This window comes from Candoia aspera, chromosome 1 (assembly GCF_035149785.1).
Source record: "Candoia aspera isolate rCanAsp1 chromosome 1, rCanAsp1.hap2, whole genome shotgun sequence".
NCBI classification, from domain to species: Eukaryota; Metazoa; Chordata; class Lepidosauria; order Squamata; family Boidae; genus Candoia; species Candoia aspera.
Genome location: NC_086153.1, coordinates 92,514,821 through 92,658,999, shown reverse-complemented (window position 1 = coordinate 92,658,999; position 144,179 = coordinate 92,514,821). Strand labels below are relative to the sequence as shown.

At 38.5% G+C, this 144,179-nt stretch overlaps 2 protein-coding genes and 1 pseudogene across 5 annotated transcripts; 1 reads left to right on the top strand and 2 right to left on the bottom strand.

Moving 5' to 3' along the window:
• Positions 1-41,855: 41,855 nt before the first annotated feature.
• On the bottom strand, positions 41,856-51,995 carry ALDH8A1 (aldehyde dehydrogenase 8 family member A1). Of its 2 annotated transcripts, XM_063309739.1 has the most exons (7): positions 51,249-51,995; positions 49,491-49,638; positions 48,274-48,429; positions 46,573-46,722; positions 45,122-45,378; positions 43,958-44,119; positions 41,856-43,025 (listed from the first exon to the last, which is right to left on the bottom strand). In XM_063309739.1, the coding sequence occupies exons 1-7, from the start codon at positions 51,384-51,386 to the stop codon at positions 42,561-42,563; spliced, it is 1,476 nt and encodes a 491-aa protein (XP_063165809.1). In that variant the 5' UTR covers positions 51,387-51,995; the 3' UTR covers positions 41,856-42,560. The 2 variants fall into 2 exon arrangements, with proteins under 2 accessions (XP_063165809.1, XP_063165818.1); XM_063309748.1 differs by lacking the exon at positions 46,573-46,722.
• A 105-nt stretch (positions 51,996-52,100) lies between these two features.
• Positions 52,101-101,880, bottom strand: HBS1L (HBS1 like translational GTPase). 3 transcript variants are annotated; one of them, XM_063309707.1, is made up of 19 exons: positions 101,703-101,880; positions 98,893-98,958; positions 98,054-98,182; positions 94,439-94,633; positions 93,451-93,759; positions 74,091-74,199; positions 71,419-71,681; positions 71,141-71,306; positions 66,765-66,882; positions 66,256-66,402; positions 65,585-65,659; positions 63,505-63,622; positions 63,318-63,386; positions 61,071-61,175; positions 59,404-59,494; positions 56,336-56,444; positions 55,083-55,183; positions 53,973-54,117; positions 52,101-52,955 (listed from the first exon to the last, which is right to left on the bottom strand). In XM_063309707.1, exons 1-19 carry the CDS (start codon positions 101,743-101,745, stop codon positions 52,944-52,946), a joined length of 2,370 nt encoding a protein of 789 aa, XP_063165777.1. In that variant the 5' UTR covers positions 101,746-101,880; the 3' UTR covers positions 52,101-52,943. The 3 variants fall into 3 exon arrangements, with proteins under 3 accessions (XP_063165777.1, XP_063165796.1, XP_063165786.1); XM_063309726.1 differs by lacking the exon at positions 93,451-93,759 and having other exon boundaries at positions 101,703-101,878; XM_063309716.1 differs by lacking the exons at positions 93,451-93,759; positions 94,439-94,633; positions 98,054-98,182; positions 98,893-98,958; positions 101,703-101,880 and adding an exon at positions 93,304-93,429.
• An 8,376-nt stretch (positions 101,881-110,256) lies between these two features.
• LOC134488573 (trafficking protein particle complex subunit 2-like) lies at positions 110,257-110,740 on the top strand (annotated as a pseudogene).
• Positions 110,741-144,179: the final 33,439 nt, after the last annotated feature.

The following is a 144,179-nucleotide window of genomic DNA, read 5'->3' as shown; positions in this document are numbered from 1 at the left end:
GAGACCTCTCCCAATAAATCCAAAGTATAATATTACTGAACTGTTCCATTGAATAAAAGTGTTTTACTATTTACTCTATGGGCAATTTTAAACAACTCCTGTTGTGGGTGGTATAATACATACAGTATAGGGATTATGCCATGCAGTTGATGGAGTTAACCATTCTGTTAATGCAGCCACCACCCTGCACATTGAACCTAATCTGGATCCTCTCCTTCTCCATAGTAGCCTTAAAACTGCTGGAAGTGTGACTTCAATACCACAACTCTTCAGCACCCTACAATCTACTGACCATGAGGAGCAGTGGGTGTAGAAAGAGAGTAAGGCATTTACTCTGTGTCCCCTCTTTTTTTTTCAGTCTGCCTATTCTTTCTCAAGCTCTTTAGCATCTGCCTAAAACCAGAAGTAATTATTTTCCAAGCATGATTCTCCCAGAGTTTCTTTACCAAGATTTATGAAGAAGAAAGGGGTGGGGTTACAAGAATTCTGGCAATTGAATGATTTCCCATCTATAACTAATATATCTCAAAGTACATTAGGGTAGAGTTTTCCTCATTTCCTCTTTTATTGCCTTTCTGTGACCTGGGGAACTGGCAGGTCTCTTCATTGATAAGGAAGGAACTTGCAAGTGGTTATTTATAAAACTGTGTCCTGAATCCTTTTCAGTCTGAGAACTGACCATTACCCTCTTTCTCTATGGGACTCCTAATCGCAATGTCTACTCTCTGTCTTTGTACCCAAAGCATGGATCTATTGCTTGCTGATTCAACTCCAGATAAGATATGGCTAGCTAGAAGCTACATTTTATGTATTTCTTCCATATATCTCCTTTAAAAAATCTTTCTTTTGAAGTTTTAAACCTGCTGGCTAATCCTTGCCCAGGCTAGATTTCCACTCTCATGAACATAAATATAGAAACACATATAGCTTTCTCCCAAAAAACCTGAACTTACCCAGAGTGCAACAACAAATTCACAATGTGTAATTTGACCTAGGGGACTGCATCTTATGGAGGAGCAAAATTAACATGTAGGTATTCAATTCAGTACAATTCAGGCATTGCGTGACTTGAAAACAATCTGGATGGCTCACAATAAATCAAACAAGAAATACAGTAAAAATAAATAGAGAACAATATGACAGATCTGGCCAACAACTCCACACATGTAACATTGTCAATTAAAATAATGTGCATTAGACTATTTGCTGAGGAAGAGAACACCTTGATAAATATATGTGATCAAACTCCCCAAATTGACATTTCTAGCCTATTATTTCCAAATCTCAGAATAATTCTCTATTCTGTAACTTACTCTCTGCTGTACTCAGGGGCATCTGGAAGAAACTGCAATGAAGCCAAAATGACAATATGTACACAATGAGATCATCATAAAAATACCACCAGTGCCCTAATTTAAGCAAGTATGTAAGCGGCAGTATTTGTATGATAATGTCATCATCACATTCATATTTCCCTATTACAGATCCCTGTGACTCCTGCTAGTGTTCACGCAGGCACCATCATGTTCTCTTCTCCAAAAAGAAGCTGAGTACATTGTGGTAGGGGAAAAAAATGATTCTCATGGCATCATAAATACCAACTAATTTGTTATGGTATAAATGTTAACGGACTACAACCCAACTCCATCATGCCTGGAATAATAGTGGAAAGAACATCGTGTATGACATTTCTCCTTCATGTTTTCTTCTTGCTGTGGCTGCAACTACACCAGCCCGGAGGCTGTGTGTGACAGAGAATGAAGGGCTTTTGGAGAGCAAGTACTTAATAAAAGCTTCTATTTCATGCTGGCGATGAAGAGAATGCTTCAGTAATAAATTAATTCAGCCACGTGTTCCACAAGTACATTGGTGCTGCTTACTGGGAGGAGGGGGAGGAGGAGGAGGAGGAGGAGGAGGAGGAAGAAGAAGAAGAAGAAGAAGAAGAAGAAGAAGAAGAAGAAGAAGAAGAAGAAGAAGAAGAAGAAGAATCACCTTTTAATAAGCTGCGTAAGAATCATTTTGAAGGCAATCAGTTAAAACATCAGTATGTCAAAGACAACCAATCATAACAAATCTTTACCCAATAAAATTTACAGCGTATAGTAATCTAACAAAAACTATCCAATTTATAGTCACTAAAGCAACAAACACAACTAAACATGTGTTCCCATGCTAACAAAATTGCCAGCAAAACGACTCAATTCTAACATTAAATCCAAAATGCAAAATGGATTGTTTTATTGATTTAATATAAGAATTGAAACTTGTGTGCCTGGCTCAGGATCAGAGTTTACAGTCTGGCCCACGCCTTGGGTAGTTTCTTCCACTCCATTTGGGACTGAAATAAACATGCTTTCAACCCCCTTTTTAAAATACATTCAAAACTGGTTGTTGTCCACAGAGTATTAAGAGCTGATTCCAAAACTCCCTCATAAAGAGGCTGAGGGAGAAGAAGTTCTCTGTGCAGCATCTCAAATCCCCCAAGGATGATGATGCCAAGAAGTAAGAGAAAGTAAGAGAAAGTATTGCCAGACTATGAACCATCATTGCTGAAACTAGGATACAGTGACTCAGGCTAAGGGGGCAGGAAGGGGTTAGAAAATGGAAGAAAGGCTGTACAGGCCATAAGCCATATCATGAGTAAACCTAACCAAAGATATAAACTGTTTCACTTTCTCAGATGCTATACATACGAAGCTCACTGAAGGCCTACATCTATTTAGGAACAGCCACTTTGAGAATGACTAACTTGTGCCATTGATGCGACACACTATTTCCTAGATCTAATGATAATAGAATATGATATAGTTACTATACAATTTAGAGTGTCTTTCCTGAGTCATTATGAAATAATGCACCATCTTCCTCTTAAAAAAGAAACAAAACTGTTTGCAGTGGTCGGACTATGCCAAATAATTTTCAGTTAAATATTGAGTGGCCAGTCTGTAGCTAATTCTCAGCCAATGAGATAATTACAAGAGGAGACATTTGAAAAAGAGAGAGAGAGATTCATCTAAGCTAGAGAGATTCCACTGGATGGAAAAATCTGTCATGTTTTAGGGCTGCAATAAAATGGATCTGCCTCTCCTACAATTGGTTCCCAGGCTATTCTGGTCAAATATAAACCACACTGGGCGTGGGAGAAACTTCTGTGATAAATCCAGCGGTGCAGTAAAGTGCAGTGTTGAAACTGGAACTCTTCACATGCCCTGCCCCTCCCATATTATTTGTCCATTTCATGCTACACAGCTCTGTGAGGTACAACCATGTAGAAGAACTGATCCTGTTGCTCCAATAATGCTAATAAAATTGAACTCCAAAAATTAAGCCAGGAGTGCGGTTTCTTATTGGCCACACTGGGTATTTCCATCTTCCTCAATCTGGGTTCCTCTGATATAGCAACCCATTTATGGGAGTGGTTGGCCAATACATCTGGAAGATAGCACAGTGAGGAAGGATGGTATCACCACTGATCAAGCAAGTGGATGAAAAGAAACACTTGATTTTAGTTTACAGCATAAGGTTTGACCCACTTATTCAATGAATCTAAAACTATGAGCTCCCTACTTCTTTCACAGTGTGGAAGTGGTTGAGGAAGAAAAAGTGTAACATAAAAATAGGAAACTATAGCAAGTGTAATGAAATGCCAAGAAGAATTAAATGCAAAAAATTAAATGCAAAAGGAGAAAATAATATAGGGAGCAAGATTAAATTAAATGCAAAATAAAATACATAGAGATTAATAACTATATTATTCAAACCAGCTGAACATTTGCAGGTGACTCTCACAAAATGCTGATTTTATAAAATATCACTTTCATACAGGTGTCAGCTATGAATTACTGGAACCTCTTGTTTTTTCAACAGCAATAGTGAAAAATCAATAGAGGCCAGTTATACATTAGCAAAGAAAGGACAAGACGTGTAAATATTCTACAGAAATGTCCTTGTGATTTTTAATTATTTCTTTCCATAATTCTTTATATCACATTCATCAGAAATCATACTTTTCCCTGCTCTGCTTTGCATTTGCTGTTCCCTGCCTTCACATTTTTCTTAAACATTGTTGAGATAAAAGAGGGATTTCTTTTCTCTAAATATAATTTTGATAGACATTTCATCTCTGTGAGCTTTTAATTGCACTTGGCAAGTTTGAGGCTTAGAAGGACAGTTTAATCAGAATACAGTAGATCTGTGTGTGAGAGAGAGAGAGGGAGAGGGAAAGGGAGAGAGAGAAAAAAAATTAAGGTGTATTCATTTATATCCAAAACACACTGAAGTCTCATCTACCTAAATCAGTGAGAAGAAAAAAAATGCTTAATTCTGATTGGATGATACAAAGGGATGGAACAGTCTACTTTCTATATCAGACTTCTTCTAAGAGATGCAAATAGATGCACAAATTCCAGTGTTGTAGATATTTTTCACTCGATTTCTAAGCCAACAACAGATCACAAAATTTGAAGTAGCGTAGGCTGAAGGATAACCATTCTGACCCATGTATTTATTCAGAAAGTGTATTATGGATGGTTCTTTAAAAATGTTTTCTATCGTGTTTATTTAATGTTACTGTATTTCCCATTCATATCATTTCTATTGATGGTCAAGTTGTGATTTGGTCTGATTCTAATACAGGTAGTCCTCACTTAATGACCTTCATTTAACAACAGTTCAGAGATACGACAGGGCTTACTTACAACCCGTCCTTGAAGTTACAGTTGTCGAACCATCCCCACGGTCACGTGATTGCAATTTGGGGGCTTGGCAACCAGCTTGCATTTACAACCAGTTGCAGCCTCCTGCAGTCACATGATCACAATGTGCAACCTTCCCAGCTGGCTTCTGACAAGCCAAATCAATATGGAATCATTGATTTGCTTAACAACCACTGTGATTCGCTTAATGACCGGGGTAAAAATGGCCCTAAAATCCAGTCTGATCACATGATGCCCCACTTAATGACCATATCACTTAGCATCTGAAATTCCAGTCCCAATTGCAGTTGTTAAGTGAGGACTACCCGTATGCCCCACATGAAAGTTAAACTAGCTTTTTGATTTCACCCCAGAGTGATGCTTACCTAACTGTATTAAACTTTAGCATTGCATGAATTCTGTTCATTTCATTTCAGCTTGCTTCTCTTGGTAAACAAAGTTTGTTATTTCCCAGAATCAGCTTTTACTTTGAAGAATGGCTGACTCAGAAGCAATTTCATAAAAATAGTACTTTGTTAATAGTGTAACCTATTTTTCTTTCATTCATCTCAGGAGTAAGTGGTTGGAGTGCTGCTTAATATGGACCAGCACATACCCTGTTATTTTTTTACTTTGTTAACTAAACTCTGGAAATGATTGTTCCCCCTTTTATGTAAAATTTGTTTTGCTAAAAAAGCAGCAGCAGAAGGATAAGATGTTCTGAGGAGTTAGTCATTTAGTACTTTAAAAACATATGTCATAATACTGCTACCAGTAAAGGTACAAGATCGTATTGTAGGATTACTGACTGGAAAGGGCTATTTGTATTATTCATCCTCTAATAGTGATAACATAAAGGCTGTTTGTGCAACTGAGTCAAAAGTCATAAATGAGATATTAGCTGGGGGGCAGGTTCAGAGGTCTTACTGAGTAATTAGGCCTGAATAGACCCTAGTCTTCCTCTGTTAGAAGGAAATCTTGTCCTGATTTCACATATGCAGGTGTGTTAAACAAAGCTGAGTCTTGAAAAGACTGTAAATCCATACTCTTCTGAGCAGGAGATGGCAAGTCCAGCCGTCTTTCAAAGCTGACCAGTTCTGCAGGCCCTCCAAGTAGCTGTTCAGGCTTGCAGAAGTGGCAAGCTTTAGAAGGGGGCTAAGTCTTCATTCTCCGGCACAGTAAAGCAGGAGAACGTGGGTCTGGCTGCCTCTCAGAACCAGGGGAAGTCAACATCTGGATACTATCTACATGGTTCTGTGACTCAGCCCCCTTCAGGATCCCACTCAGTCCCACTCAGTCCTCTTCCTGATGGGACCAACCTTCACCTATCAAGAGGAAGGATGCACCACATCAAAATGTCAGACTTCAAATGTCAGACCCCGCAACCTTTGCTGAGGAAGCTGCCTCCTATGGGCAGAGAATGGAACAAAACCACAGCAGTTAACAGTTTTCCAACAGTTTCTAACGATGCTGCATTTCTTCAGGTCCTAGTTTTCCTCTTGCTTCCTAAACTCTAGAAGAGGAAGGGGTTGACCCCTTCTGGAGCTAATATAAAGTCTGAGGTGTTAGAGCAAATTGAATTCCTGTAAAAGCTGCCATATTACTAAGCTGCCTCTTCTCAGTTATTGAGGTGAGGGGAAACTAATTTTCCATATGCCACTACTGGGGGAGCTGCACGATGAGCATCATAACAAGCTATCCTTCTTTTCAGCACGTCTCCATTTAAAACCAGGGAGGTGTGTGAATGCAGCATCAACTGCTAAGTCATATTTTTAGTATTTCCTTCAGACGACAGAGGCATCTTTCCTGTTGACAAAGATTAAATGGCACATCCTCACAGTTCACAAGAAAACCCAGTGCAGGTTTGTACTGCTTCTGTCCAGATAAAGCAAAATAATAATAAATCCGTCATTATCAGCTAGCTTTTCAGATTCAACACTCTGCAGTCCTTATTTCCTTTCTACACTGAAATATCTTGAACGGTACCCACACAAGCAGCAGCTATCTTCTCTCTGGAGCTAATATAAAGCCGTGTGTCTCCTGTGTAGATAGAATTCTCTGATCCAGAACAAAGCAGTCCTGATCCCATGTTTCACTTTAAATGATGATGTATCAAGATAAAGAAGGATGGAAAAGAAGGGAGAGTTTTCATATATGAAATGTTTAGTATTTTCTCCACTGAACCCTCCCAGGGCACTATATTGTTTACCCTGTCAATTTCTTATCTGAGCTATATAAAGATGCAAACAATCCAAGTGGAAGGCTTGTATGACTGTATATGAAAGCTAACAAATCAGAGATCATATCTTTACAGCAGGGTGAGGACGTTGTGGTCTTCCAGAAGTGGCTGGATTACACCTTCCTTTATTCTTGACCACTGTCTACTGTATGCCAATTGTATCTAATGATACTTGAATGCAATAATATTTGATGGCACAGGACTCTACAAGAGGGGAAGGGGGCAAATGACAAAATGCATGTTAATGACATCATGATGTCAACTCTGCTTCTAACATACTTGCATGCAATATCACAATGGAAATACAAAAGGAACTTGCATCATGATGTCACAATGTATGTTTCATCATTCTGGCATTGACAGAAAATTAGGAATCAATGGTTATATCTGAAAGGCCACAGGTTCTGCACAATCACAATCAAGAGCAGCAGAAGAGAAAGCTGGCCCAGTACTTACTAGCTATTATCCTTTTCCTACCATTTCTGTGTCTACCCTGAAACTAAAATTGTGAAGGAATAGAGAGAGTAGTAGTGTGCAACTACAGTGTCAAAGCTTTTAGAAAGGCAGGAGAGACCACTGCTTCCAAAAGCACACTTCTACCACCACTAAATACCCAGTGTCACCTACAGAAGCAGCAAGACTCCTGGTAGAACCTTAATATTTTAATACTAACGATGGAGCAGCATTCTCCACTGCATCTGAAGGTTAGCAGTAAGGAGTGCAGCTGAGGCTGCCTAGAAAATGTACCTCTGTCTTCCAGTGTGTGGAAATGCCCCCTCTATATCATCATCAACTGACACCTGAAAAAGTTGCCTCACTTTGTATAATGGTGGTGTGGGCTCTGCTGATCTCTAGATCGACAGCTTATATCTTCTGAAGCCAAATGTTTAATGTGCTGCTGTGGCTCATTTTCCTAGTTAAATGTACGGACAGGTTTCAAGTACAACTAGTGCAAAAGAAACAAAATAAAAATGAGCATACAAAGATGATGCCTGATTTGAGTTTTTGATTTTGTTTCTGCTGGATATTCTTCCTGCGTATTATACCTATTACCAGCAATTAATATAACACCAAGAGCCAGTTTGGTGTAGTGGTTAAGGCAGAGGCTAGAAACCAGGAGACTGTGAGTTCTAGTCCCGCCTGAGGCACAAAGCCAGCTGGGTGACCTTGGGCCAGTCACTCTCTCTCAGCTCCAGGAAGCAGGCAAGGGCAAACCACTTCTGAAAAACCTTGCCAAGAAAACTGCAGGGTGTCAGCACCTGATCATTCGAGCATTCACACAATCAGTCAGGAGGCTGGATTCCTTTAACTGTTTTAATGAAGCATAATGAACGGTACAGAAGGCAAGCTGCGAATAAAGATTTCCCACTCAAACCTAACTTAAAACTACATCCCCTTAGTTAGTCCCCTTTCCCATGAAACCATGTCACTCCCCCTCCCATCCAGATGGTATTCCTGGCATATCTCAACCCCGCATCCTTGATGTGCTCCATAGCCATAATAAACCACTTTACACTCCAACTTCACACACCCCCTCCCATCTGGCAACATGGGAGAAGGAAATGATGGAAGATGCTCCGATAACAGTTTCTGTGAAACCTTTGATCGGGGAATCTGACACAGGGACTTGCCCAGGCAGTCTTCAAGAATCAGACACAATTGAATGGATTATACACACACACACACAAACTGGCCATTTTGTTCATCTCAATGGTATCATAACCAAAAGGAACTCAGCCTAGGTATGTTCTATGCCTAAGGAACAGCAGGCAGAAGATGAAAAACAAGTGTAAATAAATATTCTCTAAACAAAGAATGAGATTGCAAAAATGCTTCATTTGATCTGGGCTTCAGCCATTAGTACTGAATGACTGCCAATACCCCATTTGCAACTACCTTACACAATAATGCAAACTCATGAAGACTGTTTGCCTTGGAGGAGCTAATCAGTGAGCAGTTGACACATAGTGGGGGGAACAGCATCTGGAAACTGAAAGTCTGCTAGCTCTGGGGATTACCGCAGCTGGACTACCCAATAAACTTATCTGTGGTTGTTCCAAATTCACCTTGTAAATCAGGGCAGGACAGGACAATATGTTGCAGACAAAGGTTTAATTGACCTGCAGCAATTTGTTCTTTTCCTTGGCCTGTTCAAAACAAGACTACAATTATCCTTAGAATGTCATCTCAGCAAGGCCTGAATAAGGCTTAAACTCAGAATGTTTTTCCAGTGCAAAGATCCAGCAATAGAATTTGCAAAAAAAAAAAAAAAATTAAGTGTCTCCAGTTCAACAGTATTATGTATTCTTTTCTCAACACCATTTCCTTTCATTTAGATGAAGAAATCAGGTTGTCTTCCAGTATACAAAGAATACTGCCATGGGTCAGATTTTAACACCCTACTTCCCATAGAAAGTCACCTCTGTATTCCATGTCTCATTAATATGCTCAGTTTTTATTAGACTGTTTGGGTAGGTGATTGTTGACCCCCACAGGTTTGTGCACTTCTTTCCTCAATGTTTTTCATACTCCTGCAAATCCTTGAGTTCTTCTAAACACTATACCATCCGCTTCAATATGAATGATGCCATTCTAGCTACATAAATACTAGGAAATCAGTTAACCGGTCACAAGGTAAATCTCTCTCTCTTTCATTTCTGTATTTTTTAAAAGGATTTTTTTTATTTTAAAAAAAGTATATTTTACATGCTTGCTAGCAGATACTTAGTTTCTTTTGTGTGCTTCCATTGTCAGAAAAAAGATCCTACAGATAGGCCATGGGATGCCTTTGGTCTACTCCACCAAGGCTTATATTATGATGTACTGTATATGAAACAAATGCAGCCACTCTTCTCCTTTTTTATTATTTAAGTTGATGCAAGACCAGCAAGGGCATCTGTAGGTAAATCCAAAAAAGTCAAAATGGTGTCATGATTGTGTGATCAAAGCCCTGCTTCTTTTTTGCATAAGTATCTCTATTCAAGCAACAGGTTCATAGAAATTTTGGAAGGGGCAGTTCAGGCCATTGAGTCTAACCTGCTTTCCACCCAGGAATCCAAATTAAACATCCCAGTGAAGGGAAACCTACCAGCTCTCTGACTAATCAGTTCCACTGTCAAATTACTTGTACTCATTACTGTATAGGTTTTTCCTAGTATCCATCGGGAATCTGCCTTCCTGTAATTTAAGACTGTTAATGCATATGCCCAGCGATCCCTGTGATGATAGTCTTGTTCACTGCCTGATTAAATCCTGCTGGATGGGATAAATAATGGGATATATATACAGGGAGTAAATGTCTTAAAGCTAGAGAAAGAAGTCCCCAAGTGGATCTCAGTCTGGTTTTGTACTCTGCTTTGGCATCTATTCAGTTTGATTTACCCTTGGCCCCATTCTTGGCAAACTGATTACAAAAAGGTGAGTGGAAAAGAGTCTCTCATCATAGTCATGAGCCTAAGCAGGCCCAGTGCCAGGCTCCTGTTAGCTCTTCTGAGCTTCATCCAACAATTTTTCATCATGCAACCGGTAGGAGTTACGAGGGGTGTGCTGGGCATAAGCCAATCTGATGCAGAAGGTTGTTGATAAAGCCGAAGGACATGACCAAGCTAATATCAGGCCAAGATTCCATTATGATAATCACAAGCAATGGCAGTTTAGTAAGCCAGGTCAATGCACTTAAAGGTAGTGCTATCATCATCTGAGCCAAGACAGATGGCATCACCTTGTTAAAATCCAAAAGCAATTTGAATGCTCAATTTCTAGTTTAATGCAAATTAAATTCTGAAACATGGGGACCAGAAACCATAATAAGTGACTTGCACTAAGGGGCTTGACTCACTTTTCACCTACCTGTATATGCACATTTGCCTGCATGGATTGTATGCTTGAGTGGAGAAAGCGTAAATAACATGTAATAGAATAAGAATAGTAGGAGTAATAAAGATGAGAGAGATCCATGAGTTCAAAGAAGCTAAAGATAGTCTTTGCTGCAGGCCAGGGGCAGAGATCTCTCAGAAAGAAAGGAGGATCTCAGAGTTATGAAATCGGCATAACTCTCCAAAAGCAATCAATACAAAGAGGAGAACAAGTAGGACATGTAGCAAAAATTTCCAGTAGGGACTGGAGTGTACTTACTCCTTTTCATATTCTCAGCTAACCATCTAACTACACTCCTTTTCACAATAATCAAGGGCCATTTTCATGCCACCCCCCCCCATCTCCAATCCCCATAATGCAGTTTGAAGCTGATCTGCATTCGCTGTCAAATTCTCCTGGTCTCAAAATGCTAAGAACATGCAAAGAACACATGAGCTAATGAGTGTGCACTTCCAGCTGATCAGGAGGATTGGAGGGCAAATATGCCATCCAGTCACTCTTGCACTTCACTCAGTTACTGCAAATCCTGGAGCAACAAAAACCTCCTTACCTCTGCTTCACACGAACAGAAATAAAATGAATTCCTAGTGGCTCTCCATCCACACTTCAGTTCACATTGGGTGCATTTGTCTGCCAAAAATAACCATCTGAGCACTCCTTATGAAGAAAAGCTTTCAAGCTTCATGGTTATCTTTCCTCCCACACATAACATCCTCCTGCAAGTTCTGAAGGTGAAAGGAAAATACTTTGTGCAACCAAGTACTTTTCTCATACTTCTAACCATTTCTGCACGTTACTACAGCTCTGGAGACCCGCAGAAGAAATACATTCGAAGTAGTTCCACTGACAGGGAGCAGAAACAAAATGCTGATGCTCAGAATGAGGCGGGGTATCGAAGAATAGAGATAGTCTTGAAGAAAATATGTGACAGCCATTACAAAAACATCCGCTTAGCCTGGAAAGGCAGTAAGAGGTGAAGAAGAAAATCAAGATTGGCTCATGTTGATTCTCTTGGGTATAGTGGAGGGAAAGAGAAACTCTGTCAGGCCTACAAGATTCTGTTACTACAACCTATATCAATAAAGTAGAGTTCTAGTATTTCTTGCGGAATCTGTTTCCTGACCTCAAAGAGCTGACATGGGGTGAGGTAACATTTCTACTAATGGAAAATGAAGAATCTACAAAATGTCTATATATTCTTCACCAGTATTGTCAAAGAAGGTTCAGCTTTATGGTGGTTTTAGATCAAAGCAACCCTGTTCTCAAACACTGATGACATGAGAGGAATATGATGATTCAAGTGTAGCTCCATAAAGATATAGGGAACTTGGAAAACAAATTCACTGCCAATATATAAGGTAAATATCTTTTCTTTTCTTTTTACTATCCACTTTTTCCCCTTCCATCCTACCTTGAAGGGAATCTCCTTCCTTTCAGCCTGATATTTGATCCACATTGCACACATAAGTGAATTTCCTTATTACACTGAATCTAATGTAATAAGCTTGTGAATTGAGTCCCTGCTTCCTACAGATACACTCTCTCTTATAGCTACCAGGCTTCCCCAAAGCCCCCATGCTGACATTAAGAGATTGAAGTAACTTCATCAGTTAGAAATGTGTGACTGTTCCTGGATTTAAAAAGATAATGTTTCCATGGAATCTGTTCCTTGTTTGAGAAAAGGTGACAATCCAGAATATGAATATTTTTAAATGCATATAGTTTATCTTATATAGACTGAATTGATAACCTAATTTAATACACCAGTCTCAGTTGCTGATCAACAAAACCAGAAGCTACAATTGTATGAATCTGAGAGATGCTGCACAGAAAGGCAGTCTGATAAATTGTTAACTTGCTTTTAGCATTTGACCACCAAAATGCTGAAAATGTTCCTATTCCCAGATTTGCTGGACAAATGCCTAGTTTTAGATATTTTGATATTTCTGAAGAGTCTTTTCTAAAATTTCCCTAGGATCATAATTTAGGTTAGTTTTAGTTTAGGTAGTATATCTGGAGTAAACCTATAAACTGCACTAACCACATCTTAACATGCACAACTCACGGCTTTCATGAAGTTGTCTATGAGAAATTCAGGATATCTTGAAGTTCTGTATCTCAAACATAATTCACTCCAATCCAGAGATTAGGTGGTCTGTAACCTCACTAATATTCATAAATTTATACTTATAATTAACTTGTCATGTAGAATTCAATAGGAATTGTATACCAAGCTTTTTCTGGACTGGATCTCTTGCTCTCTCTTTAACTTATGTTTTAGTTTTTAATTATTTCTCTATCATTCACCACCTTGATTGGCCCATCTATTAGTTTTAAAAAACTCTAAGAAGGTTACACAAATTCTATACACATGATATTTTGGTAGACCCAAATGGCTGCTGTCATACCCCATGTCTGATTTGGAGATCTTCCAAGGGCCACAATTTTGATCCTGAAACAGTTTTATGGGCAAGAATTATATAAAACAATAGGGAATCTTTTCAAGTGTTGTTTTATTTGTAAATTCTAAATACCAGAGAATTCAGCAACAGAATAGCTCTTTCTGACACCATCCTACCCACTCAAAGTGCTTCTGGAAAGGACATTAGCATACTCAAGAGCACTGCGGTCCTTGCCAAAGCCTCTGGCTGTTTTCCAAAAGTTTTTAAAAAATGGAAAGTCCTCCTTCACAAAGATGATTTCAAGCCTCCTTCCTGAAATTATGTCAAATAATTTGCATGCTCCCTTCACTCACCCCATTTCAAGACTTGCCCCAGATGACCATCTTGAAATCTGGCAAATTTCAGAATGGGAAAGAAGTAGTATTAGTTATTTGTACATACTTTACCATTCAGTTATCAAAGTTCCTTCAAGAGCACACAGTTTGGCATAATGCTTGGATGGCCTATAAGGCCCAAACCTCTATACAGCTTCAAGTTCTCTCTTTGAGGCTTCCATAGCCCCACTAACCACAGTTGTAAAAGAGAAATGGCATGGATTCCTAACTTTCTGAGACAGGAAACATCTGAATGGTGTTTAAGATGTAATTTGTTCTCAGAAAGAAAGAAAACCCAAGGGCCCTCCTTAAAACTCTGGCAGAAATAAATGAAAACCTAGACCTGTCTACAGACCAGCCCCACCCTTTGCATCATTATTCCATCTCTGCTAGTCCTTGTCTCCCCTCAGAAATGTTGACTATGGCACCCAGAATTTGAAAGATTGTCCACCACTGGTGTAAAATATAGACTGATTCCATGGATTCTCTCTGCCTTTCCCTATTAAATAGCTATCCAGCCCAACATTCATTCATTCATTCATTCCAGGCATTTCTCAATTCTTATGTTATCTTACTGAGTTGACAACACAGTTCAGTGGGCAAAATCTCATCTATACAAATATAACCGCCACAGCCTGCATATAGCCAAAGACTAAGAATTTCTTTATAGAAAATACTGGGTCAGGCCATTGAATTGACTAAGATGATTTGTGGAACTGGTACCCAGCCCTAATATTTCTTCTGATTTTCAATCAAACCAACATGTTATGTGATAAGCAGGCTTATAGAAAGAAAATTAGAAGCAAGTGAGACAATTTAGTACTGTTAATAAGATTCCCAGGAAATCTTGATCTCTGCTTTTCAGTTCCTTTCATCTTGCTTTACTTTTTTTTCCTTGAAGGAAAAAGAGATGCCCAAAATAGCAAAAAAGATGCCTTTAGGATTTCCTGCCATTGCTGCTGCCAAGAGATAGTATGAAAAAGAAATGAGTTGCATAACATTTATAAGCATCTTAGCTATTCAGGAAATTTAATCTGAGAAGACACAATGTGCTTTGGGACTTCCTAAATACCAGGGTTATCTATTAAAGAAATAAAGCCCATTGATTTCACTTCCAAAGAATTTTCACTTCAAATTTCTTTTGGACTTCCTATAAATATAGCTAAAAGTAACAGTAAATTTTTTGAAGTTTGAAAGCAGTATAACTAACCTACTCCAGCTTTTATATAGCTTTACTGTATAGCAATATAAACCTATGGTTTTAAGCAAACTTAATCTTATTTTAGAGCAACTTTCTCTAGGATTGTGTTGTAAAGAAGCCAAATGACAAGACCTGAGTTTGGGACAATATCAGAAAATACCTAAAACTGATCAAAATAACCCCAAGTTTATGTACAGATGTGTTTGGATGAAATTAACAAAGAGTCAAACTATTTCTATATCTAGCATGGAATTTGCTACCATAATCTCACCACACTTAAGGTTTTTGTTGTTGTTGTTGTAGTAATATTCTTTTAATTAAAAAATAACAGTGGAAGTTGATATGTTGTAAAGCAAAAGACCAGTATGTAGTATCATTTTTATTTACAGGAATGTTTCAAAGCCCAACTCAGGCCCCGCAGTATTCTTAGAAAATAAAAAGTGTGGGCATAAATGTATTCCAATGCTTTGTTTGGAAGTGTACTCACCTGCCCAATAAAATAAGACAAAATAAACAGGGATTATAGATAACATCCAGGGGTAGCAAAAAATAACATGGTCTGCTTTTCTCCAGGAACTGGGTATTATAACTGGGCACACCTACCACACAAAATGCAGCTATTTTGTAAGAGTAGCCATGATGTACTGTCAACATTCTAAATGTTTTCATTGGCCCCCCAAAATATTGTACCCCTCGATTAACTGAATATTAGGAGCTATGACTTGGAAGTAGATCTGGGATTTAATGTATTTGTTTGCTGGGTAGACTTTTGATGCAGACTTCTTTTCCCCTGTTTATCAGCCACTATTTTAAAAAGTATCCTCTCTCTGGGCCTAAATATAGGCAAAATGGCAGGCTAGGAATTTACTCATTCCACCCAAATCTGTCCAAGCTGGTGGGAATGGCAGCCTGGCTCAGTAAAGATGTCAGCTTCAACTGACATCTTGTCTTCCAAGAGACAACACTCCAGTTTGCATAAACAGCAAGTGAAAGAGTAAGACCTTTCTCTCCATCTCAGTTCTATCTCTAAAGACTGAAACAGGATTAACATTAAAGATTTAGTTAACATTAACTAAATGAGAGGGTTGGGGTTTTGTACTATGGATTTTAATTTTGTAATCCCCCCAGAGTCACCATGTGTGAGTTGGGCAGCTATATAAATTTGTATAATAATAATAATAATAAATAAATAAATAAATAAATAAATAGCATTAATATGTGCAAGTTATTTGAATAGATGGATGTACAAACAACATGGGTGGCTATTGCTGTCTTAGCTAGACAAGGCATTCCTACTTCTACAGATGAAGTATCTTCGTCTGTTTAGACCAGTGTTTCTCAACTTTGGCTGGGGAATTCTGAGAGTTGAAGTCCACACATCTTAAAGTTGCCAAGATTGAGAAACACTGGTTTAGACTCTGCCTACCAACTCTGATGAGTAATCAAACAGCTGACAATATTTTAAAAAGCAAAACCAGAATATGTTAAAAACATGACTGAACATTTACATAATGCTAAAATCAATTAACTATTAAAAGCTTGGTGAAAGAGATGTATCCTTACATATTTTCCAAATACTAAGAAAGTAGGCACTGTGCAACGCTGTGAATTCAATCTCTAAAAGATGCTTCCTTGAGAAAATGTGGCCAAGCGTACAGTAGCTCCCTAGAGGGGCATTCTGAAGCCCAGGAGAAGGCATTCTCCCACCTCCAGCTGCAGAAGCAACTTCAGAAGGCTTCTTCTACAGCTCTTAACAGTTGGAAAGGTTTATAAGGGGACACTTGGTTCCTTAGACTCTTAGCTGATGCTAAGGTAACCTGGATAAAAACATGCTTTTCCCACTTTAAAATGTTTATATTAATTAACCAGTTAAAAATCAGATGATTAAAATATGTTCAAATGGGTGGCAAAGCCTGTTTGGTTCCTTCTCTCCTGACCAAACCCTTCAAAGGACTGAGAATTGTGGTTAATCCATTGCAGGTTAATTGGACATATTGCTGAGGAAAAGGTATAGCAAACCAAAGCAAGCAGATCAGATGCTTCCATCATTCTAATTCAGACAGTGGTCTCTTTACTAACAGCTTTCCTGAGCCTAACCTGCAACTAGCTGGCTAAGAAAGGAACTGCATGCTCTCTAATACTGCAGAGCCATCTAGTGGCTTTTTACAGCAGCTGGATAATAACACTTAAGCAGTAGTGCTTGTCCAAACCTCTTGCCGAAGATTGTCAGATATGGGAAGATTGTTATAATATCATATGCTCATATTGTCTTTCTGAATGCACACTGTTCTTCCCTAAATTACTGGAATTGCCAGGATTGAAAAGAAAAATTAGGTGGGTTGATCTTCTTACTAGAGTAATTGAAGCCAAGCAGAAACTGGATAGCTGTCATGAGCACTGATAGTGAGCAGGAGGGGGCCCCTATCCAGGGGGGAAAACGCATGCGTAGTAGAGAGAATTTGAGCTGTCATTCAAAGAGACACAGAACAGACCCGCCTTGACTTTTGGGGTTTATCTGTATGGGTTTTCCCACGCTTCTTCAGTTTGGTAGGATTTTCTGTCTACTGTAGCAGTAATAAAACACTAGAGACTTATTCCTCGTCTCAGCATGGTTCCTGCTTGTCAGGACAATAGCCATCCGTTGGAGATGATCTAATTCCTGGATTTTCTGAACTGAGCAGGTTGCAGGCTAGATGACCTCTTCCTCCAACTGTACGATTCAACTTTTTTATCAGCATCAAGGACCAATTTTTGTGACCATAATTCACAGCCAGTTGGAAATCATGAAAATAATCATTGAGCTCGTAATCCATTTTGTACAATACATCTGATTTTTCCTGCCAGATATTAGAGAGTAGCATAGAGAACATGCAATGCATATTTTAAAAAGCAGAGCTTCAATCATACAGTCATGGCTGCCATCTTGACTTTGACCACACCCTGCAGATACCTCTGGCCAAATGGGAAGGACAGAGTCCAGTCCTAATTTTGAGCCCTTCCTCTCTTGGCAGAAGTAGCAGAAGTTCCTTCTGGTTTAAAAACACTATTTTTAGTCCTACCACATGTAGGAAAAACCACATGCCTAATAATATTAGATATATTTTTATCTCTAATTACTTCCAGGTATAAAGCATTTAAAAAGATGATTATCTATAAAATCAATATATATTTGTGACTCAAGGGAAGTGTTACACTAAGGGTGGTGGAAATGCTCATTTATGGTGAGAAGCAAGCAGCTGAAGTCATTATTTTCTATCCAAATATTTCTGTGCAAGTATTACATAGGAGACAAAAGAAGTGTTTTGCATTAGGAAGCACATGAAGAAAGGCATTTCCATTTCTTCAAGCACTTAGGAACCTCTTAAGAACAATCTCATTGCACATAATATGGTAAGTGGTTCTTCATCTGATTCAGTCAGCTGCCTTTCATACCATATTCCAAGGAGAAAGTAGCCATCACAGCATATCCCATGGCTTCATAAATACTGAAAAAGTAAAAAAACAGCAGCAAAACTGTTTAAATAATGCCACAATGGAGAATTATAGGGCTGCTTAGAAAGTAGATCTATTTGTGATAATCATTTATTTCTACACATCCACAGCTTAATTTGTGCCTTGAGATAAGGGATAAGTGCCTCCCATTCAAATGCCATGTGAAGTCTTCATACACACATGAAGTTATACAGCTATTCCATAAGCAACCCACATCCATCTTTTAACATCTCTCCAGTTTCACCATCAATACCTATAGCCCTACCATTTTTCAACAGTGTAACAGGATATATGGCTTCCTTTTCATCATTATTTTTCGTGACTCTATAGCTTTCATATCTGTTCCACTCTTCAGTCTGTACAAATCTTTAAAATACTCTTTCCATCATTACCTCACTTTAATTTCACCCCTTTTCATATTAATCGTTCCCTGTTCCTTTTGACCTTCACAATTACTTTTCTCTATACACATTTACAATCTCTTTATCTCACCCTCACATTTTGCAGCAGTATTTCTTCTTTATGCATTTTCTTATCCACGGCCTTTTCTCATTTTAACATTCTACTAAATACCCTTTTCATATTTCCCATTAGTCTAATTCCAAAGGTGTTTGTGCCACTTTGTAACATAATTCTTTTCATTCTGTTCCCAGCAGCTTTTACATCATCTTTCCTTATGACCATTTTGTTAATATGTTTTCTACTACAGATTAAGGTTACTGTGGTAACTAATCATTTTGGCCAGGTGAAGAGGTTGAATTTGATTGTCCCCTTTTCACGTGTTAATGGTTGCATTGCCTAAGGGAGGAACTTGCCTGAACTTGTTTTAGTTTCAGTTTCCCTTCTGTGTAGGCTTGCAGAGAATATGCAACTGAGAGAAATCTCTCCTCTCAGCAAACAGCCTTTAAATATGTTTGTTATCTGTAAATAAAATTATTTTTATAGAAATGCCTGGTGTGTGACTTTTCTGATCTCTCCTGGGCCAAATGCTTTCTAGCACTCTGCCAACACATTTGCCATTCATTCTCTTGGGAGATTAATCTGCCTTCTAATACTTGTTCATACAGGACTCATACTTCTTTTCCTGCAGTCATTCTAATTTTATTGGGTTTTTTTTCCACTTCTTTTTCTTCCCTGTTTTTCCCCCAAGATCCACTCCTGATTTGTTAACACTGTGAAAACACGATCAGTCCCACACTTAGATCATCTCATCACTCTTTTTTTTTTTCTTCCTAGTGTTTTTCACGCAGGTGAAGAATCCACTTTTCCAGATCAGCTGAACATTTATCCATTGGTTGCAACAGGAATTCACTGACTGGCTTGTTGCCTGAGCCCGACGTCATGGCCTGAGAGATGGTGACTGGCCCAAAGTCACCCAGCCAGCTTTCGTGCCTAAGGCAGGACTAGAACTCACAGTCTCCCGGTTTCTAGCCTGGAGCCTTAACCACTAGGTCAAACTGGCTCTCCCATCTCATCACTCTTATATCCTTCACGAATTCTCCAAATCTTTCCTCATAAACAATAGTGTTGCCAAATTTCAGGGACACAAATCTGCAAATGCTATGAGGGCTACAAATTGCCAGCCTGATGGTAAAGGGAGTAGAAGAAGGCTCCTCAGCTATTTTCAGCTCCAGGTTGGGTTAATTCATGAAATGTGATCATGTTCAAGGCTTTTCATTTTCTATGAGGACTTACATTAAGGGCATGATATTTGAGAAGTAATGATGCAGACCACTAGATGGCATTGAACAGAGAGTTTTCTGTAACTTTCTGAGGTCATCTAGGAGATCATCTGGGTTTTTGCTGCATCCCCAGTTTTTACCAAAAGTAGGAACATTAACTTTTGCAGTTTTAGATTTTATTGCCTCTTAGTAATATCTTGAATTTATGTTTACCTGAACCTTAAAAAATAATTATCCACCATGATCCTTCTGCATCTTACACCAATGCTGGATACAGTTATACATGTATGTTTCACTTACTGCAGAGGTACATAATATGAGGCCCCAAAGTTGCAGTTTCCTTCAAAAGTCTTAGAGCAGCCCCACAGTCTAAGTGTTGTTATCAAGGTGTAGGTTTTGATGTGATAGGATAGGAAACGGTGGCACACAGCACAAGATTCAAAGGTCAAATGCAGCCCTCAGCCCCCTCAAAGCTGTGTATTCCTGACCTAAAAGGCCATGTTGAGTCTCCCATTCTTCATGATAGTGGTAGCAAGGAAGCAGAAATCTGAAGGGGAGAGGGGGCCCTCTATTACAGGTACCCCCCCTCCCCAGAGATTACCACAGTGGGCTAAGAAGAAGGATCTGATTCTGCACTTTTTTCTACTGTATAAGCTCCTTGCAGTATTATATATTTTTTATTTATTTATCATATTTTTATCACCGCCCATCTCCCCCACACGGGGGACCCTGGGCGGTTCACAATAGAACAATTTAAAATTCAATAAAATCATAATAATATTAATAATCAATAAATATAAATATAAAATATAATGAAATCCAAGTAACGGCAGATCTAATTTCACCCAAAGGGGACAAGACCGGCCCCGGCAGGGCTAGGGAACCAACCAACCCCAAGAGTGGCGCTTCCCCTCCCTATTCCAGGCAAGGCAGCAAAACCAGGTCTTCAGCTGTTTTCTGAAGTCCAGAAGGGAGGGGGCTAACCTCACTTCTGGGGGAAGGGTGTTCCAAAGGGCGGGAGCTGCTGCAGAGAAGGCCCGCCTCCTGGACCGCACCAGATGGAATTCTCTTGAAGACGGGGTCCGTAGCATGCAAGAACGGGTGGGGCGGGTTGATGTGACGGGGGTGAGACAGTCCCTTAGGTAACCTGGACCCATGCAATGTAGGGCTTTAAAGGTGATAACCAACACCTTGAATTGGACCCAGAAGCAAACTGGCACCCAATGCAGCTTGTGGAGCAAAGGAGTAATATGTGCTGATTTTGAAGCACCCAAAATCATCTGACCAGCTGTAGCTTCCGGGTACGCTTCAAGGGTAGTCCCATGTAGAGCACATTACAGTAGTCTTATATTGAAGTAGGATAAGGTAAATGAAGAATGCCTTAGTACATACTCCCCCAGTTTTCTCTTTGTCACTGAACTGTTAGTATACTATGACTTAGCAAAGAGTATTAGTGTGAAGTACATTGTTGTTTATTTAATTACTGGAAACGAGCATGAGGACTGAAGACTGAATTAAGAGATCTGAGTTCAAATACCACTTCTGCTGTGCAGCTCCTGAGCTAACATGACATCCTGTTTCTTATACAAGAGGTAGTACCCCTGTCTTCAGCAAAGGATCGTTACCTTGTCGTGGTGCTGGAGCTTGAGCACCTCAATGATGCCATGAGGTAAACCGTGAAGGGCCACCCAAGACGGGAAGGTCATGACAGAGAGGTCAGACTAAATGTGATCCCTGGGGAAGGTAATGGCAACCCACCCCAGTATTCTTGCCGTGAAAACTAAATGGATCAGTACAACCAGAGATATGTCGGTATACCATTGGAAGATGAGACCCCCAGGTCGGAAGATGGTCAAAATGCTACTGGGGAGGAACAGAGGATGAGTTCAACTAGCCCCAGACATGATGACACAGCTAGCTCAAAGCCGAAAGGATGGCTAGCGGCCGACGGTGCTGGTGGTGAACGGCGAATCCGATGTTCTAAGGATCAACACACCATTGGAACCTGGAATGTAAGATCTATGAGCCAGGGCAAATTGGATGCAGTTATTGGTGAGATGTCAAGATTAAAGATAGACATTTTGGGCGTCAGTGAACTGAAATGGACTGGAATGGGCCACTTCACATCAAATGACCACCAGATCTACTACTGTGGACAAGAGGACCACAGAAGAAATGGAGTAGCCTTCATAATTAATAGTCAAGTGGCTAAAGCAGTGCTTGGATACAATGCAAAAAACAATAGAATGATCTCAATTCGAATTCAGGGCAAGCCATCTAACATCACAGTGATCCAAATATACGCCCCAACCACAGATGCTGAAGAAGCTGAAGTAGAGCAGTTCTATGAGGATGTGCAGCACCTACTGGACAACACACCTAAAAGAGACGTTATTTTCATCACGGGAGACTGGAATGCTAAGGTGGGCAGTCAAATGACACCTGGAATTACAGGTAAGCATGGCCTTGGAGAACAAAACAAAGCAGGACATAGGCTGATAGAATTTTGCCGAGACAACTTACTCTGCATAACAAACACTCTCTTCCAACAACCTAAGAGACGGCTTTATACATGGACTTCACCAGATGGACAACACCGAAATCAGATTGACTACATCCTTTGTAGCCAAAGGTGGCGGACATCTATACAGTCGGTAAAAACAAGACCTGGAGCTGACTGTAGCTCCGATCACAAACTTCTTATTGCACAATTTAGGTTCAGACTAAAGAGATTAGGGAAGACTCACAGATCAGCTCGAAATGAGCTCACTAATATTCCTAAGGAATATGCAGTGGAGGTGAAAAATAGTTTTAAGGGACTGGACTTAGTAGATACGGTCCCGGAAGAACTCTGGACAGAAGTTTGCAACATGGTTCAGGAGGCGGCAACAAAATACATCCCAAAGAAAGAGAAAACCAAGAAGGCAAAATGGCTGTCTGCTGAGACACTAGAAGTAGCCCAAGAAAGAAGGAAAGCAAAAGGCAACAGTGATAGGGGGAGATATGCCCAATTAAATGCAAAATTCCAGAGGTTAGCCAGAAGAGATCAGGAATTATTTTTAAACAAGCAATGTGTGGAAGTGGAAGAAGACAATAGAATAGGAAGGGCAAGAGACCTCTTCCAGAAAATTAGAAACATTGGAAGTAAATTCCAGGCAAAAATGGGTATGATCAAAAACAAAGATGGCAAGGACCTAACAGAAGAAGAAGAGATCAAGAAAAGGTGGCAAGAATATACAGAAGACCTGTATAGGAAGGATAACAATATCGGGGATAGCTTTGACAGTGTGGTCAGTGAGCTAGAACCAGACATCTTGAAGAGTGAGGTTGAATGGGCCTTAAGAAGCATTGCTAATAACAAGGCAGCAGGAGACGACGGCATCCCAGCTGAACTGTTCAAAATCTTGCAAGATGATGCTGTCAAGGTAATGCATGCTATATGCCAGCAAATTTGGAAAACACAAGACTGGAAAAAATCAACTTATACCCCATACCAAAAAAGGGAAACACTAAAGAATGTTCAAACTATCGAACAGTGGCACTCATTTCACATGCCAGTAAGGTAATGCTCAAGATCCTGCAAGGTAGACTTCAGCACTTCACGGAGCGAGAATTGCCAGATGTACAAGCTGGGCTTCAAAAAGGCAGAGGAACTAGAGACCAAATTGCCAATATCCGCTGGATAATGGAAAAAGCCAGGGAGTTTCAGAAAAACATCTATTTCTTTTTTATTGACTATTCTAAAGCCTTTGACTGTGTGGACCATAACAAATTGTGGCAAGTTCTTAGCGGTATGGGGATACCAAGTCATCTTGTCTGCCTCCTGAAGAATCTGTATAACAACCAAGTAGCAACAGTAAGAACAGACCACGGAACAACGGACTGGTTTAAGATTGGGAAAGGAGTACGGCAGGGCTGTATCCTCTCACCCTACCTATTCAACTTGTACGCAGAATACATCATGCAACATGCTGGGCTTGAGGAATCCAAGGCTGGAGTTGAAATCACTGGAAGAAACATTAACAATCTCAGATATGCAGATGATACCACTTTGATGGCTGAAAGCGAAGAGGAACTGAGGAGCCTTATGATGAAGGTGAAAGAAGAAAGTGCAAAAGCTGGCTTGCAGCTAAACCTCAAAAAAACCCAAGATTATGGCAACCAGTTTGATTGATAACTGGCAAATAGAGGGAGAAAATGTAGAAGCAGTGAAAGACTTTGTATTTCTAGGTGTGAAGATTACTGCAGTCAGGAAATCAGAAGACACTTAATCCTTGGGAGAAGAGCAATGACAAATCTCAATAAAATAGTTAAGAGCAGAGACATCACACTGACAACAAAGGTCCGCATAGTTAAAGCAATGGTGTTCCCCGTAGTAACATATGGCTGCGAGAGCTGGACCATAAGGAAGGCTGAGAGAAGGAAGATCGATGCTTTTGAGCTGTGGTGTTGGAGGAAAATTCTGAGAGTGCCTTGGACTGCAAGAAGATCAAACCAGTCCATCCTCCAGGAAATAAAGCCAGACTGCTCACTTGAGGGAATGATATTAAAGGCAAAACTGAAATACTTTGGCCACATAATGAGAAGACAGGACACCCTGGAGAAGATGCTGATGCTAGGGAGAGTGGAGGGCAAAAGGAAGAGGGGCCGACCAAGGGCATGGTGGATGGATGATATTCTAGAGGTGATGGACTCGTCCCTGGGGGAGCTGGGGGTGTTGACGACCGACAGGAAGCTCTGGTGTGGGCTGGTCCATGAAGTCACGAAGAGTTGGAAGCGACTGAACGAATAAACAACAAAACAAGTACGCCTGTACAGCAGTGTATGTATGTAATGTATGTATGTACAGTATGCATGTATGTATGTATGTATTTATTCTTCAAAGTTAATCACTACCCATCTCACTCAGAGATTGACTCTGGACAGTTTACAATAAATTTACAATAAATGTACCTACAGATATGCTCCAAGCTTCCTTCCTGATTTGATTTCTGAAATGTTATTTAATTGAAATGGGAAACAAATATGCTGCAAAACGAAGTCCTCGGCTTAGCAGCACCTCTATTTACACAATGGCTTATACTAACCTTACAGGCATGCTGAAGAAATGATAATATGAGTAACTGCAGTTTGCTGCTTCATTTGGTTGTGCCTCCCCAGCCCACCCGAGCCTCCAGAGTGAGCTAATATAGCAAGCAATGGGGGGGGGGGGCAAAGGAATTTCAAGGAGCCCTCTCATTGCTTGCCTTTTGATAAATGGATGTCTTGTGACTGGCCATGCTTCTCTTATGGTAGGCATTTTGTGAATAGACAAGTCCTCTCCCACGGCAGCCATCTTATGCGAGATCTACAATCTGCTCTCAAAATCTCTAAAATGTCCTCTGGTTGAAAATGAATGTCTGTGTTTGCCACATACTAGCTGGTGGATTCATTTTTCAAGTGCAGTTCCTCATTATCCTTCAAGAGACCTCAGGAGAAGGGACACAAACTTTCACATTTTTCTTTTTAATCTGTAAAAAATAGCCTAAGCGGGAGGGCTCATGGCAACAGCCATATGAGTGAGGACAGAATGTCAGTTGGTGCTTGAGGGGATAAGAAAACCAGTTGTAGGAGGAGGATGGAATTGAGTATTTTGAAATAGGGATTAACTGGCAAAACCTTGAACTAGTTTCAGAAAACTTCAGCATTTTGTTCTCTTTCAGTCACTACTTTTTGTGTGCTATACAAAGATTCCAGTGGTGGAGGTTAAAGAGTTATAACAAGAGTGGCCAAAAAAAAAATTGCCATTAAAAAAAATATGCACTTCTGTTTATCACAAAGCTAAGGATGGGCAAGAAATTTCATGGCTTCTCTTCACCCTTTACTGATCAATGATCAGTGAAATTTAAGCCACCCTCCCAAATTGCTATATTTAGAGCCTCATAAAGAATTCTGAAAATAGCCAATTTCACACCTGCTAATTTTCAAGGAAACAAATGTGCTATTCAGAGGAAGATATAAATAATCCTCCAGTTGTACAATACAATTCCATATCCGGTTGTTAAAAAAGGGGAAAGCAAAGATCGGATGCATTTGAGAGCAGCTAATCTTCTCTTGGAAATCATCTTTACTTGAGTCATGCTTCCCCTGACTTCCAGGGGCCCTGTCCCTTCCAAAATTTGGGGGTGGTGCAAGATTATTAGGAGAGGGGAGCCCCAGCCACTGAAGGGCTCATACAAACAAAGGAAATCCATGCCTTTGATGATTAAAGTACTTTCCCTTCATGTTTTATGAATACATAAAGCTGTACAATTGGAATGCATGGCTACAGTTTTTCCTATTATGAAGTTGCTGTGTACAAAGATATATCTGGAGCTCTTCTGAGCTGCGGGGCAATAATCAAGAATACAGCAACCATGATGGAAATTAGGGGGGGGGCACCTCTTCATATATTTGATTATGATTATTATGTAACTACTTGATATATTATATAAATATTATCTATCTATCTATCTATCTATCTATCTATCTATCTATCATAGAGCCAGTTTGGTGTAGTGGTTAAGGCATCAGGCTAGAAACGGGGAGACCGTGAGTTCTAGTCCCGCCTTAAGCATGAAGCCAGCTGGTGATCTTGGGCCAGCCCTAGGAAGGAGGCAATGGCAAACCATTTTTGAAAAACCTTGCCAAGAAAACTGCAGGGACTTGTCCAGGCAGTCTCCGAGAATTGAACAGATTGTATATATATTTATATTTATAATTATATAATTATATAAATGAAATATTATATAACTACTTGATTATGATTATTATAAAGATCAGAACACATCCTCTCCAGCAGCCTGCACCTAGATAAGCAGGGATTAATACCAGACAAACAATCAAGCAGAAGACAATCAAGGACTACCAAGGACAAAACCACACCCCACCAACTTTGGCAGGGCAAGCTACTGTATATAAACAGGGATGAAACCCCACACTCACCTAGTTGGGTAATGAAACATCTGCAAGCAAACAACCAAGCTCAGAGAGCACCAAGGATTCCACAGTTCAAATATTCTCTTCTATTGGAAAAACAGTACTTTTTAAATATTTTATATATTCACTCAACAGAAGACTTTGGAACTATTTAGCAATTAATAAATGTGTCCGTTTGGATTACTTTGATAATTGAGGACTCACCCACCTGCTCTCTTTGCCATGTTTTCCTCTGTCTCAGAGCTAGGTGGAACTCTAGTCCTAAACCTTGATGCACATCCAACACACCCTCAAGGCATATCTGGGATGGGATCATGCTGTGCTGCTGACCCTACAGCTGTACTCCAGAACAGCATCAGGGCATTGATTTGCTGCATAGAATGTGTGCTGGAGTGGTGCCTGTACAGTCAAGATACTCTACCAATCAATTTTTTTAAATTTTCTTTTTCCCTAAAGGGCTGTCAACCTATCAACCAGGAGACCATTAAACAGCAGCAAAGAATTTGCAGTGTAGCAGTCACCTGGATTTGTGCATCCTTGATGTAACTGCAGAATTCTGGAGTTTGAATGTGTGAGTGATACGAATTAAGCTGTGGGGAACTCTAATATCCATTCACATAATTTTTCCAAAATGATTATTACCATTGGAATAGTCGACTAGGTGGCAGCAAAGAATTAGAGGGGTGTTTTTGTATCACTTAGCTGTCATCTAATGGATGGTTTTGTGCACCTGAGAGAGAGCACCATTGGATAAATGTTTGTGAAGAGTTGGAGCTTGAGAAACAAATTTGCTGTGTATGTATAAATGGATAGGTTGACCTATACTCTAAAATGCAACAAGTAAAGTGGCCACCATGGAAGTCATGGATGCAGACTCCCTCACAAGCAATGCTAAATGCAGAGGAAGATTTCCTGCCCAACATTTACAAAAAGCTACCACAGACCACCTGCTCCACAGCATGGCATGACTGGAATTGATATTCAAGAGCAGGAGTGGTATGTGAATATCCATCTATCAGGTGCCTTACGCTACATGGTCTCAGCTGAGACAGTGACCACTTTTAGGTCAATTGATCATCTTACCCATAAAAAGAACACAATGTTATTTTTATCTCACCTCCAAACCATGCTGCAGAAAAGGCACAGAGCCTAATGACCAGACAGAAGGAAGCGGTTTCAAAGACCTTCTCTGCTGTGGAACAGAGACCACCTGGGCCAATTGTAGCGATTAGGATGCCAACTCCAACTATGCCATCTAAAGCTTCCCTAAACTTCCATGTGGAATGTCTCATGCCAGCATAACATGAAAAGTACTACTTCCACACCAGAACATCAAAAACTATCTTAGCAATGGGCTGACGATGAGATAGAGGCAACCTAGAGAGGACATGTCCTTGGCACATGATAAGTCAGGTGTCTTCTCAGCAGGACAAGGAGGTTCTGTGGATGGCTTTGATTTGAGGGTTGTCTGTCCCCTCCGTAGTGTTGTAATGCCACTTTCCTAGAGATATCCATGACACTCTTAGAATCACATTCCAGAATAAGCATTGCAAACACAATGTTGACTGGGGAATTCATCTAATTTTCTCAGCAAAGAACATGTGGCTTCTGAAGATTAAAATATCCCTGAGAGAGGAATGCAAGCTTGACTGAGGACATGTAGTTAGTTGGAATTGATGAGCACAAACATATTGCTACCGGAAACTCAAGAGTCCTTTTCGGGGGCCCTGCTTCTTTGTAGAGCCATACCAGCTTCAATGTTATATCACATGTGGCCTTCCTCCTGTTCTCAAGCACTAGATAATTTTTTTTAATTCATCCAGGACTTTCTGTTTTAATATGTTTTTCCGTCTGCTTCTATTGAAAGGATTTTTAATAGATAAGTATGTTGGTTGTTTTTTGTAAATTATTGCATTTTGTATCATTCACATTTAAGTTGGCCATAATCTGTAGGACGCTCACATAATATTTAGTCATTTACAGCAGTTTTATTACAAACTCTAGTGAAAAATGAGCTTCTAATGCTCTTTACAAAGATGAGTTATGGTGTGGTTCTGCCATCAGGCTTAAAAATAGCATCACTAGGCCAAGTTTGAGTCTAGTGACTTTAGGGTCATGTCTATGACATTGTCTTGGCAATTGTACAGAAATGGTTTGCCACTGCTGTCTTCCAATTAACTTTTTTATCCTGCCTTTATTTTTGGTCAGCTCATGCTCCTTTCTCCAATTTTCCTCACAACAACAACCCTGTGAGGTGGGTTGGGCTGAGAGAGAATGAGAGTCCCCCAGTTTCTAACCTAGCACCTTAGACATTACACCACACTGGCTCTCAAGTATTCCTCTTCAGTTTTTCCAATTTCCAGCTTAGCTTCTGATAAGGCAAGGCTGTTACCTAATCAGTTTGGTCTGGTTTGTGCAAACCAGCTGTTAATTTTTTTCTCCTAAGCCCTAAAGGAAGGGCAGCAATCCAGCATCTTTCATGTTCCGTGAGCAAGAGCTGGCCACATCCAGATTCAGGCTTCATACAAAGGACAGGGTGCCTCTTCAATCACCGTTCAGCAAGACATAATGGGAAGCACACTTAGAAGAGCAAAGGGGCAGCAGAAGGCAATGCCAGACCAGAAATGCCAGAGACTAAGCATGAGGTCCAGTGCCCCTACCACCACCCTAGAGTGTCATGAGCACCGTTGAGCTGAATGCATCAGCACAACGGCACACATGACAATACCACGGAAACAAGAGTAAGGGATTAAAAGATAAGCAAAGCGACGCACAACAACAGACACAGACCCTGAGGAGAAGGGAACGACCCTGGCCGGAAAAACCAGTCAAGAGAACACAAAGGGGGAAGAAAGAGCGACAAAGACAGGGCGGATCACGCGGCACACCTGAAGCTGTCAGCAGGAACGCAACGGATATCGCCCAGCTGACAGCAATCACCGGCCAGAGGAAGAAAACGATTATGAGTGAAGCCCGGGGCACCAGCAGAGGCCCCGCGACCCCTCACCTACCGGCAACGAAGCATACAGGACTTGGGGGGATGACACAACCCAAGGTGGGGGGGGCACTGACCGGCGCAGGCTATTTAAACTCCGCACCGGCGCGCTCCCTTCACTCTCAGCTTTTTCTAGCTATGCACTATGCTGAAATAAACCAGAACCTGATCTTCCCTGAATTAGTGTCTGTGTTTTACTCAGTAGTAGGCAGCGCATGACATAGAGAAAGCCAAGCAGGCAACAGGTGGAGCCCTTGTTGCAAGACGCCCTCTCTGAGCATGCCTCCTGCTACTCAGCTTGCTGCCCCCTTACCAGCTCAGGAACTGGCTGTTCTATAATTTATATAACGCTCATGTGCTAAGTCACCAAGTACAGTCGTGCTGAGCCTGCCCTCAAGATGTAAAAGGGAGAGAGAGAGAGCAAAGAGAAAAGGGTTTACAGGGGGAGAGAAGAAGAGCAAAGGCAGAGCCTCTTCATCCCAAAGTTCTTTTCACAATCACGGAACAACCCAGTGGAGGAAAAAGCCCTACATACATTCAGGGGTGTCTGCAGAGTGTTCATGGACACCACTGCCTACACCATAGCCTCTCAAGGCAACCTACAAAAGTGACCCTGCAATCCCTGTTGCAGCCTAAAGAACAGATGGTGGGGAAGATGCTAAGCCTGATGAAACGGGCTTCTCAGCAGACCCAGTTGCAACCCCACCGTCTTTGCTGATGGGTGGGTGGATTGATTATGTGCCACCAAGTCATTTTTGACTCCTAGCAACCACACAGATAATTTCTTCATGAGGATGGGTGGAAGGGTGTTATAAATATAATACATGAATTCCACATGGGCATTTATTTTACTTTGAACTTAATATGTGGAAATTCCCCATGTACCCATGGACACACAACAACTGAAGTTTGTCCACACAAGCAAATAACCCTCTTGTCACTGGAAAATACCAACACTGATAAATGCTATCCTCTGCAAAAAAATGTTGATAACAAATGCTCTCAGAAGAGCAGACACTCCTGGGAGTGTCCTGCAATATGTTACAGACATTAATGAGACAGGAGGAGGATACACATAAAAAACAGACAAAAGCTTTGACTGCACAGTCGTCACTGCCATTTTGACATTTTTTGACCATACCCTGCAGACACTCCTGTTCATGGGTATCCACAAGGGGCATGGGGAGACAAGTGATGAAACATGGATTGCAACATTGCAACACAAACCTGACCCCTTACATATTTGCATGTTATGTTGCACACCAAATACAGATGGGCAGAGCTTGTGTGGTGATATCACAGTGCCTGCTTCATCATTTTGATGACCTTGTGGCTGGTTGCAGATGCTTATACATGTCCTTTCACTGAACTATCCATTCATATGAGAGAGAGAGAGAGAGGGAGAGGGAGGGAGGGAAAGAGGGAGAGGGAGAGGGAGAGGGAGAATTTATTTTGTTAGATTGACCCACCTTTCCTTCTGGACTTCAAAACAGTATATATGGTACTCCCTCCTGAGTCACAGGCTCTTGCATTTCTGACCTAGAATGGCATTCTCAGAATACTAAATGTTTCAAAACTAGAAATTACTAAAATGACTTCACACAGTTGACTGCAGCTATACATGCACACATGTGAGAGGGTTTCTCAAATTGGTTCTCTTCTTATGCTGCCAATTATTTATGCTTTGGAGCCTTCCATCTGCAGGCTGGGTAATGTTGCCTATTTATTATGGCTCTGTGATATAGAATTACATAGGTATAGAAATATATGGATTCTGTAGTTGAAAAACTCTGTAGATTCATTAAGATTTCCAGAGAAACTGCCAGATTATAACAGCTAAATATCTGTTTGGTGATACATCTGGAAGCAGGACCACAATCTTCCTTGTTGGCACTGGAGGATGTAAACATCTGATTTTATGAATGTCATGTTCACTGTTTCAATGTGCACTGTACATCGTAACATTTCACATGCCATGGCACTGACGCGCATTTCTGTTTGGGAGGGAGCTGCTGTGAAACCTTGTGCCAAGCTCTGTATCTATGTTCATTACAATGGAATGTGTTTGGGTTATGTGCTCTGTTCAAGGACTTTTCCCGCAGACCATCAGAAGCCGTTAGGAGCACCTGGGATTGTGAGCTTGGGAGGATTCTACGGGGGGAGGGATCTCATTTGCACCAAGGGTTTTTAGTTTGCGTTTGGCGCGCTTTTTTCATTCTCAGCTTTCTTTGTGATCCTGCATACTATTCTTTAATAAATCAGATATCTTTGAATTTGAATATCTCAATCATTACAATCATTACAATGAACTACTTTCATCATAAAAAGCTGTTACAGGGTAGGCCTAGCTAAAGTTCATAGTATCTCAAGATCAGAATAACATGAAGTGCAAAGAAATACCAAAACCTGCTAATGCACAGCCTGTTCTATAGATGTCCTACAGGTTGTCAAGGACAGGAAGGAAGAAAAAGAGGCTTCTGCCTATCCTTACTTGAAGGTCTGGACCTAACCAAGCGGTTGAGCAGCAACATATCCACTTTGTCTCAAAAAGCTATGCATATACTTTCTCCAAAAACAAATTCACTTTAAAACAATGGCCTTAACAACATTCACAAGGGACACATGCCTGGCTCCAAAATGTCTTCAGCACTAGATGTGAATCATTCCCATAAATGTCTATAATTTGAATTGTATTTCCTTTCTCAGTACATCACACAGTTGATTTCACTCCACCCCATCTTGGATCACATTTTCCTGGCAACTGCAGTTCAGTGGAGCACAGTACAAATTATTAGGGAAAGCCTGCCAAGAGTCAGGACCATTTTTTAAAAAATCTCACACATCATTTCCACTGGAATGATAGTGTTCATGGACAATTGGAAGGTTCTTTTATTTTGAGAACATTTGCTCAGGCTCATAGGATTTATAAAAAGGGTAACGAAAATAAAGCAGGGAAGGCCTTTATTTTTCCAAATGTTTGACCAAGACCATGAACCTGAACTGGTCTTTTCTAGAGTGGGCATGATACAAGGGAAGGGGACACATCCTCAGGAAAGGGTGCAGCTCTTCTTATCTGACAACTGCCCCAAAACCACAATGATATTAACCTCCATGGGACTGTTCTGGGAAAGCGGGGCCACAGAGGCCACAAGATGAGAGAGCTTCTCCTGACAACATAAACAAAAGGCAATGTAATTTACTGCCCCAGCATGATAAAATTACACTGCAAAACAGCTTGCAAATCAAAAAGACAAGATCAAAAGAATAAAACACGTAAGTAAAAATAGCAACCTTGTGCATAAGGAACAAAACAATCCCAATGATATACATTTTTTTAAAAAATCACACAAAAGACACATGATCAGAAATCCCTGCAATCCTCAAACTCCTGGCTATATGATTTCAAAACTAAACCAACATTCTCCATGCAAGAATCCCCACACAGTCCTACCTGGCTAGCAAGTAATATAGATATGGAGTTTCCAATGAGATTAGCTCAACAATGACTCCATATAGTACATATTTAATGCATTGTTAAAAAATTACCCCCAACATCATGATTTGTTTTCCCACTCCCAAATTTGTTCCTGAAAAGAGAATATGAATTATACCATGGGATTATGCAGGGGAGTAGCAGCTGGTATCATAAATATCATATCATCATTCAATGACTCCATGACACTCGTGACATCATCTGGCCTTATTCTAGACATCTGTGATTGTGTTCACCAATGTTTTAGGCTAACACCCACTAAAGCCTGGAGTAAAAGCAAATGCATTTCAGCCTGAGGTAAGTTTGCTTCTTAACAACCAGCAAGAGCATTGAATCACCATTTGTTGCACTGGGTTATTTTTTAGATTCATGGATGGTGATGATGAAAGTGATCTTCCAGAGTAATCCCTAACCTCATATTTGACTCTGTAGCTGCTCTGAGGCAATCTCCAGGGGCATGTTGTTGTTTATTTGTTCAGTCGCTTCCGACTCTTTGTGACTTCATGGACCAGCCCACGCCAGAGCTTCCTGTTGGTCAACACCCCCAGGTCCCCCAGGGACGAGTCCATCACCTCTAGAATATCATCCATCCATCTTGCCCTTGGTCGACCCCTCTTCCTTTTGCCCTCCACTCTCCCCAGCATCAGCATCTTCTCCAGGGTGTCCTGTCTTCTCATTATGTGGCCAAAGTATTTCAGTTTTGCCTTTAATATCATTCCCTCAAGTGAGCAGTCTGGCTTTATTTCCTGGAGGATGGACTGGTTTGATCTTCTTGCAGTCCAAGGCACTCTCAGAATTTTCCTCCAACACCACAGTTCAAAAGCATCGATCTTCCTTCGCTCAGCCTTCCTTATGGTCCAGCTCTCACAGCCATATGTTACTACAGGGAACACCATTGCTTTAACTATGCGGACCTTTGTTGTCAGTGTGATGTCTCTGCTCTTAACTATTTTATCGAGATTTGTCATTGCTCTTCTCCCAAGGATTAAGCGTCTTCTGATTTCCTGACTGCAGTCAGCATCCGCAGTAATCTTCGCACCTAGAAATACAAAGTCTTTCACTGCTTCTACATTTTCTCCCTCTATTTGCCAGTTATCAATCAAGCTGGTTGCCATAATCTTGGTTTTTTTGAGGTTTAGCTGCAAGCCAGCTTTTGCACTTTCTTCTTTCACCTTCATCATAAGGCTCCTCAGTTTCTCTTCGCTTTCAGCCATCAAAGTGGTATCATCTGCATATCTGAGATTGTTAATGTTTCTTCCAGCAATTTTAACTCCAGCCTTGGATTCCTCAAGCCCAGCATGTCGCATGATGTGTTCTGCGTACAAGTTGAATAGGTAGGGTGAGAGGATACAGCCCTGCCGTACTCCTTTCCCAATCTTAAACCAGTCCGTTGTTCCGTGGTCTGTTCTTACTGTTGCTCCTTGGTCGTTATACAGATTTCTCAGGAGGCAGACAAGATGAGTTGGTATCCCCATACCACTAAGAACTTGCCACAATTTGTTATGGTCCACACAGTCAAAGGCTTTAGAATAGTCAATAAAACAGAAATAGATGTTTTTCTGAAACTCCCTGGCTTTTTCCATTATCCAGCGGATATTGGCAATTTGGTCCCTAGTTCCTCTGCCTTTTCTAAGCCCAGCTTGTACATCTGGCAATTCTCGCTCCATGAAGTGCTGAAGTCTACCTTGCAGGATCTTGAGCATTACCTTACTGGCATGTGAAATGAGTGCCACTGTTCGATAGTTTGAACATTCTTTAGTGTTCCCCTTTTTTGGTATGGGGATATAAGTTGATTTTTTCCAGTCTGATGGCCATTCTTGTGTTTTCCAAATTTGCTGGCATATAGCATGCATTACCTTGACAGCATCATCTTGCAAGATTTTGAACAGTTCAGCTGGGATGCCGTTGTCTCCTGCTGCCTTGTTATTAGCAATGCTTCTTAAGGCCCATTCAACCTCACTCTTCAGGATGTCTGGCTCTAGCTCACTGACCACACTGTCAAAGCTATCCCCGATATTGTTATCCTTCCTATACAGGTCTTCTGTATATTCTTGCCACCTTTTCTTGATCTCTTCTTCTTCTGTTAGGTCCTTGCCATCTTTGTTTTTGATCATACCCATTTTGCCCTGGAATTTACCTCCGATGTTTCTAATTTTCTGGAAGAGGTCTCTTGCCCTTCCTATTCTATTGTCTTCTTCCACTTCCACGGCATATGGTCTTCAAATTCAGAGACAAGTAGAAAAGTGTGAGAACTTGGTGGGATAAAATTGAGGCATAGAGGTACCTAATGGAGGCAGAGGATGATGCTCTAAATTGTTAGGTAAAAACTTGGTTCTGACTTGTAGTTTGATGTGGAGTCTGAATATCAAATGTTGAGCCAGACATAAAACTGCTCTTGAATTCTGAATCTTCAGCTTGAAATGTTATCCCTTCCCTTGTAAACTCCAAAAAAGGTATCTTCTACAACCCTGAAAGTTTGAGAATCTGTGAGATCAGGCCTCACTTTAAACTGAGTGCAAAAATCGCACCTTGATTTCAGACATATTGAATGATATCTTAATCATTTTCAAATAATTCACCGGGCATTTGTAAAAGATTCATGCAACATACAGAATAAGGGCATGAATGCTGTGCCATATGCTGTGAAGGCATCTTTTTCCATCATAGCCATTCAGTGGAGCTTCCTATCATGGTACAAGATGAATGCAAAGGGAGGTAAAACAGCACACAGTTCTGGATGAGTCTACATTGTTAAAAATATTGATCAAAAACCTTCATATATTGCAGTAGCAGAATAATGAATCTGTCCTCCCTATGTGGAGAAATTTGATGAAAGTGCAGATATAAATTCATTTCCCCACTAGTGGCTTAGAGTGCCTCCTTGCCATGTTTATGCCAATATAAAGCCTGTCGTTATTACAGTTATCTGGGCACAACAATGGTTGGACAGAAGATGATATACATCCCTAGTGAGAATCCTGCCTTATTATCTCCTTAGTTATATTTAAAGGCAGTGAAGATGTTATGTGTTGATAGCAAAGTGTACTGCCGTTGTCATCGTCATTGGCAATCCCTCATAGCCGAGTAAGATTGTCTTCCAGGATTAAAATCTTAATGGTGGATCCGTAAATGGCTGTAAAGGCCAGTTCTGGATCCGCACAACCTCCCAAAATGAGGGCATAAGTTTCCAGGTGGAAGACGATCACAGTGAGGATTTGCTTGATGTGCCTTCCTCTTAGCTCGCTTCTCCCTTTCGCCCTGTACTCGTGCTTCTTCAAAGTCCGTAGCACCTTTAATAAAGGCTGATCTCCAATTTAAATGCTCATGAGTTAGGACTTCCCAGTTCTCAGTGCTGATATTAAACTTTTTAAAATTAGCTTTGAGAATGTCTTTGAATCTCTTTTGCTGTCCACCAATATTCCGTTTTCCGTTCTTAAGTTGGGAGTAAAGTAGCTGCTTTGGAAGATGATCAGGCATTTGAACAACATGGCTGGTCCAGCGAAGTTGATGTTGGATGGTCATTGTCTCAACGCGGTGGTCTTCGCTTCTTCCAATATGCTAACTTTAGTCCACCTATCTTCCCAAGTAATTTGCAGAATTTTACGGAGGCAGAGTTGATGGAATCTTTCAAGAAGTTGGAGGTGGCATTTGGAGAAAGTCCAAGTTTCACAGGCATACAATAGGGTTGGTAGTACAATGGCTTTGTAAACAAGCACTTTGGACTCCCTGCAAATGTCCCGATCCTCAAACACTCTACGCTTCATTTGGGAGAAAGCTACACTCGCAGAGCTCAGACAATGCTGAATTTCAGCATTGATATCGGCTTTTATAGATAGATGGCTGCCAAGGTAAGGAAAGTGGTCGACATTTTCCAGTGACACACCTTCAAGCTGAATTGATGGCACTGCGGAAGGATTAGTTAGAATTTGCTGGTAAAGCACTGCTTCCTTTTCTTTTGCATTCATTCCCCCAATATCAACATAACACTACCAAAAAATGATTTGTCCCACATTGAAAACCTCCAGCCATCCTTGTATCTTTAACTATTTCTTTTATCATAAACAATTAAATCAGTCACGGTTTTAGATTTAGATCCACCCCTTTGTTATGTGTATGTATGAATAGACTTATGCTTAAATAATGCATCTGAAACAGACACTTTGTAAGCAAACATTCACCAAGCGCTATTTTCATTCATTCTTGGGTTTCTGAAGGGCCCAATCACTTTTTCTCGGCTTTCTCATCTCATTCACACCTATCCATTCATATCACTTAACAGAATAATTTTCCCCCTGGTATGCATTCATTCAGAATGTTGCATAATTTTCTCCCAAACTCATCCCTGGTTCTTCCATTGTCACCATTCACTGGAGCATAACATGCAGCTCTCACCAATCTATGGATTCCTCCTTTCATATGCACCCACAGTAACTTAGATGACACAAATTCATACCTTCTGAGATACCCTCAGCCCTTTCATTCATAATTAATTATAATTATAATTAAGCCTAGACCTTCACTTCACAGTATCTATTCAATAACTCCACTCAAAAAGGTCAGGGTATCTTCGTTCAGACTTATTACATCTTTCTCCTTTTTCTAATTTAGTTCCTTAGGCAGTAAAATACATATTACTTTATATCATTAATTCATGCTATTTCTCATTTACTCCTCTCATAACCCCATATCAGAACATTCCATATGCCATGATCATCCCCAAATGGGCCTACAGATATTGACCTTTGCTGCCCATCATGTTTTTGCCTAATTGAGGCTTTTACATAATGCTTTTTAGTAAAAGAGGGAAGATGTAGAGTAGGTTACCAGCTTCAGTCATACTGAAGCTACATCCAAGCATTTCTCATTAATAGTAACAACTGTACTGGTAAATTTTGGTATAGATTAGCCACTATGCCACAGGTGTAAACAAAGCTTAGTTTTATCCCAAGCATGCTCATCCTGCTCTGTGCAAGCTAGTATTTCTAATCTAGGGACTGTTTTGCAAGCTGCCATGCCAACATCCCATCCATTAGGAGGTATGTGAGGTCTAATGACAGTTTACATTTCATTGTATTTCTATATATTACATTTTATTTCTATACTTTAGTTCAAAAACATTTAAGATGTCAACTAAAAGCCTGCTCTCTTCATAAAGTTCAACTTTTTTCTATGGGGAGCATATGTGTGAGATCAGAAGCAGCTACAGAGAAGGCCCAGTTGGACCAGCAGTAGCTTAGTTACTGTAGTGGGAAACAATTATTAATTAGATGACCTAAAAGATGCATTGTGTTTTCAGCTTTGAAGAATAAGCTTTGCTGTGTCAAATTATTTAAGATGGAGAAAATAGGAAACTGGAATGAAGTCATCAAGTTTCAACAGCACAGCTTCCATTACATAACAATATTTAACAACCAATATAGTTTCACTGACACCCTAAATTACTTGCTAACTTAGGACAGATAATCTCCATCTTCTTTCTCCTCTCACAAGGGTGAGTAAAACTAAGGCAGAAGTAGAAATAGAGGAATATAACACAAGTCATCACTACTAAGCAGATGGGAATGAGCAGAGGCATTTCTCAAGATTGATCCAGCACTTGTGGTCGTATTTGAATTTCTGTCAAATAGCATATATATCCTGTGATTGACCTGTATTTTTCAATTAACACCTGGAAAAGACTGTTTAGATAAACTAGCTCTTCCTATTTACCCCCAATCAAATAATTACTTCCCTCTTTTGTGGTAGCAGGCACCCAGTGCGTTATACACTTAATCCTCATTAATATCTAGCCTTCCTTTACTGATGCCTAAACTAAGCGACTCTGGGAGTGGAGGAGGAAAGAGAAATTGCAGGGCTATAAAACTTGCCCAACAACCAATAGAATACCAGTCTAAAAGAGAAACAGGAAAGGCTAAAATGGTGCAGGAATGAACAAAAAAGCCTATCAGACCAATGTCTTCTGACCAGTCTTATATTCTGCATTATGTGTCTTAATTATACCTTGAAAAATTAATAATAAATAAAAACTTGCCCAACGAAAGCAACCCCTTTGTGAGTCAAATTTCAGAGACCATCCTCACCACTCGAACTTACCTTGGCAGATGGAGGAAGAGTCCCTGGTGCTGTAAGTAATTTACAGGGACAATTTAAATAAACATGATGCTGTTTGTTTTGGTCCTGGCACCTCTTTTAATGTCCTCCTGCTTCGATATCCATCCTGCAAATTCTAAATTAGCCGGCTGTACAAGGATTTCATAAAACAGCATATGAATTCAGAAAGGACCCAGCCACTCCAGGGTTAATCAGAACTTTGCTTTGGGTGTAAGCCTGTCCCTTGTGTCAAGTCAGCTGTGAAGCTGGATGAGGAAGTCAGTGGAAGGAAGACCCTGACTCCAATTTCATTGTAGACCTGTGAGGGAGCCAGTGAGATGCAGTGGTTGAAGTGTTGGACTACAATAGTGGGAAATCCAGGTTGAAGTCCTTACTCAACTATGACGCTCCCAGAATGACTTTGGGCCAGTCATTACCTCTCAGTTTAGTGCAGCTTTCAGGATGGCGGAGAAGAGAAAACCATGGTTATTGCTTTGAGCTCCTGAAGGAAAACTAGGTTACAAATATATAATGTAAGATAATATAATACTGGCCATATCTCCCTCTGCATTATCATTTATAGGAGCAAATTTAGACAGGATTACATAGAACTTAAGTGGGACGCGGTGGTGCTGCGGGTTAAACCGCTGAGCTGCTGAGCTTGCTGATCGGAAGGTCGGCAGTTCAAATCCGCGTGACGGGGTGAGCTCCCGTTGCTAGTCCCAGCTCCTGCCAACCTAGCAGTTCGAAAACATGCAAATGTGAGTAGATTAATAGGTACCACTTCGGCAGGCAGGTAACGGCGTTCTGTGTAGTCATGCTGGCCACATGACCACGGAAATGTCTACGGACAAACGCCGGCTCTTTGGCCTTGAAACGGAGATGAGCACCGCCCCCTAGAGTCGGACACGACTGGACTTAATGTCAAGGGAAACCTTTACCTTTACTTACATAGAACTTAGATGGCTCTCTATCAGCAAAATTATAGCAAAAAGGAGTCATATCTAGCAAAAACCTGGACAATCACTGGATGGCATGAAATAGAACTCTTTGCTACCATCTAGTGGTCTAGATTTTTGCAGCCCAGGTACAGTGGCCTTATGAATAGATATCTTAAGATGTGATACATGATCTTTGAAGTCCATCCAACTCTATGATACTATGAAAAGATAAGCTTCTCTTCCCAGAGAGATTAATAATGCCCATGTGGATGGCACTAGTCTGTCGTATGGATAACAGTATCTGTTTTGCCTTTTAGAAATTTCATTAAAAAAAAAACTTAAGTTCATTAATTCCAATAATACACTATTTGCAACCAGTTTTCTCAAAGTATGAATTATTGTGTGCAATCATTTAAAAAACATGCAACTGGAGATATACATAAGTTCCAGTTCATATCTTATCTCAGGAAGTATAAATTAGATCAGTTTGTTTTAAAATGCAGTCCAAGTATTTTCCTCCCTTAGTCTGCTTTCGTAGTAAATTAGATTCTCTTTCTATTTCCCCTCATATGCATACCAGCAGTTTACTGGATGCAATTTCCCATTTCCACCAGCTTTCCATGTATTCCTGCTAACAACTTTTTTAAAATCAATGTCACTCCTGAAAACAATGGATTTTAGCTGAAACATGAGTATTAGAAAATGCTGGCATTATTTTGAGCAAAGTCCTGGGTACAGCAATTTGAAATCTTTTCATGATTATGTACATGTCTAGATTCAGGACATAGGGAATCAACTGGCAATAACTGAATAATCAGATTGGCATTCATTTTCATCTGTAGGAATTAACAGATGGATTGACTCTTCAGCCTTGCATAAAATGATTAAACAAATCCTCATGATGGTTATACAGTTTTGGTGAATGATAGCTGTTGAAAAAGCTGTTCAAAGTTTAAGATTTTTGCAGTTATCAAACTGCATCTCATAGGTGGGTCTGTTACCCTCCACAGTTGAGCTCTAAGGTTTCCCCATACCCTGAAAGCAAAGCACATTTATTTTTACCTTTTCAGAACAGAAGGTTGTTCTAGCTAAATCTACTTCACTCTGTATGCCCGCATGCCATTAAAGCACTTTGCTGCTCTCTAATGGACATAAATGGCATGTTCATCTGACACTGTAATCATTATGGGTCTTTTGTGTTTCAGCATATTTCCATTCCCATCCCTTTCTTTCCCCTGCCACCCCTATCCTCCCGGGTCCCTGAAAATGCACCCTCCTTACTGGCTAGGAGATCTCAAGGCTGTACAAGATAGTACTGTGAAAATTTCGATCTTGTGGGTGGCTGCTGTAGAAAATGTTGCATTCCATATTACATATCATTAGGAAAGAGAAAGAATATTAAATAACAAATTTTATGACTGCACTTTATTTAAATTTTAATGCCCAATACTTTACAAGACTGTTCAAGTCCAGTCACTGTCTCAAAAATGAGTTTATAGACATGCAGATGTTTCTAAAAAGGTCTACCAAAATTATCCAAGTTGAATGAGGTAGGACAGGTTGTGGAGAAAGCTGGATACTACAGTTTGAAATTATGCAATAAAGATGAACATTCAATTTAGGACTGCTAAAAGGAAGTCCTGCAACACTTAGCATATAGTTAATCTAAAGAATTCTCTACCACAGGTTGTAATGGCAGCTGCCAACTTGTAAAGGTTCGAAAGATTTAGACAAATTCATGGACGATAATCCTGTTTACGGTTACTAGTCATGGCAACCATATTTCAGCTTCATTTTCAAAGACAGGATGGTTCCCAAAGCAATTACTGAGGAATACAAGTGAGGAGCGGGGTGTCTTGCTTGTGTGTTCCCATCAGCATTTGGCTGGCTGTTGTGGAAACAGCACACTAAGCCAGATAAAACCCATCAGCTGTTTTGAAGTTAACACAGACCTAATGACAGACTCTGCCATATCTTTTCCAGCTGTAAGTTCTAATGTAATTATTTTCATATGCCCCTTTCTTTAGTACACTTAGCAGACATGCATGAATAAACTATAGCTTTCTTAATATATCATGAGAGGCAAAGCAACACACACAGTATTATGGCATGAATTACTTCCTATCAGTTCACATCAGTGTATTTTATGGTAATTGTTTTCACCTCAGTGAAAAATTCATAGGAATCCTTAGCTCCCTCTCTTCCTATCCCAGAGGACTTCGTTCCCCCAAAGGGCAAATTCAGATCTCTGATAAGCCAACAATTGGCCCACACCAATCCAGACTGGAGTCTCTTAGCAACACGATGAACCCGGCCCACATTGTTTGACCAGACGGTGGCTGCCAGGCCATATTTGACTCCATTGGCTCTCCTAATCACTTCCTCTTCTGTGTCAAACACCATTACACAAGTTACAGGTCCAAAGATCTCATCCTGATTGCAGCATGAATCATCACCAATTTCAGTGATGACAGTTGGAGGCAAGAAATAGCCTTTCTGGTTCCTTGGAGGAAGATCCAACGAGTCTATTCCCTCTCCACAAAGGATCTTGGCCCCTTCTGCCCGAGCCTGTTGAATATAGTTCTTTACCTAATGGGAGCAGCAGCAGCAACAAGAAGCAGCATATTTAGAGAAGGCAGTAATTTCCAGTTGTTAATAACTATAAGGAAATAAAAGATGATTACATACGAATATACTCTCTCACACCCACACATATACTATATAATATTATAGGTATTGTATGGACTAGTTAAGCTCTTGTGTTTTTACATGCTATTTTAAATAACATTAGCTTTTTAAAAGTTGATTTACTTTAACTCATTTATTTAAACACACCTCCATCTTATATAGCAAAAATATCAATGCAATTTTATTATTGAAACATGGTATAATTACTTCATGTAGCATTGTAATTAAATTAAAAAAATTACACTAAGACTGGTAGAAAAATCTTAGACACTTCAGCACTTGAGACTATGGAAGAAGAATCTGAAATGTCTTCTTCAATTCTGCTGACAATATATTTGAAAAGTGAGTTGGCAAGAGGAAATATCAGATTTTCTCCAACAGTATGCACCCATCAGTGGATCTGACATCGCTGAGGAGATTTTTCTCCCTTCCAGTCATCCCTCTCAAAGACCAAATGTGCTGCGGAAGGTTGAGGAATGGCCCATAACAGATGCAGAATTGCACATATAAGGATGCAGAAGGGCAGGTCTGTTCATATAATTCAGCAAGCCATCTTGTAATGTTATTAAGTGTGCACAATAAAAAAAATAGGCAAACTTGAAAACTAGATAATGGTAAACAATTTTGATAGGGTAGTATTTTCAGGAAGTACCCTGAGCCTGAAAGATCTTAAAACACCTGTTCTTTGTCTGAAAAATCACTCTGGATTTACAGAGATATAAGAAAGGCTCTCTCTTCACATACTGAGACACTTTCTCAAGTGAGGAAGAAAAAGAAATAGTTGCAGCTAATTGAAAAAAATTAAAACAGATTTTTTTTTCAATATTATTTACCTTTGTTAAATGATCTTTACTTATCAATGCTCCCATATCAATTGTAGGATCTGAAGGATTTCCAACCTTCCATTTTCTAATAGCTTCGACAAACCTTCTCAAGAATTCTTTGGAAATGCTCTTCTGAACAAAGATTCTGCTGGTACATAAGCATATTTCACCCTGACAAGACCAAACAATGTATAGGAAAGGGAGAAATTCAGTAAGGAGTCATTATGCCAGTGAAGCATGAGTTTTTAGGTTCTTTACAAGATGTATCAGTATCAGAGTGAAACCTTGTTTAGTGCACAGAGGAAGAATTTGCTTTCTAGATCTCCTCATTAAGAACAGTAAATTGACAATGTCAGGATACAGAATTATGCCATAAATATCAATATCAATAAGCATATATATATATATATGTGTGTGTGTGTTTATGTGTATGTGTGTGTATAAATATATATATTTCAAATTTCCATCACTGCTCATCTCCCCCATTGGTTAGCATCCCCACTCCATTTTTACCAAATAACAAGGAGCATTTGGGGGGAAAGGAACTACTGTTGAGCATGACATTTTACTCCTTCTAGGGCCACTGCTTTCATATCCCACAGGCAAGGGGGAGAGATCTTATTTTATCTTGGTATTTCCAAGAAGGAACGGGCAGGCTATAGAAAGGCTAACTGGCTCCCCTCCTGGTATTCAGTCCAGGATCTGAGGAGCCCCCAGACATAGCACCAACCACGAGCAATCCATCCTGGGAAAGAGTAAGACAATGGAGTATTCTCTTGTGCTGTATCTGATCTTTTGGGATGTTCTGTGTAGAATAGGAGCAGGGGCACTCTTCAGAGTGGCAAACTGTGAGGATATGAACCAGAAAGAGCCATTCGAACATGAATTCAGATAGAAAAAGGGAGCTTACTTGTCTATTATCGAGGAATATCCATTACATCATTTACTGAGAGAGGATGACATGTTAAGTCAGAAATTATCTTTCATTTTCCCTTTCAAAATGTTATTATTTGAATTTATTAGCCACCCATCTCCAATAAGTAAAAATGGAACATCTGATTAAGAATAATATACTCAAGTCTTTACATTAAAATCTGTCATGAGGACCTACACAAACTTCAGAAGTAAAGCTTGAATATGCAGAGGGGTGAGCAAGTGACTTTTTGTCTATACCTGGTTAGCAAAACTGGATTTTACAGTGGCAGGAATGCATTGATCCAAGTTGGCATCCTCAAAGATGATAGCAGGATTTTTGCCTCCTAGCTCCAAGGAAAGCTTCTTACAGTACAAAGCAGACCTTTGGATGATTTGCTGGCCAGTAAGTGTGCTCCCAGTGAAGGAAATCAGAGAGACCTCCGGATGGGCAACAAGAGCATCTCCAGCTTTGGGCCCACTTCCGAACACGATATTCACCACACCCGGAGGAAAACCTCATAGGCACAAGCAGACAAAACACCATGCTCATGTCATCCACTCCATTCAATTGGCAACTCAGAAACATATTCTTTTACTGTAGGACTTATGATCATACTACTTATCTAGCCTGCATGGGTTGCATGTGATGGAGATTTCTTGCTTGTTATATCTGCTGTCTTTTAAATCTATTGTTGTATTTCTTTGCAGTCACACTCTAAAACATGCTGTCAGTGGTATAGTACATTGATCATGTATTTGATATATAACAGAGTACTTTAAGTTTAATTGTTTCTTAATCAGGAATAGAGAGCGTGGTGTTTTGTATACCAGTGTATCCATAGATAGCTGTCTGGCACTCTCCAAGCTCTTTATTTCACTGGATATTAAATAAGATATATATGTACATATTATTAAAAAACAGGGAGCTGACCTGCTACAAAATAAAGTATCATCAAGTATCATCTTCATTTATAAGAATTGGTATACAAGGAATTGTTAGGATTGCCGGGTGGTACAGGTAATCCCTGGTTAATGGTGGTAATTGGAACCGGGAACTCCGTCACTAAGCGACACGGTCATAAAGCATTACGTCATGCGATTGCGCTGACTTAGGACAGCAGTTCCAGCTGCCATTGTTAGGCAGATCCCGCACGGTTGTTAGGCACAACATCATGTGATTGCCATTTGCTTCCCCATTGACTTTGCTTGTGGGAAGCTGGCAGTGAAGGTCGCGATTGGCAATCATGTGACCACAGGAGCTACAACATCATAATTGCGAGCTGGTTGCCAAGCACCCAAATCGTGATCATGTGACTGCGGGGACACTATGATGGCTGCAACTATGAGGACCAGTGGTAAGTCTCCTCATTCAGTGCCATTGTAACTTTGACTGGTCACTGGATGAATGGTCTTTGAACGAGGACTACAGTACCTATATAGTCTAGTGCTTTGTCTGGAAGCGTACTCATCCTGAAAAAGACAAAGGTAAACTTAGGTGATAGTGATATCATGGTACAAGTGCACTTGTTTTCCTTCCAGTACACGGATATTATATTGACTGGCCATTCCCACCATGATAGCCATTTTGCAAGAGCACACAAAATGGGCTCTAAAAGCTCCATTGGCTCAAAGCGTTACCTACTTGTATCCTGCATCACTAATATGTACACTGCTTTAATTATTTTACTGGAGCTACTTTTCAGGCTTACCTGCTTTATTTAGAAGTTTGCACAACATCCATGCTGTGACAGATGTCATTTCACTCGGTTTGGCAATTACAGTATTTCCACACATGACAGCAGGGGCAATTTTCCAGGTCAGTAAGTAAAGGGGCAAATTCCAAGGACTAATTAAGCCAGCTTTCAAAAAGATAGGAAAAAGGAACAAATCTTAAACAAGAAGTTTGATACTTAAGAAGTCTGTGGCCCTCTTCTGATGCCCAGCTAGATAACAAAGCATGACAGCTCTCTATAAAGTTTCAGTAGTCTTTTGCTTTAGCACCCCTTCTAAGTATTAAACTGTCTGCAAAGGAAACAGGTAAATGGAAATGCTGAGTAACAACTAGTGTTCAGGTTCTATAACAATCTACTGGATCATGAAGCAAGGCAAGGCAGGCCACTCCCAGTACCAGGTTTGGCTGATTATTAGAAATGTAGCAACTTGCCAATTAATCATATTCTAATTGGGTGAGTTCATAATAACAGACTTACCTATGTTAGGGAAAGGCGTGGAAAATCTTAAGCTGTGCTTTATACTAGAGGAAGGCTACCAGATTTGAGATATAAAAGTCCAGGTGATCACTAAATGGCAGGAAAAAAGACATCGGAAAGTGGGTGTTGACATCTAGCAGTTGTCTGGATGTTTGCATCCCAGATCTGCTTAAACTACAGGTAGTCCTCGGGTTATGACCACTAGTTCAGTGACCGTTCAAAGTTACAATGGCGCTGAACGAGGGAGACTTACGATGGCTCCTCAGAGTGCCAGCCATCACTGCTTCCCCATGGTCATGTGATTGAGATCTGGGTGCTCAACACCTGGGTCACAATTACAATGCTGCAACAAGCCGCAGAACCGTGATTGTGATTTCCAACGTTCCCTGCCGGCTTTCCACAAGCAAAGTCAACGGGGCAGCCAGCAGGAAGTCAGAAGTAGCGATCATGTGAGATCCTCACTTAACGACCTGTGCGGTCCTCTTTTAATGATGGCAACTGGGACTGCCAGAATTGCTGTCCCTAAGTGACATGGTCACGTGATGTTGCACTTTATGACTGTGTCACTTAGCAATGGAGTTCCCGGTCCCAGTTGCTGTTGTAACCTGAGAATATTTCATTAAATGTGTGTGAAAAGAATTTGTTTCAGACATGAGACAATGAACATTCCAGGCAATTCCATTTCTGTTTTTACCATTTCACAGCAATTGTACTATTGTTAGGATGGGTTATGTATCTGCTGTTTTCTTTGGTTAGTTCAGTAATAGTTTAATAGTTCATAATATAATAGCAGAGCACAAATTTGTTTGGCTAAGGACCACATAAGCTGCTAAATGGCATGCTAAGGACTATATTCCTCAAACTAGTGAGTGAGGCTGGAACAAAATCTAGTGTCATTTCCTTCATTTAAGATAATATGATTATGCTCTGGTCATTTATTTAATAATTTCCCCCTTTTACCATATTAAAAATCACAATTTAGTAATGACTCTGGGGAACTATACCCATCATTTGTGGGCTAAATGCAAGTGTGTGCCTCTGCTTTATAGTTCAAAACAACAAGAAAATGTTTTGAGGCTAGTCACAACAAGTATATATAAAAGAAGGCAATATGCTAAAGCTAGATTTACTAACGTTCCACCAGTCCTAAAAAGATGGGTTTTTTGGAAAACCACCTTCAGCTCTTTCAAAAAGATTTACCAATTCCCACTGGTGATCTTTCAGTATAATGCATGCAGCCCATGTGATCCATCTGAGTACACTCAGTTGCCTGATGAAGGATAGATGATGAAAAAAAGCGAAAATTGTATATTGCTCGGGGTACGTCCACTGTTCTGGCAAATGAAATGGTTTTTCCTGGAACAAAGGGATATTTACCAAATGATTTTACATTTGCAGATGTTGTTGCAATGTTTTTGATATGTACAAATCTTTTCAATATTTTTAATGTTCTAAATAGTTTTTATAAGAACTGTTTTTAAGCAAAGAATGAAAGTTGTGCAGTTATTAAGCGGCGGAGGGGAGAAGACAACCTAAATGTTCAAAATAAAACTTGAAAAACACAAGAAAGCAAAAGAATGTCAAAGTATTATGGGCAAATACATGTAACTCTGGGCACATTTGCCCATGGGAGTACATCTTAAGATTTTAAGTTTCTATACTGTCAGAAAGAAGACAAACAAAAATTCTTCATCAACACAGACAAGCAGATCCATCCCTAAAATAACTTCTTACAGTTTGTCCATGCAGACTTTAATTCTGAATTAACTATCCAGGGCAAAGTTAATTGGTACAATTATTCCCAGCATGCTGCATATGTCTGCCATTGTGTTAAATACAAGGAGCTCATCAAAAAGAAGAGACAACTGTAATTCAGCACCACAATACATAGCTGAAGACACAATGATTCAAATCCAGAATTGGAAGATCTAAGCTCTTAAAGGGTTCTTTGTAAATCTGTGATGGGCAATATGTGGCCACCCAGATTTGTTGAACTCCATCAGTTTTCATTGATCCTAGATGTACAACATAATCAATTTGTCTACTCCTTATCTGGATGAACAAATTGGAATTTGGCTTTTTCTCACATTCACATTTAAATATAAAAGCAAAAACACTTTCCCTCTTATTTATAAAGCCATTTGAGAATTTGGTACATTCTTACAGAAAAAGCAATCGAACAAAATGGCTGTAACTTTATAAATAGCACTGGGGGTTCAGTGTATGTCACTATCAAGAAATGTATCTTTAATTTTTTAAAGCATTGCCTTTGCCTTAAAACTAAACATGAATTTAATTTTGGGTTGCCTCAGTATAACGGACCCTTGGTCTTACTAGATATTGGTGCTGAGAGCTGCTATTCTTTTCTTAATCCATTATCACTTAGGAGCACAAGCCAAACAGGTTTTCTCCTTTACCTTGATCTTTTGATTCTGCTTGCGCAAATGACTCCAGATTTTCTTCAATAAGATCTGCCAGCTTGCTCATTATTTTTGACCTTTCTTGAGGACTTCTGGCAGACCATCCTGGGAAGGCGTTCTGGGCAGCTTTGACAGCAGCTTCCACCTTGACAATGCAATCAGTAAATATGTGACATATATTTGCATGAGCAAAAGCCTGTATAATGCTAGATGTTAACAGAAACTAGGAGAGAGCAGAAAACAAATACAGCTTTATTGGGGCCAGAGCTGCTGGGGAGGCTGCTGTGTCCTGGGATACGTGCAAAACACTTAATGATCCTTATTTATAAACTGAGATTATTTTTGTCATCCTGATCAATTACAGTATGGAATAGGATCTCCAGTTATCTCCTGGGCAACCTTAATCTAGACACATGCCTATCTGTTAAAGGTAAAAACTGAACAGCTCTGTTCAAGTGATACCAAGTGATGAATTTGCATTATAAGGGTAAGACAGATCAGCTGACAAATATACCTATATGTATTTATAAGTGTTTTTATTATCTCTTCAGGGAGCATTTTTTGTTTTCTTATCTGATATTTCTTTCTTGCTTACTTTCCAATTTATCATTCAGGATTACAGCCACTAGGTAGTACTGTTGAGCTATTACTCCTCTTCTGCACCACTGGATTGTCACAATGTCCTTCATTTTAAGTAGGACTACAGTATTACACACTTATATTTTCAAACTATTTGGTAACTGAAATTCTCTGTGCAGTGTATAGTAGCATTCAATGTGCTACACTTACTTGGATTCATGCCTAACACATGTCCTTCCCCAAAGCTTATCCAAAACTTGCTTTCAAAGGGTATGCTTGTGAGACAAGAAAAATATTATATATAATAATACCATGTAATAATTATAATAAAACAATTTAATTCATTATTAAACTGAAATCAAGTTAATTTAAGTTTAATGTTTGATCTGGTCTTGCTGCTTTCTTTGTTCTGATCTTGCCTTTGATATGCGACTCAAAGGCCAATACAGTGTCTAGGGTGAAACATGTTGGACACCCTGAGTAAGCCTAAAATCAAAATGCTACCTTTCTTGTCCTGCTGACCACAGGATTAAATGAGCAATCAAGATATTCCCTAAACATCGTTTCTATGTATCTAATATACAATCCATTTTCCGTCTACATATGAAAATAAGTTACAAAAGAGCAAGGATCCACAGGATAAGTTTAGAAAAAAAACTGCTAGTTATACTTCAACCACTACTGTGTACTTAAGCAAATATTTGATTGACTGGAGCTGAATGCTAAAGGTTGAAGGTAAAGTTGCAAAAATGTAGATTAATTACACCTTCAGTCATTAGATAGCACAATTATTATTTTGATAGGCCCTTTTAAAGGAATTAAGCCCCCAACAAAGCCATGAATATTTTTTGTCTTTTGTTGTCTTTTAATTTTTCCTTGAAGTTTGACACAATTCCCACTCTGCCACTTAAGAGACATTACAAAGGAAATGGTGTTGAACTTTAAGCTGCTGATCTAGGGTTTTAGCTGCTGACATGACACTGTGTTGTTATACTTAAATATGGTCTTCTCTGCTCCCACAGACAAAAATATTACATAATTCAAAAGAACATTCAAACCAGCCAATATTTCAGGGCAATTATCTTAACAGTCGGTACAAACAATAATTCATGCAATTTTTTGTACAACCTTACAAGAGCATGAAAAAGTTGAATATAAATTTCTATAGGAACTCACCTCTTCCCTGCCACTGTCTGGCACTTTGCAATATACTTCACCAATAGATGGGTCATAAGAATCTAGATATGAGGAACATGGCACGAACTGGCCGCCAATATAGTTCTCCAAAATCAAGTGAGTCTCTGAGGTGGTCATTGCAACTCACTTTGTGCTGTCCAAGCACTAAGTTTGCAATCTACAGAGCATACTTCTTTATTTGCCAGCTTCAACTCCTCCTCTTTTGACAATCATTCATTGGCTGGATCAAAAAATGAGAAGTGTCCACAACCTGAGCCAAATGAACTATAACTCTAAACATTCTAGAAACAATTTCATCAGTATAGTATTATTTGCTTTATAAAAATGGCATTATAATCAGTTTGGATTCATCATCGTATTTGTAAGTGTTGTGGGGGGGTTCTACTTCAACCTTAACACTGATAGTAATTTTGAGGGTTTATTTCTCTTTCAGTATGCTTGTTTATTGTCCTATAACACATGATGTGGAGTAGGTAAAACTATACACAGGGAATTGGATTAGATTGTTGTTGTTGTTTAATTCCTTCCAAGTATTTCTAGGAGAAAAAAAACAGAGCCAAAGACAAAAAAGTGCCATTTATCGATGAGGTGCAAAAAAAAGTTTTAAAAAAGGGAGCTGTTAATAGCCATCTAGTTCATGGCAGACATAGAGTATATTTGGTACCACTGGTAGTTTGCTGATTACAGTAGACCTAAAATGATTTCCAATTTCCAATGTTTCTGTTATTTAATTATTCCTCTGCTTCCTCCCTCCCTCATATGTACTCACAGATGTACACACACACACACACACACACACACACACAGAGCTGAAATGAAGAAAGCTTCAAGTAGGAGTAAGTACATTTTTATGCAGAAGGACTACATACTTCATTCCAATCTCGAACTCAAATAAAATTATAACTTATAAAGTATTTGTTTTGACATAGTTTTGGGGGAGTTGCACTATGTTTTCACGTACAACTGTCAGAGAGGTCATGTAGAGGGTATGTTCTGTTACATAAGAACCAATTTTTTTGGCAGGATTTTAATTTATAAAAGACCATGTAAAAAGCCAAGATGATTATGCTCAGATGACTATTTTATTATACTTCTACAATTTAAAAAATAAAATTAGTCATTATTGGACAAGCTATATCTACTCAAATTTTTAAATAAAATTAAGATGGAAATTAATTTCTAGGTGCAGCATTACATGTTTTCTGAAACAGAAGGAAACAGGATTCTTTGAAAATGTAGTTGTATAAAACTTGGAATATTTTAGCCCAATTGATGTACTTTATAAAATACCATGCAGCAAAGAATCAGCTCCCATTATAAATTGTAAACAAAGTTTAAGGCTGGAAGTAACATTTTTCTCATGATGAATCTTCATCCTTTATTACATCATTCCAATCAATTTTTGAAAAAGATCCACTAGAACTACTGATGGGATGACATTTTAGTTTGGGAATATGCTGAAACTTGTGCAATGAGGAAGTGCAATGAGTATTTCCTTGCTGGCAAATTGTTCTACAGTAACAATGGCCTCGAAATGTTTGCAGAGTACCCCATACATAATTGCCAATACATAATCGTTTTTGTTTCTTCAATAGATACAAATGGATTCCTCGAAGAAGTATATTTGAGCGTATGATTTCATTTGCCTGGACTGCAGATGTCCTGGCACAGCTTTCACTCCTTAATCTAAAATAAAACAGAAACATCATTTGAACATTTCAAAAAAGAAACCGAATACCCTAACTCTATTATACCCTGAGAACAGCCTTTTTTCAAAGTACACCAGCCTGCACTGTCAATCTGTGATGCTGCATTAAATGCAGAGGGACACTGGTCATTACAGCTGTTCATCCATATATAAAGACGCAGTATTAGACTTCTTGGATTCCAGTTTTGCCTCACCAAGCCTATCAATCAGAGTTCAACATTTTAAAACTAAATATAAATGCACATATGGGCATTCAGGTAAAACCCAGGCACAACACAAATATAACATTATCAGATCAGATGATATATTTTTCCTCGGGTACACTCAAAGAAAGGCACCTAGACTGGGTGTGTATACCCATGCACGTGCATTTTTCAGTACATACAAGAACTGGGGAGAGGGCTTCTCTCTCTCTGCACAAAACAGTCCTGATTCAAACTAGGAGCCTTGTTTACTTACACCAAAGTAAATTCAAAAATGGAGATGGCGAAACATAATACACATCCAATCTATCATGCATTTGGATCCTGAGATAGACAACCCAGTTGCAAACAAGTGCCCAGCTAAATGAGGGTGGATTGATCAAGCCTATTCTACAGATTTAAATCTTGCAAAAAGCAGGTGCAGTGCTGGGTAACCAATCTCTATCTGTTAGTTATAAACCAACATAGGGAAATATAAGCCCTTGAGAAAAAAAGAAGACGACAAAACAGAAGAGAACCTCTCTAATAACAATTTACTAGATAAATTTTGGGAACTAAAAAAAGTAACTATACCTATGATGCTTATATTTTATTAAACAGAAATGTATATTTTATTTAATTTTTTTAATAGAATATCTTCACGCTAACTATCTTAGCATTATCAGACTTGATTATCCAAATATTAATAGTGTATATCTGTTTGTTTTTTTAAAAAAGCGGTTGACAAGTTAATGCACAGAGGCTATGATTTCATAATTAGCATTTGTAAAAGCGTTTACAAAAGCACTATACCTCCACAACTACTCCTGCTGCTATAGTGGATCCACCATAGCGCAACATAAATCTTCCAAGTTCCTTAAAGCCTTTATAAAGCTCCAAAGCAATAGGCCTTTGGGTTTGTAGTTCTATTAAAGCATTCTGCCCTTTTGTCAGACACCTACAAGGAAAAGAATACCTGTTAGTACAAACAGAATTGTATTACTGTGAAAGGGCATCCACTGTGTATGCTTGTGCTTTCAGATACAAAGAATGGAAGATTTGGTGTAGTTTCCACCTAAAAATGTACAAAGCACATCCTTTCCCTCTTTTAAACAGAATGGAATTGCAAAATCTGGTGATACTTCGATGATTCTTTCTCATTTCAAGCATATTTCTCCCAGAGCTCCACACACACACACACACACACACACACGTGTAAGCTGGAAGCAGCCGAAGGATAATCACAATATACCAACTCTAAATGTTATCAAACCACAGCTCAGTTTGAAATAAAAAGCTGTGACAATGTACAATCTATAATTTGTTTATATAGCAACACCCTTTCAATCATTCAGAAAAGGTGGTCCACCAGTATACCTGATACCTCAGCATTACACTTGCCAACACCTATAGAATACTCTTCAGGCATTAATGTAACTATTTTATTTTTTTTATTTTTTTTTATTTATAAATTTATTCACCGCCCATCTCCACCTCATGGGGGACTCTGGGCGGTTTACAATAAAAGGAAGTTAAGATTTAAAACCATTCAAATGCAACAATACAATAAAATAAAAATATAATAAAATCTAAGTGGCAAAAGATTTTAATCAGTCCATGAGTGTAACAGGCCCCTCACAATCACTGACGGCGCTAGCCAGCCCCAGGTATAACTATTCCCCCTCCCATTCCAAGCCTGCTGACAAAACCAGGTCTTTAGTCTTTTTCGGAAGTCCAGGAGTGAAGGGGCCTGTCTGACCTCTGGGGGAAGGATGCTCCAAAGGGTGGGAGCTACAGCAGAGAAGGCACTATTTGAAGTACATCCTGATTACTGATTTTACAATCAATTTCTACCAGTTTTAATTAGTTCATAATTTCAGTTTTCAAAGACTTTAAACTGTATTAACAAATTACCTTACTTACTTAGGTCTTTTCTTGGCAACTTCACCAGTACTCTTATGAAGCACACTCAATAATTTTCTAATAGTAGCAGGCTCACTTACAGTTTGAAAATACAAAAGCACCTGAAATAATATTGCATTTTAATTGACATTATTTGAGCATTGTAAGCAACGGATAAAATACAGGTTTTCCTGAAAAATTCCCTTCTATGAATACAATGTAAAAAGGCAAGGGGGGATATTGCATAAATCCTGTTGATCATTATTTTATTGTACAATATGAAATTACATCTCCCTTTTTTCTTTCTCTATCAGTACTTTGACTCTGAAAGTCTCCTGAATCATTGTAATAAATATAGGCAGTCCTCAACTTATGTCCATTTTTTCAGCAACCATTCGAAGTTACAACAACATGGAACGAATGGTGGTTATGACCGGTCCTCAGAGTTCCAGCTGTCCCAGCACCCCCATGTCACATGATTGCAATCTGGCTGCTTGGCAACCATCTTGCACTTACAATGAGATACAGCAATCACATGATTGCCATTTGTGACTTTCCCTGCCAGCTTCCCTAGAAAATCAATGGGGAAGCCAGCAGGGAAGGTCACAAGTCACTCGGGTAAGTCTCTCTCACATGTGCACCCTCCCCCAGCCCCTTTGCACTCACACCGTGCTAGCCACTTGTGCACTATGGCACACCCTCTCTGAACCTCACCAGGCCTCCCCGGTCACCCCCATGCACCCTCTCCAAGCCTTACCGCATCTCCCTGGCAACCCTCACACACTCTCGCCGAGCCTCGCCGCATCTCCCTTGCAGCCTCGCCACACTTCCCCACCTGGCAGCAGCCACTCACCCGCCTGCTGGCCTGCCTGTGAGCCACCTGGGACTTGCAACTTCCTACCAGCTTCCACACTCACTTGGTTGTGGGAAGGTGGCAGAAAGTTACCTCATCTAACAACCATGGGATTCAGACAATGATGGCAACCGGGACTGCAGGGATTGCCATTGCTAAGTGATCATGCTTTACAACACGTTGCTCAGCAACAGAAATTCTGGTCCCAATTGCCGTCGTAAGTTGAGGACTACCTGCATAGCCATCTTCACCTAGAATGCTATAATCAAAATAGAGTCTCTACTTTAGAAAACGCTCAGAATGGCAAAAAAACAACAGCATATAAAATTCTTTTGGCAGCATGAGTACAATTTAAAAAAGCCAAGGAAGACAATACTTAAAAATATAAATTAAATCCCTATAAAACAAAAGCTATACTCACAGGAAACCCTTTGGTGACAGGTATTTCAATATTGAAGATAAGAACCCGAGCTCTGAAGCGTGTGCAGATTTTAATTGGCTCCTTGGGACAGCAAAATATACAACCAACACTGCAAGTCACAACAGAGTAACAAATCAAATATACACTGATAATGACTCTGTATGTATTTTTAATAATACCAAGACATACTATACCATACCATAAAACAAACCAGCTAGCCCAGGTTTATGGAACAGGTTGAAAAACAAGGTTGGAAGTGTCTTCATTCCTACTGCCCTCTTTCAATATTATCATTTGTTTTAGAATAATTACAGTAACTTCAAAATGTTCCCTGAAGCAGTAAAATGATAAGCTTTAAGACATCAGCACATATCCACATGTGTTACAGATAGAATGGCCACATCATCAGCATATAGAAGAATAGGAATGGAGTAGTGAGCAAGAGATGGGGGATGAAATTCTGGCTTAGCAAAATTGTCAACTACTGTATGTCATTAATATATTAAATAAACAATAGTGGGGCAAGAATACATTCTTATTTTACACCCTTTGGGGCGGGGATTTTTTTTCCTGCAGTTCAATCATGTCGGATCCTCAGCTACTGACTGGACTAGTCCCTGCAGTTTTCTTGGCAGGATTTCAGAAGTGGTTTGCCATTGCCTTCTTCCTAAGGCTGAGAGAGAGTGACTGGCCCAAAGTCACTCAGCTAGCTTTCATGCCTAAGGCAGGACTAGAACTCAGTCTTCTGTTTTCTAACTCATTGCCACTAGACCAAACTAGCTTTTTTGGACAGGAATAGGTTCAGTTAAATTGCCGTCTCAATTGCACTTTACAGGTAGTCCTCGCTTAGTGACCACAACTGGGACCAGCAACTTCTTTGCAATTTTCTTTTTATAACTTATTTTTAAACAGAATTAGCACTTGCAACATTTGTTTCTCTGGTGATGATGAAAAGGAATAGATGGTATTGTAAACTGTTTCATGGGCAAAACTGGCACCAATAGTTCCACAGTAGGTTCAACAACCAAAAACATATCTTTGGATGACAAATTTAATGCAGAAGGTTTTCTGTTCTTCTGATATCAACACCTCAAGGAAACTGGGTGCCAAAAACTACCTTAGCTTGCATTAGAGTGTTTTTCTCCACAGCAGTACCCAGAAGGAAGAATGAATTATTTCACCACATCTACTTGAAATGTTGACAGTGAAGGACTGAATCCATTAAATGGCTTTTATCTAAACACAAAAGGAACAAGGAGTATCCATCTGAGAGTGGAAGCCTACTGCCATACTTTACATGTTTTCCAAAGGAGGCCTTCAAGACCATGGAAAAGAAACATACAGAACAGTGTAAACAATCCAATGGGGGGGGAAACCCTCTTTTTTTTAACCCAAGAAAAATAATAACTACAAATACATTTAAAAAATAACTGAAATAAGATCAGCTGGGTCTCTAACTTCATAGGGAGAGCGAAAATGTTCCTTAATTCTGATTGGGTGGCAGAAATAGAGGTAAATAATGGTAAGTCCTTCAGACATGTGCAGTTGGAGAAAGCATTCAGGGTCCGCCCAACTAGTTCTATGATGTTGTTTGTGAAGGAATAGAAAACCCAGACTTGTGGAGCATAAAGAAGCACACCTGTTTCCACTCGATACATTTTATTAAAAAAAAAGGAAGCAAAGAAATTAAACTTATACTGCTTCTAGGTCACTGGAGATTAAAAAAAAAATCCTCAAACCTAAATCTAACATAGAGGAAAAAAACAAAGATGATGAAATGAGTGGAGGTGCATTAAGTTATTTATAATAAAAAACAAATTAAAGAAGAGACAATCCTGTCCTGTTGTTAAACTAACGCTTGGTTAAAACATTGGCTCCAAAAAATCATGATTTTTATATTAATAAGACAGCGTAATTACAGAAAGCATGCATTAATAGATGATAGAAATGTGAATAATAAATAAATTAACCAAGAAAATGAATGCAGGTCAAAGTGAATATGTGCTGCTGGGCAAAATGTGTTTCACTTACAAAAATGGGTTACAAGTCATATTGTCTATACTGGGATGCAAAATCACTATTAAACTCTTTAAAACATAGACCGAACTTTGATGAAGAGATTCACACTGCAGAAACAATGGGAATCTCTTTGTTGAAGCAAAGCAGCAATGTGATTGGCTTCAATTAAGCATTTTGCATTATCTCAAAGCCCCTGACTCTTTCTTACCAGTCACATACCATAGTCAGAAGAGGCTTCATGTGCAAGCTGACTGCATAACATGAGGGCATGGCACAACAGGCAGAGAAACATGATAGAAAAACTCTATCATGGTTTACTGAAGCCTGGGACAAGCTGTGCCAGACATAGTGAGCAGCACATCCTCTGCAACACCTGCCAAAGCAGCTCACCTCCTCCAGACCAGTCTCCCAAAGTTTTTGGCAACAAGCCTGGAGTAACAGCTCCAGCGCCCATCAATTGTTTTGAAAGAGTGAGTGGTACATCTTCTGCAGTGCTTGCCAAAATGTGGTGTGTCCTCCACAGCTTATTCTCTATCTCTTAGAAGCAAGGTGGCCATGCTGCTTCACAAAGCAGCTCTGAGGGAGTGTTTCACTCAAACCTTTGTTGAAGAGAAACACCTCATCAGAGATATGCACAGTCCTCATACCTATTTCATTCAGTAGTAATGTCATGTTTCTATTCCTTACCAAATTAACTCTGCCTGTGATTAATTGTTATTCAGTAGCAGCAAGAATTTAAACACATACCAGTTTTAATTATATATATCTGAGCACTAAACATTTAGATGAATATTGTAAGAAATTGTGAAGTATCTCTCACTTGTTTTTTAGCCAAACAACTTTCTAATTAAGATGAGGAACACTGCGAAGTTCAAACTGCATTCTGCATGGAAGTGAGTGAATCTGCACCATTGTGGCTGGAAAGGTCCAGGTAAACTTCCTACATGCTTCTTCTGCATCTGGTAAATCATTTATTATCAGACACAACGGTTATAAAGGGTTATGTTAAATATAAACGGTTGATTAGTCAAACTCTTTTCTGTACTCACTTGATTTTGATGATATCCATGCCAGTCAAAGTGAGACTAACGTGATCTCCAGCTGCAGCCCAATCCACTGGTTGCTCATGAAGAGCAATTCCTAGAAATGAGTAAAACCAGTACTAAATAGTGAACTCCCTTGGTTTCACAGCTACGAAGAACTGTTTCTGCAATTCTGCTGCATCAACTACTATTCCTCAGTTTTCAGTATGAAGTAAAGGCTATTGACTAAAATCTGAGAAACATTTTATTTTCAGGTACCTCCATTATCTATAAATAGTTTGCTTATTCATAGTTTTCCACAAGTCACAGCACTAGGCTTTTATGGGTATCACACTGCACAGAGGTAACAATTCTATATGCTACATGTGTCATGTCTACAGCTTTTTACACTGAGTTAGCTGCTTTCATTTTTCCACAAATAAGTTGATGCAATAATGAAAATATTTCTGTGTATCTTTTCATGTATGTAATGCAGACCACAAAACTGTAATCTAAAAAAAATCTACATTATTTGAAAGAATTGTTGAAGAGTTTCTGGTGTATACAGATAATGAAATGCAAATATATCCTGGAGTTTGAAACTGCTTATAGAAATCTTTAGGTCAGTTTTATTCTCTTTCTGGAGTAGCTCCAGTCTTAATCATATTTAGACTAGACACAAAGAAATCAGGCAGAGCTAACTGTATTTAAGTCCTCTGAATTTTAACTAATCGATTTTAAGCATAATTCAGTATACAAACCTCTGGTTTTCCTCTTACACAATTATTAATGGGTAATTCAATGATAACACAGTTATTGTGTTTCATTCTAGTATCAAGTATATCATTTACACATTCCTATCGAAAAAATTCTACCCCAAAAGAACTTCAAAGCATCTTAAAATTTTAAAAACATTATGTGTATAATATAAATAATACAAATGCAAAACCTATATATCTCATGGAGAAAAAATAACAAGAAGTCAAAACAACTGAAAGAGTAGGAAGCACAGCGTATACTTTAACTAAAATAAAAATAACCAAACATTTATTTTCTTTATATGTCTTTATAAAATTTCTAGACCAATCTAAAAAGACTCTAAATAATAAAGTTAAATCAAGGAAGTAAAAGTTAACTGAAGGAAGCCAATCCATCTGGGAAGGGAATGGTGCTCAAGTGCTCATCTGAAGAGGTCCTGTCCTGTATCTCAGCCAGCCATACTCAAGGAACAGCAGGATGTGAAATAAAACCTCTAATAATCATGGCACAGTGTAGAGAAGCATACATGGGAATAGGCTGTGCCTCAAGTATTTGGACACAAGTTATTAAGGACTTCGCCAGCACTTTGAACTGAGATTGGAGTCCAAACAGAAGCCAGTGCCAATATATTCCAAGATACAAACAGCTGAAATTTCCAAACACTCTTCAAAGAATGTGTTGCAGTGAATCCAACCTAGATCTGATCTATTATACCCCGGAAACGGTTTAACTAGTGAAGAAGATTGCCTACACCCAGCTGCCAGCTGAACTCCCGATCACAAAGTTTCCTGCAAGCAACAGCTCACCATCCATGAGAAGGAATCACAAAAGTTCCACATAAGGTTTTGCTTTTGATAGTTTTGGTTGTCAATTTCTAAAACTGTTTATTGTGTAATCCCAAAAGAAAAAAAACCCCTTCAATCCACATATTGTACCTTTCACAGTGCAAGTTTCATTAGGAGGCATCACGAGCAGTCGTTCCCCAACTTGGACGTATCCTGCTTCAATTTTACCTGTCACACAAAATCCTGATCCTTGATCTAGAACAAAGATATTTGTTTGAGAAAATTAATCGAGGATAAAGTAACACTACTGATTTAAACTCAGACTAGCAGAGGTCTAGTTTTCAACAGGATAAATAAAACTGCATACTTAATTAGATTTGCATCAAAATGAAAACTGAACACTGATTCCAGAAATCTTTACCCTGTGTTCTTAGCTGTGCTGGTTTCCCTCCCTCTCCTCCTCCTTCCTTTGTCTCTCTCAGTTTATGTTTGCTGGTTCTGAAGGGAGGGGAGAGGTCTACTGCAGGTTGCTCTGTTCTGTGTTATTTTACCTCAAACTTTCAATACAAAAAATAAAACAATAAAATGTTCTCTTTGCCTTATGAGAGCCAGTTTGGTATAATAGTTAAGGCACCAGGCTAGAAACTGGAAGACCGTGAGTTCTAGTCCCGCCTTAGGCACAAAGCCAGCTGGGTGACCTTGGGCCAGTCACTTTCTCTCGGACCCAGGAAGCAGGCAATGGCAAATCACTTCTGAAATCTTGCCAAGATAAATCTTGGAGGGACCTGTCCAGGCACTCAGCAGGAGTCAATGCTAACTCCAAGGCACACACACACACATTTTGCTATATGGAACATGTCTCTGTGGTCCTCAATACATCAACACACACATACACCTAAATTACTTTCTTTCAGACAAGATTACATAATTTGCTTCAACAATTCATAAACAATTTGACAAATATACTATCAACAATTTTAAAATAAAGTTACTGTGCTGGAATTGTTCTCAGAACTTCTGCATCCAGTTTACTCATAGATTTATTCATTTATTCAAGCTTGGTTCAGCATATGCATACAGGTAGCCCTTGGATTACAACCACTTGTTCAGCAACTGTTTAAAGTTACAATGGCACTAAACAAATGGTATTTATGACCAGTCCTGGGAGTTCCAGCCATCACAGCATCCCTGCAGTCACATGATCATGATCTGGGCGCTTGACGCTTGGCTCGCAATTATGACCTTGCAGTGAGCTGTGGTCACATGATTGCGATTTTCAACATTCCCTGCCAGCTTCCCACAAGTGAAGTCAATGGGGAAGCCAACAGGAAGTCAGAAGTGAGGTTTTCAATTAATGACCCGCACAGTCCTCAGGTTACGACAGCAACCAGGACTGCTGGAATTGCTGCCGCTAAGTGACACAGTCATGTGATGTTGTGCTTTACGACTGCATCACTTAGTGATGGAAATTCTGGTCCCAATTGCCTTCGTAACCTGAGTTACCTGACTACCTGAATTAATCTTGCTGAATTAAGATAGAAAGATCCAAATTATCTTTGGATATGTTTGTTTTCTATGCATAGTGAAATTGTTTGGGAAAAAGTTTTTTTTCTTTCAAAGTAGTGTCATAGAGAAGAATTGTTTTATACTTATAAGCACTGAGCAGTGTATATAATATGAAGGGATTTTAGAATGTGCTCTTGTCACCTCACAAACAAGCTGCTGTAGTTAGCTTCACGTGACAGTAGCAAGAAGAGGAGTAAGACAGGAATGTATTTTAGTTCACCTGCTCTTTCATTTGTACATCAACACTCTCATGGACTAAAGAGTAATTTAGAGAATCATTCTCAAAAATTGCTAATAGGTACATTGCACCTAATACCACTAATACAAACTAAAAGAAAGAAAAAAGAGTAGAAAGAAAGAGTAAAAATTGCAAAGGAAAAGAAAAAGAAAAAAGCAGAAAAAATGAATAAATAAACTATAGTAAAAAAAAGAAAATAAATATATAAATAAATGACTTCCAATCTTCATCACAAAAAGAATAAACAATTTTAGTAACCTATCACCTTCTCTTAATTTACAACCTGTATCTCATCATCCCATGTCCCATCTCTTATCTATAAACAAATCCATAAAGCATTGTCATTTTAGTCCTGGTGTCAGCAAAAATCCATTAAAGGTTGCCAGAAGTAACATCATATCTATTTTAACCTTGATCAAATAAACCAACTTTATATTCCTTCCTTTTACTTTTAACAATCTTAATCTTTAGTCCATTCAAGTAATGTCATAGGACTTGATTTATTTTCATTTCATTTTTGCCCCTTCTCACAAGATTCATCCAAGCTAACAAACCACTTTTGTAAATCCATTTGGGGAGACTTTACTACGTACCTTTAAAAACATCTGATACACATAATCTGAATGGTTTATCAATTGATCTTTGAGGTGGCTTGAAAGAATCTGTAAATAAATCAATATACATTTGTTAACGGATATATATTCTACTTGAGAGTGTTATATGGTTTGTTGGTAGTACATTTGCAGCAGTTTTCAAACCTTAGAAGTTGTATGTACCTACCAATTTGTTCCAGCAGACATTTTCCTCCATACCATTTGGCCAGTTCACTTGATTGACTTTTTGTTACAAGATTTTCACCACCAAGTCCACTGGTAGGGATGTAAGCTACATCTGATTCCTGGTTGAATTAAATGTTTAATTTGCAATGCAAAATTAATAATCAACTTTATATTATTAAGTGCAAGCATCTGAAATTCAAATTAAGAATAACTGCTTTTTCAGGAGAGTTTTTAAAACTTCATTTAATAAAGTTAACTGATAGTTTCAAAATCAGAGACAACTAAGACCATTTTAAAAAGCAATAGAGCTGTAGAATTCATTTTAATCACTGTTCCTTGCACTGTTGAGATGATCATCTTCTCTTAGATTAAGCAAAACCATGCATATGTCTATACAAAAGGCATTTTTGTCCTGACTGATTCAATTTCTAAAAATTGCTTTGGAGCAATTTTTGAAAGCAGATGCAACTTTTCTCTGGATCATGCAGCCACCATAGATTATAATCATAAAGCACAACCCATGCTGGGAAATGGATTAGAGAAGTATAGCCCATCTAGTTCTCAAAGGCATTATGGCAACTTTCAGTACCATCAACCATGATACTTTTTTAAACTGTCTGGAGGGAGCTAATTTTGAAGGCACTGTTTTGTAGTTGCTCTGGCCTTTCCTATTGGGACATGACGAGAAGGTAATTTGGGAGGACCAATCCTTGATACCTTTGTTGGTCCACCACAGGTTCCATCTTGCCCCACCAATTGTTCATTATCTACACAAAACCATTGGGAGAGGTTAATACAGTAGTGACACCTAATTCTACTGCTCCTTGCCATCTAAACCCAATGTAATTGATGCTCTTGAAAGTTGTCTAAGTTAGTTTAGAGGCTTGAAGGGAAAGAATAAAATGAAATTAAATCCAGAAAATACGTAGTGCTATTGGTAAATAGCGTAGTCCATCTGTTTTGGATGAGCTTGCATCCCATCTAGAAAAGGAAGTCAGTAGTTTGGGAGTGTTCCTTGATCCTCTAGAATCAAGGAATACTCTTGAGGTGAGATCAGCCCCAACCCTATCGGCATTTAGGAAATCCCTCCAAACCTGATTCTTTGAACAGGCTTGGAGATCCTAAGGAAATAGGGAGCCCAGAAGTTGGCTACACTGGGTGTAGAATGCTGGTCCATTCTCCAGCAGTCTTATTTATAACTGTGTTTTAAACTGTTTTAAATGTTGTTGCTGTGTTATATTGTTGTTTTATAATTGTTTTACCTGTTTTATTGTATGCTGCCCAGAGTCACATATGTGAGATGGGTGGCTAAATTAATTAGTTACTTAATTAATTAATTAATTTTCCAGTAGACATTAGATTCACAAGTGGTGGCTGTGGTGAGGAGTAATTTTGCACCATTTAAAGCCAGTGGAGCAACTGCAACCATTCCTGATTTGTTTAGGTTTGGCTATCCAATGCCTTGGTTATATCCCGTTTTGACTGCCACAACACATTGTTCACATGGCTACCCTTGAAAAGTATATGCATGTTTCAAATAGTAGGGAATGTGGCAGCTACTGCTATTCACCACAAAGTACCAGGATCATGATTCCTGTACTGAAAGACTTGTACTGATTGCCACTTGCTTATCAGGCACAATTAAGGTGCCAGTTTTGACCTTTAAAGCCCTAATGATTCAGAGCTGGCTACCTAAGGCTGGCCACTTCTCTCAATAAAAACCTGCTTAGGCATTTAGTTATGCAGGAGAGACTTTTTTGAAAATGCCCCTGCTTAGCAGAGCCTTGTCTCCCTAGTGCAATGCAGAGTACCCTCTCCTTCCCTGCTCTCAGCCTATGAAATACATTCCCTTGGGAGTTAAATCTGACCCCATGTTCTTCTTTAGAAGAACAGACAAGATGCCCCTCTTTTACCAGGTTCTTAATTGTCAACTAAGGATTCTTAACATGATATTGCATGTATTTGAATTTTTGTTTTCTGCACTCCACATTTTATTGCTAGCTGCAGAGTGTGTTCCAATTGAGTGGAAAGGCAGGATACAACTCAAATAAATAAAGTAACTATTATAACCTTGTTTTTACCTTAAAGCCAGCTTGCTTAAGGAATTGTCCAAGTTTATTGACAATTTCCTGAAATCGTTCCTGTTGCCAACTGACCTATAATATAAACATAATACGTTACTGAAAAACGGGAAAGTATTAGGACATTACCCTCTTGCTGCTGTGCTTGATCAAATTAAGATGGCAACTTAGTGGCAAATGTGACTAGTAACATTCTAAAATATCTGCATTCAAGTGCCAGCTCAATTAAAAATGCATGTGGAAATGGACTTTACTTGGCATTTCTTTAAGGAATGCTATTAACTACAACAATATAACAACATAATATTATTTTTCCAGGAGGTCAGCTATATCAAGCAATGTTTCATAACAGAACACAATTTAAGAATTAAATGCTTTAATTTTAGAATATTAGATTGATCATAGTACAGCAAAGCAAAAAAAAAATTAAGCATACTGCAGAAACTAGCAGACTAGCATGAGTATGGCTAATCTACCATTAAACAGGAGACACAAGGAAATACTTTATTAATATATCCTGATTACAATGTTTTCTTCAATTTTATTTTTTAAAAGATACTAGAAATTAAGTTCAAAGTGAATATTATCTAATATCTCTCTCTTATTCTCTGTATGTTCCCTTCATGCATATTTATAAAAGAAGATTTCAAGAAAAAATATCAAGGAAATACCTGATCCATTTTATTGACTGCAACTGCTAGTTGTGTAACTCCAAGTGATCGAACTAAGAGACCATGTTCTCGTGTCTGCCCACCAGTCTCAAAACCAGCTTCAAATTCCCCTCTGCTGGCATCCACCACTAATACAGCCACATCAGCCTACGGAAAACCACTTGTTCAATTGTATTTCTTGGGTATCTGTTAACCATACAGAGTCCAAGCACATCTAAAATGCCTTTGGATTTCTTTTTCTTTGTCATAAAGATAGGCTTACTTAAATCACTTCAAATGGAACAACACAACATTTCTCATTTTGTTGATAGAATTATAAATTGCACAAATAACATTTTACAATACCCCCAGTAATGTAACAGATGTTTAAAGAATAGTTTCTTCCCGCTGTCAATAAATTTGCATCCATAGTATAATAGGTATAATGGGTGGGATGGAACTGCAAGTGAATGCTACAATTCAATCTGTTACTCCTTTATGTATGACAGGTATACTAAGAAAGGCTTTACCTGGGCAGCTCCTGTGATCATATTTGGAATGAAGTCTTTATGGCCAGGAGCATCCATTAGTGTAATAACTTTTGTCTTTGTCTCAAATTTGGTCATACCTACATCCATTGTTACGCCCCTACAAAAATGAACAGGCAAACAATGCAACATTTACAATAATGTTCAAAGTTAATCTGTATATCCACATCTCCTTTTTCTATATATAATTCTTATTAAAGATTTTCACAGAAATAAAAGATAAACATGAAATGATATAAAGTAAGATTAAGGAAGAAAGAGAAGATAAGAAAAAGTGTGAAAAGTAGTACAAATGGAATGGAATGGAATGGAATGGAATGGAATGGAATGGAATGGAATGGAAAGGAAAGGAAAGGAAAGGAAAGGAAAGGAAAGGAAAGGAAAGGAAAGGAAAGGAAAGGAAAGGAAAGGAAAGGAAAGGACTTCCAATCTTCTTTACAGCAGTTACAAACTTATTATCTCTCCTCCCTCTTTAAAAAGTTGAATCATAACATACTTCTTTCCATATTCAACCCTTTTTAATCAGCAAATCCATAAATCACCAGTTCATTTTTTTCCATTTTCAGCAAAAAGTCCTTTTTCTCATTCTTCTAGGAAAAGTGAGGGATTCTCAAGTCACCAGAATAGATTCTGACATTGTGCCAAAAGTTAGCAAAATGATTGTGTCTGGAAAGAAGCAACTGGCTTTGAGGTCCCCTCAAGATACATTTAAGAGGTTTCCAGTCTTTCGTATATTCACATCTCCTTGATGAACTAGTGTCAAAAATAGCCCACAGAATGTCAGAGTTAAACAAGAGATAGAGTAAAAGGTGCAAAGTATCATTCAAGTGATAGTAAGGACATTCACACCATCATTTTAAAAATAAAATTACATGATATAAGTCAGTTGGGACAGTAAGTGATCCTGAGATCTGACATAGTCTAAGAGCATATGATATCAGAAAATCAACTATAATTGTGATATGAATAAGTATGCATTGATCTGCTATTTTGGCCTATATGTTAGATCACATGATAAAGGTATCACCTCCCAAAGGAGTGGTGCAAAGTGATTCATGCATCACTTCCTACAATTCATTCCTAATTCTGCAATGGAGGATTCAAACATTTTCAGAAGTAAGGTAGTATCAATAGCCTAATAATAATATTATTAGGGGGCAGACCTGGCATGTTACGAAAACCTGGCTGGGCTTGGAAGGAGGTGTTGCTCTTTCAGAGATATGCCCAGACGGGTTTCAAGTTTGGCACCAACCGAGACCTCAGGGCAGGGGAGGAGGGGTGGCTGTTGTCATCCAGGAATCCCTAGTGGCCTTCAGGGGCTCTGCTATGCAAATGGCCAGGTGTGAGACCGTTTTTCAAGTTGGGCTCCTGAGAACAGTTGGGAGTGTTGCTATTGTACCAGCCTCCCTGCTGCTTAGCAACCTCCCTCCCTGAGTTGCTCGAGGCCATCTTGGGTTTGGCGGTGGAGTTCCCCAGGCTTACAGTTTTGGGGGACTTCAATCTGCCTTCCCTGGGGCCGACCTCAGAAGCAGCTCAGGAGTTCATGGCCACCATGGTGGCCATGGGCCTGTTCCAGATTATTCAGGACCCAACTCGAGACAGTGGCCTCACCCCGGACTTAGTTTTTTTGTCAGAGCAGTGGCAATGTGATCTCAGGGGAGAACTACATCTCTCCCCTCTGTCATGGTCAGATCACGCCCTGGTGGCCTTGAGGTTCTCTTATGCCACCCACCCCCCGCAGGGAGGCAGGACCCATTCAATTGGTCCGCCCCCGGTGACTGATGGACCCAGTGAGGTTACAGAGGGAGCTGGGGGTTATACCCGAGGATCTGCTGCTTGGTCCAGTGGAGGCTTTGGCTACCACCTGGAATTTGGCAGCAGCCGGGGCCTTGGACAGGATCGCGCCTATGCAGCCTCTCTTACCCGCCCAAACCCAACACTCCCCATGGTTTCTGGAGGAGCTGGGGGTTTTGAAGAGGGTTAAGAGATGCCTAGAGCACCGCTGGAGGAAGACAAAGACCGAATCTGACCGAACACAAGCTAGAGCCACTATTAAGGCCTACCTTGTGGTGATAAGAGCGACAAAGCGTCAATACTTCTCCGCTCTTATTGCATCCGCAGAATGCTGCCCGGCAGCCCTGTTTAAGATTACCCAATCCCTTTTGGGGAAAGGGGAGTCAGAAATCCATCTACAGGGCCGCGCTGAGGAATTTTCTGGGCATCTGCAGGATAAAATAGCTCGGATCCGATCCAAGTTGGACTCCGAGCGTGAGGCAGTCTGAGGAGATACCCAGGGAACGTACTTACCATGTTATCTGGGAACAGTTTGATCCTGTTGAACCCGAGGAAGTAGACAGGATCTTCCGGACTGTAAATGCCACCACCTGCCAATTAGATCCATGTCCCTCCTTGCTGGTGAAAGCAGCAAGGGAGGTGACATGTGGCTGGGTCCAGGAGACAGTAAATACATCCTTGAGAGAGGGGGTGTTCCCAGAAGCCTTTAAGGAAGCGCTGGTGCACCCCCTCCTCAAGAAACCATCACTGGACCCTACTATACTGGACAATTTTCGCCCAGTCTCCCACCTCCCCTTTTTGGCAAAGGTGGTTGAGAAAGTGGTGGTGTTGGAGCTCCAGAGGATTCTAGACAGACCACTTTCAGTCAGCTTTCAGGCCCGGTTATGGGACAGAAACGGCATTAGTCGCACTTATGGATGATCTCTGGCAAGAGTGGGATGGAGGCAGTGCATCCATCCTTGATCATCTTGACTTCCCAGCAACTTTTGATACCATCGACCATTGTATCCTTCTGGACCGACTCAGGGAGTTGGGGGTGGGCGGCGTGGTTCTGCACTGGCTCACCTCTTTCCTCCAGGACCGGTCCGAATCAGTGCTGATAGGGAGTGATAGATCCAGCCTGCGGCCCTTACTCTGTGGGGTGCCGCAGGGCTCAGTACTCTCTCCGCTCCTTTTTAACATTTACATGAAACCACTAGGCGAGATCATTCATCACTATGGGGTGAGGTATCATCAATATGCTGATGATACTCAATTATACATCTCCATCCCGGATGAAGTAAGTGATGCCGTGACCACCCTTTCCGAGTGCCTGGGGGCTGTGGGGGCCTGGATGGGGGACAACAAGCTGCGGCTGAACCCTGGTAAGATAGAGCAGCTGTGGATTAATGGCTCCTCGGTACCTGGGAATTGTCATCTTTAGTTCTGGATGGGGTTGCACTGCCCCAGACAGACCTGGTGCGTAACTTGGGGGTCCTCTTGGACTCACAACTCCTGCTCAAAGAGCAGGTGGCAGTCATGGCTAGGAGGGCCTTTGCACAACTTTGTGTTGTGCGCCCGTTACGCCCCTTCCTGGAACGAGAGGCCCTTCAAACAATCACTCGTGCCCTGCTTATCTTCCATATAGACTACTGTAGGGCGGTCTACATGGGGCTACCCTTGAAGAATATCCAGAAGCTACAGCTGGTCCAGAATGCAGCTGCACGGGCAATCTTAGGTGCCCCATGGGTGGCACATGTAAAACCTTTGCTGCGCAAGCTGCACTGGGTTCCAGTTTGCTTCTGGGTCCAATTCAAGGTGTTGGTTATAAATTTTAAAGCCCTACATGGCATGGGACCAGGTTACCTGAGAGACCATCTCATCCCCATCACATTGACCCATCCCACCTGGGCATACAGAGAGGGCATGCTATGGACCCCTTCTGTTAAAAGAGTTCCATCTGGCAGGGTCATGGAAGTGTGCCTCCTCTGCAGTAGCTCCTGCCCTTTGGAACATTCTCCCCCCAAGAGGTGATACAGACCCCTTCGCTCCTGGACTTCCACAAACAATTAAAGACCTGGTTTTGTCACCACGCCTGGGGTGGGAGGGAGAATAGTCACTCCTGGGGATGGCTAGCTCCCTAGAATGGCCCTGTTTTACCTGCAGATTTATGGAGAATTTTTAGCCACCTGGTCTCCATCATATTTATATTTTATTATGTATTATATTTTTTGTATAGCTTTATATCGCATTGTTTTAACTGTGTTTTTATTGTAAACCGCCCAGAGTCCCTCCTCGGGGGGAGATGCGCAGTGATAAATTTGATTAATAAATAAATAAATATTTCTCTAACTGTATCTGAATCTACTCTGGGGTCCCTCAGTAAATTTCCTGTAGGCAGAAAAATACTACCCTAAAATTATGTGTACTGAGTTTCTTGTAAAAACCATAGCTTTTTGTCATAATTGGGCAAAGTTTAATCATATATAGCCTGACTTAACAGTACAAAGAAACCTCAAAAACAACATTGCTGTTACCACTGCTACCACAGACAATTCTTCATCTAAAAGGGTAGTTTTTCTCACCTTTCTCTCTCTTCCCCCGTTTCATCTAAGACCCATGCATAAGCAAATGATGCTTTTCCAGCTTTCTTTGATTCTTGCTCATATTTGTGCATAGTTCGCTTGTTCACATTACCCAGAAGGTACAACAAATGACCCATTAAAGTACTTTTTCCTGCATCAACATGTCCTAAAAAGAAAGAGCACATTATTATCACTGATTAATCTATTTTAGAAGACATTCTGCAGCTGAAGTAAGGAACTATAGATCTATTTTCATTTTCCCACCAAAATAAATGTACCTATTACTACAAGGTTAAGCAAATGCTTTCCTCCTTGTCTCTTCTCCAACTCAGCTTTTACATCTAATTGTTGTTTGGCTTTTCCAGATTTTTTCACAGGAGTTGGTACCACTGATGGGTCTTCTGATGCTTGAATGGTCTGGGATGGAAAAGTTGATTTAGGTAGTATCTCAGCTATCCCCATATTTGCAATGGCATCACCAGCAGGGAATCCTTTTTGTGGCATGAAGTTATTATGTCCATTCTCTTCCACATTTGCACCACTGAAAGCAGAAAATGAATCTGAGAATACGTATTTCAAAAGAATACAGAACAAATAAAGTAATCTATATATGGTATTTACAATCTCAGAACGAAGAAAAAATTAGAACAGACAGTGATTTAGCTATAACCATTTGATGAGCTCTTCTCTATATGGGACCGTAATAAAGAAATATTACCCTTTTACTTTACTAAGCTTCTGATAAGATGCAGAATTATGTGGGTGTTTTTCCCTAATCGCATCACAGAAGCATTCAGGTAGCTTACAAAATTATTATATTTCAACCATGCTAAGTTATTATTTGACAAACTTCCTCCTCCATTCACCCACTGAGTTGCTTATCTTGAGATGTAGTCTTGGAAAAGATAAATGACACGTCATGGATTAGTTATGTTGCTGTAATGACTTATAAAGAGCTGCTTCTGAAGGGACAAGATACAATGTCCAGCCCACATGGAGTTCTCATCCATCTCAACCAGACATTTCCAAGGTGTGACAAGGGGCAATTCTAAAATGCATTGTTGTTTCAAACTTGAAATAGCAGTGTACTTATATGATGGAACTCTTTAGAAAAAATGGTGTGTTATGGTGGAATTATAATAAGGTAGCACATTTATAATTATAAATTTGGAAGCCAAAACAAAGGCAGAAATATAAAAACTCGTATCAATCTGCTTTAATAGGAATGGTTTTACTTCTGTCTTATATTGTTATTAAAGTCCCTTAGTCAAGGCCTTAAATTTATGAAACAAGATAGCATATTCAGGATTTTTTAACCTCTGTGGCACAAATAATCTATGTTAAATTAGCCTACTTATATGTTCTGGCTCAAGAACATGAATTTAAATACCTATGGAATAACTAAGCTTCACCTAATCCTGTATTCTTTCCAAGAATGTAGAGAACCAAAGGATCAGGCAAGTTCCCAGCAGGGGAAAATGGTATTTCTTCTACTCACCACTGTGTTGCAGCATCAAATACTAGTATAAACATGAAATGGTGGTGGTGCCTTTGTGGAGCAGGAACCCATTTATACCCAGACCTATAGTAGGAACTAGCAATTGGTGGCATTTTGTTCACATATGATACATTAAGAAACCCTGAATATTGAATTCCTCAGGAGTCTTTTTCCTTCCTTAATGTTTCTACCCTGTTGTTTGTGTCAGCAAGACCTCTGTCTCATATCTTAAAATTTTCTTATATACTCAGTTTTCCTTCCTCCTGTACTACTTGCTGGCATCAATCATAAGGAGAGGTCTTGTGCTGGTCTATGGATTAGAAATTCCTCTCCACTAAAATTTTGTCTTGCCCTCATGATGAGCTTTAATTTAAGCTTACATTTAACTAATATATGTAACTGTCTATCAGTTACAAGACAGTAAAGACTGGACATGTACAGAACAGAACAGGCAGTTTGTAGGCAGGCTATGTCCAGCCAAACCTACGTTAGGACTGAGAGGAAAGGGTGGGAAGATAGAGAGACCAGCTATTTAGGTAAGGTGTAGCTGAATACAAGTACAGCACAGGCAGTGGTGGCATGAAACTAAAGGGAAGGGAAAGAAAGAAGCAAGAAGATCTGAGAAGGGGCAGATGCACAGGCCACATGGAGGAGGAGAGGAGAAAGGGGTGAGGTGCACCAGCCCTGCCCTACTCATTCCATTAGACTCCTTCATATTCATTTTAGTTAATATCTGGAACAACCAAAATGTTCCAGGATTCTATTCAACTACACTACAGCCCTGCCTGAAACAGTCCAGCTGAACTTTCAAGCCACAATGTCCTTGACCAATGCCCAGAAAAAAACGTATTTTTCCATTTGTAAACACACCCCTACTAGAGACTCATAACGCACAACTTATCAGTCAAATTCTTAGACAACATACTACATGTAGATGGAATGGTCATTTGGAAAAGAAAATACATAGTAAATAAGATGTAGTAAACTAGATACAGGTCCATCAGTCAAGAGATCAGCCAGTAGGTAAGCATACAGAGAACTCACACTGTACAACATGGTATAGCACATGGGCCTTCTAAAGAATGACCCAAATGTCTTCCCTCTCTTTTCTGAATGACTGCATTTCACAGAAATTACCATGCCAAGAATTTAATTTGCAATGCTTTGATCTGAATTCACCCCAGAAAAATCTGGCAATCTATGGAAAAGGTATTTTAAAATGACATTGTTCTACCTACACTATGCAGAGTGAAAGGGGTTTTTTAAAATCACAAATGCAAGATGCCTTTTTATGTAAGCAATTAAGAGTGAAACAAGAAGCCATGCTACTTATGCATGGCATACATAGGAGTAAATCTTTTTTAAAAAGAGCAAAACAAAAGTCTTAATAGAGGTTCACTGTTCTGAAGGTAGAACTAGTAGAAATGTATCTTGAGGGCAGTTTATACTTACCATGGGACTTCAAAGCCAGTAGCTTGCTTCTTTCCAGACACAGTCATTTTGGTAACTTTTGGCACAATGTCAGAATCTATTCTAGTGGCTTGAGAATCCCTCACTTTTCCTAGCAGAATGAGAGAAAAAAAAACATAATAGAGTAAGCTGACTAGATATCTAGAATAGCCTGCACCAAAGGTTGACAACAAATAATAAAAAAATAGTTTCTTAAAATTTTAGAACAGGAAAAAAAAATGAAAACCTAAAGTTAACATATAGCATTCTAAGTACATGCTTTCTAATTTAAGATCTGATTATTTATTGCATTAAATAAGTTGTATACTAAAAAGGTCCCTCCCATCCCCAACTCCAATTATTTTTCAGATAATTGCAATGTCTTGGTTTTCTTTTTGACTCAATATTGTCCAAAATAAATAACATCTATTTCTATAGTTATCTAAAGGCCTTTTCCAGATAGCCTAATTTATATATACTCCTTTAAATCATACTATTATTGTTGTTGTGTGTTTTTTTTGCTCATTAGTGTACTGTGCAAAGCCACAGGAAAAAAATACGGTTTAGTTCTGGCAACAAACCATAATTTAGAACATTTTCTCACTGAAAAAAATTTGGCTTATTTTAATCACAAGTTATCATTTTGTCTGAACCCAGAATCCTGTCTTATTCCTGGACTTTGTACCACATGCATTTCTTTTGCATCATAGTAGAAGTTAGAAAAAGCAAAAATCACCTAAACAAGCTACAATTACTTTGCTCATCTTGGGCCTTTTGATAAGCTATGTATAAAACAAATCCTGATTTAGTATTATGTGCAAACATAGCATACACACACACACACACACACACACACAAGAAATAAGACACTTTTCAAACATTTCTTTTTGTGGGCCTTTGGCTCTGCTCATTTCCTCTGTAATAACCCAAATCTTATGTGCCCATTGTGTGATCATGTTGACATTTATTCTATTTTTGGTTATAATTTTTGAAATGCAAATACCATGATAGATTTTATTATTATAAAGGGAACAATCAACCAGTTTTTTCAAGTCAATTTCTATTATGGAAATGGGCAAAACTTCTTAGTGGGAATATACTGAAGTTTTAGTAGTTAGCTCAGCTTGTGAATGGAGTTCCCTACAACCTTCATGTTATTTCAGCCTACATATTTATCCAGATTAAAAAACAAATCCCTACATTCTAAAGCTTTGGAAATAATGTTCAAAACAAATGTTTATTTGACAAATTTGTGAAATTTATTCTAGGCACAAAATGTGGATCTCCTTGATTAATTCGATTTGTCTATGCCATTACAATCCTGAGAATTTTTAAAAATCTTTTCCATCCATATTTTTTGACCCTCCTATTTAACCTGAGCTGTAGGTTATACCATATTTCAACACTACAGAAGATTTAGCATTGAACAAGATGCACCAACAAGAGGGATCCCTCCCACCTATTGTCCTATACTGCCTTCTAGATTATGTTGCTAACAGTGAACTGGACTCATAATCAATGTGTCTGACTAGAAAGAGACTGTCAGTGTTATACTAACCACTCAAAAATGTTCAGCTCTTTGCAGATTATTTCTGAATAACTTTCCAAGCAAGAACAATGAGTTATTTAGAAAAAGGTTATTTCCTAAACAGATATCATACAAGGGGGTTTCCAAGTAAAAGCCCTGTTCGCTTTCAATTACTGTTTCTTTACAAAGCTCATATACTGTTCTATTTTGTTAAAATGAGCTGTTCAGTGCCCTAAACTTTTACAACTCCATAGTAACTATCCAGGCAGTCACTTGGCAGCAATTAACAGCCAAAATGACTAAGAGCCATTTGGATCTGCTAGCAGGCAAGAGGACATCTTAACATTTTATATGGGCTCCAAATAGTGAGAATTTACTGTTTTAAAAGACTTCAAAATAGAACTGATCTTTCAGTTTAGCATAAATGCCAAGAAAACCATCTTAAGAGGAAATATCATCCTGTGGAACACACCTAAGAAAAATATAAATTCTTCTAGAAATAATTACTTTAAATGTTTCTGTTTTGGCAATAAATGTGCTAACTGGAAATAGAAGAGTACTTAAGAGATATGAAAAATGCACTCACTACAAAACATAGTTAGAAGAGATAACACTGTCCTGCTTACAGGAAAAAAAAGAGGAACAGTAATAACCTAAAATGAGATATTCATAGAATCATAGAGGTGGGTGGAATGTTAGAGGTCATCTAGCCTGATCAAGTGTAAGACCTGTTAAAGTATTTTGGACAGATGGCTATCTAACTTCCATTTGAAGTCTTCCAGTGAAGTGAAACACACCACTGCTTGAGGCAAATTACTCCACTAGTTAACAGCTCTTACCATCAGGAAATTCATCATAATATCAAACTGAATCTATTTCCCTGTAGTTTCAACCCATTGGATTTTGTCATATGCACCAGGGCAACAGAGAACAAGTGCCACACTCCCCTATATGACAACCCTTAGGTATCTAAAGATTGCTATCATATCTCGCCCAGTCTTCTCTTCTACAAACTAAACAAGTCCATTTAATCAACCCTCATGTTTCCAAACCTCTTGCTATCTTAACAGTCGATGTATCAATGTGGTGCCCAGAACTGGACACAGTATAATTCCACGTGAGATAATTACTCCCTGTGATCAGGACACTATGATCCTTTTAATATACCCCAAAGTAGCACTGCCCTTTTAACAACTGCATCATATTCCTGGTTCATATTTAACTTGTGTTCAACAACTGCATCCAAATTCTTTCACAAGTACTACTGCCAAATTAAGTCTCTCCTGTTCAATACATGTGACTTTAATTTTTCTTACCCAGATGTAGAAGCTTACATTTCTCTCTGTTAAATTTTATTCTGTTCAGGAATATTTTTATCCTGTTTAGGTCTGTTTAGATCTTTCTGAATCTCCTTCTTCTCTTCTAAAATATCAGTCACTTATGTGTCATCTGCCAATTTGAAAATCATCCCCTCAACCCTTTCACTCAGATCATTAATAAAATGTTGAAGAGCACAGGGTCCAGCATGAAATCCTGTGACACTTCATCAATACTACTCTCCAATACTACCAGTAACTCTGTCAAAAAAGGAGATAAGGTTAGTGTGGCATGACTTGTTTGTGGCAAACTATGCTGACTCTTGTTAGTTGGCGCATTCCTTCCAAGTACTCACAAATAATTCAGTTTAATAATCCATTCAGATGATAAACAATTCTGTAATTTCCTGGGTCCTCCTACCTCCCCTTTTTGAAGAAAGGAACATGCTCTCCTCCAGTCTTGTGGTACCTCTCACCAGTTCCATTGTTGCCTATAGCTAAAATCAAGGGTTTTCTAACCTGGTTTATGAGATTTTTATTCTTCTTAAATGTACACTTTACTAACCAAGTTAATAAATAATAAATAAAATACGAAAAATCAAAATTGGAACAAGAAAGTGAATAGCTAAATGTTCCCCAAGTTATCAGCCCTTCATTAATATGATGATTCAGGAAAAAGAAAGCATTACAGGAATTTTCCAAGTATCTTAACAGGATCAAAGCTCTGTGCAATGTAAAATGAGTTCAGTTCAAGTTCACTTTAAATATTTTTAAAAGCAATCTTTTGGGGAGAATAACTTGTGCATTAAACGTATTTGTTCTGTACACTTCCACAGCATATAGGTCTCACCTTCTGAAATAACCTCAAGTGTCTGTGACGTTTTCTTACGCATCAAAACTTGCTAAATGACTCCAATGCTTGTTTCTTTAGGAATTATAGAAAATATTCTGGGATTTTATGTAGAGGTTCCTGACCATAAATACACATTATAATAAGTACTTAATACTGGCTGGACCTAACATTTCCCCAGGACCTAATTAACCTAAACTGAGAGTTTATATACTCCAAGTTAATGTTCAACAATAGAATTTCTGTTGAGTGTCTGGTTCATTATGAGTATGTAAAACTGAAAGTATAACGGATACTTTTACTACAATTTATTCATGTTTCCAGAAATGACATATTATCTGGCACTAAAACTAACATTATGATACCAGAGGATGGTGCTATTGTTTTAAGTTCTATTTTCTTAAAAGTAGATTGTCAAGTTCTAACATAATAACCATATATTATTTTATCTCAGATTATAAAACTAGATCTAAGGTTTTTGATAGTAAGCTTTAATAAATAAATGCTACTTATCTTATGCTATTATACTGGATGAGACTTCTTTACACATACAAATGATAGTTCAGACAAACCTGTTCAAAATAAAATTTGCTCAGAATGCACACACCTTTCAAGTGTACAAAACAAAACAAAACAAAACCCCAGATGATCAGTTGCACCTACTGAAACATAAAATAGCAAAGTAACTATTTAATAAAACGCCATCCACAGGAGGAATGCATTTGTTTGGGAATGAAGAAATGAGCCAGCAGTTTGAAATGTTCAAATAAAAAAAAATACTTTTAATAGTACTATACTAAAAACTAGAAGATAACACTTCTATTTTGGCAAGTATATTATGGATATGAAACTTGATAATCCTTTGTTTCTGAACTCCATGATAAACTTTTTACACACATACATATAAGCCAGAAATTAAAGGCGGAACAAAATGTAGTTTACACCAATACTATTCAGTCTATCATTTCCCATCTTCCTGTCCTTGCTTCCAGCATGAACATATGCTGGCTGCTAGTCTTTTGTTCTTTAACTGCCCTTTCCTTTTTAACAGGACTATTAGATCTGGGCTTCAAAATAACAAATGACCTTTGAGAGACAGAGAAGAAATCAAGAAGACACTAATTCTTGGTTGCCATTTAGCAGTTGTCTGGATTTTTGCAGCCAAGATCTGGTATCCCTATTTTTTGAGAATCTCAAAAGCTCCATCCATCCACAAATTTCTTGATCTTCCCCTTTCAATCCATTCATTCCTCCTTAATATTCGTTCTGCAATTAGTTGTAGAGAATGACCCTTACTCATTCTCTACAACCAAACCATCCCCCATTGGGGGAGAGGGGCGGTAATATAAATCTAATAATAATAATAATTATTATTATTATTATTCTTTTGTATTGGCACTAATTTTGTTAATTCAAACCACATTCATTCATTACCTATTTATTTCTGACTCTCTCTCTCTCCCTTTACTGCACAAATTTCTTAAATAATTCATTCCCACTGCATTCAATCATTTAGATTTCTCCTGACATACCCATCTCTCACTTCATAAAGCAAAGTGGGCAGCAGCATTATCTAATACAGTCATTTTTGCTTCTTTCAAAAACATACATTCTTTGCAAATGACAATATGCTACCTTTCTAGCAGCATTTGTTAATCCTAAAACTTTTCTATCCATGTTCACATCTTTCGTAAATATTCTAGCAAAGTATGTTAATTCATGTACAGTATTTGCTCTTATTTTTTGTGATGCAGGCATAATTTTCCACTCACTTTCTCTTTCAGCTGCAGTTACCTTGATCTTCTGAGACATTAATTATCAGATCTAAACTCCTTGTTGCATTATATAATATTTACTGCAAATGATTCAAAATCTCAGCCAACAACACAGCAACACCTGCATACAAACGCATTCACATCGCCAACTAACATACCTCTAATGTCACCACAGGCATTCATTATACATTTAGGCATGTATATATAAAAGGAACCTCACACATCATTGTCTTATGTACTGCTTGGTGTCGTTTCCATGCATGCTTGACATTCATCCACTCTTAGCACATTCAACAAATAATCTTCAGTTCCATATAATGCAAAATATTTGATTCAACATTCAAAACATTCAGTAATTCAAACTTACTCATTTTATCATATATTTTGCCTAACTCAAATAAAATACAATAAATTGTCTTTCATGTATTCATACATTTCTTAATGACCTTCTAAGATCAAAACTTTGGCCTGTACACCAGCTTCTAACATGAAACTGCACTGTACTTCTCAAATTTTGCTCATTAGCACCTCTCATATACTTTCACAGAAAAAAATAGAAAAATTGTCCCAAACACAATTAAAAAACTAAATTTTATGTAGGTTTTGCATTCAATCTGGTTACCTTTCCCTCTATATAAAGAATAACAGCATCCTTCCAATTGTCAGGCACTGCTGCAGTTTTTGCACAATGTTAAACATGTTACACAGCTGCTCCATATGCAAACATCATCCAACATTTCTCCAGTTACACTGTATACATTCGTTACCATATTATTTTCAACATTCTCATGCATTTATGATTTCCTTTTCTTTGGATATTAATATAATTTAAATTATAAAGCATTCATTTCACTATTCTTCATCGTATCACTCTCATTTTTTCCTTTTTTAATTGGTGCAGAAATATAGTATCTATAAGCAGACAAAGGAATTGCCAAGATTGTAGTTAGTGCTCAGTGTTATCTTTGATTAAAAATTAACCATAAAAAACACTGTTGCATTTAGGTACATTAAATTGTTTTAACAATGTAAGAAAGAATTCAAATCTCTGAGCTAAGTGCTAAAATCTCCACTATTTGTTTAAAATACAAAAGAGAAAGAGAAAAAAAACTACTAAAAATGTGATTGTCTGATTGATTGCCTTCCAGTCAGTGTTGACTCCTGCAGACTGCCTGGACAAGCCCTTGCAGGTTTTTTGGCAAGATTTCAGAAGTGGTTTGCCACTGCCTGCAATATTCAGACATCTGAAAAAAAATCTATCTATCTATCTATCTATCTCTATATATCTATCTCTTTATCTATATCTGGATGGATGTATATGTACATTTGTCTCTTTTCAATTCTTCAGTTAGATTTTTCCCCTTAAAGCCATACTCTAGATACTTATATTTGCCTTGCTGCATAATATGTAAGGGACCCAATCTTGCTCAACTTTCGTTAGATTTCTCTTGTGAATATATGCTGTTAATTTTGCCATTACTGCATATTCTCCAAGTTTAAATTCCCAGTCAGATATCTTTGGTAAAATATTTCTTTTCCAATATTGTGCTAAATTTATCCTTGCTGCCATAAACTTGCAAATCTTTGAAATATTCCTTCCAGCACTCACTCTAGTTTCATCCCAAATCATGTTATCACTTTTATTTTTAATTTACTCATTCTGCTGTTTAGTCTTCTTCATCCACTTCGAAAACAATTTTTTTATTTCCATTAAATTGCTCTGCCTTTTCACTGCCTCTTTTGATCTTAAATGCTTCCTGCTCTCTTGGTTTACAACTGTACTTTTTCTTTTCTATTTGAAATATTTTCTCTATATATACATTTTACAATATATTTCCATTATCTTCATGTTTTTGCAACATTTTCTTATATACATTTTTCTCATGAACCTCTTTTATTTCATCATTTCACCAAGCATCCTCTTTTTATACTTTCCATTAGTGTGACCCTCTTTACAAATGAATAATCTTACAAAGATTGATAAATTACAAATTTTGGAATAGTGAATTGGAATCTCCAATTCGAACAAGTCAATAATCTCAGGTTTAAAAAAAAATATGTATGCTTCTTGTGATTTTAGGATTAAACTAATTCATCAATAAAAAAAATTAAGTTTATTGGTGGATGCTCAAAAAGCATTGGTTATCGATCTTTCTATACTGGAGATGCAATACTGTACATTCAAGAGTACATTAACAAACATGATTTGATCATGCCTGTTAGTTATTCCTTATTGACTGAATACCCTTAATACGGTCAATAAGGTTTTAGTAAAAATTGGATTTAAACATATTAGTGTGTCATTAAATTCTTCTCGAAAAATTTAGAATTTATCTATTTATGAAGAATTTTGGATCTGCTGTGATTAGACTATTATAAAAAAAGATTAAGTATTCTTGGAATGATATTTCCATGCCAGATATAAAAGGACGGCTTAATGAAATGTGTACATGCTGTTAGCCTTTGAGTCTATTGCCACAATGGAAGAACAAGACAATTACGATTTCATGTGGACAAAGTTTTGTTGTTTAATTGAGCTTTATTACTTTTAATGATATATGTGTTCACTGTATTACATTTAGTTACTATACTTTTTTCTTTTTTGTACTTTGCATATTTGTTCCTTTTTTCTTGCATTATAATAAAGAAAAAATTTAAAACCTGCCCACTTTTATGGCACCTTTTCAGAGCAATTACTAAGACTTACCTCTCTCATTTATTCTTGGCTCAAACGTTTTTTCTGTACTCACTTGCCTAGTTCCTACCCATCCATCCCATCCATTCATGTTCCCTAATAGGCTAAGTTATTACTGGAGTCATGCGATAATTAAATTAAATTAAATTAAAAAGTAAATTTAAAAGTAAATTTAAAATTAAATTAAATTAAGTTAAATTACTTCAGGGTGGTTTCATTCAGAACATTCTTCATTTTTTTCCCCCCAAAATGCAGAATTGTTTCACATTCACTATTCACCGGAGCATAACAAGCAACTATCACCAACCTATGCCTATTAACCATTCAGGAATCTAGATGACACCAGTTTATTCATACATTTAGCCCTTTCATTCATAATTAAACACACACTTTCATTTCCATGCATGTATTTATTAATTTTTCCTATAGTCCTAGGAAATAAAGAGTGGCAAATAGGTATTATCATTGTGTCTCCACATTCTCTGAAGCAGTTTTCTAATTACAACCAAATCACTGCATAGTCCTGTTAAATATGAATAGATCAAGTACCTCAACCTGTTTAGAGATAAATATATATGGCTTCACAAACCAGCCATATAACTCCTCTATCTAGCAACAGCCCCTAACTATAGTTTACATTTCAATTTTTGGAAATACAACTTCCCCTCATTTACAATAAAAACTGTTACTAGTTCAAATACATGGTCCAACAACCATTTGTTTGATTCTTTCCTAAAAGATTCAGAATGTCCTTAGGGCAATCTCTGGGCTTTACATGTCTGGAGACTCTCCTTCATTCTATATAACAATGCAATCTGGCACAGACATGGCTTGAAGAACAGCTACACTGTTATTTTTCAATCCTTATTTTCTGGGATTTTAACCAGCTTTCCTGATTAAGAGTTCCTGGAAACACTAGAGTACTTAAAAGCTATCGACTTTATGAACTATTCTTCTTATGGATAAGAAAACTACTATTGTTCTGTATATAAAATGTAGTACATCTTTTAAGATTTGGCAGAAAACATTGACTACAGCATTTAGGTACTTGAAACCTGATCCTTAAAATATTTAATCCAAACTATTTGTCCCTTCCATATATCTGATGAAACCTGAAAACACTGGCCAGAACAAATATGGGTCAAAATCTCAAGACAAATGCTTGTTGATTATTTCATTCAGTCTCTAGATAAGATCATCTTACAAACATGTTCCCTTGGGGAAAAAAAAAAGCACAAGTGTATTTATTCGGAAAAACATATCCACTGTTGCAGGGCTAAATATCAGGAAAGGTATCATACTAGCCCTTTTGTTTAAGTGTTCCAAAGTCTTTGATCAAGCTTTGAGGGGCTATCATAACAATTAATTGCATTTCCAGTGCAAAAATGAGTAGTTTCACACGACTTTATATAGGACTGTACTGATGCTTCATTTTGGTGCTATCGATAGTACAAACCTATCGTTGCCCTTCAAGAGCAGAACTAAGCAAAAAAAATGGAACATGGGAAAGAAAGAAATGTTGGCACCCAACTTAAGGTACATGATTCGACTGTGATAAAACAGTGGCCCCCCAAAAAAGTTTTAAAAACAAAAATATAGATTTCTCTTGCATCAAATAGCTAGTTCTTTTCCGTACTGGCATTAGCTCTTCTAAGGCTGGGTATACGCAACGTATTAAGTCGTAATAATTTTATTTGTCTTAAGAGATGAACCCAGACATTATGAACTATAAACCATGATTTAAGGCTTAGCATTATTCATGAATAAACCACTTTGCCTGGTTCAGCAAACTACAATTGAAGCATACTATAGCTTACTGTGATATATGAACAGCTCAACAGAGATTTCTTCCTGATCTACAGAGAGTACTCATTTAACGATGGTTCAGAGATACGACAGGGCTAAAAAGTTACTTATGACCCATCCTTGAAGTTATGACTGTTGTACCTCACTGCAGTCACATGATCGCAATTTGGGCGCTTAGCAACTGGCTCCTTTTTTATGGCCAGTTGCAGCATCCTATGGTCACATGATTGTGATTTGCAACCTTCCCAGCCAACAAGCCAAATCAATAGGGAACCACTGATTCACTCAACGACTGCAGTGATTCGCTTGATAACCACGGTAAAAATGGTAATAAAATCAGGTCTGGTCATGTGATGCCTCACTTAACAACTGCATCACTTAGCGACCAAAATTCCAGTCCCAATTGTCATTAAGCAAAGACTACCTGTATATAGCCTCATAAAAAACTGAAGAGGAACCTTCAAGTACAAAGCTATACTGAGCCATAGCTAATATTCGCAGCTGTTCTAACATAGATGATAAAATTGTTCAGATTTGCATGGAGCTGGACACCAACTGGAGCTGTCTTATGGAGGTGTCCAAGTCTATGTCTTGTGAGGTTAGCTGGGAGGTTAGTTTGGTTAGTCTGAGGCCCTTGGGAAGTGGACCGGGTTCTCTGTGAGATTAACTCCACTAGCTGTGGTCTAGATCCCTATCCTTCCTGGTTGATGAAATAGGGAGGAAAAAGGGGCTGGGTCAGGATGGTTAAGAAGATGGTTCAGCCTGTTTTGAAGGAAACAGTGGTTCACCCCCTCCTCAGAAAAGCCATCTATTGATATAGCAATCTTTTTTTTTTTTATCAGCTTGTCCCCAATCCAAACCATTTGTCATGAGTAAGGATGGCGAGCAGGGGGCTCCCTTCCAGACTGTTAAGTGCATGCGTAGCACTGAGGAATTGGTGAGCCATTCCAAGAGGCACAGATTGGGACCGCCTTAACCTGCGGGGTTTATATGGATGGGTTTTTCCCACGCTTGTTCAGTTTGTTAGGATTACTGTTATGTATTAGCAAATAAACATTAGAGAACAGTTCCCTGTCTCAGAGTGTTTCCTGGGAGTCAGGACATCATTTTAGAGGAGGTTGTTGAGATGGTGGTAGATTTGCAGTTACAGATAACCCTACAAGAAAACTATCTTGATCCTTTTCATTCCAGTTTCAAGACTGCACATAACACTTAACCACACTGACCACTGTGGACATGAGGTGGGATCAGGATACAGGTAGTGTGACTCTCCTGGTGCTGCTAGTTCTCAATAGCTTTTTATATTATCAATCGTGGTATCTACTGAACTGCCTCCCAGGCCTGGGTATGGGAAGCCCTCTTTTTCATTGGTTCTCATCCTTCCTAAAGGGGAGGTTCCAATTAATAAGTGGGGAGGAACAGTCATGTCTTTTGGTCCTCTGATACAGCTTTCAGTGCTCTTGCCCCTATTTAACATTATTGCTATTGGGGGAGGTCATTTACCAGCATGGTCTTAGATATTATAGGATATGCAGATGATAACCAGCTACACATCTTGACCCAGGCTGAACAGGAGGTATGGTAGAAGTCTTATCCTGGTGGCTGTAGGCTGTTAGGGTCTGGATGGAGAAGTAGAAGCACAGACTTAATTCCAGCAAAACGTAGTGGGTACAGAAACCCAATCCAGGGATATTCCATCTTTGTTGTGGATGGGACTACACTTTCTCATGCACAACTAACTCATAAGCTTGGAGTGCTTTTGGATTCACAGGTCCTGGTTAAAGAGCAGATGCTTGTGCAGCCAAGAGGACTTTTGCACAGACATGACTCGGTGCTTGCACAGGGGACCTTTCATCTTGTGCACCAGCTACGATCATTCTTGGATTGGAGCACCCTGCTCAGTCACTCATGCCTTAATCACCTCCCATTTAGATTACTGTAATTTATTCTACATGGGGGTGTCCTTGAAGATCATCCAAAACCTTCAACTATGCAGTATAAAGCTGTTAGTATAGTGATGGGAGTGCCAAAGCTCCCCCATTTAATGTCCTACTTTGAATGCTGCACAGTTTGTCGATCAGCTTCTGGGTGCAATTCAAGGTACAGGTTATCATTTTTAAAGCCCTTAAGGGCTTAGGACCTGGACATTTTCAGAACCCCTGACCCCGGTGGCTTCTGTAAGTTCAACAACTGCTCCAGATCTGTTCTCTCTGAGACTGTCATCCATATAGACCAAGGAGTTGAGTTTTTTTCATTTGCAGCCTTTTTCTTTGGAACAGTTTACCTCCAAAGACCACAATAGCCTTAACTCAGTTCAGTTTTAGGAAAGCCATAAAAACTTGGCTTTTAAAAAGAACTGTGGGAGAGGAACTAGTATGAGCTGGGAGCCCTCACCCTGGGCTGTCTTTAGATGTTTATTGCTCTTCAGTTACCATAGTTTTCTTTGTAATTTTACTTGTTACTGGTAGTTGTTCTTTTGTAATATTGTTTTACAGTTTTGGTCTTCTTAATGAAAGAAGGGAACATAAACTGCTCAGAATCCCCCTGGCTTGGAACATCATATAAACCTCAATAAGTAAATACGTACATGCATAAGTAAAGCATTTATTCTGAATATTTTGGCATTTCTTTTGGAAAAAGTTACATTTGACAAATTTTAAAGCTGTTTCCAGGGTTAAAAAAGAAATACAGAAAGCTATAAAGGTTTATCTGGAGCAAAAAGGGTAACAATCCAGTATGAATATAAAATCTTATAAAAGTAACAGTGTTTTGCATTATCAAATATCTAATCTTATTATGGAAATATGAGTTATAACTCACAAGATTTTTACTGTATGTGTTTGTGGGATCCCCTTATCAGATAGACATTATTTTTATGCTTTGGGACTTCCAAATACTTACACAAGCCTTGAGGTGGAACAACCATCAAAAAATAATTTTTGTATCACAGTAAAATTATCTTACCTTGAACATACTTTTTTTTAAAAATGTAAATTATTGGTGGTTACACATATCAAAGAAATCCATTATCACTTTTGTAAGCAGTATTCTTCCAAAACACCCTATGCTGGCTTTAAGACTGCAAATCAAACATCTTAGGGAAAAGATCTTGGAGTGTCATTTTTTCCAGTGTAGGTGTATACAAACTGAATTTTATTTTTTTAAACGTTTCTCACTGCTTCTGACATAAGCCACTTCCTTTCAGAAGCCCACACACAGCTGTATCAGACAGATTCTGTGACTTGCAAGATGTCCCAAGAGACATTTTTGCACAGACGTTCTGTTTAATACTCCACGTTATTATTGTTCTGAATAATGAAAAATGAATAAGCTGTTTCAATATTTACATGTCTTCTAATTACATTATTTTAAATGAGGACTTTTTTTATTTGCAACTATTTTTATGATCCATAATAAATCTTAAACAGAAAAAAAGATTTTTGAATACTAAAACTAAGATGTTAGCACCACTTGTTCACGCTAAGTAGAGTTGTATCTTCTCTTAACTCTACACTCATAAGGAATAATAATAAAATAATCCACTGCAAAGCAATCCAAATCTTCAACAAAAAAGTCACCCCATTATCAATTATACAGACCAGATAGATTTACATAACTTTTCTTACTCTGAATTATTATTATTTTGCATAGTCAGGGTTTGCTGGTCATACTAGAACAGGTCACAGAAATCTGAACCTAACATTCAATTGTATTTTTGATTCCTACAGTTTCAATAGATTTTGTGCACACCCTTTCAAGCATATTGTTGTACCCATTAGAACTAGAGTTTGCCAAGAACAGTAGGACATATACCATCATAAGCAGAATGTTCATAATTGTGTATGAACAGCACAATATTTATTTATAAGATTTATATAGCTGCCCATCTTATGTAACATGACCCTTAGGCAGATCACAACAGTAATAAAATAGAAATAAAAGAATAAAAACAATTAAAAAGCATAAAAAGCAACAAAAACAGAACATACCTGACACCCCAAACCCAGCACATACAGCATGAACGTATGTATCAACTGTAGAGCTTCCCTAGAAATCTGCAATGAGATGTTGCTTGTGCAGAGGTTTTTCTCTACATTTAGCCACATAAATAATAGAGATTTAAAAATGGGACCAGACAGATTGCTTGATACCAAGGTCAAGAAAGCATACCTGTTCCCCAATATGTATATGAAATAACCAGTAAAGACATATGGGCATGATAGTTTAGGATTAGAAATACAATTTCATATCTCACACTAGAATTTCCATTAAGCTTTCAGGCATGAGTTAGGCACATTGCAAGTGCATGATTATTTAATTTTGCAAAAGAGAAAAATGTAAAATGTTATTAAGAAAGAGTTAACTACTATGATCTCCCAGCAGTATCCTTGATTCAAAGAAAAACTTAGTGAAGCTATATTTGACCTATAGACAGGAAGGAAAGCATCTCTTTAGATGTTTTTCCTGAGAGTAGAATGTCATGAATATCTTTGCAACTCCTCTGTCATTTTCTGCCCTTTGTATATTGAAATCCTATATATCATTTCCTCCTCAAAAATCATAGTAACAGAAAGCCATAAGACTCTGAACACGTTTGTAAAGACTGAATCTAAGATTTTTAAAAATCAGCTTTTTAGTAGCAGTATTCAGTTTTGATATAGCTCTTAGCAAGAATTAAGGAATTGTAAAATATTTATCTACTTGTGAAAAAATGAAGTGATCAACTACTATTGTTCATTAATTTACTAGAATTCTGCATATTTAGTTATTCCTATATAAAAAATTAGTCTACCCCTAACTGGAACACTGAATAATTTGTCTAAGGAAATAACTGCTACGAAATGAGTAGATGTTGATCAGAGTCCTGTTCAACTGGACCAACAAATAAGCCTCAACAAATCTGTATTTCAGATTTCCCCTACTCCCCAACTAAAAAAAGAAATTTAAACATAAATTAGGATACATAAGAAAAAATATCAAGAGTATACTATATACCCCAAAGATTTTAACAATTTCCTCTTCTACCACGCTCGCTCCTAATAATCTTCCTCCTAAAAAGGACAGGGGTGCTAGCTCATTCCCAGCATCAATTACACATAATAAAGTGCATTATATTAATGGAATTTCAATCAAACAGCTACTTGGGGTATCCAAAGAATACACAAAAGAATAGTGTGAGCTCATTGATTAAGCCTTAATTTTTATTATGAATACAATTCATAAAGAAAGTTACAAGCCAATTTTACTTTAAAACACTGGATGCATAAAACAACTGATGCTGACTTCACAAAACTTTTAATATTTTTAGCTCATTTTATATACCCAAAATAAGCATCCAAATTTTGGTTAGAGGATTATTTCAATAATTTTATGTTTCAAAAATATACACGGCAAGTAAATTGTACTGCATATACCTACACAAAGAACAGTCTGGCTTTAAAACATTAAAATATGAATAAAATGTGAATGCACAATCCATGTTTGACTCCTCCAGAGATGCAACTTTATCCCACACTTCTTAAACACAAATTGCAGCTTGATCATTATCTACAACAGGAAGCCAGTATCCACTACACATACAACAATCTACCTATCCTTCAATCCTACAGAGTGCTGCTCTATAAATCAGTATTTCTCTGGGCTATCTTTAAATTGCAGGTTTAAGTACTGGAGAATAAATGGATAAATACTGTAGCTCACTAAGCAGAGATATGGCACAGTAAACTCATGGCCAGTGTGGTATAATGGGTCTCTGCATCCTGTTTGCCAGGAGAGAGAAAAATAATGTATTAAAGAGCAACAATCCCCACAAAAAGAGTATATTCAGAGCATGTGAAGAATATTTAACATCAGAAATATTTTCAAAACTGAATATTGATTAAAACTTTCTAGGATGCAAATACAATCATAAGATTAAGAAAATAAAATGTCATCTTTGGACAGATGTGTTCTTATCTAAATATATACATCTATATCATATTTTAAAAATCATCACAATATTTTGTTTATATATACAATATAGCTGTTCCATAATCCGTTTGGATAAATATACAACATATTAAAACAATTGTGCAGTTTATCACTTATTTGAATTAATAAGTGTACAGCTGCCTAACTATATCTCTCAGAGAGATCTTTTCCTTACTTTCTCATCTATTCATAGTTTCTCTATGGGAAATAGAGAAAAGTCCTAAGTTTACAAAGATTGGGAGACCTGAATTTTGTAAGATTACATGGAAGAATTGTAAGAATATTTATCAAAAGTGAAAGAAAGAAAAAACATTTCATGGAGCAGAAAATTATGGAAAAGACATTTTCATTCTCTTAAAAATGTATAAACACTGATACTTAACAACTTGCCTGAATTGCAACAAATAAATTCATTTTGACATACAATGGAATGGACTTTCTATTTTCACATGACCTTCCTTTCTTTTAAAACATGTATTACATCATCTCCGTCACACACACACATACACACATATATAACAACTGTCTGTTAAATAAGTGTAATAATATTCAGCTAAGCTATTTAGTGAATATAAAGAAATATTTTTTCCAAAAAAAAAATCAATGACATGTAAGGAGATTTTGAACAAAAATGCATTTCCCCTCCTGTCTTTCTACCACATTCCACAATCTCTTCTGAAGAGTCCCCAGCCGTTCTGATAAAGCTGATGACTGAGTTTCATTTATTAAAATGACATGGGAAACTATTGGTAGAAGTTCTTTAATTCTTTTGCTCACTGCACAAAGGAAGAAGTGAAGGAGCTGGGTGCACCAGTAAGTTAAAAAAAAATCTTATCCTGTCAAGATCCAAATGTCCAAATACGGCCATATTAAGCAAAATTAGGTAGTCACTAAGTTTAACTAGATGGAGAACAAATATCTTTATTAATCAATACAGAAACACAATGCTTTTATTAGTTTCAACTCTTTTTAAAGAACCACTTCATTTATTTATTTTTAATGATGCATCTAAAATGTTTAGAATGCACCTTTAATATTTTTAAATATAAGCATATAAACAAGTAAGAAATGCACACTCCAGAAAAACAGAATTGGCAGCAGTGCCTACCATGTACACCTACTCTGGCAAAAAAAGACATGTTACTTCATTACATGAAAGAATCAAGAAAAATAATCCTAAAAAATTGTAATGCCCAGTGATGCACATACAACCAACAAGTTGATATCATGGATCTGTTTCTTCTGCCCTTCCCCCCAATGCTCTCTTTCCCCACCAAAAATGGTTGGGTGACCTATCATACACCTTATGCGGTAGGGGAATTTCCAGATTGGATCACTTTGTACAATCAGTACAAGATTCTCAAATCAAGTCTGAGGAAATCCACCTTCCCTCTGTAATCCTCATAAAACAGTCAACAATGTTCAACTGGTCCCACTGAATAGGATTCTCGGTGGAAAGCAGATTAATCATACAAACTTCCCTTCCACTCTTACATGGTTAGATATAGCCTAAGCTGTGTGAAGGGAAAAAAAAGTTTACTGCCCTTTAGTATTTACTTACAGGGTTTGCTTTTAAATAAGTAAAACTGGTCCCATTATGGTTTATAAATTGTTTACTACTATGCCCAATAGTGTTTATACACCATTAGAGAGTGTTCATACTTCTTTTCCAAGAAGTATGACAAAAAGATGGAAGAAAGGTCTGATTCATAATATGATTTGTTTTTTATTGACTTATATGCATATCCTTAAAAAACAAAATAAAAATGCAGCAGACAGGTTTGGATTTCATGTTAAAACTAAAATAAACAAACCATATTATAGTTCAGTCATAAGAATTAATAGGTAAAAAGAAGGTAGTAAGGGAAAGAGAAACATGCCTAAAAGTATTTAAAGTAGTGGCATATCAAATATTAAAAACAAAATCGCTTTATGGTGAATTAATTTGTAGCACTATATATATTTTCAAGAATTTGTTCCACAATGTAATTTTTTAAACATGAAATCATAGTATTAATATTCTTTTTTAGAACTTGCACATATTTTCTCCAAAAAAACCAAAATCAATTCAGTAAGCAATAAAACAATAACAAGGCTAGAATCCAGCGCATCTTTTAAAAACTTTACTAAAAGTTGAACTAACCAATATAAACTGAAATTTACTTTGCATTTACAAAATCTATTCCAATTTGCAATCCAAAATCATCTTGTATAAAACAGTTTAAACTTTAGAAACAATCAAAATTAACATTAGTTCACTGCACTATTATCTAGCAAATGCCTTCTTTTGACCTGATTTTACAATGTCATCAGGAGATGGTGATTTGAAATCAAATGGCGTGATTGCCATTAAAGGTCTAATTTCATTAATTTTTGCTTCTTGTATTTGCCTGCTGTATAAAAAAGCCTTATGAATATTAACACTTTGATGTTTACATTTCTTTGAAGGGTAATGAAGACATAAGGTTATAGCAAAAGCAGAGGGTCTTGCACATAAAGCTTTTGTCCATGAAATGGCGCCTTTTAAAATAGGTGACCTCGCTTTTTTTTTGCTTTTCTTGCTTCCTTTAGTTACAAACATTTGTTGCCCCTGATTTGAAAATAAAGCTTTAGTTTCTGGAAGCATTGTATCTAACTGTATTTCTACAGGTTCTGGAGATAAAACTGATTTTCTAATAAGAACACTTAGATCAATATCTGAATTTACAACTGAAGGTTGCACCTTTTTAGCTAAATGAAACTCCGAATGGCTGTTTATTATTTCAGGGCTGTCCACTGCAATAGATTTTGCAATTAAATCTGAAAGTGATAAACTCTCAAGCTCTTTTACTGGAGATGACTTAGAGTGTGTCAAGGAAGATAAGGATCCTGAGAGATCTGTCATGCCAGATGATACTGGAAGTTGATTGGCTAGTTGAGACAATGGTGAATGTCCTAATTCCATATCTGTGAAGCCTGCTGATGGAAAATTGCAAAGGTTATGCAAAGAACAAGGCTTGCTTGAATTGCGTCCTTGGTGTTCCTGCAGGAGATCAGCCAGTGATGGACTTTCAGACCCTGAAAATGCTAAGCTACTAACCTTTGAAGAATTGCTACTGCGCTCTTGGAAGCCATCCTTGGTTTTGCTTTCAAACGAATCAGTCATTTTATTAGATGTATTACTTATATTATCTAGCCTTAAATTATCAAAATAGCTATCCAAGCAGCTTTTGGGTCCATGATCAGATTTTTTCTGTAGCATGATTAATGAACTAGCTTCTGCATCTGATGAATCACCTGTTTCATGAAGCATAAGCATGTCCTTTAAGTCCTTAACTTCCTTAAATTCAGGCCAACTCCAAGAAGCTTTTTCTGATAGTTTTTCTTTAAGCGATTCAGTCCCTGAATTAAAGCAAGCATCATATTCAATGCAAGATTCCCTACTTATAGTGCTATTGCTGTCAGCTTGTGGGAGAGTGTCACACTTGATGAATTGTTTAGTGCTATCAATGAATGATAAAGGAAGAGTTTCCAAGGATTTACACGAAGATGCTAAAGTTTTCTTTTTGGCAGAAGTTTTCCAACGTTTAGATCTCAAGAGAATTTTATCACTTGGAACTGAAGTATTGTAAGTGGATTCAACATTGACAATTGGGCCATTAAAACTAAAGGAGGAACCAGTGGAATCAGAAATGTTTTCAACCAAGTTACTCAAGTGATTAATATTAGAAAATATTTCTGAACAAAATAAGCCTTACCTTACAACAGCCAATAATTCCAAGACAGATGCAAGGTCGCGGTAAAGACAGTTTCAATTTGCAAGCAGGAAAGGCAACAGCAAAATCAAGAAAAAAACATGAAAGGCATTTAATTAACAAACATTATTGAAACTGTATTTAGAGTAATATGTTATATGCTCATGAATTCAGCTTCACATGTATGTTCAATTTAACTAAAACTGCTATTGGAGTTAAAGTAATTTAATACAATATATAGTTTGTCTCCAAATTGTATCTACAGGATGCACTACTTATCTTTGTAAGACTAAGATTTAATTGAATCTTAAGCAGCATTTTTGTGTTACATTTATATGTACTATTTAGCTACTCAATTTATAGAAAAGTGGTATTTTTTTAGACAGCCAGTTTAGAGTAGTGGCTAAAGGGACTTGGCTAGAAACTGGAAGACAGTGAGTTCTAGTCCTGCTTTAGGCACAAAGCCACTTAGGTGACACTGAGCCAGTCACTCTCTCTTAGCCTTAGGAAGAAGGTAAGGGCAAAGCGCTTCTGAAAATGTTGCCAAGAAAAATGCCTGGACTTGCCCATGTAATGACCAGGAGTCAAGACTGACTAGAAAGCACACACACACACACAAAAGTGCTCTTTTTAACACTTTGCAACATGTAATTCTGCAAATATAAATATAAACATACCTTTAGTTGGCTTTCCTACAATCACATTATCCTCATTCTTGGTCTTTGTATTTTGCTTATTGTCTTGTGCAAGGATAGAATCCAAAGCTTGCTGTATATCAAATTTACTTTGGAGTACTGCTTCCACCAGCGTTTTTTCTGGCACTGAATCTCCCAGTACTTCTCTCATATGGTCAAGACATGCATTAAGTTGAGCTTTTAAAAATGGAATAAAATAATGAATTATTAAGAGAACTGCAGACAAGATCATATAAATAGCTGAAAACCAATATTCTAATTTCCCTTAAGTGAATCACCATGATCTTCATCCAAGAAGAAAAATATGTATTTCCTTGCCTTTCAAGATATATTATTTATTAAACTTATATTGCCAACCAGGATTGTGCAGCATTTCAGACTGGAAGGCAAAAGGGTGCTTCAGAGCAAGCATGGGCACACATGTAGCACCTAGATTGAACTTATTATTCAATGTCTTTTTAAAACACTTTTCACTATTGTAAAAATACATTACAGGAATAAATTGAAATAAGGGCAAATCTGAAGATCAATGTATTAGTCAACGTATTTGAAAGAGAGGCACCAAGTAGAGTAATTGAATTTCATTTATTACCATAGCTATAATATTTTGCTTATCTCAATTTGGTGCAGTGGTTAAGGTGCTGCCCTAGAAACCAAGAGACTGTGATTCTAGGCCTCCCTTAGGCATGAAGGGGGGCTGGGTAACTTTGGGCCAGTCACTCTCTCTCAGTCTAACCTGTTGTGGGGAAAACAGGAGGCAGGAGTATTAACTATGTTCACTGCCATGATTTGACCAAATATATAAAATTAATTAATTAATTAATTAATTGCAAGATAAAAATCATCGTCACCATCACCATCCCAGTGGTTTTGAGTTTTAGGATCTCCTGGTTCTGGGGACCTTCCATCCCTTGTTCTGGATGGGGTAGCACTGCCCCAGACAGAACCAGTGCACATCTTGGGGGGCCTCCTGGGCTCGCATCTCTGGTTCAAAGAGCAAATGGAAGCCATGGCCAGGAGCACCTTTGCACAGCTACATATTGTGCACCAATTGCACCTGTTCCTGAACCGGGAGCCCTGCTAACAGTCACTCATGCTTTGGCCATCTCCTAACAGGATCACTGCAATGCGGTCTACACGGTGCTGCCCTTGAAAGTATTTGGATGCTTCAGCTTGTGCAAAATGCAGTGGTGTGGACAGTTATGAGTGCCTGTCGTTGTGGCATCCCTGCTATGCAAGCCGCACTGGCTGCCAATGTGCTTCTTGTTTTAATTCAAGGTGCTGGTAGTCACCTTTAAAACCCTTCATGGCTTGGGGCTGGATTACTTGTATCTACCCATCCTGTTAGATCCAGAAGGAGAGGCATGCTTCAGGTCCCATCCATCAGGGTGTGTCATCTGACAGGACTCATGAAAAGAACTTTTTCTGTCATGGTGCTCACCCTCTGGAGTATCATTCACCTGGAGATGAGACTCACCCCAACCCTTCTGACCTTTTGCAAGGCCTTGAAGACCTGATTTTGACATCAAGCCTAGGGTGCTGGAGATGTGGGACTGCCCATTGGATGGCTATATTAATTGTTGTAATAGGTTGGTTTCTGGCTATTTTTGTTATTTATAATTTTGTTATATAGTTTTTATCCTGTTTTTAAGTATTGTTAGCTGCCCAGAGTCATGTTTTTTTAAGATGGGAGGCCATATAAATTTAATAAATAAATAAATCCTGCTTGGTATGTTTGATTTCATAGTGCTCTGCAAGTTCTTGTTTTATAAATATAGGGAAATACTTAGCATGTCTAGTGGCCTAAGAAGCATGCTAATACAGTATGAATAACTTTATTGATTAGTCAAATGATCATATCAGAAAGTTGGGCATCAGCCACCATAAGATATAAAATATAAAATATGATACCACAAAACAGCTAAAATACAGTAAAATTAACTAAAATATACTGTGGTGAGATAAAATAGAATAAAATAAAGTGGGGTAAAATAGAGATAAAATTGTAAGATAAAAATGCAAGATGTGATAAAACAAGTGATAAAATACAGAAACAATGTGAGTTTAAATGAATTCATCACCTTTACATGCCACCCCAACGCATTCTATAAATTGTGTTCTTAGTTGGACAGCCCTAACTATAAACTTAACAGTTCTATTGACCACATATGTATTTGTGCCCTGGAGGAAGTAACATAGTCTTTTGTTACGATCCCAGTATGTGGTTCTGTCAATTAATGTCTGAAGGTACTGAGCCCTTGCTGGGGCATATAGTTGGCAGTTAAATAGGGCATGTGCAATGTCTTCTACTTCAGGTGCTCCACAAACACATGTCCTCTCAAGGTAAGGCACTTGGTGGAATCATCCGTATTTGACCATAGAATCTAGCTGCTCAAATCTTGCTCTAGTAAGAGCTATCCTATGGTATTGAGTCAGACCCATTGTCAGGTACTTTTCTATTTGAAAGGACAGTTTATTCTTGGCCAGCCATTTCAATGACCTATTGTGTGCAAGTGACTCAATGTCTGTCTGGGCATTAACATCCAAGACTCTTTGTTTGAATATTGCCTTGGCCTGGTCTGTGGCTGAAAGTAAGTATTGTGATGAAAAGCCGAGGAATGTGATAGTTTGGAGGAGTTGGTTAATCCATGTGGAGGGCTGAGGTGTGACCATCTGTTCTTCAAGGCACATTTTTGGTAGTCTATCATGTTTCATTGGGAGAATCCTCCACCAGTAGTTGAAGACTTTGGTTACTGATAGACTGTAAATGGAACAGGTGCCTGTTTCAGCTCTTACTGCTGCTGCAGGTGTATTCCTGTCGGTCCCCAGAATAATTCTTAAAAAGCATGCTTGATTTTGTTCAAGTAAGGAAGCCTTTGATAGGCCCCACAATTCAGTACCATATGTTAGCACGGGTACAACTTTTGCCTTGTGGACCTTCAGAATGGAGAGCAGAGAGCAAGGGTGGTTGTAACTAAGTAGTTTAATTAGTGTTTTAGAGCTTGCTGTGGCATTTGCAGAACTTTGCTTGTAATGATTAGCCCAAGGCCTTGTATCTGTAAAAACCACCCCTAGATATGAAAAAGAGTCTATTTGTTTTATAGGCCAATTGTATTTGGCCCGTCTTTTCCCAAAAACCACCACTTTGGATTTGGACTTGTTAATATTCAAAAATATTAATACATTAACACAGTAAAACTTGAACACCAATACTCCAACAGCATGGAACTACCAGTCCTTTTCTAGAAATCATAACTGGCAAATTCCTTAAATCATACATTTTCTAGAGTGAATCAGACTAACTTGTGAGTAATCTCTGAGTAATTCTCACTAGAAATTATTGAAATGATGTGATCTAATAAGTCAGATTAAAGGGAGCGATGCCAAGTCTCCTTCACCATCTGTCTTTCCATCTTCTACCATCATTCACTTAGTTTAAGAAGTTTTAAACAGATTTTAATTTGTTGTATCAGTTTTTCAAATGCAGATGTCAGCCAAGCACATCAGTTTATTCAAAACCAAGTATTTCTGTAAACCAGTAAATAGAGCACACAATGTATACACATCAAATAAATGTTAATATTATTTGTATAATACCTTTTTCGAGTCCAGTCAGCTGGTGACTGGAGATAAAATTGCTATGTTCTGAGTCTTCATAATCATATTCTTCTAATGGTTCTCCAGAAACTGAAGGATTCTCTCGTTTTGAATAAATAAACTGAGCAGCTAGAACAAATCAAGAATAGAACCAGGATCATCTGGTGAAATGTCCCCAACTGATTTGCCTTTCTAAACTTAAACTTTTAATATCTTTTAAACTTTTAGTATCTTTTCAAGAACTGCAAATATTTATTACCTATTCACAATAGATATTTCTGTAAATTTGATCCAAATTTCTATAGTTTTATTCTTGGCAACTTGTTTAATTTTGAGGCACATATAATTAGTTTGACTTTTAAATGTTTCATTTGAATTAAAACTATTAGAGATAATGATGAAAGATTATTTGTTCTTAGCAATAATCATGTAGCATTAATAATCATAAACCAGCCTTTCCCAACCTACTGCCCTCCAGGTATATTATATATGAAGTCTCATATATATTTCTAGGTAGTATAATTCCTTTTGCTCTGGCTGGAAGGATATGACAAAATAAATGGATGGCACTAGATTTGGGAAGGTTATCCTAAGAGATAGAAATAGGAAGTACTATTCTTCAGGTAAGCTGATTTTACCAGATATTAATTCCAATCAAATTCTAAAAGTGATCATAAGCAAACAAGCCACATTAGGAATGTTTGCCTCCATTCATTATTCCCTTCATTCCTATCAGACTGTATGGCAAGTTATTTCATATACATTCCTACTACACACAGCCTAAGCCTACACATCAAATGGGACATCATTAAGCAATAATGGCAAAATGTTAAACAAACCTGTTGATGGTGAGATGCAGTAATCATCTTCTACAGACTGCCCATAAAGATCATCTTCTTCAAAATCTGAGAAGCAAAAACACAACCAACCTTCTCATAACTGGAATTGTGAATAAGTCTTATTTTATTGTAACAAACATCAGGCTACATTGTAATTAAAAAGCATTTCCACTTGAGCCCTTTTGAATATTTTCATTAAAGAACAATTTAATTCCTAAAACTATAAATTCTTTTATAGCTTCTTCCTGAAAATACATTAGGTCTTTTCAGACATTTCCTTATCCCAATACATTTAGAACTTACAACTCACCCATAGAGTTTCTTTTACAATAAAAAACAAAAATTACCAAATTCTGCAAGAATGCCTTCAGACCAACTATTTTGGGTAGCATTTTTCATTTTTGTAGTATAGTATTTCACTTTGTTTACAACAGAATATATTCTGCTTAAAGAAATAAGCTTGAACCACAGCATTAATATTAAATATTATTAATGTAACATAATCATAATTTTCCAACTGCAGAATTTGAAGTATTTTAAAACAGTTCAAACTCAATATTTAAATACTGAAAGTAAGCCAATATCAATAGGTTAGGCCAATGCAAATAATTCAATGAGGTGCTTTATTCACAAGTAAAATGCCCTTCTCTGCCTGCTAGTTGGAGCCAGGAAGCAGCCATAGTGGGTTATTGACAGAGGCCAGGTGTTTCAACTAGACACGCATAAGCATGTACATAAGATACTCCTTCTGATATATCTGGTAAAGTAAAACATTTCCTTAATTTCACAGGGCAAGAGAGATGATTTTTAAAAGTACAAGCTATTTAAAATTGTGCAGGGAGAAATTAAATGTAAGGAATCAAGTTGGCAATTGCTTGATAGTAATCTTTAAATCATGTGAGAGCCTTTAATCACCAAGGGTCAGATACGACTGAATGGATAATTCGATTCGAATCTTTAAAGTCATTGTGATGTCATCACTTGTAACAAACAATAATCTAATAGGAGTATTACACCTTATCACTAATACTAAAGTAACAACACCTTGTCACTAATACTTTAGTTTAAAAATTATGACTTAGTTTCAAAGTCTAAGTATGAAACTATTAAGTTCCTAAACTTGGGATCAGGGATTAAAATGTTTTCTTCTCCTACACATATATTGAAACAGAAAACTATAGATAAAATAGTCACAATATAAAACAACAATGATAGGGATGAAATCACAATTATGTTAAAAATATGATATGTGGGTGGATTAGAGGATTGTTTTAGCTGGTCACATGATGTAACCCCATATTAAGTACATATTTAAAAGTCTGAAGAGATGCTGTTGCAATCATTGGACAAGATTTTAAGAATAACTTTTGTTAACATTTGGATTTAAAGCTCTAATTTAACATACACTTGCCCATCAGTTCAAACCTTTTTTTAGATGCATGGATCTAAATAGTTTCTTAAATGTATCATAACACATAACCAATTTGAGCCAGTTCAATGTTTAAATAAGAAGCTATCATTAAGTACACAATACAGAATTTATAGTGGTGTAAGGGAAATTTTGTAAATGTTCTTAAAGTACCTAAAATGCAAATAAAATTCCTTAACATCAATGAACTTTTTACTTTCCAAAGATCATTTAATGAAAATATTTTAAATATCTGATTTTATTTATAATTTGCATTTTTTCCAGAAGGTCAAGATATCATACACAAGGCCACCTCCTAAAGCCTGGAAAGTTTCTCTTGACCTAACAAAAATGCAACTACATAGAACTTGACCTTCTTAATATAATTTGGGCAGGTTCACACAGTATTTATTAGTCTGTTTTTCATTAGTGGCATTCTCCTTAAATAAGTGATGGTGTTATTTTCTATTAGTGCAATTATAATATTTAAAAAAATCATTTTCTCTTTAATTTGTTAAGACTGCATTTAAAACTTCCAACAGAGTATATAATGTATAAATGTGCATGCATGCTACATTTATACAAAAGCCAATGAAGCATTAGGAAAAGAAGCTTCTGGAAACCAGTACTTAATCTAATTGGAAAATGCTGGAAGCACCTCATTCTGAATCCACCCCCCCAAATGCTCCTCCAACTCTCTTAACCGGAAATATTCAAACAGAAGCAAGACTTATAAAGACAATGATTTATTGACTCTAGTGTTGCGTCTTCTATATGGACAAGATGTTATCTCCGCTTCCTTTCCACACTGGCCAAACAAAGCCCTCCGTGACACTCAGCTGTAGATGAGACAACAGTCACACCCACGCACTCCTTTTGTTGTTCTTGCTTCCAGCATTCATTCATCAAAGGTATCCCACACAGAAGCTCCGAGTAAACGTCGAGTTATTTTCAAACACCCGTATATTGTTGACGACCATTATCACACGGAAAGGAACCAGTTCTGCCAGGCTGAGCATAGAGACCACCCTGCCGGGCTCCTCTGGGATTCAAACCGCCGACGCCTCCCGGCCTCTCAGTGCACAGGTGTCCTTTGGGACCAAATAAAACGGGAGAAAGGCCATCTTCCCCCGAATGAGCACCTACCCACGTAAGCCGACCTAGTTGATGCCAAGCAGCCTCCCCTCAGTACAAGAGCCGGACCTGCCTTTGGCTCCTCGCCGCCTCCCGCTCCCTCCTCCACCCCGCTCCCGCAGGAGCCAGGCAGACCGTTACTGTAATGATGTCACTAACACTCCTCGCACCGGCCCTGGAAGGCGGCTCGGAGCCACCGCGGGAGAAAAAGGGGCGCTTTGAAGTAAGGACAATAAGGAGTCCTCACAGAGACAGCAACTTGTTCTACCTTCATCGTAGTTGTAGCCACGCACATTCCTATGCCGGGCCATGGCGGGCGAGCTGAGGAAGATCTGAGGTAGAAGGGCGAGGCGAGGCCTCTGACACCCCTCAAACTTGGGCACCGTAGCAACCCCGGGCCGCCATATTGTTGACTTGGGCCTACTACCACCACCCCGCCTTCCCCTCCATCGGGCTTTCTGAGCGTGCGCCGACCCGCCTCGCCTTCCCGACTGCGCATGTGTGACCTCGGTGTTTCCCCCACCCCCTCCCTCAACGATTGTCGGCCGGCGGAGTAGGGGAAGCCGGGTGGTGTGGTGCCCCCGTTCGGTCGGCAGGGCGTCGTTCTCTAGATTGCAGCGGATGGGTCGCGCGGTGGCTTGGCATCGGGGTCCCCTTGTGGGCTGGGTTTTCCAGCGCTGCCTCCAGCGCAGTACCAAGCAATTGGTCTTGCTCGTCGGGCTGCCTGGTGCTCTTGCAGGTCGACGACATCCGCATCTTCGATTGCGAAGAAAATCCTTTGGGTTTCAGAGGCATAACAGCGGATTCTGGTTATCCCAGTGATCTGGGAGTCCAGATTCAAGAATGCTGTGCCCGATTAAAGGTTCCGCTTGGAAAAGGGTGCTATAAACTAGGGATTCAGAATCTTCACGTCCCCTCGCAGCTATGTTTATATCCCTTAACCTATCCCCTTTGTCTTCCCCAGTCCACAGCAGAGGCATGTTGAAGCCGGCTCTAGCTGCTTCGGTTTTCGGCATGCTGGCTGGGGAATTCTGAGAGTTAAAGCCCACACATCTTAAAGGCTCCGACACTGAGAAACCCTGGTTTAAAAGTAGTTTTTCTTCTCCCTACAGTACACACTTGCAAGGTCTTAACACAGGCTTCTTATATACCCAGGTTTACTGGTCATTTGAAAGAGTACCGCAGTAATCCTGATTTAAGCAGAAGGTTGATTTAAAACAGAAAGGAGAGCCTGTATTAGCAGCTGCCTGTTACTCTTTCCAGCTTCACCCTGCACCATTCTCTTCTATGATTTGTCAGCTGGACTATTTGTAGATACAGGTTTAATGCTCTTTCAGAAGAGCTCCCCTATTTCTGGACTGTTACTTCAAAGGTGTCAAAACCAGCCATTCTGTGCAACCCACCATACTTTATTTTAAGGAGAGGAATTGGTGGTGGTTTTTTTACCATCTGATGATGCTTGACAGGAGGGAAAACAGCCAAGGAAACCTACCAATCACTTCCATTAACTTGTTCCTCATTAAAACGATACCAACAGCTCTGCTCACCAGCCTCATAACTGAAGTAGAATGGCAATCAGAAGTAAAGAAAGTGCAATCTATGTCAATATTCCTTTTTATCAAGTCATGAACCATCTAATGCAACCATCACGCTGTGACCCTAGGCTGAGCTGACTTCAAGCTTGGTATCTTGGTAGAGCTATTTTATCAGTGTTTTTAATTAAAATCTGCAAATGCATATGTGCAGTTATGAACAAGGTGCTTTTCTTACCACTTTCTAAGCCTGGGAATTTAGAACTGGCCTGCCACACTAAACTTTATCATTTTGTATAGCATTCTTCGTGGCAGTTGTAAAATGCAGTAAGAAAAGTTGTTGCTGTTAAAAAGCTAGAAGTAAAATGCTGGTCAATTTATTGCAAACAAATTAAGAGGCCACCAATAAACCCTGATCTGTTTTCTTCTCACTTCTCTCTTAAACTGAACAGATTCTCACAAAAAAAAAATCCAAGATGGTTTTCTTTCAGAAATTTCTTTTCTGTTCAGATTTTCCAGTATAAAGTGTATTGCTCTTGAGTTTTAAAAAATGGGTCTGTAATCCTCTCATATTTAAGTAATAGGTTTAACTAGGGCTCAGTTGGCATTATTCAAGCATTTGAATAAGATACTAGAATTTGTGAACCCTCCAAAAAACTGAAGAAAACATAGCATGATTCCCTTCCTACCCCCACATTGACTGATGAGAACTTAGGTTGAGAAAAAGATGACTAATCCTAAGATTGGTAACTTAGATTTCAACCCTATACATGATTTCCTGAGAATCTTGTTGAATGCAGTGTTTTTTATTATTGAGTTAAATCTGCAGACTATTGATCAGTGAGGATTTGAATCTGCATAGCACCAACTGCTATACCACAATGATTGTTTAATGCTGTGATTCAGAATAGGACTTTAAACATAAAATGGCAAAACCATACACACAAGAGAAAAATACAGCACCTAAATGTATCTGAAACCTATACTGAATGTATATCTCTCTATATAAAAAGTTTTTTTTTAAGAGTTAAGCTCAACACCTGGCAGTTTCATGGACAGGTCCATTAGTTTTCTTGGCCACAGTATGGAAGTGACTTGTGACTGCCTTCTTCCACGATATTTCCTCGTGGTATCCCATTTGAATACTAACCAGTTCTTACCTAGAGAGGTTCAGTGTTTGGATCCAAAGCAGTCAAAGGTTCTTGGATTTGGCATGGGTACCCACACTGTATGTATCAGTGTCTCCTTAAGGAAGGTATATTTTTCCCTCAGTTTGCAAGGTAGGTATGCAGGCTTAGGAAAATACTTGTTTAAGTGATAGTGTAATAAGAAGCATATTCTCCTGGGCCTGGACTACTACCTTGCAATTCCAGGAAATTGTACATTGTCTTTAATGAGCCACCAACATGTATATCCATACTGGATCCAAAGCACCTTTTCCCTATTAATATCCAATTCCATATACAAGATGAGTCAGTTGGGTATTCCATCTAGTTTGGCATATCTCAAAGACCAAAATTACAACTAATTGCACTGCTTAGAATATGGTACAATAACCACAACAAACTATTACAATATCAGTCAGATATATATATATAGAGAGAGAGAGCGTGCGCAAAATATATACTATTTGTCTCAAATGTGAGCCTATTTAGCAAGAGGAAGTGTGATATAGCAATTAAGGTATTGGACTGGGAGTGGGGGCAACCATGTTGTAGTCTAATCTCAATCATTGTCAGCCCCACTAGGTAGACCAGACCAGGAAATCAACTCCACAGAAAGGTTAAAAGAACTTTACTGAGGTTGTCTATCATAACAGAATCTTACCAGTCTGTATATGCTTATACTTCCATGGATTAGGAAGTGTCTGAGCCATTTCCAAATGTTATCTGTCTGTTGTGGACTTTAAAAATATTTTACCCCTCATCATCCTGGTAACAGATCTTTCATATCTCCATCAAGGTCATCTTCTTACTCTCTACATTGATGGAGGCTCTCAGCCCATACTAAGAGGGTTATTGTGAGGAAAAATAGAAGGAACGAGCAACGTATTTGCTGCCTTGAGTTCCTGATGTAAATTCACTGTAACATGTCTAAAATTAAGGCACAAAACTTTACTACCAGAGTTTTCCTCTCTACATAGCATCAGTTACAAGGTAACACAAAATAACAGGACATTTGAACAGGCCCTAGGAAAAGCCGTTCTCTGACTGGGCTTGTTAGATTAGGAAGTCTGCTGTGGTATGGCTTCGTTTCCTATTATAATAAGTATGCATCTAACTATGCATCAGTGTCTCTGGTTTAGTTACCTAATCATTGCATTTGTGTTATGGAATCCTACTGCAACCACAAACTCTAAGAGGCATATATATATATTGTAGAATTTTCACTCTGTGGCCCTTTTTAAGGTCGACTAGAAGCTTTTCCTGTAGAATTAGAGACACGAGGCTAGATGGGACGAACAAATGTTCTAAGTAATCATTAAAGATAAACTGCTAAGCTTTGGCTTTAGTTTTCGTTGCCCTAAGAAAATTTAAAAGGATGTCCTGGGAAAACCAGTACAACTAATAGTGTTATCATAAGTCAAAACTTCAGTCTTGCTTTGGCACTTGATGGCTTCTAACCCAATCACTAGGCCCCTTCCATTCCCTTGTCTTTTACTGGTAACAGTGTCAGAGGATCACTTTAGGGCACTATATGCACGAGACGATCTTCCTAAATTGGATCTCAAGTCCAACGTTAAGTTGCTCGAATTTGGGGCCCTATCACAAGTACTGAAATAATAGGCTTTGTCAAACAACTTAAACCCAGTAAAGCCCTAGTGGTGGTTTTATTATTGCTGAAGTTCCACATTGTAATCTGAAAGGGTGAACCCCTCTGTTAGCTTCTCTGTTCACTTGTATCAATTGATCTGCACGAATAACAAAGGAGTGGGGGTAGCTGTTAGAGTGCCTATCTACAAAAAAGGATTATTGAGATTTGCCAGCTATTAGCCCATCAATTTCTTAAACATAATAAGCAAGCTTTATGTCAAGCACTTATACCTCGGGTGTTACTAAGACAATTACACTGTATTTTGAGAAACTGGAAAAGCAGCACTATTCCTAAAGTTAAGGACTAGATTCACAACATGTACAATTTATCTGTTTTTGAAAAGGCAATATTATTTATAGTACTAATCAAAAAAGATGCAATATGTCTCCCTCTGGCACAGATTTCATTCAACAATAAGTATACAGTATCAATTATTTTCTTTAATTTAGATAGTTTTATATTTTTAAATGTTAACATTTGATGTGTATTTGATATGTATAGTTTCTAATCCCATTTTTGTTGTTCCTTTTTTAGTTTGTTACTGTTTTCTTGTTTTTTTTTAGCCTTTTGTATGAATATTTGTAATATTTCTTAAAATAAATATTTGTTATATAACTGTTTGTTAAAAATAAAACCTGCTGATTAGATCAATTCAGATCACACGCTGGCAGATGAGCAGGCAAGTTTCAGAGCAAGATGCTGAATTTTTTTACCATGCCCTTACAACATCTGGCAAAAAATATTCATCCAAGTCAGGTTCTGCATTATACACTGTGTTTATTTATTTTGGATCTGCATTCAGTCTTACCTCCAGAACAAAGCTGTGGAACAAGATGTAAAAAACTACAGATAGCTACTTCTGCTAATATACAAACTCTATGAGAACTCTAGAATAAAGGTTAACCATAGTATACAAGGCTACTGCACTAAGGAAAATCCAAGTCAAAAAGGAGTAAGATAGGGAGGCATCTTGGCTCCCTTGGTTCAATTTGCTTGACATGCTTGATCACCTCAGTGGTCTAGTTACAATTTTATGTTTGTATATAGAACAACTACTTATACCATTTTCCAGAGTGGTCTCTTTAGCTCTCTCCAATTTTTCCTTCAAGTAGGAATTGCTTGTGAGTGTACCTTCAGTATCTAATTTCACACGATTTTTCATTCCTCTCAGATACTTCTGATCTCAATTTAACAATTGTCTCACTGCATAGCACCGGGCATGTCACTATTATCTAGCACACTGTTTCTGGCCATAGAATGGTGTAATACATTATCTCATATGGTTGTTGGAAGGAAGAAAAAAAGATGGTAAGATATCGTGACAGACATGCTAGAGAAAATGTTAGGAACACAGTACTTCAATAAATTATTTGCAGTGTTACAAATTAGGCTTCCTTTCATTCAGTGCATCAAGTTGTTGCTCATTATAAAACAAATACGCTACCATTTAGGGACTAATCTGCTATGTCAGATGCATTCTTCATTTTATAAATCTACTTGAAACCCTATCTGATCAAAGTTCATGTCTGCAGTATGATGATTCTTTTATATCAATATGCTTGTCATTCTGACCTTTTAAAAAATTATAATAATACCACAAAGTTGGGTGGATATTGAAAATATGCAAGCTATTGATAATGAGACACATTATCACAAACTTTAAGAGGAACTGTTTACCCCTCGTTCCTCAAAAAACTTTTCAGGCCCTTGTCATTCTATTACACACTCCTTTAACAGCCATTGTACTTAATGTTTGCAGTGTATTTGACAAAAACTCATGCTATTATACATTATAAATGATAGCATATATTCATGATTTTATTTCACTACATGGTGATTATTTCTGTAAAAAATGTAACATGTGAAATAGTTTTACCTGGGTAGCTTGTATAGGTCACTACATCTTACCCTTCCTTCTTCATCCATAGGGAAAGAATAATAGCCATCTGATAGAATAGCGGATTCTGTGTTCCCGGTGAAGTTTCCCCAGAGATAGTTGGGTTGTGCCCCTGCAGTTTTAAGCTGTTTCTGAAGTCTTGGAAGTGTACAAGGGTTGGGAATCAAAAAGTGAGGGAAGGAAAATACTATGGGGTTTTTTTTGTTTTTTTTAAGGTCTTGGTGTTTCTGCACTGACTTTCTAGGCAGAATACTCTCTCAAGGTGATTTCATTATAAAAGCAAAATGACTGAAAAGTTTAATTCCACAGCAAAATAAAAATAGCTGCTGCTGCAGCATTCTTATTCAGTTAAAATATTTAGGAAACTTTGTTTTGAGGAACAACTATGTATTTGCGTTCTTTCTACTTCATTAGTTTGTATTGATGTAGGCATCTGCACTGACATTTTTCCTGTGAATTTGGACACAAGAATCCTAATTTTGAGGATGGGATGCCACCTAATATAACCATGCTCACATTCACCCACCTTGGTTTGGTCCATTTGTGGTCCTTGAAAAATCTTGACTGAGTGGCATTGTACTATATAGCTTGAATACAGTGGACAAAACATAGGTTTTCTGTCTGTGCCAGTTGAAAGTAAAATCTAGCAATTATGTACTCTAATAGAACACTGTACTGAAGAACCAGAGAAGGTGTAATGGTATGTGGGAAAGGCCTTGGGAGAATGGGGCAAGAAACACTGCCTAGGGAATAATCCTATAAGAGACAGCAGAGCCCACAGCTGGAAAGTGGGCAAGCAAGAGACTCAGAAGAAACCCTCCCTAGTTTCCCGGGGTGTAAAGGAGACGGCAGGAGAATTGTACCTTATGACGTGTAAGAGTGATGTTAGCCTTACTAGGTAGACTAGACAGGAAACACAACCAGATGAGCTAGTTCTACCTTACTGTAAAGCTACATTAACAGAATCTTGTAAGTCTGAAAGGACAATTCTCCCGCCGTCTCTTTTACACCAGAGAAACTAGGGAGGGTCTCTTCTGAGCCCCTTGCCCCGCCCACTATCCAGCTGTGGGCTATGCTGTCTCTTATCTGATCATTCCCTAGGTAGCATTTCTTGGCCCATTCTCCCAAGGTCCTTCCCACATACCATAACAGAAGGGCATTAATTCATAATGCAAAGGAATTGTGTTCAAAATTACGTAGCTTTTTGAACAATGTAGTATACACACAGACAATTTGCCACTTTCTTGATTGGTACTTCCCAGCTGTCATAATAGAGGAATACAAGCTCTACATATGTGTACATCTTAGTTTAAATCAATCTTTACCTCTATATGTTCTACTGTATACAATTACAGTATATAGAGGGATTTGAATGAACCTTAATTGCCTACTGAGATGTGCCTTACCAATAGATAGATCAGATTGGAAATATGCTAGTTCGTGCACCACATTAAAAATGTTCATTAATGGTGCCTAAGTTTACTTTCCTCTTTTCTCTCCTAATCCCTTTTCTTTCTATGTTGTATCTTTTAGATTGTAAGTCTGCAGGCATGAACTGCCTTCTGATATTTATAAGCTACTCTAGGAACTTTTTTGGCTGAAGGCCAGGGTAAAATGCTTCAGATCATAATATATATAAAAAATTGCTCAGTGACAAATAATGAAGAGACCAGGTACATTTTCTGAATTTGCACAATAAGATTATTTCACACAGATTAATATTAAAGCATTATTTTGTATGATAAATGCATGTAAACACATATTTCAGGATATTTGAGGATATTAAGATGAAATTAACTTTCATTCTGCAAACAATTTCTTAGCCAAGTTTTTGTTTAAAGTGTTTTAAATCTTCTATTTACTAAAGTCAAAGTATGAAGGATTGTATCTCATCAGTCACACATAACCCACCATGTCTTAAGTTGGCAGTAAAAAGTAAAGAGACAATAGAGCTGTCTTTGTTTAAATATTTAATTGAGACACCTGGATGTAACCTAAAAAAAGGAAATATATAGCTTTAAGTTGTCAGCTGTGGATGGATAGAGTAAAAGAACCATAAATAGGGAGCAATTCCAGTATATTTTCATCAAAAACACATGTACTAGACAAAATGCTCCTTAGCTGGGCAGCTACTATTAGAGAACACAATAATAAATGCTTGTATACTACATTATAGTGTAATGCCATTGTGACCAAAGAGGGAAGAACTCCCCTTGTCTCCAGTAAATTACATACTTAAATAATCATTATGGCAATTAGGCAAGCTTTCCCTTCAATGTTTTTGAAATGAAAATGAAAAGTGATAATCACGTATATTATACATAATAGCAAAAGAAAAGAATACATTATACACAGTGTTAACTGAATGACTTCCTCAATTCATTGTAATATTTACTACTGAATAAACATTCTGAGTATAGCCAAGCCAAGCTCCACTAAGGGTGCAATGGATCAGAGCCTTAGAATGTACCTTTACTTCAGACCTGTGACTTCAGTTGTACTTCTGTCCCAACTTCTCAAACAAATTTCTTGAATCTTGCTTTCCCTTCAGCTGGATAGAAATGCACTTGTTCTCAGTGATGAATCTGCTTCCTCTCTTTTCTGCCATCATTAGGCCCAAGAGCCTCGGAAGAGGCAGTATTTTAATCATTTCTGGAAGCTATTACTTTGTAATTGTGGGTCATCATGACAATCCAGTGTTCGAAACAGAATTTCTCCCTGGTGGTACAGTACAGTCTAAGGATGACCATTGCCATCAGAATCAGTTTGTGGCTCGTGCGTTTCCTGATGAAAGTAGTAGATGAAAACATGTGGTTAACAAATAATAGGTACCTGAAGACTATGGATAAGTTTAATGAATAGTTTGTCACTGCAGGCATTATGAGATTTATAATGCTTCATGATGTAAGACAAGAAGATGAAATCAAAAATTTCTTTACTGAACTCTATGGTCTGTATGTAAAGTTTGCAGTGAATCCCTGTTATGAAGCTAACTCTCCAGTTCGATCCACTACATTTGACTGAAAGATTTTGTGTCTTGGGATGAAGCATCTTTTAGATTAATTATTCTGTCTATAAATAAATAGCCTGTTAAATGAAACAATGAAGACCAAATAGTTAGCCATGTATAAGAAGCAAGAAAATTTTGTAAGTCGACAATTTCTCCATGAAAGCTGATCACTTCACTATTTTAGTTTAAAATCGTATTAAAAATAAAAACCTACCAAAACAAACAGAGCAGCAATCTGGTACAATAAATAATTATGAAGATCATCTTCTTCTGATTCTCAGAGAAGCGTGCAGCATTAACCATTATTAACACTCAAAAACCATGCAAGAGTCTAAAGTACTGGTAGCAAGTCACTAAGATCTTGCTGAAAAGCCCTTCTCCAGAGACCTCTTCAGAGATGGGTGGGGAGTGTTCAGAGACAGACATTTTTGCATAGGGATGTTTCAGGACTGGAATACTCTACTATTGTGCACTTGTTTCTTTACCTTTATGAGCCAGATTACACCAATTTTCTTAACTGGTACAATGTTAACTTTACTGATAATCCTCAGATTTTCTACCACTCATGATATTATTGCATGGTTTTGTCATGCTCCTCCTGTTTATAATAATACATTATGATCCGGTGTTCATATATATGGTGTTTTAATTTTTACACACATGAAATGTCTTCCTTAAAAGTCAAAGAAGAATTAATTCAGGTATTAAAAAAGTAATTATTCTGCCACCAGTGACCTATTTTCAAGGCTGAAATCCTGAAGTGTACTCCCACTGAGCACAGTAAGACTAGATTCTGTATTCACATGCAGGGCTGCAACTAGGGTCTGTGTCACCCGGGGCAAACATGGATTCCATGCCCGTTTTTGGTGCCCCCCACACAGCGCAGCGCCCGGGGCTCATGCCCCACTTCCCCCCCCCCACCCCCCAGTTGCGGCCCTGTTCACATGTTCAAGCCTGGGTCATTATTCTGTGTAACTGCTGAAACTTTTGATGTGAGAGTTTTTGTCGTTGTTGTTCAAGATACATTAAGTGTCAGCAGATGAGCAGGTTGACAAGACTCAACGCTTTTAAATACTATTTACACACAGTCACCTTAAATCAGCATCACTGGGAGAAATTTACCCAGTTTGGGGTAATGAATGGATGGAAGTGTTACTTTAGAGTAATACATTTGTTAGACTAGAATGCCAAAGCTGTCAGCCTGTTCAAGGGATATGCATATATGATTATTTATAGTCTGTCACTGACTCGCCTCTCACACACTTAATTCTGTGAACAAATAGTCTCCCTAGGTTAGAAAAGTATACGTTTGTAAGAGTCATCACATGGCAAACAGTACCCACAGAGAGGTATGAGAAGCAGCAGCTTGTGCCCTGCTAGGAATGCAGAGCTATACTCATTTTTCTTTTTTCTCACAACAAAACCTTGATTTTTTTATAACAGAAAATTTGCCTATTTTATAGCACAGTATGCAAAACAGTAGCAAGTTTGTGTGGTGTCCTCAGCTGAAAGCGTTAATCCAATTCTCAACAGCAGAATTGCCAAGGAATTACTGGCAGAACATTTGTTTTAGGTTCAAGAAAACACTGTTGATAAAAATTCACCAAAAACAACATTTTATTGCCATACACCACATCACATCAATGTGTGAAAGCCAGTAGATGAGTCAATTTCATTTTGATTTACTATTTAAAAATAGAGGTCTGATCAGGGCCAGTTCTGCTGAAGGATTTCCTGTTCCCATTTTTAGATAAATTACTCTGCTTTTCTCCTTGAGACTGGAATGCATCATGTTCATTGTGTTACCATGAAAACCACTATGTACCAGGATGGTGCCTAACTAAATACTTGCTACCTGGTTGTTCCTCCTCCCAGTTGAAAGACTGAATACATAATAAACTTCATAAAAGCAGTACTATTAATTTACAAATACTTATGAAAATTCATGTTTGCTAATTATAATAATAAAAGGGTTGATGTTATTGCTTGCCAAATCAGTTAAGCTTTATTTCCATATTACAACTGCTGAAAATGAAAATGTAAAAGTAGCAGAACATTGGCATTTGAAACATTTGCAGAAGTACTGTATGTATATAATTTATGTAGCAGCTTGCTTTCTTCATGATTGCCTATATTAATTGTTAAGGCCTCCCCATTTAATCTCCAGCTGTACACCATCACTGCTGCTATGCCATGCACAAAGAGTACAAGATATTTTAATAATAATGCTGCAGGTAGCTCTCAATAAGAACCCCTTTTTATAAAGGCACAGTCTTCATTTGTGGTTGGAATCATGGAAGAAAAAAACTTCAGAAATGAACTAGGTGTTACCTTATAACCTTACAAAGTGGAGAAGATAATGCAGTCCTAGGTGTCAAAAGGACCTATATATCAAAAAGAAAAAAGTCTGGAGAATGTCAGACCACAATCCTTTCCCATCTCCAATTTCTTTTCCCTCCATTTCCAAATAGGTCAGTTGAAGCTTTTATTTATGTAGCTTACACTTTTGAAAATATTATGCATAATACTGTGAAGACTTATCAAGTAAACTGTACTTGATAAACTGTACTGGAGATAGACAGACAGACAGATGATATATAATTTCAGAAGAATGAAATTGAAATAAGGACTATTTTTGTGGGATGTTTATTATAGAATGCACATTCATTTGGATTTGCATCAACAGTTGATTACCTTTAATTTAAAGAACAAAGACTCCTGGTAGGAAAGAAAATTATAATATTATGATTAATATTTGCATGAGGCAAAAATAAGAAAGAATAGGAAAACATGGTGTTCTGAATTGTTTGGATATAAGTAATTGAGGATGAGAAGCTTTAGGATTTGGCCAGGTTCCTATCATAACACTGGAATGCAAAACTCATTACTGCTCCCACAAAAATGCACTGATGGAAGTTTCCATTAACAGGACAGTTTAAAAGGAGCTGGAACATGGGCAACGTGAGGAAGAAGGCCTTCAGGTCACTGCACACTTCAGAGCTGTACATTGGACCAGGCAAAGAAATTTCCCTCAGCAAAAGAAAAGATTTGAAAAAGCTCCTCCTGCATGGATGGCCATTCTACACATACCACTGCATATTGTAACACTCACCCAATTGTAGCAGTGTGTATGTGTACATGTGTGTGTGAGTATGGGTATGTGTGTGATACAATATATAACATCTGTCCCAAACAGGAAGAGCCGAACTAAAATGATTGCTTATGTGGCATGGGGCTATATCTAGTCTCAGATTAAGTGCAGGAAAAGCTCACATAAGGGAACTGGCTATGATAAAGTATGGAAAGAGGGTGCTTGGCACAAAATAGATAAGATTTACAACACCATGTAGGGACTTCAGCGTATTGGTAACATTTATTTGTTGAGTACCCTGCCAGTCCCCATGCATTTTTACAGACACAGGGTTGAATATTTTAATATTCCTTGCAAGCATTGGACAGCAGCCCAATACAAAAAGTGAAGGGAACAAATCCACACACTACCACATGTGGAGGGCAGGATACCTGCACAAAGCCCATCAATTTTATTTATCAAACAAATTTATATGGCTGCCCATCTACCCAAAGGAACTCTGGGCAGTGAACAAAGTAAAACCAGAATATAGTAAAACAATCATTTAAAATAATACACTATGTTGAGGCCTTGATAAAACTCAGATCCATCCATCAACCACCCCGTGCCAGCTTTGTCAACATCCTGGAAATGCAGGTCTTCACCACTCTCCTGAAGGCCAACAGAGTCGAGGCCATCCATATCTCCAGGGAGAGATAGTTCTATAAGGCAGATGCCATGACAGAGAAGGTACCCTTCTGAGGCCCCATCAGATGACACTGCTTCCCCAAGGGGACCCGGAGCATGTCCACCCTGCCAGATCTCGTATGGGCAGAAAACATTGGGGACAGATGGCCTTGCAAGTTACCTGACCTAATTCTATGTAGGACTTTAAAGATGACACCCGGCACCTTGAATTGCACCCAGAAACCTACTGGGAGCCGGAGCAGCTCACACAGCAGTGGTGTTATATGGCACACCACTATGCATCCACTACTGCCTGTGCCACTGCATTCTGGACCAGCTGCAGCTTCCGAATGCTCTTCAAGGGCAACCCCACTTAGGGTACATTGCCATAGTCCAACTGGAAGGTGACTAAGGCATGAGTGACCTTGAGCAGTGCCCCCCAATCTAGGAAAGGGCAGAACTGGCACAGAAGATGTATTTGTGCAAAGGCCCTCTGAGAGTCCAGAAGAACCCCAGACTGCATAGCAGCTCTAATATGGGCAGTGTCACCCCAACCAGAGTTGAAAATATCAAATCACCAGATACAGGGGATCCTATAAACCACAGCCACTGTCTTGTCTGGGTTAAGTCAAAGCCAATTCTTCTCCATCCAGGCCCATATAGCCTCCAGGCCCTGGGAAAGATCTCTTGGGACTAAGCAAGTAGTGAAAATTAAAATACACAAATGTTTTGAGAGGTATACAGGCACTTTAAAAAAGTATTAGCATATATACTTGCAGATAAGCCAAACCCAATTTTTTGGGTGCAAGTTGGCACCTAAAATTCTCAGCTTATTGGCAAGTATACTCTATATGGTATACATCAAAGCTTTGGAATTTAGCTGTTTATCAGGAATTATGGTTGTACCATGGGGGTGGGGGCTGGGATGGCTAAAAGAACTATATTTAGAAATTGGAAAAGTGATATGTTAAGGAATGGCTTTTGGAGATGTGTAACTTATCCCTCTTGGAAAAGGCAATATTCTTTACTTATCAAAGAATGAAGCAATATGTACTATTTTGGCAGAGATTTTATGATATTTTACAATAATATTTTGTATTTGATTAGACTATAGTACTAAATGGTACTTATTATTAAACCAGGGACTATTGATACATTTAATATATAAGGTATATATTTTTTTGCAATGGCAAACCACTTCTGAAATCTTGCCAAGAAAACTGCAGGGACTTCTCCAGGCAGTTTCCAAGAATCAGATACAATTGAACAGATTAAAAAAAAAAGGGGGAGACTAAACTTTCCAGTTGTGTATCTGTTAATGAAGGCAAATGGTAAAACTACTATAATCTCCTAATAAGCAATGTTACCAGCAATGTTACTACAGGGAAATTTTCTGCTCCAATTCATCTGTGCTCCCCACTCCCCCTCTCACAGTGAATCTTTTCTGACTGTGTCACTCCAGATTCAAGGAGAGACCTACATTTCTGCATTTTCTCTTTTAAAAAGAAATCAGCTCTGTACTGGAAAATACAAAATGCCAGGAGAGACTAATACTTTTTTCTCCTGCAAGTTTTCATGGGCTGAGAGTTGATAAGCTGGTTAGTTGGCTTTCTGTTACTCCCAGCTGCTCTTCTAAGTAAACCTCTCCTCCATAACTGTGTTAGAAGATAGGACATAAAACTGGGATACAGGAGGACTGCATAGATTCGCTATTCCAGCATTCAGTTTGGGGGAGAGAAAAAACTTTCCTTCTGGGAATCAGGAAGAAGTATAATGCGTTACACTGATCTGTTCCAAACTTAAGATACTGTATATAGGAAATAGCTTTACTTACCAAGATTGGACAGAGTGAATGAGATTACTTTGGGCCTGCCTTAAACTACTCTGTATGAAATGTGTTGTGCTATTTATATTCTGTGGACTGTTCCAGAACTCCCAGCAGTTTACAACTTTCTTTCTTACTTACTTATTTACATGCTTGCCTGCCTGCTGATTTATATGCCACTTAATTCAGAGACAACCATATACTGAGTCAAAACAATAAGACAAATACACACCCTTCACCTGCTATTCTTGAAGGAGCCTTACCTTGGTTGGAACTAGTTTACAATCCAGGGGTCCTCTTGAGAGGATCCCTGGATTGTAAATTAGTTCCATCCAAGATACCACGATCCCATCTAGAACTAAAGATGGATGACACTTTGACTTCCTATCCTGCCTGACCTTGGGGTGCAGATGTATAACTGGGTATCATCCACATATTCATGAGACCTGATTCCATGCTGGCAGATAAGCTTTTCCACTGGCTTCATGTGGATGTTAAGCAGCAGGAAGGAAGGACCAAGCTGTGTAGCACACCAGAACAGAATGCCTGTGGTTCGACTTCTCTCCACCACAACTGGAACTGGAACCATCCTGTCAGGAAGGAGTATACTCCAGACCTTCACAGCTAGGCCTGAAGGATACCACAATTGATGGAACTGGCAGCTAAAAGATCTAGCAGGACCAGGAGAGTCACAGTGCCCCTATCAGATCCCACCAAAGGCCATCTACAAAAGCAACCAATCTTCATATAAATCAATAAAACATAAAACTGTTAGAAGAAAATTCTCCCAGCATCTGCTATTCCAGCAACAAAAAGGTCTGATGCAACTGCTTATCTAAACACTATCAGGAAGGTACTATTCAGATCTCCCAGAGTAGGAAATGACGAAAGTCTTTCTGGAAAGAAACCTGCAACAGACTTTCAACCCAAGGCACTTTCATTGTACTTTTATTCTATACCATCTTGTACATAAGCTCACTCTGCATCATCTGGCTATTCTTTGTCAACACTTTTCTTATGAGTCAGCAGAGAATTGAAAGTCAGTTTTAAGAAAGAGGATACTTTAATTATTATTCTAACAACACAGAAGATAGGTACCAAGGTTATTCTCTCCAGCCCTGCAAATCTCCAGTCAAACCTGATCCTGGAGTGATCTCTGCAAGGGTCTGGCCATTGGCAGTGACAGGGTAGAGGTTTGGGTAGATGAACTCTTAATGTCAACTGCAGTGATAAGAGTGTTTGAAGGTATTTCAGACTTAACCAGAAACTATTGAAACCTAGCTTATAGATATCTAAGTAGTAAAATTGTATGTGTTACAAGAACAGAAAGCTATTAGCCCCCTTCCAAAAGATCCAGCCTAACTTCAGAATCATTCAAGTCATAGTTACCAAGAAGGACAAGAATAGAAAGGTTGAAATAACTGTTGGCATGCTTAGAAGAAAAGACTTCAGAGGAAGCAGTTTGAAAGAATATCTCAGTTGAGCTGAATGGAAAAATTCCCAGTTGATTTGGCCTTAAATGGTACACTCAGGAGTTTTTCTATGGCTGTAGCCTAAGGATGGGGATCCAGTGGTCCACTAGTTGAACTACAGTACTTCCTCAATATCAGCCATACTGAACTACAAAACCTCTGATGATTTGAGTTGATGAGTTGAGTCTTCAGCAAGAATAAGATGTTGTGTATCTCCATTTTTAGAAACAGTATTTCTCTACTACAGAAAAGTACACCAGTACTAGTACTGTTGAGCTTTTGTTGGAATGCACAAAGGTTGAAGGTCTAGGGCTGAAGATATATCTGCAAGCCTTTCCCTGAGAGTGTTCTGAGTTTAATGTCCAAGAGGGGTTCTGCACACATCCAGCTGAATGTGCTTTGAAGTCTCTACACATTCAAAATCCTTTTTGTCAACCCTACAAGGTAGACCAGACTAAGAAACCAATGCCATATTGGATTACATTTATTGTAACAGCAACAGTAATAGAATCTTGCAAGTCTTAATGTGCTTCCCCTGCCTTACTTTATCTTTATGTGAACTAGGTAGGAGCTTGTCTGAGACATTTTCTCAAGTTTTTTTCTTGGCCTGGGCTCAAGTCCCTCTTATCTAACTGTGTCTTGGTAATGGTTCTTCCCCCTGTCCTTCAAGGCCATTCCGTATTCCCTCTACACTTATCTTACTAGGCTTTCTTATCAAGAGGGGGCCCTGAGTACTTTCCCCAAACCCATGTAGAACCTCTGGTCTGATCTCCAGGCTCAGTGCACTACAGTCGACTTACAAGGGGACAGTGGGGGCAGGGCTTGCATGCCCACTCTTCCCCCTACCCACATTCTTGCACTTAGATGTTTTCAGGCTCAAAACAGCTGCCATCACTGCTTCACATGGCAGTTCTTGCTCCATATATTGTTAAAAAGCTAAACTGTCGATTGAGAGCCTTGTTTGTATTTCATTGCATGTATGTACTGTAACTTTTTCTCTTCAAGGATCCAGCACAGCTCTGGGTTTGGTCTATTATGTGACCTATTGAGTTTGTGCAAAGCCACAAAGAGTAAGCAAGTGTAAAGTGAGAGTATCTTAGTACCTGCAAATGTGAGAGTACCTTTCTCTACAAATGTGTTGGGACTGCAAATCCTATAATTTCATCTCAGCATCCAGAACATGCTCTACAATCCACAACAACACAGTCTGGTTCTCCAGTAAGGAAAGCTTTGGAAATTTTCCATATGCTCAATACTCGTCAAAGAGGTTGGGCTATTCCATATGGGATACAGTACTTGTTTAGTTTAATATATATCAGGGCATCAGTCAATTGGCATTTGGGTTCTCTAGGTATCTCTAAAGTCCTCTGTTCACTAACACAGAGGGTGGTCAGTACTGTTTTAGGTGAAGATCAACTAGTTCCTCTGTTCCAAAAGTTAAGAATAGAGTGTCTTATAAATGGTAGGAAATGCCTCTTGGAATTTAGCCAGCATACGTTTTTGATCCTCTCTTGATCTTTATTTTCACTAATCCTTTTCTTTTTGTGTTCTTTCCTTTTGTAGATCTGCCAAAATTCTGTCATTCATGTTCCTCCTCTTTGTCTGTCATGCTCTCTCCCTTCCCGCCCCCAGATAGTTTTTGTTAAGTTTAATTAAGCATTTTGCCAGCTTTGCTAAGAATAAATTAAATGCCCACAGTAAAAGAAAGGTAAGGTAAAATCTCTGAGTCATGTTCAACTGCTGTTGCTATCATGGACATGTCCATGTAGTTTTCATGGTAATCATACTGAATCGGTATGCATTGCTCTCTTCTGGCTTTTTTTTCAATTGCCAAGCCTATTGATCTGGGATTTCCTGGTGGTCTTCCATCCAAGTACTAACCAGGTTCTTCCTTGCTTAGCTTTTTGACATTAGCTAAAGTCCACTAAGTATTGCTACCTAGTTTGGCCCAACAGACCAGAACATAGTACTGGTTGAACATCTCAGTGATCTATGGTGGACTCAGAATGGGGGTAGAGCAACCTCCTTCTTAACCTCCTTGACCACTCAGTGGTTTTTAAATACTCTTGACCATGGTATTCTTCTGGACCAGCTCAAAGGGTTGGCCTTGGGAGTCATGGTGTTGGGGTGATTCTTCTCCTTCCTTCAGGGTTGGTTGTAGTTGGTGTTGGTGGGGAAAGAAAGATCTAGCCCTCAGCCTCCATTTTATGGGGTGCCTCAGGGCTGTACACTCCCCACTTACATCTAAATGAAGTCACTGGGTGAAGTTGTCTGTCATCAAAATGCTGATAATACTCAATTGTGTATTTCTACCTGGGCCAGATAGATGAAACAGTCAAGGTCCTGTCCCAGTGTCTAGAGGCTGTGGAGGCCTGGATGGGGAAGAACAGGCTTCAACTCAGTCTTAGCAAGACTGAATGGCTGTGAGGTTTGGGGCCCTCTGAACCTGAAACTAGACCACGGAACAACAGACTGGTTTAAGATTGGGAAAGGAGTATGGCAGGGCTGTATACTCTCACCCTACCTATTCAACTTGTATGCAGAACACATCATGCGACAAGCTGGCCTTGAGGAATCCAAGGCTGGAGTTAAAATCTCTGGAAGAAACATTAACAATCTCAGATATGCAGATGATACCACTTTGATGGCTGAAAGCGAAGAGGAACTGAGGAGCCTTATGATGAAGGTGAAAGAAGAAAGTGCAAAAGCTGGTTTGCAGCTAAACCTCAAAAAAACCAAGATTATGGCAACCAGCTTGCTTGATAACTGGCAAATAGAGGGAGAAAATGTAGAAGCAGTGAAAGACTTTGTATTCCTAGGTGCAAAGATTACTGCAGATGCTGACTGCAGTCAGGAAATCAGAAGACGCTTAATCCTTGGAAGAAGAGCAATGACAAATCTCGATAAAATAGTTAAGAGCAGAGACATCACACTGACAACAAAGGCCCGCATAGTTAAAGCAATGGTGTTCCCTGTAGTAACATATGGCTGCGAGAGCTGGACCATAAGGAAGGCTGAGCGAAGGAAGATCGATGCTTTTGAACTGTGGTGTTGGAGGAAAATTCTGAGAGTGCCTTGGACTGCAAGAAGATCCAACCAGTCCATCCTCCAGGAAATAAAGCCAGACTGCTCACTTGAGGGAATGATATTAAAGGCAAAACTGAAATACTTTGGCCACATAATGAGAAGACAGGACACCCTGGAGAAGATGCTGATGCTAGGGAGAGTGGAAGGCAAAAGGAAGAGGGGCCGACCAAGGGCAAGATGGATGGATGATATTCTAGAGGTGACGGACTCGTCCCTGGGGGAGCTGGGGGTGTTGACGACCGACAGGAAGCTCTGGCGTGGGCTGGTCCATGAAGTCACGAAGAGTCGGAAGCGACTAAACGAATAAACAACAATGAACCTGAAACTAGTTACCACCATTACTTCTGGCAGGAGTTGCCCCTCCCCCCTCAGGTGTGCAATTTGAGAGCCTTCCTGGACTCACAGCTTCTGGTCGAGATGTAGGTGGCAGTTGTGCTAGGATGGCCTTTGCACAATGTCATCTGGTACATCAGTTGTGCCCAATCCTGGATTGGAAAGCTCTGCTCACAGTCACCCATGCCTTAGTCACCTCCCACTGGGACTACTGCCATGTGCTCTACACAGGGCTGCTGTTGGAGACCATCCAGACTGCAGTAGGATAGGTAGATATGGGCACACCATGGTATGTCCATGTAACACTACTCTCTATCAAGCTACACTGGCTCCCAACACACTTCCAGGTGAATTTAAGGTGATGATTATCACTTACAAAGCCCTACATGGTATAGGACCAGGTTATCTGCAGGACTGTCTTTGGTTATTTCTGACCAACCCACATGGTTGGGCATGTCTCAGGTCTCCTCCTTGAGGCAATTTCTTCTGATGGGACCTAGGAGACATGGCTCTTCTGTTGCAGCACCTTTGGACAAGTGCCCACCCCCAAACTTGTTAACCTTAAAGAAAGCTTTAGAGACCTGGCTTTTTCCCTAGCCTTTGCAGTCAAGGTGATAGATTAGCCCATCTTCTGGGACGAGGAGGGTATGATTGGTGAGCCTTAGCTTAATGTTGTTCATCTATTGGCTTATGAATTTCGTTTTGCTGATATTGTGTGGCCTTTATTGCAATATTGTCTGTTGTTGTTGTTATTTACATTGCCTGGAGTCATGATTGTGCAAGTTAGGCAGGTATATAAGTCTTCTAAACAAGCAAACAAACAAACAGTGAAATAAAGTTTCCAAAAGTACCCGGTGATCAGTAAGGGCCTATCTTGTAAAATTTCATTTCCGGATATAATATATTTTCTAGATTCATTTTTTGTATAAATAGACACTTTCTATAATTCCAGAAATGTTTCACTATGACCTTATGATTGATCTTTAGTTGATAATTACACCTTCCACTCAGAAAAAAAACCTTTGCTGATCGTTTTCATGATCATTTTAATTGATTCTAATAAATGTGCTTACTGTGGGGTGCTGAAGCAATGCAGCTACCCACATCTTTTTGCATATATAAAACCTAGTCATTTCTTTAATTTCAAAATGTCTGAAATACAAATATTACAATTAGGATTATAATTACTTTTGTCTCATAGGAAGTACTTTGCAAAACCAGATGTTCAGCTGCCAGAAGCTTCCTTGTTACAGCAACTTCCAGGCTGGGTTAACAATTGAGAGCAAAAGGAAGCATATCAAGGAAAGACTTCATCAAAAGCTCCAGAGCCCAAATTCCACATCTTTCAGAAAAGATAAAAATTATGCCAGTCTTCTAGTGTACTGACTTTCCAGTGAGACTAATGGGAAAGGGAAACCAAAGAGGAACAACCAGCAGAGAAAACATGAAGGAAAAAAATCCCACTGTGTTTTATTCTTGGCACACCAAGGAGCTCTTCTGAAATGGTGGTTTCTCAGCCATGGATTCTCCATTGCCTTCCCAATGGATTTCTGTGCCAGCCATCGCACGTTGAAAAGATTACAAATATATTTCCTGATGCTTTTAAATAAAAGGGCAGGTACCCAGGAGTTAAAAACTCTTCTGTTTTAGATAAGGATTTGGATTTGGATTTTGCTATGTTCAGACTCCATTACTAGTAATCTTTCCCTGCAGGGTCAGGATAGAAAGCTGATTTAGGAAAGAAAACTCCAATTTTTTTAAAAAAAATCATTCTTTACAAGTGAATTAAAAAAAAACAAAACCCTGGATGGCATCCAAGCATCAATTAGATTATAATCAGCTAATTTGTTCGAAAGGAATTTGGCAGTTTGAACAGTTTGCAGTCCGCCTCCATGTCTCCCCTTCCTTCTTCCACTTTCCCATCTATCCATCTGCTTTGGCAAAATCAGACTGTTCCTATCCCATAATGGCATGGCCCCTCTAGTTCTAGGAAACTCATACCTGCAACACCTTTGGGCAAAAAAGACATGTATTCTCCTTTGTTGAGCAGTATCAGAAAAAAGTATTATTGACTAGTTAAAATGGAAGATTTCCTAATGTAGCTATAATTGATAGTAACACATGATACCTGTAATTACATGAAATATCCTTTTGTTTTGCTTTGGGAAAAAAAAGAAAAAAGAAAGCAAACCTCCAGGCTTTCAGCGTGTGTGTGTGTGAGAGAGAGAGAGTTCAAACACAAACTCTTGTGCACTCGGTTATCCCTCCAGCAACAGATAAATGTTAGCATTCATCAAAACTCTTGCTTCTTGGATTCACATACAATCACCACACACCTGCGCATCTCCGAAGCCCGTCCTCCTGGCTGCCTTCTTCTCCATCCCATCTCCTGAGTGATTCATGCCAAACACATGTTAAACCATCAAAACAGAGAATAATATGAAGACTGGTTACAGTCTTTTCAAGTGAATGCTTCAGCAAAAGTTGGGCCCCAGCAAAACCAGTCATGATGGGATATGTCACATTCCAGCTTTCTAATCCCAAAGCAGGAAAGAAGTAAGTTCCTTCCATCCTGGTGTATTTGGCTTCCAAGCACAAGCAAAGGGCAGCACTGGGACCTTGTTTCTACTGAAACTTTGGTTGGAAAGATCCTTAAAATATAGTCTCTCTTTTTTGAGAGCGGAGATGCAATTTACCCAACGCCACCGGGGTATTATCACACTCATTCTTCTCTTTGCTGCTATTATGCTAAATTGCTATCCAAACCAAGATCACCTGATATAAATAGACATTGGTGGGCAGGAAGGCCTATAGAGATATCTGTGTATTTATTTATACAAGGATTATTCCACATATTTATTGTTTAAAATGATCCAAAGCAGAATATGGTTTATAGCATTTGGCTTTTTTCAGGAAATCAATGTCAGATCAAATATTATGCCCCATGGCTAGAAGGAGGGAGCATTATGATAATGTGATTTAACGTATCATGCTATTCTATGCTTTGCTTAATCATCTGTTATTGAATAAGTCACAGTGGCTGGGTTCAGACAACATGTTCAGCCATAAACTACTATTTACAAATCACAGTGGCTCTGTTTGTACAAGACAAAAGCTAAAAACAAATAAATAAAATGTATTATAGATAAGCTCAGTATGAGAACTTGGCCAGTATCATCCATCCCAGATAGGATCAGGGCAAATTTCAAATGAACTATAATGTAGGAATTTAGTCAACCAGTGATTTAAAACTCTCTGTTCTTTAAGATATTTCACAACTAATAATCATGACCATCCAGAGGGAATCCAGCTTTGTGTTCATTTGTTTTTAGAAGCATATTTGTCACCTCATCTTCTGGCATTTAATGTGGCTAACTAGCTTGAGCCTGCTGAACCATTTGTTCCCTCAGTTCTTTCAGCACTGTTAATATATAAAAATGAATCATACCTGTCTGCCTATGGCAAAATGTCTTCAGCCAACTCTAAGGGGCAGGCATTAGATTACTTGTCCTATTCTGCAACTGGATTCAATCTAGACAGTTTAATGGGCTCCCCTATTGTCATCATTGTTATTTCTTTTAGAGCAATTCCCTATTCAAGTTCCACCTGGTGAATTACCTTACAATCTATTATATCAGCAGAACCTGAGAGATATTGCCAGCATGAGATATGTGGAAGACTCGTCTAGATACACTAGCAGAACAGCTAAGACAAAAAAGTGTTGTGGGCAGCATGGAAAGGGTCATATGATCTCAGGCTGTTTTGGCCCATGATTATGCTTCAACTCATGGAACCTATTTTTTTACCCATCGACTTCTGTGGCATTTTAATTCCTCCATTGGCAGGCACTCATGAGAGAAGTCAAGCTGGTCCTTAAGCACCATGGAAAGCTCCAAATGAGGAATTTGTTCTATCAAGTCCTTCCAGCTTACAATTCCCAAGTTCCACTCTTCCTTCTCTCAACTCTAGCCTTCTGCTGGAGAATACAGTTCTTTAAAGAACCTGAACATGAATGGTCTTCGCCTTGTTACGATTTCCTGCTTTAATGTGTGTGTCCTGTCTAAGGGGTGCAACCTGACAAGCCAAAGTCAGAGATTCCAAAGAGAAATCAATTAGATTAGTCCAAGCCAATCGAGCTCAGTCAAGATCTCAGGATCCAAAAGAAACACTAGAGATTCTGAAGAACAAGCATAAAAATAGTTTGATTGAAGACCAAAGATCAGGAATCCAGGTGATCTGCTGGAGCAAGGGTCAGCAAGGGACAGGAGGGCTGTAACAGATGTTGCTTCCAATATTTGTCTCCCATGGTCACATCTAAATTCCATCTGTGCTTCTTAAAGTCATTCAGGAAAAATTCCTGCGAAAACCTTTACTTCCAAGGAACCCAGCCTTACACTGCTATTCTCTGCAATGCTTCACTGCTGAGCAACAATACTTTTCCCATAGGTTTGGAGGCTCTGAGACTTTTTGAGTCAAAGTCCGAAGAGGTAAAGGGGCCAGCAGTGCCCCTAATGTCATCCTTCAATCTTTCAGGTGACCTGTGTTCTTCTCATCAAGCTTTCCCCTCCTTTCTCTGCAGAGACATCTAGAGAGGCCACAAGAGGTTATCTTGTGCTTTAGACAGGTGTGATGGAGCAAGAGATGTTTGATTCTTTGAGCACACCGGCAATATTAGCCATATTTTTAGAACTACTCTAAGTTCCATTATTTAAAATGATAATTAGATTTTCATGTACATGTAGTTCATGTACATGTAGTAAGGATTACTGTCTAGTATGATATTGGCTATAATGTTTGTTGGATTTCATCAGGGTTCTTTTCCCTTTTGTCTTGCATCAAACAATGTTCTTAACTGTGGCATTTACATTACAGTTATTATTCAAGTAATTTACTATGGGTAAGATGTTGGACTTGCAGCAGAGTCCTATACATGTCTATTCAAAAGTAATTCCCAAAGAGTTTAATAGAATCTATTTTTAGATAAATGGTTACAGAAGTTCAGCCTTTGACCAAGAACCCTAGCGTCATACCTCTGGTTGGTTGTGAATTGCTTTGTACACATCGTTATATCTCAGTTTACCCTACGTCACCAGATTGTTATGCTGCATTAAAAAGAGTAACTGTGTGCAAGTCATGAGTGCTTTGAGAGAAGGGTAGAATAACAGCGTGATAAATAAACTTGTGAAAGCAACCCAAGATGCAATTCTTCTCAGACTAAATGCATTACAGAGTTTACATCCATTTGGGTGGGGGTGTCTGCTCTTCCAGCAGACTGAAGTACTGTATGTCCCACGAAAGAACCATACGCAACAGCTCCTTGGACCATGCCAGCAACAACAGACTGCACAGTATTGCCATGGTGCCCCCTTTACCAACAGGATAAGGATTTATAGGCATTTGGCTTCAGGGATCATGTGTGCTCTATGAACATATCCATTCCTAAAGACAGCTTTGGGCAGCCCTTTTCAAATAAGAGTGAGCGAAGATCCTGATGCATATCTTGTAACTCTCTGGGTATGGCCCTCAAGAGTAAGATCACTTTGCTTGCCATGTAATCACAGACAACACAAAGCTGTGAGGGAAGAAAGAAAAGCACAGAACAAACCTGTTGGTAGAACTGACCCTATAGAACATGATGGAAAGAACATAAATCAGTGAAAACATCTTTCTTTCTATAGGCCTTGGATAGCATTGACTGACTGCAGTCCAAATATATATTAAAGGCAAAACTGAAATACTTTGGCCACATAATGAGAAGACAGGACACCCTGGAGAAGATGCTGATGCTAGGGAGAGTGGAAGGCAAAAGGAAGAGGGGCCGACCAAGGGCAAGATGGATGGATGATATTCTAGAGGTGACGGACTCGTCCCTGGGGGAACTGGGGGTATTGACGACCGACAGGAAGCTCTGGCGTGGGCTGGTCCATGAAGTCACGAAGAGTCGGAAGCAACTGAACGAATAAACAACAAATAGTGTGAATAACATATAAAATGCAAACTAACTGTAGTTTAACTGTAGACTTTTCAAAAAATAAATGTCCTTATGTCAACCAGAAGAGGAATGTTTTTGTTTTTTTAAGAACTTGTTACAAAACCTGCCAAGAGTTATTATAATACCATAATACTATCCGGTAGGGATGGGAAGAGGAACATAATGCTTAACCCTGAGATAGATAGATAGATAGATAGATAGATAGATAGATAGATAGATAGAGTCTTATATGCCATCTAGCCCAGTGCTGCCCGTTCAGATTCATAGCAGCTCTCCAAATTCACTTAATATCTGACTCACAGCTGGGATCTCTTGGACTGTGGATTCCAGGAATTCAGCCTAGGACTTCCTGCATGCAAAATTGCTATCACTGAATTACAAACATAGTGCTCAGATAAAAATGAATTTGTTCAAGGGTACTGAATTTCATAACTAAAGCCTATACTAGACAACAGGAAACAAGAAGGCTTAAATAGTTTATCTCCAGTGGAATCCACTTGCAAAGATACCATTTCAAAAGCTGTGGGAGTTGGTGAATGGTGATGCGATTATGACATTTGTTCCATCAGAAGCAAGTAGATGAAAGGAGAGAAAGAAAAGTAACATTTTCATGAGATAACTATAAAGTTGTAGTCTATAAATGCAAGGGGCCCAGTATAGTCAAAATTAAGCATTTTGAAGTCTCACTAGGTGGCTCACAGGTAACGCAAAGATTACTCTGAAACAGTACTTTGTAATATAAGACTTGTTAATTAACTTATAAAATACCAAACAGCAGCAGCAGCAGAAAAAGTGTTATGTATACTTGATTTGGGGCTGATCTTTAGAACCCATTTGCTTGTGCTCTGAGGTTTTTGATGCATCTCATGCCATTGTCTCATCAGGGCAGGGACAGCTGCTGATACAGCTTCCAAATGTTCCAAGTTTTCCATGGACTGGATGAACATAATTATGCCAAGAGAGAATGCAAAGGAACCATTGAATAATGAATTCAGGTGGACATAATGAGTTCAGAGGGCCCAAAAACTAACTGACCAAAGAGCAGAAGATAAACGTGGAGCCAACAGTATGGAAATAGGTCTTAGGCTGCACCCAGATGTAAAAACCAAGGAGTAAAGAACTGGGCTTAAAGGATAGCAAGACAAGTTAATGTTTCTGGCTTGCCAGTATTACTTTGTATATGTCTCTAGCTGAGCTTACACTACTGAGGAAAGCACAGTATACAAAGAAGAGATTATTTGTTAGGCATTTATTGCTGAGTGAAGGCCCAAGAATTGTTCATCGATGTCCATGAAAAATGGAGAATGATGACACCACACCTTTGTCACCTGTGCCATCAATGCAAGATATGAGAACCTAATATATCAATTTTTAAGGCTTCTAACAGCATATTTCCTATGGGTGCATTTTAGCACGAATTCATATAGTGACTTCAATATCATAGCACCTTATCTTCAGCCACCCTAAATGGAAATCAGCTGCCATGTGTTTCCTCAAGACAGATGATAACAGCTTGGTGATAGACAAGGAAACGATCTATAGATAGATGTGAAAGGTCTAACAGATGATAGAGGACATTGTTGCTTCATCCCTGGAGGATGAGGGTTTGGATCTGAGCTTACTACTGTAGGTTTCAGAATTTGATTCATACAACTTGAATGCAGTTTGGCTAACTAGAACAACCTGAGGCAAGTGCCTTCAGTGTACCAAAGAAACAAAATCCTGCAAATGTGTAAAGCAAAGTGTGCCATAGATGCACTGTATGAATATCAGAAGGTAGAAGTCCAGAAAGATCACTCCAAAATATACAAGGCCTTGAAGTTACTGGCAATTTGAGAACAAAAGGGAGACTATCCTAGTGAAAACACCACAAACCCTGAATCACCTCAGGCTTACTTTTTGATTAGCATTAGCCAGACTACAGTACTGAAGCTGCAACTCAAATCAGTTTGACTCAGTTAATATCTGGGTACTTTGTGGAATCATATAACTTTAGAAGGCAATAAGCAAAGGAATAGACTTGTCTTCGTAATTCCATGTTTTATTTGAAAGGGGGAGGAGGGAAGGATTTCCCACCTCTGAGAGGGAGAAAAGCCAGCTGTAAAGGGTGAATATTAGTACTTAATTGGCATAGTATTTGCTTCCTGTTCCAAGACTTGCTTCAACTTTTTGGAACACTTTCATTTTTTAAAAAAAACACTCTCTTTTCTGTTACTCTGTAACAATGGCATATGTGTGTGTGTGTCTGAGAGAGAAAGGGTGCGCACACTCGTATGATGGCACAAAACTGTAATTTCCCACTAGTTCAGGTCTTAACATGATTAGACTATTTGGGTGTTTAGACAAACATTGAAAATTACTTCCATCACTTTCTGATTTTTACCTCCTGGCTTTGATTTATTGTCTACGTCTCAAATGTGACATTTTTGTGATATATTTTAATAGTTACCACACCCAACACCCTTATATTATTATTATTATTATTATTATTATTATTGAAACAGGAGTTCCCTTCCCCTGCACATATTTTCGCTCAGTGTGCTTATTGGAATGTAGTGGATAAAAAAACTAGAGTAATGAACTCTTTTGTGAAGTGAGGTATCAGTTGCTGAAAGTATATGCATAAAGGACCTGAATCATAAAACCCAACAAAAATAATTAAGGAATCGGAGCATGTTCTTCCTAATGAAAGGCTAAAGCAATTTTTTTTAAATTTAGTATAGGAAAAGAAAAGTAACTAAGGGGGAATATTATAATGATTATAAGAACTGAGAAAATAAATTCAAGCGCATGTTCTAAATTCATATTTGATATAAATTGCCTGGGACACATATTACGCAAGGTGCGTTTTAACCATGGTGTGTGAATACGTTGCAACTGGATTCATTCACACATTATCCTAAGTCAAAATCAAACTACATTACAGCTTAGTATGATGTGAGAACGCAATCAACTAAGGAGTAACAGATGAAAAGTACTTTTCAGTACAAGGCACACTTAATTAACTTACAGAATGCATTGACACACCAGCATGATGACTGAGGGGCAACACCTACGAAAGAAGGAGGGCGGTTCCTGGGGGGGATGAGCAAAGAACCCCAGGGGTGCACACTAAGAGTATGTATTCCCAGCAGAGTCACCCAGGCATGAAAGTCATCCCAGCTGCCCCGCTAAAGCAAGCAGGCACCTGTATCAACCAGCAGCAATACAGGAAAATGCTTTAGTGACGAAGGCAAAGGCATCATTTTATACTCCGTGGGAGAAGGCAACGGTAAAACCATTCCTGTATTTTTGCCAAGAAAAAACATGCATAGACAATACGAAATGATAACAGCCCCCACAGGTCAAATAGCACTCAACATGCTACGGAGGAAGAACATTGTGAACACCTAACCTCAGTTTCTTCATTTGCTGAGGACTGAGTATCATTCAAGACTCAGCTTCTACCTGATAATACAAATAGTTTAGTTAATTTAAGAGCAGGTATGACATAACCACGTATTTATCAATCTTGGGAGGCTTCATTTAGTACCAAAACATTATTTACCAAACAACGTTTACTGTGCCTGGCCCCAACCTTCCTAAGAAGTAAGAGAATGCTAATCTAAAAGTTCTAGACCCAGCTGTGTCTCGTCTGTTATAAGATGCCGAGAACAATTATCACCAAAGCCATGTGAATTTCCGCAAGCATTTAGATGCAGGTTTGCAAAACCTTAAACTTAGAAAAAGATCTCACTTTTGAGTATCCCATGGAGATGCAGATTGGGAATAAAAGTCTGTTGGGTGTGCTTGTTTCAGCTGGAGAGCAGTGTCTCTTCTGCAACAAAACCACAGAAGCCTGTGGCACTTTGAAAGCTAATGCATAAATGTTCATAGATCGCAGTCCACTTGATTCCGTGGGTCTCATGAAGTAGACTGTGAGCCATATAAACTTATGCTTTAATAAATCTGCTATTAAGTGGCAACAGAGCTCTTTGTTGTTGTTGCTTTTATGAGTCAAGGTTGAAAATCAAGATTCACTAATAGTTATCCCTTAAAAAAATGAGAGGAAGCAAGTAGAGTCCTACCTTTGTTAGCAAACACCTCAGGCAAATAATAAAGAACGACCAGAATAGATTCCCCCACCGAAACTGTTTATTTTTGCAACCGGGATGAGAAAGATGGGACTACCCTGATTCATACTCTGATCTAGCCAGAATATTAGTGTTTTGAAACATCAGTTGGAAATCAAAATTTATAGGGAAATGGACAGGCTTACTAAAGTGATGCTGACATGAATTCAACATTTGAATTGTTGGAGATGTTAACAAATCAGCATGCCTCATCAGCATAGAGATGAGTTTATCCCATGATGCAATTCTCTATGTGCGAGGAAGCTGTTTGTTGCCACTCCCACTTCCTCTTTCTTCCTTCTTCCACCGACTAAGGAGGCGGCGTGCATGCCGCTCTTTTTCTCCCTCCATTATGGCCACATGCTTGGGCCTTGAAGAAGGATTTTTCCCATTTTCTGCACACAGCTCTTAGCAGCTATGAGAGCTAAGAGTTCATTAAGTTTAGTGAACAGAAGAAACAAAGAATCTTCATTTTTCCACCAAAGATGGACTTAACTGAACCAAGAATAAAATCAGTAAGACTCTTTTTACTTTTAAACCTACTTTGTCTAAGTGTGTGATTCTTTATGCTTGGGAGGGCTGAGTGTGTAAGATCAATAACCTGTGTTTCTTTGATGTGCTCATTAAAGCTATTTAAGATAATATTCTTTTTCTGTGTGCAGCTTCTCCGCTGTGTTAAGCTCTGCTCCATTCAGTGGTCCTAGCTGTCCACTAACGGCTTCATGAAAGAACAGAAATCCAACTAATTTAACCACAGGACTCTCACCTGTCTTAATGTGGGGATGGGGAAACTAATAGGTATTTTACTCCAGTCTAGGCACAGAGATAGCATCTTCCTTATTCTATGCCCCAAACTGATTAGTTCATCTCATCAGTCATGCAACTCAAGAAGATAGAGGGGAATCCAAGATTTGTTACGCCTGTTATAAACATAGCAAAAGAAATTCAGAGCAGAACTAAGTATAAGCTATTAATGTACAGATCTACATGAAATTATGGTCACAGAACTGTTCTTATCATTGTCTCATCTTTTTTCTTCAGAGTTTAAATAAACTTCTTATCAGTAGATGGCAATAACTTTTTAAAAGTTTTAATGTAAGGGTGGAATGTGTAAACTCCTCAAATAAAGCATTCTTCCATTGTGATGCATCACCTCCCAACTTGCATGGATGAAAGCATGCCTTACAGGTTTTACTTTTCTAATATCAGGAGAATAAGATATCACTTTCTCCTGTTGATATTCCTTGACATAACTAGTGTGTTGACTGTGTGATAGTTAACAAAAATAACCTCTAACATTATGCAGCCACATACTAGCATGACATCTGTTGTTGAGAAAAGGTGTTGAGCAATGCACAATCAATTCAAAAAGTTCCTTTAGTTCTTCCTGTGAACATTCTGACAAAAATAAAGGCTTGGAATATTCGATGGTCCAAATTCTCTTATTCTGATCCTTAGAACATGTATACATTACACTCTTGGTTCTGAAAATGGTAGAAATCCCAGTATCAATAGGAGTAAGTATTCTAAGTCACTCTTCTCTTGTACTTAACACACACACACACACAATATAAACATGTTGATTTAAGGCTCTCTTTCTTCAGTCAGTAGTTCATGGATATATGTATATTCTAAATAGAGTGGATTTAAATATTTATCCAAATAAATGGATACATATTCCAGATACAGTCTGAGCAACTTGCTTCTTAGGTGAGAGTTCTGTCTACACCTACTTATTTCTCATAAGTATTATTTTGGATTATAATTTCTTTGAACATAGTTCTAATTTTCTTGACCTTCTATTGCTTGAGCTCCACCTGACTTTGACCAAACACTTTCTTCAGTCTGTTCAGAACTTTGTTTATTATGCTGGAACTTGACTCTTGCCTGTTTGAGATCTTATATCTATTACTGGGAAACCTGAATAGACAACTAGCTTCTTCAAGTCTCAGGACTCAATGGCCTGGAGAGGACATGTTTTGAATTGCTGACGTAGTCTTTATTATTTTCAGATAGAGTTGAAAAAACCTGTGTCAGAAGCCTTGGAGATCTCTGCCAGCACAGACAATGCTAAATTGTTCAATAGTATAATTCAATATAAAATAATCTCAAGTTGTTAATGAAAGCTTTATTTTCTAACAGGAGTTAGGTAACGGTATTTATGTTCTTTTGGATAAATATGATACAGATTTAGATTATTCAAACACCTTAGAACAACACTCAGAAGTCACCACTGATTATTGTAGTGGTGGTGGTGGTGGTGGTGATCCTGGAAGAAAGCCCATTTCTCTTAATTTTTTTCCATCCTCTTCTCTCCCAAACAATGTTTTTTCAACCAATTCTACATAACATGCCCCATTTCAGTTATCTGAACTAAGTTTTGCTCAAGTGGGCAAGCTTACAATTGTGAATCAGCTTATGTTATTATGGAACAGGGTGAGCAACATACAATATCACCCTCCAGATATTGATGACTGAAACTGCCATCATCCCTCATCACTGTTATGCTGACTAAAATTAGTGAGGATTCAACAACATTTTGAAGCCATGATACTCATCCCTGATGAAATGTGTTACAGACCTTGTCACAAATAAGGCCTATGGATTTGATTATGTGCTTCCAAGATTTGAGATATGTATGAGTGCTCTAACTCGTGCTTCCTGATCATCATACAAATTCTTAAATAAGCTGATGAGATTTCCCAATATACCGAAGCTTTTAAGAGCTCTCCACAATGTGCTGTGGTCTGCACAGCCAAAAACCTTTGTATAGTTCAGTAAAGAAAAAAATAGATGTCATTTTGGAATTCATTTATTGCTATTGAAGTAACAAACTGCTACATAAAGAAATGATTTATCTTTCACTGAAGGTCTTCAAACAGACATTAATCTGTCTGAGATATGCTGATGCACTAAGCAGAGGTTTGGACTGATGACCTCTAATGATCTTACAACTATATGTTTCTCTGAAACCAACATACTTTCTTCTAAAACAGACATTCACCAGTCACCATGCTCATTCATTCTTTGGCTCCAAATAGTGACTTTTTCTGAACTCTCATGTCACCTTGCAGAACAAAAAAATAGCCTGGATCACATTCACTGAGATTATGATACAATTTTCCCCAAAACTCTTCCCTGGTTCTTCCATTATCACTATTCATTCAAGCATAACATGCAGCAACCATTTTCATATGGATTCCCACTTTCATACACACTGATAACAACCTAGGTAACATCAGTTTGTGCTTTCTCATATAAATTTAAGCCTTTTCATCATAATTAAACTTACATTTTCATTTCTCTTCATGTATTCATCAACTCCATTCCACAGACTACCTAATACATCCTTCCCCTTTCTCTTAATTTCACAAATACACCACATATCCCTCCATTCCATTTCATTCCTTGGAGGTCTCAGTATGGTGCTGGAATAAAAGCTCCTTAGTAAGGTCTGCACAAGCTTTAATTTGTCCTATCTGTTTGTCTGGTTTATTTATCCCATTGAACCTCAGATGGATAGAAACAATTTAATCTGAAGGGTCCATTGCTGAATCAGGGGACGACAAAGCTCTTTGAGAAAATAAGGACAAATAAGGGCAAATTGGAAATCAAAATAAAAGGAAAAAAAAAACCAAGCTCCAGTGCATCAACTTTATACAAACTATGAAAGTAATCAAAAGTGAATTACTACTTGCCCAAATCTATAACCAGAGCCAAAACTGGAAATCCTACATGTATTGCTACTACTACTAATATAATATAAACAATCTATCAGTTTGGGACCTGGAGGCAGAGCCTGGAAAATGTTAATTCATACTCTTTCCTTCTCTTAGACTCCAAGTCACAATTTTCTATATCCCACAGTTATCATGAGGTGGGCCCACAGATACTCACCTTTCCTGCCCATCATGACTTTGGTCAATCAGAGCTTACACATCAGGCTTTATAGAATTTTATCCAATTGTGTCTGCCCATTTGTGAATCAGTTTCTCTGATCAGAGTCTCTCCCTTGACTGTGTTTTATACACATTGCAACAGGCTTCTTAGAATAGATTTGCAGGAGGCATGGAAGGCAAAGAGGAAGCAGCAAAGGGAAGTGCCACTGTATGACCAGATAGCTATCTGTTGTCCAAAGTAAATTCAAGCAATTACCTAATGCTGTGATTGTTGATTACCAAATGCCTGTCCATATATTACATACTAAATAATGGAAAGGCTCTATCCAAGATTGAGCCAGCACTCTTCCAGCCATGCAACAGCAGTGCTAATGATTAAATGAATCATCCAGAAAGAAAACTGTAGCTACACATTATAGTTTAATTGGAGCCACCTCTAGTTGAGGACCCTTTCTCCCAGCAAGGTTTTATATACTATTCTGAACATGGTTTATATTGGATTGCTGCAAGAAGCCTTCAGGATACTAATGCAAGGTGAAAAACTATGAAAGAAACAAATTAATAATTTGTTAGGTAACCCACTGTTCGATTCTTCCAAAAATAAAAAGAAGAAAAATGAAAATATGTCATATTTCTCAATAAAATTTTGCTGTCTGAGGATAGAATAGGTTCATATAATCCTTTAAGCACTAAAAGGAAATTGTAAATAAAACATAGGATGGCCCCCAGGGTACTAGAAAGTATAGAGAAGACAGAAAATCAGATGGCACAGAATAAAGACTCCTGGGAATCTAACAGTTCTGCCAACATAGGGTGCCAAAAAGTGCGGGTGGGGTGGGATTAGAATATTTCTCTTCTTTTTAGTAGGAGCGGGAAGGCAGGTGTGCTTGTATAAATCTTGAGCAAAGCGGAGACTGATGCTGAAAATAAAATAGATGTTATTCTGGGTTGCACAGGCCAATAATACATATACCTAATGAATAAGTGGGGAAGGAAAGAAAGGCTTTTAATGGGGGAATTCCAAAAGAATGGCAGCAAAAAATAGGCAGTCTCTTGTAGACCTGAATTTCAATGGCTGTACAGCAAGATATGATTTCCAACACGTGAGAAGCCCTCTGTTTCCTCAAGCAACCGCAGAGACTTAAAGAGATGAACAGCCTGCTGAAAGCAACATGCTGCCCACTTAGAGCAGATTCATGCATTGTAGTGGTATTTAAATTGTCCAAAAATCTCAATTATGTAACATTAAGAACAGATTATAGTTACTGCTTGGATTGCTCTTCCATTCACTCAAAGAGTGGTGATTCCCATCAAAGCGTTTCCCTGAATTTAGGTCCAAGAATGAATAACTAGACATCAACATGAGATCTATGAAGCAGCAGTCAGAGAAGAAATCGCATCTGCAGAGAATCACCCAAGGGAACTCTCTTTGCCTGTTAGGCAGGTGGCCTGGTCCATTATATATATAAATATAAATATAAATATAAATATAAATATAAATATAAATATAAATATAAATATAAATATAAATATAAATATAAATATAAATATAAATATAAATATAAATATAAATATAAATATAAATATAAATAAATATCATTCCTTCATTCATTCATTCATAGACCAAAATAGCTTATATTCATGCTGGGTTTGATGTTACTTTGAGCAAAACCAGAAGGTCCACTACACTGCCTAATAATATTTGCTGAGTGTGTTTTGTACTTTGTTTCCTGAGAAAGTGGTTAAGGTTCTTAGATCTCTTAGCGCCACCCCCTGTATGCTGGATCCCTCATGGCCTGACTTATAAAAGCCTCTAAAGACTCCATCCTGCCAACATTCAGTCAAATCATTACAGGCAGAGTCTTCTACTGCCTTAAAGGAGATTGGTGATGAGGTCCTCGCTTAAGAAAATCTTTCAACCTTGATAATGTTAACATAGTCCATATTAGGCTATGTTGGTGAATAAGGAGGTAGTGCTGCAGCTTCAGGCATATGTTAATGAAACTGATTATCAAGATCCTTTCCAGTAAATGCTAAGATCCAGATTTGGCAGAGAGGCAACTTTAGTTGTCTGAATGGGTGAACTATGCTGGAAGAGAAATGGGAAAGCATGACCCTCCCTGGTTTCTGATACTGTTAACCACAGTAACTTGCTGGAGCATTTCAGGGAGCTGAAAGGTTGAAGGCACTGGTTTGTGGTGGCTCTATGCCTTTCCTTCCAGAAGCATCAGAAATAGCACTGTAGGTGTTTGGCTCAGTTCTCTAGGAACTGTACCAAGGAATCCTGCAAGATTCTGTCTTGTCTGCCATGTTACCTAATAGATGGCAGAGTTTCACCCAGAGCTCTGCAATAGATCTTTCTATAGAAACCCACACACTGAGGAGCAAGCATGACTCAAGGACATGGCTTGGATAAGGAAGTTGCTTTTACTGAAAATACAAAAAGACCTGATAATGAAGAACAGCTACTGCAGAAGCAAGCAATTAACCTTCTATTTAAAATAGGCTCAGGGTTTAAAACTTACATCTCATCCTCTGTTTCTCAGCATGTGGAAGGCACTTGCTCTGACTGGTCTCAGGCTACTTCCTTCCAGCCTCACACCAGGCTGCAAAGATCTGTGCAACCATTAGATTACAGTACTTATTTTAGTTGCCTTTATGTCTTTGCTGCTGTCCAGATTTTTGCAGCCCTGATCTGGTAATCCTAATTTAGTATCTATACAAAGCTTTTCAGAAAGATTCACTGATCTGGAGGCAACTGTCATAAACACGCTGATTATACTCAACTATACTTCGCCTTTCCTCTGAGCTCAGGGTTGAAATTCTCCAAGGCCTAAAAAGCTGAAAATTAATGCAAACAAGACATAATTGTTCCTGATTCCAGGGGCTGTTCTTTGGGATTGGGAATATAAACCTGTTATGTTGGCTGCCAAGGATCAGATTGCTTATATTTTGAGACCAAAATTGTGCTAGTCAGTTGACAAAATCTTGGTTCTCTGATATGGGATTGCAGGCAGGGAATAGTCCAGCAGTAAGATTAACTTGGAAACAGCTGGCAAACCTATTGGGATGTGATAATGCTAAAAGGGATTTTTTTTAATACGTACCTTTGTGTAAAGTTGGCAGGTTTCCATATTCATTCTTATTCTGAGATTTCACTGTGTAGCTTTGCATTTTAAAAGACATCAGTTCTGTTGAGCAGTTGTCTACAGTGAAACAATACACTATTCTCTTTATTTTCAATCTTTATTTTTTAAGATACAAAATAATTATTCATTACTGAACAATGAACCAGAGTTAAATTTCTGTGAAACCACCTGAATAATTTCAAAACTGATTGATGTTAATCTTAATTATACCCTGTAACAAGACATATCTTTTCTTGATTGTGACATTATTTTATTTATTACACTTATAGGATGCTTTCTTGTTGATTTGATCCTCACTCCCTCTTATAGCAGTCATGAAGTGCACCTGAAATCTGTTACAATATACTTTAAAAAGGTAATACAATTTAAAAATTTAAAAAGCAACATTCAAGCCCCTAGTCCTCTTGAATATGAATCAATCAAGGCAGAATGATTATACCCCAAGAGGAATAAATACACATGAAAGAGCAGCCAGCCAGTATTTTGCATATACTTTTAGCTGTAGCAGTTTCTACTCCTGAAAATACATGCTTTATTTTAAATAGAATAGCAGTTCATTTTTTCAGCAATGGGAACTACTGTCTAGACTGCGGAAATAAAATATCCAGATACATGTGTGATCCTCATCCATATTATGGTGTGTTTTGTTTTGTTTTGTGGGAGGGAAGGATCATGCTTTTAGATAAGCCAGTTTGGTGTAGTGGTTAAAGCATCATGCTAGAAACCAGGCAACCGTGAGTTCTAGTCCCGCCTTAGGTACAAAGCCAGCTGGGTGACCTTGGGCCAGTCATTCTCTCTTAGCCCTAGGAAGGAGGCAATGGCAAACTGCTTCTGAAAAACCTTGCCAAGAAAACAGCAGGGACTTGTCCAGGCAGTCTTCAAGAATTGGACACAATTGAACAGATTAAAAAAAACCCCAAAAGTTGGCTATGAGTTCTTTATGTAGTCTTCACTTAGATATATTTTTGCTGGACCATGTAGATGAATAGAAATATATTGTGTAAATTTTTAACAAAGAATTCAATATTATATTTTCTACATTTAATATTTCTGAATATTTTTTTCCTAGTTGGTGATCTTTAAGGGTTTTGCCTTGAATTCAGAGCAAAATTACCTACCCACAGATATAAAACCCTGAAGCTTTCCATTTATATTTCAGGGAAAAAAGAGTACACCATGTACTATGCATCATTTTTATCATCATGACCATATCTAGCACTCAGAAGAAAGCTATGACAGTCTGGTACAGGAATTAGAAAACCTCGCTTGGCTGATCTTGCTAGGATACTGTCAATAGATTAAGACTTCAAGAGTCAGAAGTGGGTGATTCATAACAACTGGAGCAAGGGGAAGAATGTTTGCCTTGACATTAGCTGTTTAACACTAACATTAGCAAGCCTGTTTTTCTCGGCTCACTGTCCAGAGATGACTCAGAAGAAGAGCAAGAATCAAAAAAGAAAAGTTCCAAGTTCTACTAACTGTGGCTTGTGCAGCCATTTTTGTAATTCACTTCTAGAGATCATATGGTATGCAAGATGTCCTGGCAGCCATTTTTGGTCTGGAAGTGGGATTAATAACATGTCTGCCAGCAGAATTCACTGATACTTAAATTGTATCACATTTCAGAATAAAATTATTCCCATCAAGAGTCTTGTTACTGTTTTTAAGCTTACCATAAGAACGCAGAGCACAACCTCAGGTTGTCATTTAAGAAGATCCTAAAATTATTACATTGGCCACAAAAGAGCATTTTTTTGTCCCTTGGCTTGCTCTACTATGCAAGTGGGAAGTTGCAGGACATTTTATCTGAAGGATTTTTGCTGTACAACAGTGATTAATGGACAGAAGGGCTACACTTGGACAGAAGGGCTACACTTCAGTCTAGTGGTTAAGGCTGCAGGCTAGAAACCAGGGGGCCGTGAGTTCTAGTCCCACCTTAGGCATGAAAGCCGGTTGAGTGACTTTGGGCCAGTCTTCTCTCTCAGCCCAACTCACCTCACAGGGTTGTTGTTGTGGGGAAAATAGGAGGAGGAAGGAGTATTAGGTGTGTTCGCTGCCTTGAGTATTTATAAGAATAATAGAGGTGGGCTAAAAAAAAACTTACAGAAATGTCTAACATGGCTGAGGATTTTGATGCTTATTTAGAAATATTTGAGAGATGCAAATCACATTTGTTTATGTACATAATGTAACATCATCTCCCCAGTATAAGAGATATAAGATCAAGGACATCACAGACAATAGAAGTATCTCCAGAGGGTAGGAAGCCTCATTAACATAGCTTATTGCTATGGGGTGCACATTTACAGCACACTTGTCAGTTTAAATTGGTGACTTGTCACAGTTGTGGGAGACAGGGCCACATCATACAATGTCACACTTCCAAGGGCACAATATATTTCCCATAGGATTCCTTACCTTGCTTTTTTAGAGACTGAGGAGCCAAATCTATATTCTGTGAGTATTACCAATGCTAGAAATGATGGTAGATGCATTAAGCTGGAGACTGATAGGCACCCAATAAATATTTTGCTGGAAAACAAAATTTCAAAGTATCTACAAGGCTTGCAATAAAAGCCCACATCAGTCATCTTCGTTACATCTGATTTCATACATTCTGTGTTGGATGAAATCCAGGCCATAGTTATATACAACGATGAATACTTTACTATTAGTTGTTGGACAGGAGGATAGTCTTACTCTTTTGAGAAGAAACTGGCTTCATCAAATCATGTTAATTTGGTCTGAGATACTTATAGTGAAGCAAGTCTACTGTGTGTGTGTGCCTGTGTGTAAAAATTCAAACATATTCAGAGGCATCCACAGAATCTGTTTCATCTGATGAAACAAGTTTTGTGACATCAGAACAACCTCACTCCTTTCCTACTTTACAATCTAATATACTACTAAAACTTTTGTGTGTAACCTTTAACTGGGCAAAATGATGCATCCTAGGGCAACAATTTTTGAACCAAGTTACCTCAAATGGGGTAACTTACAGAATGCATCCAAAATCCAGGATCCATGACTCCCACAGAACTGAAATTTGGCAAATTTTATAAAACATCTTATGACATAATACAAATTATCATAACACATTTCCAGAGGTCAACTATATTATACAGTTCAGTATGAATGGCGTGGGGTATTTTCAAGGCAGATACATCTCTGAATATCTCCCTGAATTTTTAAGAACTTTTCCAGTGAAGGCAGTACATTAGAAGTTCTGCCATTGTTTGAAGGCATTGATGAATCTGGTAAGGAAATATCTTTGAAACGATGACCCAGCGGGTCACGGGTTGTCTAGTGCACATATAACAGGCTTGAGCTTGCATTGTGATATGCACTGCTCCCTTAGTCATTCACCCCACCCCACCCTGCCACAGACATCTCTGAACATACACTTAATGAGCATCAGGCTTTTTAAAAAAGAAGTTTATAGCATCATAAAAAGGCTCAAAGCTACATCCTGGTGCCGAGGCCATTTTTCATAAACCACATTTTTTGTTTCACCCCCTCTGTAGAAAGGGAACTGGAACGAATGGAGCATCATAGCATTGTGTCATGCATCAAACATAGTAACTGGGCAGCTATAACTGTAATTGTTCTAAAACAAGATAAATCTGTTGGATTGTGTGGATTACAAAGTAAGCTTTTATCATGTGGAACCAGAACCAGAACCAAATGCAGATGGTATGTTTGCCACACTGACTGGAGGCAAGTCCTTCAGTAAAACTGACTTCTCATGTGCCTATCGGCAGTTAGATTTGGACTCAGTCTTAGAGCAATACCCAAACATTAGCACTTACAAAGGTCTGTATCAGTACCAGAGACTTCCTTTGCAGGTTTCAACAGCTTCTGCAGTTTTTTAACCTACAATACAATGGATCAAGTATTGCAAGGCTTAGATCATCCTGCATAATACTTTGATCTTTGCTTGCTTTGTGGATGAACATTTAGCACTTAAATGTGCTAACTGGTGTTCTAATTATCTAAGTGTCACTTTCTTCAGGAAGCAGGAGAGTACTTACTGTGCAATATGATCGGCATGACCTCTATCTTACAGAAAATATGGTTGAAACAATTGTGAATACATCTTCACTTATTAATTTCAGATTTGCTAAATTACCATGGACAAATCTTGTCATCCTAGCCACATTTCTGCAACCACTACATGAATTGTTACAGAACAATGTCCAATGGAAATGGTGAGCAAAATGTGAAAATGCTTTTCGGATAGCAAAGCACAGGGCTTGCATATGACGACCTAAATAAACCATTGAGGTTAGCATGAGATGCCTCAACTAATGATGTTGAAACTGTATTTCACATTTCATGCTTGATAGAGAAGAGCATCCTATTGCTTTTGCATCAAGAACACTATCTTTAATACAATTATGCCCAAATATAGAGAGAGGTTCTTGCCATCATTTTTGGAATAAAGATGTTTCATTATTATTATCATTATTATTACTATTTTCTATTTCGTATTATGTTTTGTTAGTTTTAATCCTCTGAGCACCATCCAGAGTCACTGTTGTGGGATGGGCAGCTATCTAAGTTGTTTAAATAAATAAATAAATATCCATGATGAAGGGGATCATTTTTACAATTGCTTATGTGGAAGAACTACCTATTCATTGTAAAGATAGTTTATCTGAAACCACTCAGCTGACTGCAACATTTTGGCAAAAAGTATGGGACTATGTTTTCAGTGCTGGCCTAGCTATTTTACATTTGACAAACGGATCAAATCTTTATTTTGAGATAAACTTTCCATAGAGCAGGACTGCATACTCTGGGGAACTTTGTGGCTATACTGCCAAAATTTCCACAAACATTCTTGGTTGACCTTCCGGAGGGACCTCCAGGTGTTAATAAAATGATACAAACCCATGGTTATTTAGCGGGCCTGGGCTAGGTCAGGATATAGAAGAATTTGTACATCAGTGTGCTACTTGTTATTCTGATCTGTACTGAATCAGTCCCCTACAGTCCCCCTTTGCCCATGGGTAGCATCAAAATGGGAAAGAATCCATGTGGACTAAGCAGACAAACCTTCTTCATGGTCATAGACAGCTACTGCAAATGGCTGGAGGTAATAGAAGTATTACCTCCTATTAGTACCAGTGAGAGAACTAGTGGGTTACATAATATGTGTGTTTTTTTCATCCACCAAGAGAATTGCATCATAATCCGCATCCCATAAACTTCAGTACTTTTTGAAACGAAATGGAATTACACCATGTGTTCACCACATCACCCTGTCTCAAATGGACAGTTCATTCAGAAAGAGACAGCTGGGACTAAAACGACCGAGCAGGTTCCTATTCAAGTATAGAAACACTACTTACACATTCATTGAAAGGACAGAACCATTCCTAAAAGGACAATCCCATTGTCAACTGCATTTACTTCAACATTCTTTAAACATTCCATACTGACAGAAGCAAAAATAGGCACATGAGCATCTTATACACAAAAACTCACAGTATTCAGCCCAGGTGAAAAGGTCTGGGGATTCTGGCAATCTTGGCTTGTCTTCAGGGTCCTTTTGTCACAGAAAAAGTTAACTTACTACATAGATGTTGATACCTTATCCATCTTCAGCAAAGGATCGTTACCTTGTCGTGGTGCTGGAGCTTGAGCACCTCAATGATGCCATGAGCTAAACCGTGAAGGGCCACCCGAGACGGGAAGGTCATGACAGAGAGGTCAGACTAAATACGATCCCTGGGGAAGGTAATGGCAACCCACCCCAGTATTCTTGCCGTGAAAACTAAATGGATCAGTACAACCAGAGATATGTCGGTATACCATCGGAAGATGAGACCCCCAGGTCGGAAGATGGTCAAAATGCTACTGG

What these genes read in the sequence shown, in the direction of transcription:
- ALDH8A1 (XM_063309739.1), bottom strand. Translation starts at nt 51,386, where the DNA reads ATGACCACCTCAGAGACTCACTTGATTTTGGAGAACTATATTGGCGGC. An exon ending in AATCCAGTTTTGCTAACCAG is followed by an intron (nt 44,120 to 45,121) that starts GTATAGACAAAA and finishes TGGTCTTGTCAG; the next exon opens with GGTGAAATATGCTTATGTAC. An exon ending in GTAAAGATCATTTAACAAAG is followed by an intron (nt 43,026 to 43,957) that starts GTAAATAATATT and finishes TGCTCCCATTAG; the next exon opens with GTAAAGAACTATATTCAACA.
- HBS1L (XM_063309707.1), bottom strand. Translation starts at nt 101,745, where the DNA reads ATGGCCCGGCATAGGAATGTGCGTGGCTACAACTACGATGAAG. An exon ending in ACGGGGGAAGAGAGAGAAAG is followed by an intron (nt 66,883 to 71,140) that starts GTGAGAAAAACT and finishes TCATTTTTGTAG; the next exon opens with GGGCGTAACAATGGATGTAG. An exon ending in TTAAGCAAGCTGGCTTTAAG is followed by an intron (nt 63,623 to 65,584) that starts GTAAAAACAAGG and finishes TAATTCAACCAG; the next exon opens with GAATCAGATGTAGCTTACAT.